The sequence below is a fragment of the Schistocerca nitens genome, chromosome 11, assembly GCF_023898315.1.
Source record: "Schistocerca nitens isolate TAMUIC-IGC-003100 chromosome 11, iqSchNite1.1, whole genome shotgun sequence".
Taxonomy (NCBI): Eukaryota; Metazoa; Arthropoda; class Insecta; order Orthoptera; family Acrididae; genus Schistocerca; species Schistocerca nitens.
The window spans coordinates 132,256,842-132,360,324 of NC_064624.1; the positions used below are offsets into that span (position 1 = coordinate 132,256,842).

The 103,483-nt window shown below is 42.2% G+C and overlaps 1 protein-coding gene and 1 non-coding gene across 3 annotated transcripts; one reads left to right on the top strand and one right to left on the bottom strand.

Moving 5' to 3' along the window:
• Positions 1–717: 717 nt before the first annotated feature.
• Positions 718–92,278, top strand: LOC126212817 (zinc finger protein 239-like). Of its 2 annotated transcripts, XM_049940227.1 has the most exons (4): positions 718–830; positions 2,925–2,984; positions 48,293–48,451; positions 90,173–92,278. In XM_049940227.1, exon 4 carries the CDS (start codon positions 90,432–90,434, stop codon positions 91,491–91,493), a length of 1,062 nt encoding a protein of 353 aa, XP_049796184.1. In that variant the 5' UTR covers positions 718–830; positions 2,925–2,984; positions 48,293–48,451; positions 90,173–90,431; the 3' UTR covers positions 91,494–92,278. The 2 variants fall into 2 exon arrangements, with proteins under 2 accessions (XP_049796184.1, XP_049796185.1); XM_049940228.1 differs by lacking the exon at positions 2,925–2,984 and having other exon boundaries at positions 731–830.
• On the bottom strand, positions 27,323–27,397 carry Trnat-cgu (transfer RNA threonine (anticodon CGU)). Its single transcript has one exon. It is a non-coding gene; the product is annotated as a tRNA-Thr (tRNA).
• Positions 92,279–103,483: the final 11,205 nt, after the last annotated feature.

The following is a 103,483-nucleotide window of genomic DNA, read 5'->3' on the forward strand; positions in this document are numbered from 1 at the left end:
TTGGAGACGTTGAGAATGGTCGTTTCCGCCATATTGGTGACGTCATGTTCAAAGCAGACGGGTGTAATCGGACGCTTCTGCAATCCCAAAATTTTATTTTATTTTTTTATTTTTTTTCCCGCACTCATTCCCGAAATTCGTTCTCAACGAAGCGATTTCCAAAGAAGCGATTTTTTTTCTTCATGTCGTGCAGCTTCGCATCGGCGTAGCATGTTTCCTACGTTTTTAGCGGCTCTTCATAAGCGGCGTGCTTTTTGTTTCTGTTCATACCTTTGTTTGCTAACTGATTTCATAGTGATTCATTTCTCTGGTAGCATTCTGTGGATTCCATTATCACGGCTTTGATCACTTTGAAGAGGTAAAATTTCAACAGCAATGAAATACCAAAGAAACTATAACGAAAAAACTGCAACTTTAAAATGAATGAAAATACAAACAGTGCACTCCAGTGCCGTGTGGCTGGTTCATGAAGTCGAAAGACGACCACATACGCTAGACTGTGGTATATATATTGCCATCAGTGAGAATATTTTGGGGACTATAAATGCTTTTCATCAATATTGCTACTATTGACACTACACCAATAGACGCCCCCAGATGGCCAATATATGGACGGTTTGACAATATTATTGAATTATTTCACTATGCCATACGCGTTTCGTCTTTTCTTCTCACAGATCCGCGGCATTGGTTTGTTACTTCTTCCATGTTGACTCTCTTAGATCAAAGTGCTCTGCTCACTGCTGTCTGCTCCGCGCTGTTATTGTGTACATTAAACGCAGTCGCTGGCTTGTTTGTTTTTACGGAGAATCATAGATTACGTTATCCAGGTAACAGACGACACCTTGAGATGTAAACCTGAACGAAGGAAAGATGAAAATTTATTTTGGAACATAACATCCCATTTTCACCATTATTGCAGTGATTCGAAAGACGAAAGCAGCTTGCGAATATCTTATGATGATGGTGTGGTTGCTGTTTGTAAATATTGTATTGTGGCTGTGAGGACGGGTCGTGAGTCGTGCTTGGGTAGTGTAGTTGGTAAAACACTTGCTCTCAAAAGGCATAGGTCCCAACTTCGAGCCGTGGTGGCTGCCAGGAAGTTTCATATCAGCCCACTGCAGAGTGAAAGTTTTATTCTGGAAACTGTTGTATTAGTTTACTACTGGGTGCACTTGTACGTAATTGCATCATATTTGGTTATGGTTTGTAATAGCATGTGAATTTCGTATGTAACTATTTGAGGTTATGCAAGTCATAACAAAATACCTGCGCTATTTCCAGTAATCTTGTGAGTTTTCGAATCCTCAGCAACTATTTCCGTGCATATTACGTACCTATATCGCTCATAAGTTTTCGAAAATGCTGGTGTATGTGTGTGTGTGTGTGTGTGTGTGTGTGTGTGTGTGTGTGTAAGAGGGGGGGGCGGGGTGTACATCAACTATCTAGCTGCTGGAGTATGCATATGGCCAAGTGAGGCTTAACATCCAGTGTAACCCAACCACGAAAAACAAGATAGCAATGAGTATCCCTCAACTTTCAATCACAGAGCTCATCTGCCACTATTTTTATGAACTCAGTTCGAGAACTGTCCTATTGCATATTCAAGGCATTAATTTTTTTAATGGTATTGTATACCTGCCGTAGGTCTCAAAAACTGAGCAGCTGGAAAAGGCGAGTAGTTTTTGAATCATCATACGTACCTTTCATGTATCTATCTTCTCTTATAATTCTAGTTTGCCTTGAAACAGAAGTGAGGATTATGTTACATCTTTCTCTTGTGTGCTGCACCTGTTGTGTGAATGTAGGCTTATCTCTTTTTCATTACCTTAGGGCAGTGTAATGTTACAATGGTTGTTCCAGTATTTTGTGAGAAGCTGTTTCTAAAATGGTTCTGTAGTGACAGACAAAACTCAAGTTTCTGCCTGGTTTCTGTAAGAATATGGGTAATAAATGTGTCAAACTTCAGGATTTCATTGATGTTAAACTGAATTGAGAAACACTTATCAAGAAGTTTGCAAAAAATTCCTCAAGAGGTCAGTGCTGTGGAAACTAAAATGCATGTTTTATAGTAATCATCTCTGTATGACATATTTATGTACCTTTCAGTCACATCTCTTTAGTGCTGTGCTCACATTGTGACATTCTTGTCATATCACTGACATCTAAAAAAATAAAAAAAACAAGTCCATGTGATATACAGAGCTGTCTCCATCTGTTTACCAGGATTAGAATACTGACAGCTGTGGATCTCTATATCTACATATTTGCTGTCTTTGTCAGGTCCACGTTAAAATTTAAGAATTCTATGATATGGGCAGTGTCGATTTTAATATTTAAGACTGTAGCTGCACCCTTTGACTTGACTACACTGCTGTTATTTACACATGACAAAACCTACTTTGTGTAAAATAATTAATGGTGAATAAAAAATTATCAAACTAGAAAAGTTAATTGAAAATATAAGCATAGGCAGAAGGGTGAAATGCAAGAAATTTTCATGTATGTTGCTGCTAATCATTCATGTACCATTTTGTTCACTATTGTTAAAATACACCTGTATGACCTGTCACCCAGAATTTCTCTCTCAGGAAAAAAAGCTTGCCTACAACTAGTAATTTATTCTCAAGAAGTAGGTCTACCACTATTTGTCTTAAATCAAAATCAGGATGGAATGTAACAATGTGTGTGTGTGTGTGTGTGTGTGTGTGTGTGTGTGTGTTGTTGTTGTTGTTGTTGTTGTTGTTGATGATGATGAAGACCTTAATGGCCGCAAGCTTTAATTGTGAGAGTCTTTTTGTTGTGCCTGTCTGCAACTCAGTATCTCCACTCTATAATATTATTATTTGACTTCAATATGTGAAACTTGTATGTAATATGCGGAGAGCATGCCCTCAGTACAGATGGTTTTTCTGTTGCCACAGGTCCAGAATTACTCACCGAGTGTGAAAGAAAAGGAATATTATGATGGTGTGAAACAAAAGGTAATTCTAAAAGTTATGTAATTCCAGAAATTAAGAAGTGTTACGTTATGGCACAGTCATGGTGAATGTAAAGGGATGCATAATTAATATGACACCAAATGGGAAATGAGGAAAAGCAGGCAAAATACAGTATTTTAAGGCATTGTACTCTTGTTTTGGTCTTCAGTCCAAAGACTGGTTTGATGCAGTTCACCACACTGACCTATCCTGTGCAAGCCTCTTCATCTCTGCATAACTACTGCAGCCTACATCCACCTGAATCTCCATACAGTAGTCAAGCCTTGGTCTCCCTTTACACTTTGTAGCCCAGTTGTGTCATAAATTTATTCTTACCCTCACTTTGATTCAGTACCTCCCCACTAGTTATGTGACACACCTATCTGATCTCCAGCATTAAAAACGTTCTCTATTTTCTTCTTATCTGAATTGCCTACTGTCCACATTTCACTTCCACGCAAGGCTACACTCAAGATAAATACCTTCAGCAAAAACTTCCTAACACTTTGCTTGACATTATATGTCAACGAATTCACCTTTCTCAGAGATATTTTTCGTGCTCAAGACACTATACATACATATATGTTTTTCATGCTTTGCCAGTCTACATTTTCTGTGTTCTGTCCATTATAATTATCCGGGCTGTTATGCCGTGGTCGATTGATGAATTCTCTGACAATTCCCAACGTTTCGTCCCCATCTGCAGGAGACATCTTCGAGGGGGTCTGTAGCTCGATGGACACCCACTGGCTCGCTACTGACTGCCGCAAACTTCCGTGTCCGCGTGCTCCCGGGCCGCACCGTGACGTCACGTGGTTTGAAAACATCAGTGCAATTGGCCGCTGTCCGCTGCCGTCGATTGCCGTTGCCATCACCCAGGCAGGTGGTACACATCTTCTTCAACACCAGCATCCATATACCGTTTAATTTCACGCCCCCCTCCTTTCTATTGAAATTATTAGGGTGTTTAGGGATTTCGATTGCCTCCCTGTAGAGCCTTTCGTAATATCCGCTTGTGGCTGCTAGTACTTGCGTCTCCTCGAAACGAATATGGTGGTTCCCTGGCTGGAAATCATGCTCCACAACAGCTAATTGTTCCGTTTCTCCTCTTCTACAATTGCCATTGTGCTCTTCCAAATGTTTTGAAACAGTTCTTTTAGTGGTACCCACATAAACATCTCCACAGCTGCATGGGATCCTATACACTCCAGCTTTTTCCAATAGTTTGCGAGCATCCTTGGCAGGCTTTAGATATTCCTGTATCTTCCTGGTGGGCTTGTAAATTACAGTAATATTCCGCTTCGTCAAGATCCTCCCTATGCTTTCCGTTACATTTTTAACAAACGGCAGGAAAACCTTAGATTTTGCAGTAGCCTGTACGTCATTATGATTTCTGTGTGGCTGTCTCAACGCACGTTTTATTTCGGTGGACGAATATCCTTTCTTCATTAGTGCATTGTGGAGATGTTCCATCTCAGCGTCGAGCAACTCAGGTTCACAAGTATTTCTAGCTCTGTCCGCTAACGTCTTGATAACACCCCGCTTCTGTTGTGGGTGGTGGTTCGAATCCCGGTGCAAATAACGGTCCGTGTGCCTGGGTTTGCGGTATACTGAGTGGCCCAAACTACCATTTTCATTTCTAAAAACAAGCACATCGAGGAAATGTAATTTGCCATCTACCTCTTCCTCCATTCTAAACTGAATTCTTGAATTTATACTATTCAGATGTTCATGGAACCGGCTTAGTTCCTCCCTGCCTTGTCTCCACAGCACAAACGTGTCATCCACGTATCGGAACCATACATTTGATTTTTTGCTGGCAGTACCTAAGGCCTGTTCTTCGAATTTCTCCATAAAGAAGTTTGCAATTAAGGGAGTTAGGGGGCTTCCTATAGCCACGCCATCTGTTTGCTCATAAAACTGTTCATTCCACTTGAAGTATGTGGTCGTCAAACAACACTTAAACAGTTCTGAAATATTGGCAGGAAAAATTCGATCCAGCTGTTCCAATACATCATTAATTGGAACCATGGTAAACAGCGATACCACATCGAAGCTGACCAATATGTCCTCGGCTGGACCACTATGCCATTCAATCTGCTGATGAAATGTGTCGAATTCTTTATATAAGTGCCTGAACGGCCCACATGTGGTTTTAACAGCGTAGTTCAAAACTTGGCTAACGAGTAGGTAGGCGAACCAATGGCACTTAGTATCGGTCTTAACGATACATTTTCTTTATGAATTTTGGGCAGTCCATAAAGCCTCAGTGGTAGCACAACCGAATTGCAGAGACCTTTCTGTACACTCTCTTCAATGGAGGACTTTTTTATTAACCGCGACACAGTTCTAAGAACATTGTTAGTGGGGTCCTTATTCAGCTTCCTATATGCTTGCGGATCCAGTAGCTCAATAATTTTACTCTGATAGTCGACCACATCCATAACCACCGTTGCGCTTCCCTTGTCAGATGGGAGAATCAAAACACTATCGTCGTCATTCAGGAATTTCAAAGCTCTTCTCTCACCCACAGTTATATTACTCTTCGGCAGTTTTGCATTGGCTAATATTCTCACTGTTTCTATACGAATTTCTTCGGCTGTTACAGAATGCACTCTGCGAATTCCTGCTTCTACACTGGCCATAATTTCTTCCGTGGGCACAAAACACGGACTAACAGCAAAATTTCCTCCCTTGGCAAGCACAGATGTCTCATCATCAGATAATGAACGTTTGGATAAATTGATAACGGTCCGGGAAACGTCTAAATGCCGAACAGTCTGATTAGGTAGCAAATTATCAAACTTCTTCTTCTGTCTACTAGACATTGTCAACATACGCTTCCCCATGGTATCTGCAATAGTCTATCAATTATCTCAGTCACCGCTGCACAGTTTATTACTGATCGTAATATGGAGAGACATTAACTTACAGTTTCTGCTTGCCAAGTCCCATCAGGTCTGCTTAATGCGCTCTCGTAGTAAGGCCTCCTCAGTCCGTTTGAAAATCTGTTGCGCCTTTCCCGAATAGAAGAGTCGCTTTATTTTCAGAAACTTCGGTATAACGCCGAAGGCTCTGCAACGAGACAGGAACGTGAGGGAACATTAAAGCTGCACTCTCTTCTTCTGGAGTCCTTCCAGGCGTCACACTTCTCTTGACATCTCCTCCTCGTAGAGTCGTCTTATACTAAAATGTAGACTTTCACGGCCGGAAATGTCATGTCCATTATAATTATCCGGGCTGTTATGCCATGGTCGGTTGATGAATTCTGTGGCAATTCTCAACGTTTCGTCCCCGTCTGCGGGAGACAGACCCTCTTGAAGATGTCTCCCGCAGACGGGGATGAAACGTTGGGAATTGTCACAGAATTCATCAACCGACCATGGCATAACAGCCCGGATAATTATAATGGACATGACATTTCCAGCCGTGAAAGTCTACATTTTAGTATTTTCTGTGTTCCTCACTTCAAACAAAACTCATCTAATACAATTAGTGTTTCATTTCCTAGTCTAATTCTCTGAGCATCATCTTTTTTTATTACTATTGTTTTACTTTTCTTGATCTTCATGTTATATCTTGTTTATGAAGACACTGTCCAATCCATTCATCTGTTCCTCCAAGTCCTTTGTACCATAGGAAGCAAGGGAGAGGATGTTGTTACAGGTGGCCAGAGTCCTCTTTCTACAACACAAGTGCAGACATGGGGTAATACCGTTCTTTATTGACATGAGCATTTACTTATCTTGAACAGAGTCCATGTGTTGTGGTACAAGCTCAACAGTAATAGTCCTCTTGCAGACAGTATTGGTAATCTTGTTATTACAAGCTTTAGCCTCATTGCTAGTCCCACTATGTCACCAATCTGATCGCTGTGCACTGTCATAGCCTGACGTGAACTGAAAATAAACTGACAGACGCCTATCTAGAATGAGTGAGGTAGTGAGCCACTGAGGCCCTCCAGTCAGCAGTTGCAACCTAAATAGATGCTGTCAAGAGGGTGTTGGTGGTGTGTTGTTTTTCGGTGTGTCTCTGGCCTCTCTCATGATAGGCATGCTTGATCTTTGCTTCATCTTTGCCGGCTGCTGTGTTGACGACAGCTTACACCAGCACTTTCCTCCGCTTCGAAATGCCACACCAAGAGGATGCGAATGACAATGGGGGGGGAGTGGGAGGCAGGACTTTCGACTTAGAAATGAGCTGGGAGCTGTGATTGTGGAGGATGGCACACTCCCTTCCGTTCCCCACCATGTGGCTTGCAAGGCAACAGGAACGTCCTCTGGAAAACTGCTGCCAGGGCACACGTCAAAGTTTACAACCTGAGATGACAATATTGTCTAGGTAGTTGAACAAAATGGCTGGCTGGAGTGGCCGAGCGGTTCTAGGCGCTACAGTCTGGAGCTGCGCGACCGCTACGGTTGCAGGTTCGAATCCTGCCTCGGGCATGGATGTGTGTGATGTCCTTAGGTTAGTGAGGTTTAAGTAGTTCTAAGTTCTAGGGGACTGATGACCTCACAAGTTAAGTCCCATAGTGCCCAGAGCCATTTGAACCATTTTTTGAACAAAATGGCACTTTAGCAGTCAGCTGTTTCAAATAACGTTGAAAAATGGTGGGTGCGGAAGCACTGCCGAAGGGCAAATGCAAATACTTGAACAGTCCTAATTGTGTATTTACAACGAACACTTTATGTAATCTATCATCCAATTGAATAGTAGGCATCACAAAAATCTCTCTTACAAGGGAACCTCCCCATCGCACCCCCCTCAGATTTAGTTATAAGTTGCCACAGTGGATAGACCTTGAAAAACTGAACACAGATCAATCGAGAAAACAGGAAGAAGTTGTGTGGAACTATGAAAAAATAAGCAAAATATACAAACTGAGTAGTCCATGCGCAAGATAGGCAACATCAAGTACCGACAGAACACAGGAGCGCCGTGGTCCCGTGGTTAGCGTGAGCAGCTGCGGAACTAGAGGTCCTTGGTTCAAGTCTACCTTCGAGCAAAAAGTTTAATTCTTTATTTTCAGACAATTATCAAAGTTCAGGCACTCACACATAATCAACTTCACTCTCCAAAATTCCAGGACATGTTCAGATTTGCTTGGACATATGCAGGATTTGACGGTCTACACACGGAAAAATTTGAAAACGTAAAAAACATATGTTTTGACAGAGCACAGGGAAAAGTGTGCGAGTGTGAGACTTTTGGACTCATTTGTTGCAGTTTATGTGACAAACTCTTATGTTTTCATCACTTTTTTGGGAGTAATTATCACATCCACAAGAAAACCTAATCGGGCAACATAGAAGAATCTTTTTACCCATTCGTCAAGTGTACAAGTTAGGTGGGTCGACAACATATTCCTGTCATGTGACGCACATGCCGTCACCAGTGTCGTATAGAATATATCAGACGTGTTTTCCTGTGGAGGAATCGGTTGACCTATGACCTTACGATCAAAAGTTTTCGGTTCCCATTTGAGAGGCACGTCCTTTCGTCTACTAATCGCACGGTTTTGCGGTGCGGCTGCAAAACACAGACACTAAACTTATTACAGTGAACAGAGACGTCAATGAACGTATGGATGGATCATAACTTTGCTAAAATAAAGAAAAATTTTTTGTTAGAGGGGAGACTTGAACTAAGGACCTCTCGTTCCGCAGCTGCTCACGCTAACCACGGGACCACCGCGCTCCTAGTCTCAGAATGTCCATGATGTTGCATATCTTCGCGTGGACTACTCAGTTTGTATATTTTGCTTATTTTTTTATAGTTCCCCACACAACTTCTTCCTGTTTTTTCGATTGATCTGTGTTCAGTTTTTCAAGGCCTATCCACTGTGCCAACTTATAACTAAATCTGAGGGGGGTGCGATGGGGAGGTTCGCTTGTTAGAATAGTAATATCCTGCACCAAGCTTGTCCATTAGTTCCTCAGGGCGAGGTAACAGATAAATGTCAACTACTGTAGTCCGACACAAATGCAAATGCGACCAGAAGGCTTAGGCAACGAAACGAGAGGACTTGCCCACTGACTTGCTTGAATGGGAGCAATTACACCATTATCTTGCAATTCTTTCAATTCACTGGCTACTTTGCCTCTTAAAGCAATTGAAACGGGATTGGACTGGAAAAGCTGAGGCTGTGCATTGTCATTCAGTGTAACAGGCAGTACAAAGTTACTAGCTCTTTCGATTCCTTCTGAAAATAGTCCAGGAAATTCTTGAAGCAAGCTAGCTACACCTTCTTTTGGAGTAAAAGCAGTCACTGAAAGTACATTGTCTTTGATGCTAAGTCCAAATAAATCTATCTAAACCGAACATATTCTCACTGGCTCTTGATTTCAACACCGTAAAGTCCACTGTCTTAGTGCGGGATTTGTAAGTGGCATGCAAACTAGACTGTCCAAGCACTGGAATTGCCTGTCCGTTGTAAGCAGCTAGATTTAGAAAGGCTACGTGAGCCTAACTGTTCATACATGGCACGAGTAAGCAAAGTTACTGTGGCACAGTAAGCAAAGTTACTGTGGCACCTGTGTCTGGCTGAAAGTTCACACGATGGCCAGCAATTCTTAATGAGACAAACAGCTTCATAGAATGCTGTTGCACAGCACTAGGGTGAGGAGGAGGAGGCATAACCTCAATCTTACTTTTGTCGGAACCTGTCGTAGAGATCACAGGGTGTATACGACCCGGGACAACCAGGAGATCTGGGAAAAACCCGGGAAATTTTTCATTCGGGAGAAAACCGGGAAAAACCTGGGAATTGTTTAGAATTCCAGGAATTTTTCATTGTTATAGTTTTCAGTTAAATTTTTGTGATTTTGACTGCTAAGAACCAATACTCTAACAAAGGATATTGCTGTATCCCACTAGTGCAGAATAATACAGCATCAACAAAACATGAATGAGAGAAAAGAAAATGAAAATAAAACCTGTGTTGCAAAGGAAATGCGCCATATACAACAACAAAACAGTGCTCATACAAGCGACTGCCAACAGTAAAGTGTGTCAAAGGCTTTAGGAAGACTATGTAATGCTTTATAACAACAAATTGCCTCCGATGAGCGTGACGTGACAACTGTTTAAATTAGATTCGTTTGAGCAGTTGTGGGCGGGCTCTAGCGCATGCGCAGTTGAGTCGCGTATGAGTAGTACCTTCTCCCGCTTCTGGTTACAGGAGTGTGGCTGGGCGCCACTACTTAATATTGCCCCGGTTCGGAAATATAGTAAATGTGAAGCTGATTCACAGAACAGTCTGAGTTGTGGTGGGGAAGTGGGTCGTCTCCACGTGACCTGTGTTTACTTTCAGCGATTTTGTTGTTTCCTCTTCGTCTATTACTCTTATGTTAAATGATAACAAAACGGATATTTGTTGCTGGGAGCTATCAAATGAATTAAAATACGTTAGCATAATTACAGAAGGCTAAAATATGTTATTAGTTTCAGATTTTATTTCCACCTTTCTAACAGTCGAGCATTAATCGCCTTACAGAACAATGAAGTTATTTTTGCTGGTTTGTTAAAGAGATTAGGCTTTTATTAATCTTTTCTGATGAGGCAGTCAATTTATTTGAAACAAAGTGTTTAATTTCACACTATTGGCTAGTTTCAAATGTTCGCTGCATTTCATGTGCACGTATGGCATTATGCCATAATAAAGAACCAAACATGCGATAATACAGCACTGGTACTCCAAGAAAATTTACATACGAATGTGCAATTTAAGGCAAATTATGTGTTTTAGTATGGTTCACGGAATTCCGACGCTCTTGAAGTATCCTCTTTCGTCTTGTTTCCTGTATGACATAATGTAAGGTCTGTTAAAGTTTTACGCATACGAACATATGGGCTTCCTGCGTCATCGCAGCTGCGTAAGCGCCGAGATGCCTGTTATCTGGCGCTCTCTTGCAACTGCTGAAACGAACCTATTTCTAACAGGTCGCAGGAAAATATTGTGAACGGTGGTTTGAAAAGCATTATATTCAAAGCAGATTTCCTTTTATGCAAGATGAACTATGTGCGAGACGTATGATGAATTTCTTAAATCTCAAACCGTTTGACTCTCATTTAAAAATCAACTCTTTGAGGATGACCATTTAGAAGAATTTCGAGCACAGTAGATCAGAAATTTACGTCTTTATTAAAAATTTTACAGGCACATTTGTGTGACGTATCTTAAAGTGTAACACCCGCAAAAAAGATCAACATTATATGTCGAAGCTTAGCCTCTCTTCCAGCTTATTAATCTTAGAGACCAATATTATATGTGAATGATATGTATATTAATTTAAACCATTAACTTTTTTTATTTGTGTGTTCATGCTACTTAACAGTGATGTTGCTGTTAGCTGACTACATCACATGTCCTATGCTCTGAACATCCGGTGTCATCAGCTGGCAAGATCACGTGACATGAGCTATGACTGGCTTACAAAAGTGCATCGCAATCTCAGTTTCAATGCTACGGAAAGTGACATGCAGTGTTTGGTGGAATTCAAATTTATACCTTCGTAATATGAAAATATGCAGCGTACATGCACATCAAAGGTATTTCGAAACATTTTCCCCCCCTGAATTTTGTTTTCTAAAGTGCCAGGAAATTCTACGTCGGTACATAAAACCATAAACATTCAAAGGATTGATGAGCTTTTCAGTGCCGAGGAAGCGTATACTGTCACTTAACATGGAAAAAGTGTATTTTCACCCGGGAGAAGGTCTATTTTTATCCGGGAAAAATCCGGGAATTTTTTTTCCTTGTCCACATATACACCCTTTGTTAAAAACACAGCATTCACTGCATGTGCATGAGCCTGTTTTCTCTGACAGTGGGCAAAATTGGCATTTTTGTGCCACTGCAAACAAACTTTTTGGACATGGCCTTCTTTTTCATGCATGTAACACATCGTGTTATGCAATGGGCAGTTCTGTCTTTTATGGTGATCAAAACATCTAGGGCAAGGCTTTACTAAATTCATATGCTTATTTACATGTCTACGTGGCTTTGTACATGCTCGTTGTTGTGGCTGCTGGGGCAGTCACGAACAAGTAGCAACTCAATCTGACAACTCGGGGCCGCTGTAGCACCCAAATCATATTGCTGTAAGATATGCAGTATTTGGGGAAGTGATGGATCAGAGTACTTTAAGATCTGTTCCCGTATTCTACTATCTGAGACATTGAATATTATTGCATCATGGATCATTAAATCACTGTAAAAGTTGCCATAACTACACATAAATTTACACTTCCTAGTCGTGCCCATTAATTCTGTTTACCATTGGTGGTACGTCTGTTCTGGCTTTTTCTGCAAGCGAAAGAACTGATATTATGTTGACACCGACCTACATAGGGCAGAATGATCACCACGATAAAATAAGGGAAATCAGAGCTCGTACGGAAAGATATATGTGTTCATTCTTTCCGCGCCCTATACGAGATTAGAATAATAGAGAATTGTGAAGGTGGTTCGATGAACCCTCTGCCATGCACTTAAATGTGATTTGCAGAGTGTCCATGTAGATGTAGATGATATCTAGCTGCAGCTACTTGGACTTGCCAGTCATAGAGTTGACTTAATGAAGCGATACTTTGTCGTAGGTGAGTTTGTTGGGAGACATGGTTGGGAATAGCTGTTATACTAACCTGAACACTGGGGAACCCACAATCGAAAGGGAATATTGTAACTTTACAGTACCTTGAACACGATGAACTTGACAATGTGCTTGGAAATGAGTCAGGTATTTGAGCCATCCATTCCATTTCTGTGTCCTTAAATTTGCTGGAACGTTTGTATACCGGTCTGTGGCAGTTGTTGTTGTGGATGGTTGGGCTATTGTGCTGTTGACACAGCTTGTGCAGCCAGTAGTAGTTGTACCATTGTCAGTAAGGTAGCAGTTTTTTAGTTCTGAATCCGAAAGGTGCATTACAATGGCCGTCTGCAGCTGAGGCGCAGGGGCAGTGGGTGGAGGTGACAGGGAATTCATGGTTTACACAAATACGTTAAAGCAAAAAGCAAGCAAACCGCCTCTGAAAAGAGAAATTTGATTAATTATACAGCTCCCCTCCTGGAATACATGCAAGAACACAACAACAAATTAGCAATTAGAAACACTTAAACACAATCACCCCTATAAGAAAAGTCTTTGACCAAGTTGATTAACCTCGATTGCCACTGAATTATTCTCGTCGCCGCTGTAGTCTTGTAACGTAGGAAGTAAGGGAGAGGATGTTGTTATGGGTGGCCACAATCCTCTTTCTAGAACACAAATACTCACTTGGATTAATACAGTTCTTTATTGACATGAACATTTACGTATGTTGAATAGAGTCCATGTGGTGTGATAAAAGTTCATCAGTAATAGTTCTCTTGCAGACAATATGGGTAATCTTGTTGTTAGAAACTTTAACCTCACTGCTAGTCCCGCTGTGTCACTAATCTGGTCACTATGCACTGTTGTAGCTTGTGACATGAACTGAGAGTAACTGACAGACACCTATCTAGAATCAGCCAGTCAGTGAGCCACTGAGGCCCTCCGGTCAGCGGCAGCTCTCGAGAAGGTGTTGGCTGCATGTTGCTTGTGGGTGTGTCTCTGGCCTCTCTCGTGATAGGCATACTTGATCCTGCGCCCACTATCAATCTTTGCTGACCGGTGTGCTGGCGACAGTTTGTGCCAGCACACTTTGCTGTTTCTTACAGAATTATAATGTCATTGGCAAATCACAAAGATTTTATTTCTTCTCCCTAAACTTTAATTACCTCCCCAGTATTCTCTTTGATTTACTATGTAGCTTGCTCAATGTACAGATACACTTCTGGCCGTTAAAATTGCTACACCCCGAAGATGACGTGCTACAGACGCGAAATTTAACCGACGGGAAGAAGATGCTGTGATATGCAAAGCTTTTCAGAGCATTCACACAAGGTTGGCGCCGGTAGCGACACCTACAACGTGCTGACATCAGGAAAGTTTCCAACCGATTTCTCATACACAAACAGCAGTTGACCAGCATTGCCTGGTGAAATGTTCTGATCCCTTGTGTAAGGAGGAGAAATGCGAACCCTCACATTTCCGACTCTGATAAAGGTCGGATTGTAGCCTATCGCGATTGCGATTTATCGTATCGCGATATTGTTGCTTGCGTTGGTCGAGATCGAATGACTGTTGGCAGAATATGGAACCGGCGGGTTCAGGAGGGTAATACGGAACGCCGTGCTGGATCCCAACGGCCTCATATCATTAGCAGTCGAGATGACAATCATCGTATCCCGATGGCTGTAACGGGTCGTGCGCTCACGTTTTGATCCCTAAGTTAACAGATGGGGACGTTTGCAAGAGAACAACCATCTACACGAACAGTTCGACGACGTTTGCAGCAGCACGGACTATCAGCTCGGAGACAATGGCTGTGGCTACCCTTGATGCTGCATCACAGACAGGCGCGCCTTTGATGGTGTACTCGATGATGAACCTCGGTGTACAAATGGCAAAACCTCATTTTTTGGATGAATCCAGGTTCTGTTTACAGCATCATGATGGTCGCATCCGTGTTTGACAACATCGCGGTGAACACACATTGGAAGCGTGTATTCGTCATCCCCATACAGGTGTATCACCCGGCGTGATGGTATGGGGTGCCATTGGTTATATGTCTCGGTCACCTCTTGTTCGCATTGACGGCACTTTGAACAGTGGACGTTACATTTCAGATGTGTTACGACCTGTGGCTCTACCCTTCATTCGATCCCTGTGAAACCCTACATTTCAGTAAGATAGTGCACGACCGCATGTTGCAGGTCCTGTACAGGCCTTTCTGGATACAGAAAATGTTTGACTGCTGACCTGGCCAGCACATTCTCCAGATCTCTCACCAATTGGAAACGTCTGGTCAATGGTGGCCGAGCAACTGGCTCTTCACAATATGCCAGTCACTACCCTTGACGAACTGTGGTATCGTGTTGAAGCTGCATGGGCAGCTGTACCTGTACATGCTATCCAAGCTCTGTTTGACTCAATGCCCAGGCGTATCAAGGCCATTGTTACGGCCAGAGGTGGTTGTTCTGGCTACCGATTTCTCAGGAGCTATGCACCTAAATTGCGTGAAAATCTAATCACATGTCAGTTTTAGTATGGATACCCGTTTATCATCTGTATTTCTTCTTGATGTAGCAATTTTAATGGCCAGTAGTGTAATATAAATGAAAAGACAAATAAATCTACTCACCAAGCAGCGGCAAGGAAACACATACACACAAAAGAGTTTAACTTTCACAAGCTTTCGGACCAGTAGCTCCTTCTGGTGGAAGAGTTGAAGGGGAAGGAAGAGGGCTAAAGGAAAAGGACTGGAGAGGTTTAGGGAAAGGGGAACAGTTAAGAAAAGTCAGCCAGAACACAGGGTGAGGGGAGACTTACCGGATGGGATGAGAAGGAAAGAGTAATTGTTGCAGACTGCGCCGGATGAGATTTGGAAAACCCGATAGCTTCAGGGTGAAAGACAGGGTTTGAAAATGTTGCTCAATGTACAGAAAATTTTGTTCAGTGTACAGATTGATTAGTATGGGAGATAGGCTGCAATTATTGCCTTTTGTGCTCTTCAACGGTTATACCTGCAGTATGGTGTCTGTCTACAAGTTGTAAACAACTTTTCACTCTCTGCAATTTATCCCTGGTACCTTCAAAATTTCACTGTCAAAAGTGTTATGTAAATCTAATAGTCCTACAAATGTAGGTTTGCCTTTCTTCAATCTATCTTCAAAGATAAATCATTGTGCAATTTGATTCCTCCATTCATTTTGCCTCTACATCTACATTTCTACTCTGCAATTCACATTTAAGTGCTTCGCAGAGGGTTCGTCGAACCACAATCATACTATCTCTCTACCATTCCACTTCCGAACAGCGCGGGGGAAAAACGAACACCTAAACCTTTCTGTTCGAGCTTTGATTTCTATTATTTTATTTTGATGATCATTCCTACCTATGTAGGTTGGGCTCAACAAAATATTTTCGCATTCGGAAGAGAAAGTTGGTGACTGAAATTTCGTAAATAGATCTCGCCACGACGAAAAACGTCTCTGCTGTAATGACTTCCATCCCAATTCGCGTATCATATCTACCACACTCTCTCCCCTACTACGTGATAATACAAAACGAGCTGCCCTTTTTTGCACCCTTTCGATGTCCTCCGTCAATCCCACCTGGTAAGGATCCCACACCACGCAGCAATATTCTAACAGAGGACGAACGAGTGTAGTGTAAGCTGTCTTTTTAGTGGACTTGTTGCATCTTCTAAGTGAGCTGCCAATAAAGCGCAACCTTTGGCTCACCTTCCCCACAATATTATCTATGTGGTCTTTCCAACTGAAGTTGTTCGTAATTTTAACACCCAGGTACGTAGTTGAATTGACAGCCTTGAGAATTGTACTATTTATCGAGTAATTGAATTCCAACGGATTTCTTTTGGAACTCGTGTGGATCACCTCACACTTTTCGTTATTTAGTGTCAACTGCCACCTGCCACACCGTATACAATCTGGACCTGAAGACTTGCCCGTATCAAGCGATTTGAGTTGCTTCGCAACCCCTAAGGTATCTACTTCTAAGAAACTCATACTAGCAGCTGTTCGTGTTTCAAATTCTGGAATATTCCATTCGTCTTCCCTGGTGAAGGGATTTCGGAAAACTGCGTTCAATAACTCCGCTTTAGCGGCACAGTCGTCAGTAACAGTACCATCGGCACTGCGCAGCGAAGGTATTGACTGCATCTTGCCGCTTGTGTACTTTACATACAACCAGAATTTCTTCAGATTTTCTACCAAATTTCGAGACAATGTTTCGTTGCCTCTGCAACAGAGTTCGGACCTGTTTTGTGTACCACGGGGGATCAGTTCCACCTCTTACCAATTTATGAGGTATGAATCTCTCAATTGCTGTTGCTACTGTATCTTTGAATTTGAGCCACATCTCGTCTACATTTGCATAGTCAGTTCGGAAGGAATGGAGATTGTCTCTTAGGAAGGCTTCTAGTGACACTGTATCCGCTTTTTTAAATAAAATTATTTTGCGTTTCTTTCTGGTTGATTTGGGAGAAACGGTATTGAGCCTAGCTACAACGACCTTGTGATCACTAATCCCTGTATCAGTCCTGATGCTCTCTATTAGCTCTGGATTGTTTGTGGCTAAGAGGTCAAGTGTGTTTTCGCAACCATTTACAACTCGCGTGGGTTCGTGGACTAACTGCTCGAAATAATTTTCGGAGAAATCATTTAGCACAATCTCGGAAGATGTTTTCTGCCTACCACTGGTTTTGAACAAGTATTTTTGCCAACATATCGAGGGAAGGTTGAAGTCCCCACCAACTATAACCGTACGAGTGGGGTATTTATTTGTTACGAGACTCAAATTTTCTCTGAACTGTTCAGCAACTATATCATCGGAGTCTGGGCTCGGTAGAAGGAGCTAATTATTAACTTAGTTCGGCTGTTAAGTATAACCTCCACCCATACCAATTCGCACGGAGTATCTACTTCGACTTCACTACAAGATAAACCACTACTGACAGACATAAACACTCCACCACCAATTCTGCCTAATCTATCTTTCCTGAACACCATCTGAGACTTCGTAAAAATTTCTGCAGAACTTATTTCAGGCTTTAGCCAGCTTTCTGTACCTATGATGATTTCAGCTTCTGTGCTTTCTATTAGCGCTTGAAGCTCAGGGACTTTCCCAGCACAACTACAACAATTTACAACTACAATTCCGACTGTTCCTTGATCCAAGCACGTCCTATATTTGCCATGCACCCTTTGAGATTGCAGCCCACCCCGTACTTTCCCGAGGCCTTCTAACCTAAAAAACCGCCCAGTCCACGCCACACAGCCTCCGCTACCCGTGTAGCCGCCAGCTGAGTGTAGTGAACTCCTGACCTATTCAGCGGAACCCGAAACCCCACCACCCTATGGCGCAAGTCAAGGAATCTGCAGCCAACACGGTCAGAAAACCGTCTGAGCCTCTGATTCAGACCCTTTACCCAGCTCTGAACCAAAGGTCCGCAGTCGGTTCTGTCAACGATGCTGCAGATGGTGAGCTCTGCCTTCATCTCGTAAGCAAGACCGGCAGCCTTCACCAAATCAGATAGCCACTGGAATCCGGAGAGAATGTCCTCAGATCCAAAGCGACACACGTCATTAGTGCCGACATGTGCCACCACCTGCAGCTGGCTGCACCCTGTGCTCTTCATGGCATCCGGAAGGACCCTTTCCACATCAGGAATGACTCCACCCGGAATGCACACGGAGTGCACACTGGATTTCTTCCCCTCCTTAGCTGCCATATCCCTAAGGGGCCCCATTACGCGCCGAACATTGGAGCTCCCAACTACCAATAAGCCCACCCTCTGTGATTGCCCGGACCTTGAAGGCTGAGAATCACCCTCTGAAACAGGGCAGTGCCTGAAACCTGTTTGTCAGACGCACCGGGGAGGCTTTCGGATCAGCCTCCGGGGACGTCTTTCGCTGCCTGCCACGCCTCGGAACGACCTCCCAATCAACCACAGGCCAGGGCTCAGCCCCACTGCGGGCACCAACCGGGGCAACCACAGCGGCAGACCGATCTGGGGACAGACGGGACGAGGTTGACATCCCCGTGATACCCAAGTCTGGCTCCCCACAGTGGTGCCCATTGGCAACAACCTCAAGCTGTGCGACCGAAGTCAGCGCCGCTTGCAGCTGTGAGTGAAGGGATGCCAACTCAGCCCTCATCCGAACACAGCAATCACAGTCCCTGTCCATTCTAATCGATGTTGAACAACAGTTACTGAAACACGAGTCAGTGCCTAGATAACGCAAGGGAAACACACAAAGAATGTATTAACTAACCTGTACAAATGCCTAATGACTGCGCTACAATCTGGCTGAATTTACGATTACAGTAACTAAAACTTGAAGTTACACCTCCTATACGAAACTCACACGCAATTTAAGTAAGAATCTACGAAGTAAACACTAAAGCGCGATGCTACATCTCTCAAATACTATAATACACCTGAAATTTATGAATTAAAGAATGCAAGTACCCAAAAACACGCAAAGAAATTAAGAATTAAACTATGTAACAAATAAGTAAGCTAGGGGTATACGACTTGCTGCTGCAGCTGCTTATCCAACAGCGGCAGGGAGCACACCTTGCCATTAACAACAGAATCGTTTGAACAATTCTCAAGAACAATTGGTTATGGTGTTTGAACATAACAAATAAACCATTTCCCTCAAGTGGCACTGTATGGCAATGCCCTGGCTAAGAGAGGAGACTGCAGCTTTTTCACTGAATAATACACTCCTGGAAATTGAAATAAGAACACCGTGAATTCATTGTCCCAGGAAGGGGAACCTTTATTGACAAATTCCTGGGGTCAGATACGTCACATGATCACACTGACAGAACCACAGGCACATAGACACAGGCAACAGAGCATGCACAATGTCGGCACTAGTACAGTGTATATCCACCTTTCGCAGCAATGCAGGCTGCTATTCTCCCATGGAGACGATCGTAGAGATGCTGGATGTAGTCCTGTGGAACGGCTTGCCATGCCATTTCCACCTGGCACCTCAGTTGGACCAGCGTTCGTGCTGGACGTGCAGACCGCGTGAGACGACGCTTCATCCAGTCCCAAACATGCTCAATGGGGGACACATCCGGAGATCTTGCTGGCCAGGGTAGTTGACGTACACCTTCTAGAGCACGTTGGGTGGCACGGGACACATGCGGGCGTGCATTGTCCTGTTGGAACAGCAAGTTCCCTTGCCGGTCTAGGAATGGTAGAACGATGGGTTCGATGACGGTTTGGATGTACCGTGCACTATTCAGTGTCCCCTCGACGATCACCAGTGGTGTACGGCCAGTGTAGGAGATCGCTCCCCACACCGTGATGCCGGGTGTTGGCCCTGTGTGCCTCGGTCGTATGCAGTCCTGATTGTGGCGCTCACCTGCACGGCGCCAAACACGCATACGACCATCATTGGCACCAAGGCAGAAGCGACTCTCATCGCTGAAGACGACACGTCTCCATTCGTCCCTCCATTCACGCCTGTTGCGACACCACTGGAGGCGGGCTGCACGATGTTGGGGCGTGAGCGGAAGACGGCCTAACGGTGTGCGGGACCGTAGCCCAGCTTCATGGAGACGGTTGCGAATGGTCCTCGCCGATACCCCAGGAGCAACAGTGTCCCTAATTTGCTGGGAAGTGGCGGTGCGGTCCCCTACGGCACTGCGTAGGATCCTACGGTCTTGGCGTGCATCCGTGCGTCGCTGCGGTCCGGTCCCAGGTCGACGGGCACGTGCACCTTCCGCCGACCACTGGCGACAACATCGATGTACTGTGGAGACGTCACGCCCCACGTGTTGAGCAATTCGGCGGTACGTCCACCCGGCCTCCCGCATGCCCACTATACGCCCTCGCTCAAAGTCCGTCAACTGCACATACGGTTCACGTCCACGCTGTCGCGGCTTGCTACCAGTGTTAAAGACTGCGATGGAGCTCCGTACGCCACGGCAAACTGGCTGACACTGACGGCGACGGTGCACAAATGCTGCGCAGCTAGCGCCATTCGACGGCCAACACCGCGGTTCCTGGTGTGTCCGCTGTGCCGTGCGTGTGATCATTGCTTGTACAGTCCTCTCGCAGTGTCCGGAGCAAGTATGGTGGGTCTGACACACCGGTGTCAATGTGTTCTTTTTTCCATTTCCAGGAGTGTATTTGATGTACTTGTTCTTTGACATGGTTCTGTGTCACAAAGAAAGAATAGTAATGATGGGTAAAATATGAGATGTGCTCAATAAGTAATGCAACACTTATTTTTGTGTGAAAAGGGGTTGGTTTTATTTCGGATTACAATCCTGTTTTTCAACGTAATTACCCTTCAGTGTGAAGATCTTATTTCAACTTAGTGGAAGGGCGCGTATGCCCGCACGGTACCACTCTACAGGTTGATGCTGAGCAGGGTAGTGCAGTAGTAACACACTAGACTCACATTTGGGTGGATGACAGTTCAAACCCGCATCAGGACATCCAGATTTAGGTTGTCTGTGATTTCCATAAATCGCATAAGGCAAATGCCCGGATGGTTCCTTCAAAAGGGGACTGCTGCTATCCTTCTCCATCCTTCCCTAATCCGGGGTTGTGCTTTGTCTCTAATGACCTCATTGTCGATGGGACATTAAACACCAATCTAGTCCTCCTCCTTTAGTGGTCGACGTTGGAGCCAACGCTTTGCTGCATCGTCCCGAGTACTGCTTCCTGCAGAGTGCATCCTTCATTCGGCCAAACAGATCGGAAGTCGGAACGTAGGACTGTAGGATGGGTGAAAAAGAACAGTCCAACGAAGTTTTGTGAGCTCCTCTCGGTTGTGCAGATTTGTGTGAGGCCTTACGTTATTATGGGAGGGAGAACTTCATTTGCATGTTTAAAAGTGCCGACGAACATGCTAAGGCTTTTGTGGCCACTTGTTGACAAACTGCCTATTGTCTTCTGTCTCGGGTTCTTCGGCTGACGTTCATCTAATGATTTTACTGACGTTTCACTAGCACGAGTGGCTGGCATTGTCAGACCTTCACCCTTCACTGCTGGTGGTGAACTGGAGCCGAGCTCACGGCCGCAGACTATATGTACCTGGCGCGCCAACGTCAGAGGGCTTCTTCGCGGTCATTTCCGGTGCGGTTCTCCTCTTTCTACCAGCGATGGTCGTTCGCTGCAGTACGGGAAGCCAAGATCCGTTTATCTTGAGGCTTTCCTCTTTCTTGTTGAAGCTGTTTGCGTGTTTTTGTATGTCTGCAGCTTCTCTAAACAAGCGTGTGTGATAGTGTTTCTCTACAGCCAGAACTTCCGTGCCAGCGAATTTTATTATGTGGTCGGTCTCACTCAGTGTGTGCTCTGCCACAGCCGATTTCTCCACCTGCCTCAGCCTGCAATGTCGCTAATGTTCTTTGATCCTGGTGTTGATTGATCATCCAGGCATTCTGACACAAACTTTTCCGCATCTTGCAAGATCCCCTCGCTTCGAAACTGGTACTTTTATTACTCAACTTAGCCACGAGTCCATAGAGGGTGGTACATGTGATGAACAGTATAACTGGTCAGCATTTCCACCCGGAATTTGTGAGTGTAAGTCGGACCTTCCTTGATCCGCCTCGGTGGGTCGTGTCGGCGGATTTCCTCCTACCTGTGCACGGTGCAGCTCTCGCAAATGTCGTCCCGTGCAGATTCTTCATTGGCACATTGGATGTCTCTGTTGCTGGAAGCTAATTACCTGAAATTGCTGTCGATCAACTTTCGGGTATCAATTTACTCGAAATTAACATTCAGAATGCTCTAATATCACTTGTATTCCTATTAGATCAATAATGAAACCATCATGTCACAAACTACTCGTAACCGAGAGCGTAGCTACCATCGAACAAAACAGGAAGAGCTCTTAACGCCGACTGCTGACTTTGGCGCGCAGTCCGTATCTCTTACTAGTTTCGTCACAGTTTGTGGATTTCCGATCCAGTTCGTACTTACTAAGATATGCATTTGTTAATGAACGGGTGTGAATTTTAACGAGGCAAAATTATGATAAATCGTTTTAAACATCCAGATACTCCTCCTAGTATTCATGTTGTCATAAATGACTTTAATTATTAAATATAAATAAACAAAATTGGTGACTTTGGCACCAAGATGGCGGTACTTCCCGTCATGTATTTTTCCCCGGGCTGATGCTTGTTGCTACGGTCCAGTGCTGAACCCCACCCCACTACGCGCGACATATGGTCGCTTCATCACCCAGCCAGCCAGCGTGGGAAATGCTCTCCGACTCATGGCCAGCTACTGATTACAGCACTTGCTAACTATCGTGAATACATCAATAAGAAACAATAATTTATTAAAACTGGTAAAAATGTCTTCCTCACGTAAGAAGCACCTTACAATGTGCACGGTATACGGTATATTCACGACATTTGAAGTGGGCCCATTTTCTCCTTTGCCGATCTGAGACATTCTTTGATCTTCCTTGTTGGTTTGAAAATTGTCTTTATGCCACGTTTGCGTAATATATGGCCGATTCTGTCTGTCACTCTGGGAATGTATGGCAGAAAGGCCACACCTGACATTTCTTTTTATGAATCTTTACTTTGCCGAGTGTTGACAATGCCAGCTACTCGTGCTGGCGAAACATCAGTAAAATCATTAGATGAAGGTCGGCCGAAGAACCCGAGACAGAAGCCAATATGCTGAAGTTTTTTCTTCAGTTTCCTTAGGGTAGCACAATATACTGCCAAGTTGATCATTGCACCTTGAGGGAGGAAATTGGACAGAATAAGGCCTTTGGAGTCTCAGAAGACCGGCTTTCCTGGCTGAGGGTCTGGCTTATGAACTCTTTTTTTCAGAAGAGAGGTGGTGTGGCATCACGTCATGGATTGCCATTTTGTTTCCAGTTCAAAGTGAAGAACACACATTTCATCGCCTGTGATAATGCTTGAAAAAAATTGTCACAGTCAGTCTTTTAATACACAAGCAATGCCACACAGATGGTCTTTCATTATTCTTCAGAGTCTTTTGTTAAGTGGCGAGGAACCCAGCGGTTTTCCATGCTCATGTTGCTGCAGTTCTCCCCTACTACCTGCAGTCGTTCTCTGCAGCACAGGAATCCAGGCGCCATTCGCCTAGAGGCTTTCTTCTTTCTTGTTGAGTGGATTTCTATTGTTTCCCTGAACAAGCAGATGTAATAGCTCATCTCTACAGCATGAAATAAGCAAATTTCGCTATGTGGTCAGTCTAGCACAGCACATCCTCTCCCATGGTCAATTTCTCTGCTTGCTTCAACCTGCATTGATCCTGCTGGTGATTGATCATCCAGTCATCCAACGTAGACTTTTGCACATATACATGGTATACAGTATGTTCCTGACATTACAAGTAAGCCCCTTTTCACCTTTGCCAATCTGAAACACTCTTTCATCCTCTTTGTCGGTTTACAAATAGTCTTTATGCCATGTGCGCACAGTATACGGCTGATTCTGCCTGTCATTCTGGAAATCTATGGCAGAAGGGCCATACCCAACATTTCTTTTTTCGATATGTCACTTCACTGAGTGTTTAATCCTGTGATGCTGCTTACATAACTGGTGGAGTACCTACTGCTCCTCAGAATGCTTGCCAGGCATTGCATCTCACATCTGAGGTGTTGTGGTTCACATATTCCTCGTGCTTGCATTACGAGTGTGTTAATTGCCCCTCTTTTCCGGCTCAGGTGGTGATAGTTTGTGCAGGTATCGGTCTGTGTGTGTGTCGGCTTTTGACACACACTGTGTCCCAGGTTGTCACCATCCCTTGTGACCAGCACATCTTGAAAGGGTAGTTGTTAGTCCTGTCCTTTCTCCACGGTAAGTTTTATGTTTGCATGGAAACTGTTCAGGTGCCTTAGGAAGTCACTGAGCTGTTCCTACCCATGGTTCCATTGCCAAATACAACAGCTGTGCTTCAAAATATTCCATGAAAAATTTGCCCATCACTGAAATAGGTGGACTGCGTATGGCAATGCCTTCCACCTGTTTGTAGCAGTTCCATTCCATGTGAAACAGTTTGTGGTGAGACATACATGAAGGAGCTTGGTGATGTCATGTGGGAAAGTGGAACTGATATACTACAGAGAATCACTGAGTGGCCCTTTGGTAAACAAAGAAACAGTGTCAAAGCTAACCAGAGTATAGTTTGCTCCAAGTTTTAATTTGTTTGGCTTCTCAGTGAAATGTCCCGAGTCCTTTATTTATGTGTCAGTCTTTCTTACTTGCAGCTGGAGCAGAGAGGTGAAGTGTTTCACCAGCTTATATGTTGGTGAGTCAGGAGTGCTAACAATCAGTCTTACTAGAAAAATATTCCTATGGAACTTTGATAATCCATATAAATGAGATGATAGCGCTTCTGTGATGCACAGATTCCTCTGTACGTCTGTCGAGAGAGCAGATGCCTTAATTAGCCGTTTTGTATTCTGTGTGATCTGCTGTGTCAGATGTGTGCTTAGGTTAGCTTTTGGTGTCATCAGCTCTAGTAGTTCCCAGATCTTCTGTTGATGATCTTTGATCTTCATTACTACAGTTGCATTACTCTTATCAGCAGGCTGTACCAAAATACTCATGTTGGTGTTAAGACCGTGATAGCTTGGAACTCTCCTTTCTTCTGGTTGCAAGCTGGTGGCTTTGCTTGGAAGCTATGCTGAGGAACCTTTGCAACACGGAAGGCCTACCACCTCGGCTGTATGGATTACCAAAGATCCGTAAGAATATTGTTCCATTAAGACCGATCAATAGCGTGACTGGCTCCCCGACATATAAACAGGTGAAACACTTGGTCTCTCCGCTACGACAGCATTAAGGAGACTGACACGTGCATAAGGACTCAGGACATTCAATTGTAAAGCTGAAGAAACTAAAACTTGGACCAAATTACACCCTGGTCAGCTTTGGTGATGTTTCTTTGTTAACCAAAGTGCCACTCAATGATTCTCTGGAGTATATCAGTTCCATTTTCCCCACAAGACATCACCAAGCTCTTTCACGCATGTCTCATGCGAGCTGTCTCGTGTGAAGTGGCAACTGGAAGGCAGCATCATCAGTGGTCTACGTAGTCCATTGGTGACCGACTTTTTCTTGGAATATTTTGAAGCTCAGGCACTGGACTTGGCAGCTTGTAAACCTAAGGTACGGTACAGGTACATCAACGATATCTTTGTTGTGTGGAGCCATGGCGAGGAATCAGTGACTTCCTAAGACACCTGAACTGTTGCCATACCAACATAAAATTTACCATGTTGGTAGAATAGGACTAACAACTACCCTCTCGAGATGTGCTGGTTACAAAGGATGGTGGAAACCTGGGTCAGAGCGTGTATCGTGTCACACATGTACTGATAGCTGCACACACTATCAGATCACCACCCAACTTAGAAAAGAGATGTGTGATTAGCACAAATGTGATGCAAGGAAGATGAATATGTGAGCCGCAGCATCTCAGACGTGAGATGCAACACCTCGCAAGCATCCTGAGGAGCAGTGGGTACTCCACCGGTTTTGTAAGAAGTGTCATAAAGTCAAACACTTGATGAAGTGACACATCGAAAAAAGAAATGCCGGGTACGGCCTTTCTGCCGTACAGTCCCAGAGTGACAGACAGACTCGGCTGTGTATTGTGCAAACACAGTCTAAAGACTATTTATAAATCAACAAAGAAGATAAGAGAGTGTCTCAGATTGGCAAAGGGGAAAAGAGAAAATACTGTATACCACGTACATGTGGAAAATTCAATGATTAGTCAGCACCAGGATTACCAAACATAAGCGGCAGCTAAAGAAATCGGCTGTGGCAGAGCGTGTGCTGTGCGTGACCGACCACGTACTTAAATTTGCCGACAGGGAAGTTCTTGCTGTAAAGAAGAGCTACTACTCTCACTTGTTCAGTGATGCTACAGAAATACACACACATGGCAATAGCTTCAACAAGATAGAAGAAATCCTCAAAGTGAACCAATCCTGGCTTCCAGTGTTGCAGAGAACAACAGCTGCAGGTAGCCCTCGGGCATTGGTGGGCCAGTTACATAGAATCTCTGGCTGCGAGCTCGATTCCAGTCCACCGTCGGCTATGGAGGATGAAGCTTTGACAGTGGCAGACACTCGTGCTGGTGATATGTCAGAAAAATTGTCAGACAAACGGATCACAAAGAGATCACAAAGAAGTTACGACCCAGGGCCCCCGTTCCTCCGAGGCTGTGCGGCTTACTGAAAGTCCACAAGAAACGTGTCCCATTATGTCCTATTGTCAGCAATATTGGTGCCCCGATGTATCCTCTCACCGAGTACCTCGAGGAGCTGCTCAGTCCTCACATGGTGACATGCCCACACCATATCTGTAACTCTTCGGATTTCTTGGGATGCGTCAACCACCTCACAATTAAGGAATCTGACATACTTGTGAGATTTGACGTGGTTTCCCTGTTTACTAGGGTTCCATTACCTGAATCCCTGGAACTCATCGGCTGGAAATTTGATGAGAAAACCACCAATCTGTTCAGACGTTTTCTAACGTCAACATATTTTCCATTTGACAGTGACTGCTACGAGCAGACCGAAGGCGTTGCTATGGGGAGTCTTCTCTCTCCCGTCATCGCTAACATGTACGTGGAACATTTCGAGGGAGAAGCCTCGGAGTCAGCGCAGCTAAAACCTGCTTGAAATGATGATTAAATTGAGAGCCTAAGCTGCTGACAGGCATTGATATACATCAATGGGGACAGTTGAAAATGTGTGCCCCGGCCAGGACTTGAACCCGGGCTCTCCTACTTACGTGGCAGACGCTCTATCCATCTGAGCCACCGAGGGCACAGAGCATAGTGTGACTGCAGGAACTTATCCCTTGCACACTCCCCGTGAGATCCGCATTCCGAACTTAATGTCCACACACTACATCCGTAGTGCCCCTGCCCATTACGCTTATTACTCGTGGCAGAAAATCTGACCGAGTCCCGTAAGAATTCGGGCAGTGCGTGTGCATCTGCACAGTCAGTGGCCAGTTAGCCTTAACTATATGAATACGGTATCTGTTCTTTTGGACATGTTCGAAAGAACAGATACCATCTTCATATAAAACATACTTGTTTCTTCAGATATGTGGACGACACATTTGTCATTTGGCCACATGAAGAGACAAGCTGATGGAATTTCTGACACATCTCAACTCAAGACATGAGAATATCAAGTTCACCATGGAGGCAGAATCGGGTGGGATGCTCTTGTCAAAAGTCGAGATGACAGCAGGTTGGGGCACAGCGTGTATAGAAAGAAAACTCACACCAACTTATACCTACAAGCAGATAGCTACCACCACCCTGCTCAGAAGAACGGCGCGCTAAAAACTCTTGTACACAGAGCTCGCACCCTCCCTGACGAGGACAGTCTCCGACAAGAATTGGCCCATCGGATGTCCGTGTTTCTGAGGAACGGTTGTAAGGAAAGACAAATCCAGGAGAAGAATTTGGACGATGCGACGCTGTCTGTATTAAGCAAGGGACTCAATTTTGCACCTACACCTACAACACCGCCATTAATAAGTATTTTGAGTGGTGTTGTAGAAGCTGTATGACGTCTTCCTTTGGATACTGCAGACGAAATAAGAAGGGAAGCTTGCCGTGCTCTGTTCAAGGCTCCTACTCAACACAGTAATTTAACCTCTGCAGAAAGGGCTGCATTACGAAATCTGAGAGAGGACCCTGACGTAGTGGTATTGAAAGCTGACAAAGGTAATGCAACTATTTTGTTACCTCGTGGTGTGTATAAAGATAAGATGTACGGTCTGCTAAGTGACTCTACCTATTGGAGGATTGATTATGATCCTACAGGACGTGTGCAACAGTAAACTTCAGCACTATTAAATTCCTCCTCCTTACCGCAAGAGACCATCAAGAGGTTAAGACCACATGGTTGTGTACCTCCAAGACTGTATGGCCTTCCAAAGATTCATAAAGAGGTTCTTCGTCTGTGTCCAATAGTGAGCAACATTGGAGCTCCTACATATGATTTAGCTAAACATCTCGCTTCCTTACTGAGACCTTTCGTAGGCAAGTGCTCACATCACATACGAAAATCAGCCGATTTTATCAATAGACTGGGGGCTCTTCGTCTTAGCAGTGTAGACCTTCTAGTAAGTTTTGATATGGTCTCACTTTTTACAAAAGTTCCTCTTGCAGATTCTTTGACACTGATTGGTAACATGTTCCCTGTTGATATCACTGCTTTGGTCAGGCACGCTCTTTCCTCAACTTATTTTATGTTTAATCAAGAATATTTTGAACAGGCTGACGGTGTCGCCATGGGTAGCCCCTGTCTCCTTTGGTGGCCAACCTTTTTATGGAGGATTTCGAGGAGAGAGCACTTGTATCAGCTGCCCTGAAACCAACAGTTTTTTGGCGGTATGTGGATGACACTTTCATAGTGTGGCCTCATGGAGAAGATAAATTAATGGAGTTTCTACATCACCTCAACTCCATTCATAGCAACATCCGGTTCACCATGGAAATAGAGAATGATGGTTGTTTGCCTTTCTTGGATGTCCTGGTTCGAAGGAAGAATGATTGTTCTCTAGGGCATTCAGTTTACCGGAAACCCACTCATGCTGATTTGTACCTGCAAGCATCGAGTTGCCATCACCCATCGCAAACCATGAGTTTGCTTAAAACACTTGTTCATAGAGCTCGTACTGTCCCAGATCTAGATAGCTTACCTCAAGAACTCGCCCATCTAAAGACAGTATTCAGCGAAAATGGGTATTCCATCCGGCAGATTAACAGGACACTAACAGTTAAAACTAAGAAGCAGGCAGTGAATAAAGAGGAGAACATGCCGGAACAATCCTTAGCTTTTCTTCCTTTCGTTGGCAACACTTCATTTAAAATAGCAAGAATCCTCCGAAAATTTCAGGTAAAAGTGGTATTCCGACCACCATCGAAGATTGTGGACCTTGTGGGATCAGTTAAGGACAATCTGTTACTACGAAAGGCCGGAATTTACAAGATACTGTGCCAATGTGGTATGGCTTACATAGGTCAAACCACACGCAACGTGAAAGAACGCTGCACTGAACATCAACGTTACACCCGCCTTTTGCAGCCAAGCAAGTCCACTATTGCTGAACATTGTATTTCTACTGGACATTCAATGGAGTATGAGAAAACAATGATTTTGTCCACAGCAATGTCCTTCTGGGACTCCATTATTAAAGAATCCATAGAAATACGACTGGCGGAAAATCTGTTAAACCGTGACAGCGGCTACCAGCTGGACAGTGCATGGAATCCCATCATCTCCACGATTTGCTCAAATTGAAGATGACAGAGTGTGTTGACGGCCGTGGCAAATAGCAACGCAGAGGGCAACTGAGTTCCGCTATTCCACCAGCGAGGGCACTGCCGGCTGGCAGTGTGGTTCATTTATCAAGTTTTCGACGCATGCGCAGAATAGTTACAGTACTCTATATATTGTGGAACGGAGGACATTTTCGCCAGTCTGCGACGGCTCACCTGAAGATGACTGACAGGTGCCCAGTTGAAACATCATGCACAGTATTGAACGACGACCGGCTGCAAGCCCGAAATTTGTTTGAAAAATCCAGGATGCTCTACATCTGACACTCACAACACAACTGGCAGAAATTAATGAAGAACCTGAGGTAAACACAGCCATGGCTTTCATTCCGTTTTGTGGGGCCTTATCGGGAAAAGTTGGACGCATTTTACACAAATATCAAGTAAAAACCATCTTCCACCCTCCAACTAAAATCAGAGCACTTCTTGGCAGTGTTAAGGGCGACCTTGGTTAACGTAAATCAGGGGTTTACAAAATATCGTGCCAATTCGCTAAGGAGTACATAGGTCAGACAATTCGCACCATTGAAGACTGATGCCATGAACACCAACAGCACACGAGATTGCAACAGCCTAATAAATCTGCATTTGTTGAGCATTGCCTGTCAGAACTTCACGGCATGGACTATGACAAGACCAAGGTCCTAACACAGACTTCGAAATATTGGGCCTGTACATCAAAGAAGCTATAGAGATCAGAGTAAGAAAATCTGAACTGAATTGTGACAGCGGCTATTCCCTTAACTGAGCTTGGGAACCAGCCATTACCGGGATTAAGGAGAAGATAGAAATATCCCAAAATGTACTGACTTTGAAGGCAGGGGGAGGAACCTCTGAAACGCCGCCGGCAAACATCCCTGGGCGCGGACCTACGAGGGAACACCCAGACGTGGGCCACAAGCCGGGTGTCGAACTCCAGCGTGGATGGCAGAGGGGGGGGGGGGAGGGGGAATCTGATATATACCTAATACCTGCCATCCCTTGGCAGTACATCAGCACACTTGGTGATGGCAACAAGATCGATTGCCGAAATATTGTGTCCTTTGTACACTCACACCAGCCTGTTCACCCAAGATTTATTTCATCATTGACGTCATTGATATATTGAGTATGGAATTAAAAAAAAGTCATTAGCTGATGGTTGAATGTTAAGAATTTGCATTGAAATAAACATAGATTGTAAGTTTTCTACAGCTGAGAGTAATTTATGAATATTCTTATACTATTACACTTGGCTTGGATTATCATCTATTATTTTCTGACTGGTGTCAGTAGAGTTTGAACACGGCTTGTACAATATGTATAATTGTGTTTGCAGTGATCCTTCTTAACATCAAATTTTGTGTAATGCATACAGAATCTGTCCCACGGGAAAGGCGACTGTTGTAAAATAAGATGCAGGATCATGTTTATTTTTAGCAAACAAGACTTTTGATTCAAAATAGACTTGTCAGTCAATACACAGCTGGAGGTGTTGGAAAAATTGTTCAAAATAATTCTGATGTTCAGTGCTTGAAATTTCCAGCAGTACTGTGGTAGTGTCGTAGATATCTGAAATTATGACAAAATGCTTTCCTTTTGTTGCCATATCCAGTTTGGAAATAAGCAGAATTCACACAGAGACAAATCACGCAAGTAAGGAGGGTGTTCAAGTACTACAGTACATGTTTGAGACAGGAAATCACATACAATATTGCTTATGTGTGCTGGGGCGTTGTTGTGCAACAAACACCTACATCTACATCTACATCTACATGATTACTCTATAATTCACAATTTAATGCCTGGCAGAGTGTTCATCAACCTACCTTTAAGCTATTTCTCTATCTTTCCACTCTTGAACAATGCAAGGAAAAAATGAAGACTTAAATCTTTCTGTGTTAGCTCTGCCATCTCTTATTTTATTATGGTGATCATTGCTGCTTATATTGGTGGGTGCCAGTCGATATTTTCACACTCTGAGGAGAAAGTTGGTTATTGAAATTTCATGAGAAGGTCATACCACAACAAAAAATGCCTTTGTTTTAATGATTGCCACCCCAATTCATGTATTGTATCCATGGCACTGTCTCCCCTATTTCGTGACAGACAAGCATGGATTAGGAGTCTCTTTAGTAGACCTGTTGTACTTTCTAAGTGTTCTGCCAGTATATTGCAGTCTTTGGTATGCTTCTCCCACAGCATTATCTATGTGAGCATTCTAATACAAGTTATTCATAATTATAATCCCTAAGTATCTGGTTGAGTTTACAGCCTCTAGATTTGTGTGATTTATTGTGTAACTGAAATTTAGCAGATTCTTTTTAGTGATCATGTGGATGACTTCACAGTTTCCATGATTTAGAGTCAGTTGCCACATTTTACACCATGCAGATCAGATATCATATTTAAATCATTTTGCAATTCATTTTGATCGTCTGATGACATTGCATGCTGGTAAATAATAGCATCATCTGCAAACAATCTAAGAGGACTGCTCAGATTGTCTCTAAAATTGTTTTGTAGGTCAAGAACAACAGAGAGCCTTTAGCACTTCCTTGGACATGGCCAGATGTTACTTCTGTTTTACTCGATGACTTTCTGTCACTTATTACGAACTGCGACTTTTCTGCCAGGAAATCATGAACCCAGTCACACAACTGAGATGACCCTTCACAGGCATGTAATTTAATTAGAAACCGCTTGCAAGGAATGGTGTCAAAGGCTTTCTGGAATCTAAAAATATGGAATTAATTTGACTTTTCCTGTCAATAGCACTCATTACTTCGTGAAAATAAAGAGCTAGTTCTGTTTCACAAAATGATATTCTCTGAACCTGTGTATGGCATATGTCAATAAATTGATTTTTTTGTGATAACATAATGATTGAACACAGTGTATACTCCAAAATCCTACTGCAAATCAACGTTAGTGATATGGGTCTGTAATACAGCGGACTACTCCTATTTCCTTTCTTGGGTATTGGTGTGGCCTGTGCAACTTTCCAGTCTCTAGGTACAGATCTGTCTATGAGCGGGTGGTTGTATGTGATTGTAAATATGGAGCATACTCTGAAAGGAACCTGACTGGTATTCAGTCCAGACCAGAAGGCTTGCCCTTCTTAAGTGTTGTAAGCTGCTTCACTACATCAGGGATATCTACTTTTAAGTTACTTGTGTTGGCAGTTGTTCTAGATTTGATTCGAATTCTGGAATATTTATTTCATATTCCTTGATTCCAGTATTCAGCTTGAATCTGAATAGATCTTGCCCATAAACAATTTAAACCACTGGAGTAAAATAACTGATGGTAGCCAAAGTACAGAGGATATACCAGGTGTACCGTGGTGAAATGAGCATTAAGATACAAATGTTTCGATAGGGAACATTTGTTGTGAACGAGCCTTAATTTTTTTTTTTGTTTGGTTGGTATGACATCTGTCAAAGACATTTAGTATACATCAAGTCACAGAACAAACAACATCACATGTTTTCACCGTGTTAACAATGTCGAATTTTGTACCAGACAATGATGATTTGCGGAAAGCATTAATTTTTTGCTTTCATTTGAAAAAAAAGTGCTGCAGAGTCGCTTTGAATGCTTGTCGAGGCATATGGTGATCATGCTCTATCAAAAGCAACATGCAAAAGATGGTTTCAACAGTTCAGAAATAATGATTTTGATGTAAGAAATGAAGAACGTGGAAGACCACCAAAAAAGTTCGAAGACTCCGCTGTAGAGTGAAAATTTCATTCTAGAAACATGACTATCAACTTGCTGTGCACCAGGATGGATGGCCACTGTCTAACTCAGGGCTTCACAACATACGTGCTCGCGGAGCAAGCTGTGAGCAGCGAGGTGCGAGCACGGAGCAGCGCGAGCACACTATCCCCACTACCGGACCAGAGCGGAGAGTGGGGAGAGTCACGTGGGGCACACAACAGCTGCCGCCAGTCAATGTAAATCCACGGCCACCTGCAGGGATATCGCTCACGAATTATTACTGCGACAAATGAAACAAATAAAGGAGAATGTACACGTGCCACATAATTTTATTAGCTTAGTGTATGCCTCTACATTCGCATTAATTTGTGAACTGTTACACAATAAAAGGTGTCACTGAAGTGTGGGATTCTCGGTTATCTTGTACTTTTTGTCCTTTACAATTGCGTCTATGTTCGGAGTAATTGTTCTTGTGCATTTTAGGTGCAGCGTGCAGTTTAAATTTCGATCAGACAGTGCGTTTCTCAGGCGCGTCTTGTTACACTTCATTGCAGAGAACAGTTGTTCACAAACATACGTGGAACCGAACATTGATATTATTGTAGCCGCCAGTTTGTGCAAACGAGGAAATCTATCCTGAGGGAAGTGTCTGTAGAATTCCAAAATGTTTTTATTGTTCTGAAATTTGTCTCTGTATTCTCTGTCACACTGCAGGTCAATAATTTCTTGCTGCAGCTCAGGACGAATATATTAAATATTCGCTGAATATGGAGAGAACAGATCAAAATCATTGTCTAGTGCTGTCAGATCTTGAAAGCGCTGATCAACTAAACTATGTGAATAACGTTCACAGTCTTTGTGAACATCTTGCATGAATGATAATTTAGGAAAATGAGCTAGGTTTCCTGTTTCCAGCTGACTCACCCGAAGTGTCAATTTCATTTTAAAAGCTCGTATTCAATCTATGAAATGAGTAATTAGCAGATCTTTATCTTGTAGTAAAATGTTCAAAGCATTCAGATGGCTAGTTAAATCTGCTAAGAACGCGAGATCACATTCAAACGTGCGCGCGCATTTCCCCTCCCTCCCCACTCCGCGACCTTGCACTTGCTCGCGAGCACGTGCCTGAGCAGACGCGAGTACTCGTGCTCAAAACCGGCCAGTTGTTAAGCCCTGGTCTAACTGTTGTGGAGAATAGAGTTGACCTCTTGGTGGTACAACATGCAGCTGACCACAACATGATGAGATTCAGTGGCTGCTTCACAACATGGGCCATCTGTATCCTTCTGTCCAACACTAGCTTCTCTGAACTCTACAGGTGGGAGTTAACCTTACAACACATTCTCCTCTCCCGCATGGCCTCAAGCTGAGGTAACCCACTTTGCCTGCACTCTCCAGCCAACAGTTTCCATTTCCTCTGTCCTGTCATCCCCTCCCAACTGACATCCCCACATTGCTTCAGCATGCAGCGCTCACCACTGGCAACTACAATCGTGCATTATGTGCGTAGCTCATATATCTGACACCCCTCCCTTTTGCACACTAGCCGGCAGACTGACTGCCTCCCTCAGAGTTGCTAGTCACACACCCCCAGGCTCTCTCCCTGCCTCCCGCGTAACACTTCCTCTGCCCACCCCGTCTGACACTACGCCCTCCACAAGTTTTCCTGCCAAAATATGGCATTGGCACTGTTAGTTGGGCTACACCGTGTAGGAACATAGACTTGTGTATGTGTGCACGTGCATGTGCGTGTATTCTACTCTAGCTCATCAAAGAATAACTCTGAAACCTAGCAAGTTGTCTTTTTTTCTGTGTACCTATTGACAATGCAACACTTGTGCTCTTTGGAGAGTGGTCTCCTTTTATCCAGAGATACTTATGTTCTCCAGGAACTTTCCTACAGCATTTGTGTGTATGATCAGCATGTTACCATATTTTCTGATTTAGGAAGTTTATTACAAACTGAACTCTGCACAGACCTACCTCTCTTAGACACAGCTTGATATTCTCCTAATCCTGCGTCCACCCATTCTTCAATTCTTCTGAGAAGTGCTGCAGAAAAAATGTAGTTAACTACAAGCAGTAAGGATATACCCTTGTAATAGTTGACAGATATCTTTTTTGTATTGTGTTTGTAACTAGAGCAGTTGTGTTTCTCTTCTACTGTGTTTTTGAATTTATTCTGTTATATTACCTTCTTGTGGTGCTTCGATATCCATCAGGGAATTCAGAATATTGCTTATTTCTTCTTCATTAGTATGTTTGGTTTATTGGGTGGCTTTATATTTTCTGAATTCCAACCTTTCTTTTGGTTCCTTATTTCCCCTTCTTGTGCTGGTTCCATAGCTCTCCAAGAAATGCCCTTCACTGATGACCATTCTCCAATGCTCTGTGGTTATCATACATTCTATCGGAACAGTGCTGGTCCTGAGAGGGCATCTAGAGTGGTCTGTACTTTGATTCATACAGATGTCATCAGTTAATGGCTTCCCCTTTGTACCTTGATGGAGGTAGTAGCATTGCAGCTGCAAATGACCTCAGCAGTTACGATTATCATTTCCATTGTTTACCTACCTCCAGGTGGGCCACTTACGTATGTTGAATTGACCACATTACCCCAATAACTTTCACTTCTTCTTCTCCTGCTGTTCAGCAGCCACTATCCCCTGTGTAGGAGTACCACTTCATCTGGTGGGGATCATCTAATTGACCAGCTTCTCTCACAAGGGGAGGCCGCCAATTGTGAAATTCAGATTCGATTCATACTGCGCATAATAAAAGCTCATGGCCAGAGGTGTAATGTGGCAAAGCACCAAGATGCACTTCTCAGCCGTTGTCGAGGAAATCGACAGTTAAAAGAAACCGTTGCCGTGAAATACTCTCTATGATTAACAATTTTCTGCAGCGTCGTGGTGTAGTGGTAAGCGCTCGGGTTTGTAATCCGAAGGTGGCCAGATCAAATCTCGAGCCATGAAAACTTTTTTTTTTAGTATTTGTTTTTTGTAATATATATATATATATATATATATATATATATATATATATATATATATACAGTTGCAACAATCATGCATATAATAAGTTGTTGAAAGTCGTTTGTCGTAGAAAAACTGGCGACTTCGAACATCATTATGTTTTCCGCAAACAAAGTTGTATTTCACAAATGTTATTAATTGTCTTCATAATGTTAACCACGTATAGTTAACGGAAGACGTAGAAACGATATTCCGAAACAAATACGTATAGCGTAAGTAAAACGTTCGAATTAGAATAGAGACCCCATGAACACAAATTTGCTGTGGCAGGTATGAAATATAAACTCCGTTACTCGCTCGTTACACTTGAAGGACAGATGTTGAATGGTCCGAAACGAGCTGCCGCATAACAGCGTAGTTGCCTGTTAACTTCGAAAGAAGGTAGATGCGGTCCCTAGCGCAACTTATAACATCGTAGAAAATCAGTGCGGACGGGAGAGCTTTGGTACACCCTGTTAAACAAATGGAAAAATGGAGGCGGTACAATTGGAGAGCGATCCGCCTTCACCAACATGCATAAGCAATTCATATATATATATATATATATATATATATATATATATATATATATATATATATATATATATATAGAGGGAAACATTCCACGTAGGAAAAATATATCTAAAAACAAAGATGATGTGACTTACCAAATGAAAGTGCTGGCAGGTCGACAGACACACAAACAAACACAAACATACACACAAAATTCAGCTTTCGCAGCAAACTGTTGCCTCATCAGGAAAGAGGGGAAGGAGAGGGAAAGACGAAAGGATCAAACTCTTTGTCTTTAAATATGTCTGCTTGTGTCTGTATATGTGTGGATGGATATGTGTGTGTGTGTGCGCGAGTGTATACCCGTCCTTTTTCCCCCTAAGGTAAGTCTTTCCGCTCCCGGGATTGGAATGACTCCTTACCCTCTCCCTTAAAACCCACATCCTTTCGTCTTTCCCTCTCCTTCCCTCTTTCCTGATGAGGCAACAGTTTGTTGCGAAAGCTTGCATTTTGTGCGTATGTTTGTGTTTGTTTGTGTGTCTATCGACGTGCCAGTGCTTTCGTTCGGTAAGTCACACCTCTTTGTTTTTAGATATATTTTTCCCACGTGGAATGTTTTCCTCTATTATATATATATATATATATATATATATATATATATATATATATGAATTTCAAAAAAATAATAATAAAAAAAAATGTTGCATGGGGCGGGATTCGATCCGGCGACCTTCGGATTACGAACCCGAGCGCTTACCGCTGCGCCACGACGCTGTAGAAAATTATTAATCGTAGAGAGTATTTCATGGCAACGGTTTCTTTTAACTGTTGATTTTCTCGACAACGGCTGAGAAGTGCATCTTGGTGCTTTGCCACATTACACCTCTGGCCTTGAGCTTTTATTATGCGCAGTATGAATCGAATCTGAATTTCACAATTGGCGGCCTCCCCTTGTCCAGACCATCATCTGTGCCTCCTCAGTGGTTTTTCTCACACTCATTTCAGTGCGACCCCTTACAGCTTTTCAGCTATCGATGTAATGATCTCTTCTCTACATTGCTCACTACACAGTGATATTTGTGACAGTGACTACTTTTCAGTGATCCTGTCATCACCTTACCACCACCAGACAGACTGACTACCATGTTGGACACCTCACAGAACTAGCTAGCCTTTGTACACCTCTGCTGTCACATTCTCCACCTCACTATCAGATTGTATTGATGAAGTTGTGCAAGGCATCTCAGATTCAACCAACCCTACTGCTGGAAATGCTATTCCCCGCCGGCCGGTGTGGCTGAGTGGTTCTAGGTGCTTCAGTCTGGAACTGCTCGATCGCTACGGTCGCAGGTTCGAATCCTGCCTCGGGCGTGGATGTGTGTGATGTCCTTAGGTTAGTTAGGTTTAAATGGTTCTAAGTTCTAGGGGACTGAGGCCGGCCGCGGTGGTCTCGCGGTTCTAGGCGCTCAGTTCGGAACTGCGCGACTGCTCCGGTCGCAGGTTCGAATCCTGCCTCGGGCATGGATGTGTGTGATGTCCTTAGGTTAGTTAGGTTTAAATGGTTCTAAGTTCTAGGGGACTGAGGCCGGCCACGGTGGTCTCGCGGTTCTAGGCGCTCAGTTCGGAACTGCGCGACTGCTCCGGTCGCAGGTTCGAATCCTGCCTCGGGCATGGATGTGTGTGATGTCCTTAGGTTAGTTAGGTTTAAATGGTTCTAAGTTCTAGGGGACTGAGGCCGGCCGCGGTGGTCTCGCGGTTCTAGGCGCTCAGTTCGGAACTGCGCGACTGCTCCGGTCGCAGGTTCGAATCCTGCCTCGGGCATGGATGTGTGTGATGTCCTTAGGTTAGTTAGGTTTAAGTAGTTCTAAGTTCTAGGGGACTGATGACCTCAGCTGTTAAGTCCCATAGTGCTCAGAGTCGTTTGAACTATTTGCTATTCCCCTCTCTATGGGTCCCCTGCCCCCTGTCCGCTGGTGCTGTGTTGGACCAAAGACATTGCAGTAGGTATTCAGAATCACCAGTGAGTGCTGCAATGATTGAATCTTCATCCTTCACAGACTGACATTATAACTCTTAAGCAACTTTGTGCTAAGATTCACTATCTAATCAAATGCAGTAAGAAGGAATGCGGGGAGCACTAGGTCTCCTCTTTGGGGATATATGCCTCTTCATTTTGGTTGTGGGCCAACTCAATAGTCTTATAGGCCACCAACAATCAACAACTATTGTGGATTTTGTCTTACAGAATCCTCTTTGTACTGGTTCACTGATTCTTGCAGAGCACCTTGTGACCTACTTAACAACATTAATGGCTTCCTCTCTCTATCCCTACAGCAGAAGTGACAAGTTCAAGACCGCCCCTTATGTTTCACTCTCCACCAATTTGAAGTCCCTGCCAATCGGAATCCTATAATGGACCCTCCACTGACTGAGAACTACTTCACATTCTTGCCTCATCCTACAACACAGATCCAGGCCCCAATTTTATTTACAGTTAGGTGTTCCAGCACCTGAAAGTTCCACAGAGGCCTGATTTGGCTCCGAGGTGCCTTCCCCTCACGATGACGAGATAGTGTAATTGCCCGATCCTCAACTCGAGCAAGAACCTAATGTCTCTTGACAGTTGCAGGCTGGTTAGCATGACTGATGTGCTCTGTAAGCTGCTTGAAAGGACGATTGCCTGCAGTTTATGATGGTTTCTCGAATTCAGGACCTTTTGTCCCCCTATCAGTGTGATTTTCTGGAGGGATGAGCTACAACTGACCATCTGCTTATGTTGAAAAAAGCAATCTGACAGGCATTTATAAATGCCAACACCTTGTTGCAGTCTTTTTTGACCTACATAAGGCATATGACACCACTTAGGGTTACCACGTTTTACTCACCCTCCACGACTGGGTCTTTCGAGACCCCCTACTGATTTTTATATGTTAGTTTTCATCCCGCCGGTTGTTCCAAGTTAGAGCTGCCACTTCACTCAGCTTCTCACAGAGCCAAGAGAATGGCATCCCATGGCTCTGTGTTGATTGTCACTCCCATCCTCACTGCCAACAATGGGACTAGCAACCTTTGTTGGGCCGCTAGTCACCCTGCGTTGTATGTTGTTGATTTTTGCATTTAGTACATCTCCCACACAATAGCCTGTGCTGAGTGCCAGCTCTAAGGTACCGTCTGGCAGGCCTCTACATGGGCTGTTTCCCATGGTTTCCAACTCTCCTACAAAATCATGGGTCATACATTTCTGATGTACCGTGATCCATTCTGACTGGGAACTCTACTTAGTTACCCAGCACCTGAGTGTTGTAGCACAGTCCAATTTCTTGGGTCTTCTTTTTGATAAAAATCTGACTTGCCTGCCCTGAGGACTAGCTGCAGGTGGAAGCTTAACACTCTCCGCTTTCTTGCTCACACATCTTGGGGTGCAGATCGTGATTTTCTTACCCATCTTTTCCATATTTACCAGGTGCTGGTTTCATCCCAAATGGACATTGTTGCCAGGTTTATGGCTCAGTGGCTCGTTCAGCTTTGAAAACGTTGCACCCAGTCCACCGTCATGGCATGCATCTGGCACTGGTCCCTTTCGGACTAGTCCCTTATGCAGTCTCCTTACCGAAGTGGGACCTTCCCTCTTCAGATTTGATTGTACCAGCTCTTGGTCTCCTGTGCAATCACCATTTGACAATTCCTTGACCATCCCACATATCCCACCTCTTTATGTACAAGGGGTGTTTTCATTCTAATTCCTGCCCTTGGGTGGGATTGCCAATTGGAATGTGTGTTCCTTTCCTCTCCCAAGATCTCCATCTCCCCTCCCAGGACTACGCTCCTTGTGTTTTCTCATGCACTCACCCTTGGATGGTGCCTAGACCATGGTGTATGATTGATCTCTTCTACTGCTCTCGGTTACTCCCATGACCTCATGGCATCTATTATGTCAATTTCTTCAAAAGTTCAAAATGCTACCATTTTTTACACATATGGCTCTAAAACTATGAATCAGATCAGACAGGTACACTTCTACATCTTCTGCTGCTGTTTATTTATTTATTTTTTTGGGGTGGGGGTGGGGGGGAGCATCAGTATTCCGACTGGTTTGATACGGTCCACCATGAATTCCTGTCTTGTGTCAACCTCTTCATCTCAGAGTAGCACTTGCAACCTACATCCTCAATTATTTGCTGTATGTATTCCAATCTCTGTCTTCCTCTACAATTTTTGCCCTCTACACCTCCCTCTGCTACCACGGAAGTCATGATGTCGTAACGGATGTCCTACCATACTGCCCCATCTCCTTGTCAGTGTTATCCACATATTGCTTTCCTCTCCGATTCTGTGCAAAACCTCCTTATTCCTTACTGTGTCAGTCCACCTAATTTTCAACATTCACGTGCAGCACCACATCTCAAATGCTTCGATTCTTTTCTGTTCTGGTTTCCCAACAGTCCATGTCTCACTACCATACAATGCTGTTATCCAGATGTACATTATCAGAAATTTCTTCCTCAAATTAAGGCCCATGTTTGATACTAGTATACTTCCCGTGACCAAAAATGCCCTTTTTTCGAGGGCTAGTATGCTTTTGATGTCATCCTTGCTCTGTCCATCATTGGTTATTTTGCTGCCCAGGCGGCAGAATTCCTTAACTTCATGTACTTCATGACCATCAATCCTGATGCTAAGTTTCTCACTGCTCTCATTTCTGCTACTTCTCATTACTTTCGTCTTTCTTCAATTTACTCTCAATCCATATTCTGTTCTCATTAGATTGTTCATTCCATTGAACATATCATGTAATTCTTCTTCACTTTCACTAGGATAGCAATGTCATCAGTGAATCATATCATTGATATCCTTTCACCTTGAATTTTAATTCCCCTCCTGAAGCTTTCTTTTATTGCCTTTATTGCTTCTTCGATGTACAGATTGAACAGTAGGGGGAAAAGACTACAATCCTATGTTACACCCTGTTTAAATCCAAGGTCATCCACTCTTATTTATTATTCCTTCTTGGCTCTTGTACATATTGTATATTATCCATCTCTCCCTATAGCTTACCCCTATTTTTCTCGCATTTGGGAGAACAACGGTTCAATCCCGAGTCCAGCCATCCTGATTTAGGTTTTCTGTGATTTCTCTAAATCGCTCCAGGCAAATGCCGGGATGGTTCCTTTGAAAGGGCACGGCCGACTTCCTTCCCCATCCTTCCCTAATCTGACAAGACCGATGACCTCGCTGTTTGGTCTCTTCCCCCAAACAACCCAACCCAACCTTATTTTTCTCTCGCATTCGGAAGGACGATGGTTCAGTTCCCCGTCCAGCCATCCTGATTTAGGTTTTCCGTGATTTCCCTAAATCACTCCAGGCAAATGCCAGGATGGTTCCTTTGAAAGGGCACGGCTGACTTCCTTCCCCATCCTTCCCTAATCCGACGAGACCGATGACCTCGCTGTTTGGTCTCTTCCCCCAAACAACCCAACGCAACCCAACCCTATTTTTCTCTTGCATTCGGAAGGACGATGGTTCAGTCCCCCGTCCAGCCATCCTGATTTAGGTTTTCCGTGATTTCCCTAAATCACTCCAGGCAAATGCCAGGATGGTTCCTTTGAAAGGGCATGGCCAACTTCCTTCCCCATCCTTCCCTAATCCGACGAGACCGATGACCTCGCTGTTTGGTCTCTTCCCCCAAACAACCCAACGCAACCCAACCCTATTTTTCTCTCGTATTCAGAAGGACGATGGTTCAATCCCGAGTCCAGCCATCCTGATTTAGGTTTTCCGTGATTTCCCTAAATCACTCCAGGCAAATGCCAGGATGGTTCCTTTGAAAGGGCATGGCCAACTTCCTTCCCCATCCTTCCCTAATCCGACGAGACCGATGACCTCGCTGTTTGGTCTCTTCCCCCAAACAACCCAACGCAACCCAACCCTATTTTTCTCTCGTATTCAGAAGGACGATGGTTCAATCCCGAGTCCAGCCATCCTGATTTAGGTTTTCCGTGATTTCCCTAAATCACTCCAGGCAAATGCCAGGATGGTTCCTTTGAAAGGGCATGGCTGACTTCCTTCCCTCATACAATGAGACCGATGAGCTCACTGTCTGGTCTCCTTCCCCAAACAACCCCAACCTATTTTTCTCAGAATTTTGAACAACTTGCACCGTTTTAAAGTGTCTGATGCTTTTTCCAGGTTGACAAATCCTATGAACGTGTCTTAATTTTCCTTTAGTCTTCCTTCCAATTTCAACCCCAATGTCAGAATTGCCTCCCTGGTACCTTTACCTTATCTAAAGCCAAACTGACTGTCATCTAGCACGTCCTCAATTTTCTTTTCCATTCTTCTGTATATTATTCTTGTTATCAACTTGGATGCGGGAGCTGTTAAGCTGATTGTGTGATAATTCTTGTACTTGTCAGCTCTTGCAGTCTTGGAAATTGTGGGGATTATATTTTTCCGAAAGTAAGGTGATATGTCACCAACATGAATAGTCATTTTGTTGCAAATTCTTCCAATGATTTTAGAAGTTCTGATGGAATGTTATTTGATCTTAAGTCTACCAAAGCTCCCATAAATTCCGATTCTAATACTGGATCCCCTCTCTCTTCTAAATCGACTCCTGTTTCTTCTTCTATCACATCTGATAAATCTTCACCTCATAGAGGCCTTCAATATACTCTTTCCACCCATCTACTCTCTCCTCTGTATTTAACAGTGAAATTCCCATCGCACTCTTAATGTTTTCACCTGTGTTTTTTGCGTCACCGAAGATTGTTTTGACTTTCCTGTATGCCGAGTCAGTCGTTCCGACAATTATTTCTTTTTTGATTTCTTCATATGTTTGATGCAGCCATTTCATCTTAGCTTCCCTGCACTTCGTATTTCTTTCCTTCCTCAGTGACTTGAATTTCTGTATTCCTGAATTTCCCTGAACGTTTTTGCACTTCCTTCTTTCATTGACCATCTGAAGTATTTTTCTGTTACCCATGGATTCTTTGCAGTTACCTTTTTGGTACCTATGTTTTTCTTTCCAGCTTCTGTGATTGCCCTTTTCTGAATCCCACTTCTTTGTGTATTGGTTCTTCCTGACTAACCTCTTGAACTCCAGCCTACTTTTCATCACTATTACATCGTTATCTGAGACCGTATCTGCTCCTGGATATACCTTACTGTCCAGTATCCAATTTTGGAATCTCTGTCTGACCATGATGTAATATAACTGAAATCTTCCAGTATCACCTGGTCTTTTCCAAGTATACCGCCTCCTCTTGTGATTCTTGAACAGATCACAATTAATTTTTCTCCTCCCTCATTCCTTGTCCCAAGCCCATATGCTCCTGTTACCTTTTCTTCTACTCCTTCCCCTACCATGCCATTCCAGTCCCCATGACTGGTAGATTTTCATCTCCCTTTACGTACTGTATTAGCATCTCAATATCCTTTTATACTTCTCTGTCTCTTCATCTTCAGCTTGTGATGTCAGCATGTGTGCCTAAACTATTGTTGTCGGTGTTGGTTTGCTGTTGATTCCGCTAAGAAAAACCCTATCACTGAAGTGTTCACTGTAACACACTCTCGGCCCTACCTTCCTGTTCATAGTTAATACTATGCTTGTTACACCATTTTCTGCTGCTGTTGGTATTACCCTATACTCATCTGACCACAAATTCTTGTCTTCTTTCCATTTAATTTCACTGACCCCTAGTATATCTAGATTGAGCCTTTGCATTTCCCTTTTCAGATTTTCTGGCTTCCCTACGACATTCAAGCTTCTGACATTCCACGGCCCGATTCACAGAACATTATCCTTTCATTGGTTATCCAGTCTTTTTCTCATGGTCACCTCCCCCTTGGCACTTCCCTCCCTGAGATCCGAATGGGGGACTATTCCGGAATCTTTTTCCACTGGAGAGATCATGACACTTCTTCAGTTACAGGCCACATATCCTGTGGATACACATTATGCGTCTTTAACGCATTGGTTTCCGTTACCTTCTGCATCCTCATGCTGTTGATCAGTGCTGATTCTTCCGCCTTTAGGGGCAGTTTCCCACCTCAAGGACAAGAGAGTGCTCTGAACCTCTGTCTGCTCCTCCGCTCTCTTCGATAAGACCGTTGGCAGAAAGAGGGTGACTTATTATGCCGGAAGTCTTCGGCTGCCAAATACTGATTATTAATCAGAATTTAAGCAGTGGCGGGTATCAAAGCCAGGACAGAGGAATTTTTGGACACTAGCCAAAGACGCTACCCATACACCACAGGCTGCTGGTATGGAATGCCATTTGCTGGTGGCACCAAGTAGTGTGCTTGCAGCATAGCTGACAGCCGTGAGCAGAGCCCTCCATTTTATTCAGTGGGCATCCGTTGACTATGTTTAATTGTACTGACTCAATGATCAGTCTCTAGACTATTGACCAAAGTTATTCTTGCCACCCTTTTGTTTCTGCTATTTGTGACCTTGCCGACCTCTGTCGTGCAGCCTGCTCAGTTGCCTTTCTCTGTGTGTCAAGTCATGTAGCTATCCTGGGGAATGAACAAGCTGACTGTTTGGCTAGAGGAATACTTACTTGCTCCCCATTCGCTTTGCTGACACCAGGTACGGATTTGCAGGTGCATGTGAGATCTTTGCTCACTCAGAAATGGCATGACATCTGGTGGGCTACGCTCCCATCTGATAAACACTGCACAGTCAAGGAGGCTACTGAAGAATGGTGCTCTTCTTTCTGCTTCTGCCAGAAGGAATCCGCACTCCTGTGTCATCTCTGCATCAGTTATACCAGGTTAACCTGCAATTTTCTTTTGTGTAACAAGCCATCCTAACATAGTTGTTCTGTAGCATTACAGTCAGTCACTCGTATCTTGGTGGAATGCCCCCTTCTTTTGGCCCTCCGTGCAAACTATGGACGTCCAAACTCATTGCCTCTAATACTGTGATCTTGCCGAACAATTCACAGATTGTTGAACCAGTTCTCTGTTTTCTCTGCGAAAGTGGTTTTTATTCTCAGTTATAAGGTTTTAATCTACTGTTAGACCTGGGGAATGGTGTTTTTTGAGATGTGGTGTCTCGCTCTGTATGCTAGGTATGGGTGGTTCCCAGTCCTATGTTCTTGACCAGGCTATGCCTTCATGCCCCTTTTACTCTGTTTTGATGACTTTTATATTTGGTTTGCCTCCATTCTGCCGCAATTAGTTTTCTATTCTGGGTGTCGTACTTTCTTCAGTAGTGGATGTTCTTGATAAAAGAGATTCACCAATGAGTAACACATTTTTGCCTCACACAGGTCGATGGTAGGCAAAATCGATTGTCAAGTGCCACTAGCAGTAAGGGAATGAAGTGTCAATTGAGGCTGGGAATCTCTTGAGTCTGGGCAGAGCTGTCAGCTACATGTTGTGTTGTAGCAGCTGAGTGAGTCCACAGTGCCACGGATTGACCCTCAACAGAAACATTACTGATTTGTGACAAAATTATATTTTTGACAAGTGTTTTAAATGCTTACAGTGTGCTGAATATTCATGCTTGTGTCAATCGCACTGGTCACTGATTGGATTTCAGTGAGGATTGTGTGTGTTAACCATTGTTATAGCATGTGGTTTAATATAAAAAAACATGGACCTGTGATGAGATTAACCATAATTAGAAATGTGTCTAAAGAGAATATATAAGTCCAACAGTGCAAAACATTTGGCATTAGTAAAACCTATTATCGTTGTGTGAACATTGTTGAGCAGCTGCACTATGATTAGAAATGACTTCCAAAGCAGTGAAATCTGATTAGCACTTATCTGTTAGGTTGCAGTCACATCAAAATTAAAGTTAGGCTGTTGTTTTGGTTAACAACAATCAGTGTCATATTGGTTTGGAGAGTTTCAACTTCCCTATCTCCTTCATCTTACTTTTATTATTGACAATTCAAAATATGTCCATTATGGTTTTTGTCTTCTGGCTTTTACTGTTATGAATCTCCTGACAAGATCAGAAAATGTTCTTTGTGGACGTCTCTACTTCTGGATGCACCACTCTTGGATCAACGGACTTATTTGGTTCCTTACCCCCCTCTCACCCCCCCCCCCCCCCAAAAAAAAAAAAAAATCAACATATCGAACAACCAACTTGTTGGTTCCTCACAATTTAGCTGTCTTCAAAATATGTGCTACACTTTTGCAGTTGTCTCTGATGTGTATGAAGGTGACATTCTTTATTCTTAAATCATAAACTCTTTGACTGGAATGTTGTGAATTTCTTGTTAAATAATTGATAAGAATTTCTACCATATATTTTTTTTGAAGTTCTGATGTATCAAATGCGAAAGTTCTTTCACAAACTTTCTCTTGATAATGTAAGGAAAAGGTAGGCTGCTACTCACTGTAAAGACAATACTGTCAGGTCCAGTCAGGAACAACTAAAGGGAACTTGCACAGTTGTTTTCAGCCAAAGCCTTCTTCAGAAAAGGAAAAATGCGCGCACGCGCGCGCACACACACACACACACACACACACACACACACACCACACACACACACATACGTATAGTAACACAAGCAAGCACACCTAATGCAAACATGACCATCATCTCTTACAGCTCGAACGGGAATGCCATTCAGCTTTGTGCTTGAAAAGGTGAAAAGCTTGACTTATTGGGAGAGCTGGAAATACTTAAGCAGACATGTATGGTTGGCAGACAATTGCTGAATGATCAGCTCACTAGTAGGAACCACAACTATTATAATTCAATGATGTCAGTGTTTAAAATTTTTACATAAATTTTGGTTATTATCTTCTAATGGGTTTTGTTTTGGTTATGTTAATCCCCGCCCCACTCCTCCTCCCCCCCCCCCCCACCCACCCACCACCACCACCACCACCACCACCACCACCACCACCACCACCACCCAAATGTTTCATTCCTAGACATTGTACTTTTAAAGTCGAGTTGGGACTTGCTGTTTCAAGAATTTCTTTTATCCCCAGTTACTGGGATGATGCCCATCTTTGATTATTACCTTACAGTTTTATTTAGTAGTTACAGCAGATGTTACTATTTTATCTACTTAGTGAAATTTCTTGGTTGTTTTATTTTTGACTGTGTTCTGATTAATTGTAACTGCTTAATTGCATGCCTATGTACTTCCTTTGCAGACATTGTATTCATGCCTCATTCCATTGCTCGCCTATGTGCCCACTTGATGCTTGACGTTCCTGCCATGAAGTTACAGCAGCAGCACTGTCTATTATGTTTCTGTGTGAGTGTAGTTCTACAATTGCACCATTCTGGCCTGCTGGTACAATTTCCTTAAGGTATGTCTTCATTCTTTTTATCATTTATTTAGTGTTCTGTCCCACAGTTACATGACATTATGTTGTTTCTGACTAGGTCTCTGCAGGTTCATGTGATTCAGCATGTGCTACAGTTTAGCAGAGAGCTGTTTCATTGTTTTTAAGATGTTGGAAAAAGTCTCTGCAGGTCCTTCTGATTTGACGCATACTTAAGTCTAGCAAAGAGCCATTTTATTGTTTTTAATATGTTATAAAAAGAAAATTTTAAGGTCGGAGCAAATCCTGATGCACATTCAGAATTTTGCAAGCTAGAACCATACCATAATATTTTCTTATTTGTCATCCCTATAGTTAATCTGAAGATGTCCTTTGAAGATGAAACACGTTGTTAATAAAAGAATAAGTCACAACCAAGATTGTTTTTAATTCAAGTTAAATGAATTTGGACACTACTATTTCTTCTGTTGAAGCTGCTGTTTGTTTTTTGTTATCCCCACTAACTACTACTAGTGTGTCTACAGTTATTCAACACCTATGAGAGAATATGGGAACTCGTGAATATTGGATAGACAATGCTCTGGTTACACTGATGGCTTCGGAAAATTCATTCATTCATTCCAATGCTGTGAAAAGCCTGAAAAAGTCTTATACATTCAACAAAATTCCTCATTCAGGATTCATTGTATTACTAAAAACTGACAATCTTCACATTAATGTGAGGAGCATCCTTAGAGATGTGCCCTGTGTCACCTACATTTGAGTAATTGATGCAGTGGTCCAAACTGTCCCCACTCCTCTCCCTCAATTATCATTATGTAATCATTTTTACCAAAATCTGTCCCCAGGGAGTATAAATAACAGATGACATTCTTGAGTCCTACACTTGGTATATAAACAATATATAACTGGAATTTTGTACCCATCCCACTTCTTTATTTCTTGTGTAACATTTGTTAAAGAACTTCACAGAACTAAGGAAAAATAAATTCTCTTGTATATGTAAAGAATAATGTGAAAAATTGAATGGAGCAATATGTTATCAGTCTTTCTCAGACTAAGAAACTGTCTGAATACCACATTCATTACTGAATGTCACAGTGATCCTTACTTGAAACTTTCGTATCAGCACTGGTGTGACAACACCACTACACTACACTGTAGGCTGAGGTACTTCACGGGCTGACAGTTGCTTGATAATAACTGGCGAACAGAAACCTGTGAGAGGAAATTAAAACTTGTGCAATTCAATCTATGGGAAACGGAAACTCCAAAACCTCATAGAGACATGCATGGAGATAACTCTGCAAGAAACTAGTGTGGGTGGCTGTCAACTGAGCACTTGGTAATAGCATCAGCACGATGCACAATGCAAGGTTCACGGTAGCACAGTAGTTGAACTCAGTGTAAGCACTGGCCCACCTTGCTTACTGCTTCCCTCAGGTGAACACCTCTGTCACCACATCTGCCCATACAAGGCATTGCTTGTACGGCAGGTTTCCACACTATTCCGCAGTGCTACCTGTGGTGTGCGTACTGTAAGACCTTCGGTACACACACCATCAGATTATTTGTCTTGTCACTCTAACGAAGTAGGTGAGTGTCAGCAATATGTCTCGTGGTCTTATCGTGGCGTGTTTATCTTCTGCTGTTAGGTCAGACGATAGAAATGCCACTTGCACGCTTAGAGTAGCAGATTGACGGTGACCAACTTTAAACAGAACTTGGTTAATTTTCACACACATTTATTAAAATAGTAACAAGCATAAACCTTACGTAACTTGATTCTGGATGCTATTTACAATTGACAATCTGAAGTTCCTTTGGTCTTGGTATGTTAATCTTATTCTCACATATCTCTGATACTTGACAAAGTGTCTATACATTTATCTTCATGGCTATGTACAGGAATATGATAATCTTCTTAGGTGCAGACTGAAACTTGACTATAGACTGGTACAGACTAATGCAGACTGGTACAGACTAATGCAGACTGACTAATCGGAGGTCTGTACACTCGTTATAATACCTTGCACGTTCAGGTATCACTGCGCGAGTGTGATCCGCGAGGAGAAAAGGTTCTACGTTAGCAGCAATCTCATTGGCTGCGTTACATATTAATACGCGGATTGGCGGAAGCAGAATTTGGTCCGTCTCTGAGGCAGCGCCATCTCGTAGTGCGGAGACGGACGAGCGCTGCGCCTGCGCTGTTGTGCTTAGCGGGGCATGCTGTAGTGGGAAAGTTGTGTACGTGCTGACTACACGGAACTATGTACACAACACTACCCATGCCAGCTCATCTGCCTCCATTGTGATGTCCGCTGGTGGGGATACTAACTACCTCACTCGGTGAATAGGCCGTGTATTGTTGAAAATGGCCAGGATTGGGCTGCAAACAACCAATGTAGAACGGCAGATGCCATTTCAGAACCCAGCAGCAGATGGGTGGATCACCAAAGTAGGCAATGCCAATGCCACTGACTCTGCTGGAAGGACACAAAGGCTGAGGCATCAGGGATATCCACTGACAGCAGTGGAGGTGAGGCCATGTCTTTTGGTCAATGGGTAAGGAGATGGAGGAGGAGCAGGATCAAAATCCTTGGGCTTCAGATCAGTGTGAGTCTCACTAGGCCCCTAGACTGGCGGGGAGGTGACAACAAGAGGGTACCCCACTGCAGGTGATGAATCCGTTTAAGAGGATGGCAGAAGGGCATGGCCTGGGGAATGAACTGAGCGAAATACGAAATCATATTCAGATAATGACTGGGGCTCCTTCAGGTTCTTGGGTGCTGGTAGGTTGACAGTGGCTTTAACGTGGTCATCTGGCAGCAGGAGACCACCTCTGCTAAGCACAACTCCCAAAAAATGCAGCTTTGGGGAGAAAAAACTGCTCTTTTCCAGTTTGCAATTAAGTCCGTTCGCCAGGAGACTTTGGAAAACTGATTGAAGATTTCGGAAGTGTTCCACTCTGATAGCGCCCATTACCCAGATGTACCAAGATAACTGACACTAAATCAACTGCTCCAAATACCATTGATAAATTCCTGACACAGATGAGATTCTGAAATGCAAGCAATTAAACTGATAAAGCCCAAAACAGATGTTGTGGACTGAGGAAGTCTGAAAGACCGCATTAAATGGCAACGGCAGGAGGCTTCACACGAGTTGATATGTGAAAAATATTGGCCTCTCAGCAACTTTGCCAACAACTCCATGTCCGTGAAATTTGATACGAATCTGTGACGCATTGAGTGTTGACTGTCTGTTCAAAATTTTTGCAAAGACACACAGAGCTGTCAGGATTTTGAATCGCCACCAAAGGGGTGGCCCATTGACTTGATGGAATAGAAGAAATGAGGCCTTGATCCTGCCAATGGTGCAACTTGAACCCAATCTTGCCACACATGGTGAAGGGCATGGTGCGGTGGTGACAAAATTTACTGCCGACATCTTAAGATGAACATGTGCCTCAAAATTTTCTGCCCGGCCCAAAGTATTCTCAAATGACCACAGCAAGGTGTCCAAATCATTAAAAGGAACAGTTTGAGACAGTAAATGGACTTCCTCACCAATCTGGAAGGCAAAAACAGAAAAGGTGTTAGTCCAAAAATATTTTATGCCAATGGTGAATTGACCACCAACAATTTAGATTGCTATTCTATGTGCTTATGATGCACGGAAATGGAGAATTGCCCCTGGAAAGGTATCCACTGTTTGCTATGACACAACCTGATGTACTAGCTGTTGTGACTCCGGGCAACTCAAGAGTTTGCCCATATCTAAATTATGAGGCTGACATTCACTCCAGTGTTGACTTGAAATTTGACTGGACACCCCTCCACAGTTTTTTAAGGCATCTGTTTTCTGACTGATTAGATGTAGCCCACCATGAATTCCTTTCCTGTCTTAACATTTTCATCTCAGAGTAGCAGTTGCAGCCTATACCCTCAACTATTTGCTGGATGTATTTCCAATCTGCCTTTCTCTACAGTTTTTACCCTCTACAGTTCTCTCTAGTAGCATGGAGGTTATTGTCTGATGACTTAACAGATGTCGTATCATCTTGTTCCTTCTTTTTATCAGTGTTTTCCACATATTCCTTTCCTCACTGATTCTGCAGAGAACCTGCTCATTACTGACCTTATCAGTCCATCTAATTTTCAACATTCTTCTGCAGTGCCACATCTCAAATACTTCATTTCTTTTCTGTTCTGGTTTTCCCACAGTCCATGTTTCATTACTCTACAATGATGTATTCCAAATGTACATTTTCAGAAATTTCTTCCTCAAATTAAGACCTGTGATTGATACTAGTAGACTTGTCTACACCAGGAATGTTCTTTTTGCCTGTGCTATTCTGCTTTTTATGTCATCCTTGCTCCATCCATCATGGGTTATTTTGCTGCCTGATATCAGAATTCCTTAATTTTATCTAGGTCATGATCCTCAATTCTGATGTTAAGTATCTCGCTGTTCTCATTTCTGTACTTCTGTCTGCAATTTACTCTTATTGCATATTCTGTACTCATTAGAGAGTTCATTTCTGTCAACACATTCTGTAATTATTTTTCACTGAGCATAGCAATGTAGTCAAAAAATCTTGTAATTGATATCCTTCCACCTTGGATTTTGATCCCACTTGGGAAGAAGCTTTCTTTTGTTTCTGTCACTGCTTCTCCTATGGATATATCCCTGTCTTAAAGCCTTTTCAATGTTCTTTGTCTTCCAGTTGTGTTATTCTCTCTTGGTTCGCGGGCATGTCGTATATTACCCATCTTTCCCTATAAATTACCCCAATTTTTCCTGGGATTCCTAACATCTTGCACCATTTTACTTTGTCGAATGTTGTTCCCAGGTAGATAACCCCTATTAATGTGTCTTGATCTTGCTTCAGTTATCAACTGCAACATCAGAACTGCCTCTCTGGTGTCTTTACATTTCCATTTTTTTGTACACTATTCTTGTCAGCATGAGCATGAGCTCTTAAGCCGATTGTGCTATAATTCTCACATTGTTTGGCTCTTGCTATCTTTGGAATTGTGTGGCTGATGATTTTCCAAAAGTCTAATGGGATATTGCTAGTTACATACCATCAGGACACATTCTTGGCAGATTTCACAAACTTCAGATGAACTACCTTGAGGGACTGATGACCTCGCTGTTCAGTCCCTTAACCCTCAGCTAATGGACCAATCTTTAGAAATTAATTGCCCAAATATTCTGTGTCTTTTGGGCTCCAGTGCTTCATATTGCAAGATCAAGTGTACGGTTTCGTCCCCCTTGCCGACGGGCTTTATGGTCTACCGATAAAGCTGTCTGGAAACAGATGTTGCAGGATCGAATCCTGGTCATACTGTTATAACCTTTAATCACTAATAAATTGCGTGGATATTCAAACACACTCACTTAGAAACAATAGCTGGTTACATGATAACAACTCAGTAACTCTTATTCGACTGCCGTGCCGTGACATGCGGCCGGTGCCGTTCGTAGCTAGGTGGCGCTCCCGCGCTCATCCGAATTGCGGAGCGCTTCTATCGCTGCTTGCGCGTAATGTCGTGGCGGCACTGTTAAATGTCGTGGCACTGTCACAACACTTTTCCCCCCTTGAAAGAAAAAAAAAAAACACTCACTTCCTTGGAGACACGGACAGTGCGGAGACATCCATGGCCTCTCGTGAGGCCCCGAGAAGATCCCGCGGAGAGACACGAGAGTATGGTCGAAAATGTCCAGGACGGAAGCTCGTGCATGTAACGTGCCTCCTGGACGAGATGATGAGTGAAAACTCCGGAGCAGCATCCATAGGTGTTGTGGACCTGGGGGTGTGCTCCTGCGAGATGGGTCCCGGAGAAGGCGGCTTCGCGACTGGAGCCGGTTCCGGCGTACTCGGAAGCGGTAGCGACGTCGGCTGCATCAACACATATGGTAGATCGGCAGCAGCGACAGGACTGGCTTCTCGGGCTGGTGGAGGTGAAGGAAGAGGCGGTGGCACCGGCGTGGCCACCACTCGTGGGCGCATCTGGTGGTAATGGCGAACAACCGTGCCGTCGTCCGTACGTATTTCACAAAGCCGGCGGCTGCGAAGAGCCTCGACCACCCCTGGAATCCATTTAGGGCAAGATCCGTACCCTCGTGCCCACACGTCGGCGCCCACCGAGTATTTTCCCGCACTAGGGGACACAGCACAAGGCCTGACAGGCTGAAGCAGGTGCAGTAGAATGCGCGGTTGGCGGCCGTGCAAGAGTTCAGCAGGGCTGCGATCACCCAGAGGCGTCATGCGATAAGAACTCAGAAATTGCAGCAGAGCGTCATCTGTGGAAAAATCACTAAGGAATTTTTTCATCTGGCTTTTGAAAGTGCGGAAAAGGCACTCGACCTCCCCATTTGATTGCGGATGGAAGGGCGGTGCTGTAACATGATGAATCCCTTGTCCAGTACAAAAATCATGGGAGGCCTGCGAAGAGAACTGAGGGCCATTGTCCGTGACGATCTTGGATGGAAGACCTTCTAGCGCAAAGATTGTGGACAAAGCCAGCGTCGTCGCCGCAGTGGTGGGCGACAGAATCGAACAACAAACGTCAACAAGGTGTCAATCAACAGTAGCCAATAAGTACCGAGGAAGGGGCTGGCAAAGTCAGTGTGCACCCGTTCCCATGGCTGCGCCGGATCAGGCCACGGAGAGGGCATTGTATGGGGTGCAGCCAGTTGTTGAGCACACTGACCACACGCAGCAACCATGTGGGCGATGTCCGAATCAATACCGGGCCAATAAACGTGCCTGCGGGCCAGGGACTTAGTCCGAGAAATCCCCCAATGGCCTTCATGCAATAGTTTGAGAGCATCTTTGCAAAGAGAGGCTGGCACCACGACCCGTGGAGATGCGCCATCCGTGGCCAGAAGAACAACACCCTCACGAACAGACAGACGAAGGCGCAAGGCATGGTAGTTGCGAAGGGGATCCGATGCCCGGCCCTGGGTCCTGTCCGACCAACCCCGTTGAACAAAACCGATCACCTGACGCAGGACCGGGTTCCGCGCAGTAGCCGACGTGACCTGCGAGCCTGTAAGTGGAAAACCCTCGACTGCACGACGTTCTTCCTCATCAATGTGGAAACAGAGTAGCTCATCACGATCGAAAACCGGGTCGGGGCTCATCGGCAATCGCGACAATGCGTCAGCGTTGGCGTGCTGGGCCGTGGGGCGATAGTGAATCTCATAGTGAAAACGAGACAAGTATAAGGCCCAACGTTGCAGGCAGTGAGCTGCCTTATCCGGAAGTGACGCCGATGGGCTGAACAGAGAGACCAGTGGCTTGTGGTCGGTGATGAGGTGAAACTTAGAACCATACAAAAAAACGCTGAACTTTTTTAGAACATAAATGATAGCGAGCGCCTCCTTTTCGATTTGAGAGTAATGCCGTTGCGCATCGTTGAGGGTCTTGGAAGCATATGCGATGGGTCGTTCCGACCCATCCTCATACCGATGGACGAGAACAGCCCCTAGGCCATACTGTGACGCGTCAGTCGCCAGAACCAAGTGCTGACTCGGACGGAATGTGGCAAGACAAGGCGCCGACTGCAAATGAGCCTTCAGGCGGACAAAAGCCTGCTCACATTCGTCGGACCAACAGAAAGGGACGTTTTTGCGTAACAGCTGATGCAGAGGATGAGCTACCGCCGCTGCGGATGGAATGAATTTGTGATAATAAGCAATCTTGCCTAGAAACGCCTGAAGTTCTTTGATCGTAGACGGCCGCGGTAGAGCGTTAATGACCGCAACGTGTTGACGTAGAGGACGTATACCCTCACGGGACAAGTGGAAACCAAGATACTCAATGGAGGATTGGAAGAACTGTGACTTGTCCAGATTGCACCTCAACCCAGCCAAATGCAAAACCGGAAACAGTGAACGCAAATTGCGAAGGTGCTCCTCAGTGGAGGCCCCTGTGACAACAATGTCATCCAGATAGTTGATGCAACCGGGAACGGAAGCCGTGAGCTGTTCCAAAAACCGTTGAAAAATGGCCGGCTCGATAGCGATGCCAAATGGTAACCGCTGGTACTGATACAACCCACAAGGAGTGTTGATGACGAGAAATTCCTTGGAAGAAGCATCCAACGGCAACTGATGGTACGCCTCCGATAAGTCCAGTTTAGAAAAGAAGTGGCCCCCAGCGAGCTTGGTAAATAACTCCTCAGGACGGGGAAGAGGATAAGTGTCAATGAGGCTCTGAGCTTTGACAGTGGCTTTAAAATCACCACACAATTGCAGACTCCCGTTTGGTTCAGAAACCACCACGATTGGCGATGCCCATTCGCTGGAGGTAACAAGAAGGAGAATCCCGGAAGCTCTTAACCTGTCTATCTCAGCCTTGACAGGTGCATGCAACGCCACCGGAATAGGGCGTGCCCGGAAAAACTTAGGGCGAGCTGTAGGTGTAAGAGTAATGTGGGCTTCAAAATCCTTGGCACGACCCAGACCAGGAGAGAACACGGACGAAAATTCAGAACACAATCCATCCAGCTGTTGATACGGAATATCCTCAGATATGAGGTGCACATCATCATCAATGGAGAACCCGAACAACTGGAAAGCATCATAACCGAACAGGTTTTCAGTGCCCGCATGATCCACCACATAAAACGTGAGGGCCCTAACAACAGACTTGTAGGCAGTGGAAGCATCAAACTGGCCAATGATAGGAATTTTCTGTTTATTATAAGTTGTCAGATTTCGCGTAACTGGAGACAAGGGAGGGGAGCCCAGCTCCAAATACGTGCGAGAATTAATGAGAGTTACTGCAGAGCCAGTGTCCACTTGCATGCGAATGTCTTTATCCAGAACACGAACAGTAACAAACAACTTATTCGTTTGAGAAAGCACACAGTTAACATCCATGTCCGATGCCTCGTCCTCGCCGACAGGAACTTTAGGGGACTGACACACAGAAGCAATGTGGCCTTTTTTCGTGCATGAATTACACGTGGCCCAACGTTTTGGACACGTGGCCCTGTCATGCTGTACGAAACAACGTGGACAAGAAGGAAGGGCGGAACGAACCTGCTTCTGTGGTTGCTGTTTTCGCTGCGAGCGTTGCGGCCCAACGCGACGTTGTTGACGCTAGTGAACCGCCGCCACGTCTTTGTTCTCCTGTGAAACAGGCAAATTGTCCGTGTCGAAAGTTGACTGTACAGCGCCTACATCACACCACGCGTCTATTTGCGCGCCAGCAATGTGAGACACTTCAAAGGATTGAGCGATGCTTAGAACTTCCGACAATGATGGGTTTGGCAGTTGTAGGGCACGTTACCGAGCTTCTTTATCAGGAGCAAGCCGTAGAATAGCATCCCTAACCATTGAATCAGCATAAGACTCATGATGAGTGTCCGTGACAAACTGACATTTCCTACTCAGACCGTGTAGTTCCGCCGCCCAAGCCCGGTAAGATTGATGGGGCTGTTTACGACACCGGTAGAACCCCACGCGGGCGGCAACGACGTAGGTGTTTTTTCGGTAATAGTTAGACAATAAGTCACACATTTCTTGGAAGGACAGAGAGGCAGGTTCCCGCAGATGGGCTAACTGTGATAACAGCTGATAGATCCGTGGGGAAATCCAAGATAGAAATAACGACTTACACATAGGAGCATTGACAACGCCGAAAGCCAAGAAGTGTTGCCACAAACGCTTCTCATAATCCTCCCAGTCTTCAGCGGCCTCGTCATAAGGAGGGAATGGAGGTGGAGAAGAGGAAGACAGACGATGAGTAAGCGACGTCGACAACGCCTGAATAGCAGCCGTCAGCTGTGTTTGTTATTCAATGAGCGCTTGCATAAGCTGTTCCATGTCTGCCCCATCACGAACACACAAATCCACAATGCAGTGAAAATATCCGACCTCATCGCCAAAAAGTGTTATAACCTTTACTCACCAATAATTGCGTGGATATTCAAACACACTCACTTAGAAACAATAACTGGTTACATGATAACTCCGTATCTCTTATTCGACAGCCGTGCCGTGGCATGCGGCCAGCGCCGTTCGTAGCTAGGTGGCGCTCCCGCGCTCAGCCGAGTGCGGAGCGCCTCTATCGCCGTTTGCGCGTACTGTCATGGCGGCACTGTTAAATGTCGTGGCACTGTCATAACACATACCACAGATTTTTCAGTCTGTTTTAACATGGACTTCACCTTTCAGTGATGTGGGAAGTCACAAGAAACATCATGTGTTTCAGATTCTGCATTAGACTGTGTCACTGGGGTGGGTAATGGACATGCAAGTCACCGAAATGATGTCGAATAGAAAGACTTGCACCAGGCCAATGAGCCACATGAAATTATTACTGTTCCCCTAGCCACGTAGTCTACACAATGGAGACTTCTGTCTCTGTACCCATCATGTACATGTGTTTCTTGACGTTCCCACGCGTAGTCATTACTTATAAGTGCTACCATGAGTTTAACCATCAAGCTCAGGACTACAGAAGTTCACTTAAAATGTACCTTTAGTATTATTAATTTGCCATGTTTCTGTTTTTGGATCTTAGTTCAGTATTCTGTGTGCTACTATGTAAGTTTGATTTTGCCATTGCCTTAGTGATGGTTATGACAGGTTCCGATCCAACAAATGAGCATTGCTCTCATCCTCATTAGTGTATCAGCGTGTTCATTGTTTCTGATTCCCGAGTGACCAGAATTCCCAGCATGTTTACCCTGTTTCTTTCCTCTAGACAAACGTGTGGTTCCTGAAGAGGGGCAGCAGCCTTTTCAGTAGTTGCAGGGGCAACAGTCTGGATGATTGACTGATCTGGCCCTGTAACACTAACCAAAACGGCCTTGCTGTTGTGGTACCGTGAACGGCTGAAAGCAAGGGGAAACTACAGCCATAATTTTTCCCGAGGGCATGCAGCTTTACTGTATGTTTAAATGATGATGGCGTCCTCTTGGGTAAAATATTCTGGAGGTAAAATAGTCCACCATTCGGATCTCCGGGCGGGGACTACTCAGGAGGACGTCGTTATCAGGAGAAAGAAAACTGGCATTCTACGGATCGGAGCGTGGAATGTCAGATCCCTTAATCGGCAGATAGATTAGAAAATTTAAAAAGGGAAATGGATAGGTTAAAGTTAGATATAGTGGGAATTAGTGAAGTTCGGTGGCAGGAGGAACAAGACTTTTGACCAGGTGAATACAGGGTTATAAATACAAAATCAAATAGGGGTAATGCAGGAGTAGGTTTAATAATGAATAAAAAAATAGGAGTGTGGGTAAGCTACTACAGACAGCATAGTGAATGCATTATTGTGGCCAAGATAGACACAAAGCCCATGCCTACTACAGTAGTACAAGTTTATATGCCAACTAGCTCTGCAGATGATGAAGAAATTGATGAAATGTATGATGAGATAAAAGAAATTATTCACGTAGTGAAGGGAGACAAAAATTTAATAGTCATGGGTGACTGGAACTCGATAGTAGTAAAAGGAAGAGAAGGAAACGTAGTAGGTGAATGTGGATTGGGAGTAAGGAATGAAAGAGGAAGCCGCCTGGTAGAATTTTGCACAGAGCATAACTTAATCATAGCTAACACTTGGTTTAAGAATCATGATAGAAGGTTGTATACATGGAAGAACCCTGGAGATACTAAAAGGTTTCAGATAGATTATGTAATGGTAAGACAGAGATTTAGGAACCAGATTTTAAATTGTAAGACATTTCCAGGGGCAGATGTGGACTCTGACCACAATCTATTGGTTATGAACTGTAGATTAAAACTGAAGAAACTGCAAAAAAGTGGGAATTTAAGGAGATGGGACCTGGATAAACTGAAAGAACCAGAGGTTGTACAGAGTTTCAGGGAGCGTAGGGGAACAATTGACAGGAATGGGGGAAATAAATACAGTAGAAGAAGAATGAGTAGCTTTGAGGAATGAAATAGTGAAGGCAGCAGAGGATCAAGTAGGTAAAAAGACCAGGGCTAGTAGAAATCCTTGGGTAACAGAATAGATACTGAATTTAATTTATGAAAGGAGAAAATAACAAAAATGCAGTAAGTGAAGCAGGCTAAAAGGAATACAAACGTCTGAAAAATGAGATTGACAGGAAGTGTAAAATGGCTAAGCAGGGATGGCTAGAGGACAAATGTAAGGATGTAGAGGCTTATCTCACTAGGGGTAAGATAGATACTGCCCACAGGAAAATTAAAGAGACCTTTGGAGAAAAGAGAACCACTTGCATGAATATCAAGGGCTCAGATGGAAACCCAGTTCTAAGCAAAGAAGGGAAAGCAGAAAGGTAGAAGGAGTATATAGAAGGTCTATACAGGGGCGATGTTCTTGAGGACAATATTATGGAAATGGAAGAGGAGGTAGGTGAAGATGAAATGGGAGATATGACACTGCGTGAAGAGTTTGACAGAGCACTGAAAGACCTAAGTCGAAACAAGGCCCCGGGAGTAGACAACATTCCATTAGAACTACTGACAGCCTTTGGAGAGCCAGTCCTGACAAAACTCTACCATGTGGTGAGCAAGATGTATGAGACAGCCGAAATTCCCTCAGACTTCAAGAAGAAAATAGTAATTCCAATCCCAAAGAAAGCAGGTGTTGACAGATGTGAAAATTACCAAACTATCAGTTTAATAAGACACAGCTGCAAAATACTAACACGAATTCTTTACAGACAAATGGAAAAATTGGTAGAAGCTGACCTCAGGGAAGATCAGTTTGGATTCCGTAGAAATGTTGGAACATGTGAGGCAATACTGACCCTACGACTTATCTTAGAAGAAAGATTAAGGAAAGGCAAACCTACGTTTCTAGCATTTGTAGACTTAGAGAAACCTTTTAATAGTGTTGACTGGAATACTCTCTTTCAAATACTGAAGGTGGCAGGGGTAAAATACAGGGAGCAAAAGGCTATTTACAGTTTGTACAGAAAGCAGATGGCAGTTATAAGAGTCGAGGGACATGAAAAGGAAGCAGTGGTTGGCATGGGAGTGAGACAGGGTTGTAGCCTCTCCCCGATGTCATTCAATCTGTATATTGAGCAAGCAGTAAAGGAAACAAAAGAAAAGTTCAGAGTAGGTATTAAAATCCATGGAGAAGAAATAAAAACTTTGAGGTTTGCTGATGACATTGTAATTCTGTCAGAGACAGCAAAGGACTTGGAAGAGCAGTTGAACGGAATGGACAGTGTCTTGAAAGGAGGGTATAAGATGAACATCGACAAAAGCAAAACAAGGATAATGGAATGTAGTCAAATTAAATTGTGTGATGCTGAGGGAATTAAATTAGGAAATGAGACACTTAAAGTAGTAAAGGAGTTTTGCCATTTTGGGAGCAAAATGACTGATGATGGTCAAAGTAGAGAGGATATAAAATGTAGACTGGCAATGGCAAGGAAAGCGTTTCTGAAGAAGAGAAATTTGTTAACATCGAGTATAGATTTGTCTGGAAGTCGTTTCTGAAAGTATTTATATGGAGTGTAGCCATGTATGGGAGTGAAACATGGACGATAAATAGAAGCTTTTGAAATGTGGTGCTACAGAAGAATGCTCAAGATTAGATGGGTAGATCACATAACCAATGAGGAGGTATTGAATAGAATTGGGGACAAGAGGAGTCTGTGGCATAACTTGACTAGAAGAAGGGATCGCTTGGTAGGACATGTTCTGAGGCCTCAAGGGATCACCAATTTGGTACTGGAGGGCAGCGTGGAGGGTAAAAATTGTAGAGGGAGACCAAGAGATGAATACACTAAGCAGATTCAGAAGGATGCAGGTTGCAGTAGGTACTGGGAGATGAAGAAGCTTGCACAGGATAGAGTAGCATGGAGAGCTGCATCAAACCAGTCTCAGGACTGAAGACCACAACAACAACATATTAGTTCATCTCCTCCTCCCTTATCTCTCTGCCCATCTCCTCTCCTCTCTTCTCTCTCTCTCTCTCTCTCTCTCTCTGTCTCTCTCTCTCTCTATCTCCATTTCCCTCCTTTCTCTGTCCATTTCTTTCTCTCCCTTTCCTCTGTCCATGCCTTCTTCTTCCTCCCATTATCTGACCATCTCCTCGTCTCTCCAATTTCTGTCCATTTCCTTCTCTTTCCTTCCTCTGTCCATTTTGTCCTCTTTCCTTCCTCTGTCCGTTTCTTCCTCTCCCCATCTCTGCCCATCTCCTCGTGTCTCCATCTCTGTCTGTCCCCCTCTTTCCTTTCTCTGTCCATCTGTTCCTCCCCCCTCATCCAAAATCTGTGTCCATCCTCCCCCTCTGTCTGTCCATGTCCTCCTCTCCCATCTCTCTCTGTGTTATCACTACCACCCCAAATAGGAGGTTCCTGCTTCTTACTTCCACAGTATTTCCTTCCAGCTTTATGTGCACCAAGTTTGGTTGAAATGAGTCCAGCGTTTACGAGGAGCTTATTACTAACAGCTTTGCCCACATATGCACATCAAACATATTTCATATGTGTTTGTACACTTATTTCACCTGTCTCTCTAGTGAATTTTGCCCTACTGTTTTGTTTCCATGCATCTCAATGTTTATGATGTCGTATCTCCTTACCTATGTGTTGTAGAATGATGTATTTTTGCAAGTACACTACTGGCCATTAAAATTGCTACACCAAGAAGAAATGCAGATGACAAACAGGTACTCATTGGACAAATATATTATACTAGAACTGACATGTGATTACATTTTTCTGCAGTTTGGGTGCATAGATCCTGAGAAATCAGTACCCTGAACAACCGCCTCTGGCCGTAATAACGGCCTTCATACGGCTGGGCATTGAGTCAAACAGAGCTTCGATGGTGTGTACAGGTACAGCTGCCCATGCAGCTTCAACATGGTACCACAGTTCATCAAGAGTAGTGACTGACGTATTGTGATGAGCCAGTTGCTTGGCCACCATTGACCAGACGTTTTCAATTGGTGAGAGATCTGGAGAATGTGCTGGCCAGGGCAGCAGTCGAACATTTTCTGTATCCAGAAAGGCCCGTACAGGACCTGCAACATGCGGTCGTGCATTATCCTGCTGAAATGTAGGGTTTCACAGGAATTGAATGAAGGGTAGAGCCACGGGTCGTAACACATCTGTAATGTAACGTCCACTGTTCAAAGTGCCGTCAAAGCGAGCAAGAGATGACTGAGGCGTGTAACCGATGGCACCCCATACCATCATGCCGGGTGATACGCCAGTATGGCGATGACGAATACACGCTTCCAGTGTGCATTCACTGTGATGTCGCCAAACATGGATGCGGCCATCGTGATTCTGTAAACAGAACCTGGATTCTTCCGAAAAAATGACGTTTTGCCATTCTTGCACCCAGGTTTGTCGTCGAGTACACCATCGCAGGCGTTCCTGTCTGTCGTGCAGACCGCAGCTGCGGTCTCCAAGCTGATGGTCCATGCTGTGGCAAACGTTGTCGAACTGTTCGTGCAGATGGTTGTTGTCCTGCAAACGTCCCCATCTGTTGACGGTTTTACTACACTCAGCTTGTATAGCCACGTCCCCTTCTTTCTGCAGAAAGTTTATTTCTAGAGGCAACAACTATTCTCCTGACAGAGACATCACGTACACTATGCACGCATTCAAAAATCAACTTACGATTCATTCAGAAATCAATTTAAAATGTGTTCAAAAACCAACAGGGATGCGTTTCAAAATCATATGAACAATCGATAGACCAATGTGCGCTGGATGCTAGGAGCTTTGTGAAACAAGTTTTTTTTTTCCTCAAGAATATGAATTTGGCGCCCCCTTTTCCTGGTAACATCTAGCTACTTGCTGCAACTGCTTGCACAGCTAACTGCCACATTCCTGTAGCCAGAAGTGGGAGAATCTACTACACAAACGCGACTCAACTGCGTACGCGCATGAGGCCCCTTGTAACTACTAAAATGAATCTAATGTTAACAGATGTGACTTCACACTCATCGGAGGCAATTTGTTGCTATGAAGCTGAGCCGTGGTAAAAATTTCTGTTTTGAAGAGCGCGCCGCAGCACATTGTGTGAAGCAGTCGCCCTCCATTTCTGGCGGTGGCGCCGCTGTGGCAGTCGCAGCTTTGGTGTCTCCCTCTGGTGGGAAAGGGGAAAGGTTGCCTGTTCACGTGCATTTAAGAGGTGCTATGAGCTTGCCAGTCGGTCAGTCTGGGTGAGTCTGGAATCAGTCTGGGGTCAGTCTCTCATCCCCAGCTTGCTAGTCTGTCTCTCGTCCGAATTTGTGGGTCAGTTAGTGTCTGTCTGTCGTCCGGAGTGTTAGTATACTTTTTGTTTGGATCCATCTTTAAAGCCGGATAAATGATAGTCTTTCCACTCCGCCGGTAAGGGAACTCAGCGAGTGGTCACCCGGTCGGGGCTTAGTTCCTGCATCTGAGTCTGAGCGTTAGGCCGCCAGTCTGCTCGAGTTGCTTAGGCAATGGTCATTGGCGGTTGGATCGATCGGTTGGTCAGTCGTGCCCTGAGACACGAGATGATTTGCCCGCCTCGAGCGTCGGCGCATGTGAGGTCGCCACGTGAGTACAGTGGGCCGCGCCGTATAGCGAGGTGCAATGTCTTCGCGGCTGACACGAGAGCAACAGGAGTCAACCCACGACATCAGTCTGGCTGGTGCGAGCTGCGACGCCATGAGATGGGAGATCGGCGCGCCTTCCTGCGTCCGTTGAAGCGGCTGGCAGTGGACGGTTTGGGAGAGCAATTTGGGGGTGCTGTGCCAGGTCTTCTCCAGAAATCGCATTTTATTAGAAGTTAAGTGATTGGTGATATGAGGTCACCAGCCGCTTTGTTTTGGGAGTCGTCCCACCATTCTTCTCTGTTTGCCCACCCACGGGAAGGTGGTTATTTATGAGTTGGGTGGTCCGTTTTTCCCTTGTGGAGTAGGGGAAGGTTAGAGCAACCTGTGGTTCGGGTTGTTTGGTAATCTCCGTATTAATCTGCCGTACGTTAGTAGCTGCCTCTGTCATGTTTGTCGGGTTCATTGTGTTAACGAATTCATTGCTTGGAGTGTAACGGCCTAATTCCTGAAATATGTTTTTATCTTGCCTGTCATCTTGAGAGGTGATTTTTATCTTGCCTGTCATCTTGAGAGGTGATACATGTGTACTGTAGAGCATGTTAACTCGTTTGGCCAACCTTGTGTAATTTTATATAAGATTGCATTTCATGGGCTTTTATTTAAATGGTTGCCACCCTTCCACCGTAAGACTTTTCTTAGAACTTAAAATCAAGTTGCACCTTTGGTGGCAAGTTAATCTTTTAATTTTAGAGTTTGGTATCATTTCCATCCCTCCTACGGTGTGCATAGTTTGTGTGCTTGTGTGAACTGTTAAAACTTTTCGTTTAAAGTAATCAGGTGTGTTGTAGATTTGCACCAGTGTAGTCTTTCAGAGGTTGTTGTGAGCGGTCGTGACTACAGCCGTGTCAAAAGGAAGCGGCAAGGTTCTCAGCCCGAAAGCTCATACACTCAAAAATTTGTTTCTTTCTGACTCTGAAAAATTGTAACTTGGTATTTAGAGGGTGCTTTCTGCTTACAATTTTAAATGTTTCTTTTTTTTTTAAAAAAAAAAAGTAAAATAAAAATAAAGAAAACCGCTTTTAGGAATAAAATTTCCATTTTTTAAAAGCAATTTGATTATGATTTCATCAGTTACTCCCTGGCAACTACTTCCACGCTCCAATAGTGTGATTAAATGTGTTAGTGTTCTTGATGAATCACTAGTAAATAAAATAAAATTTTAAGAATATTCTTTGAAATTAAATCCACGGTTCAGAAGCATTGAGTCTTCCTAAAACCTTTGACACATTCTGCTGTTGGCAGACGCTTGCATGAGCACTGTGTGTCATTGCTGCATGTGGCACATTTCCTTTGCAATTTAAGTTATTTTCGTTTTTTCTCTCGTGTATGTTTTATTGATGAATATTATTCTGCAGTAACGGGATACAGTAATATTGTATGTTAGAGTATCGGTTCTTACCAGTCAAAATTACAAAAATTTCTTAGAAAACTAAAACAATGAAAAATTCTCAGAATTCTAAAAAATTGCCAGATTTTTCCCGGTTTTATCCCAGATGAAAAAATTCCCAGGTTTTTCCCGGATCTCCCGGTTGTCCCAGGTCGTATACACCCTGACCTATAGTAGTGAGGTCCCTGTTTTTAGATTGGTGGTTATCCAACAGAGATGTCCACTGCTCAATATCACCTCACAGCTAGAGGAGCTAGTTCAGATGGCTGTCTTTGAGAAGACTGGGGGGGGGGGGCAGGGGGGGCAGGAGGGGGCAGGGGGGGGGTGGAGGTACACAATGGTTGGTTGGTCCCATGTACAGGAGGGTCTATCTGGATAAAGTATGAAAGGAGCTGGGAACAAAAAAAATGGCTCTGAGCACTATGGGACTTAACATCTGTGGTTATCAGTCGCCTAGAACTTAGAACTACTTAAACCTAACTAACCTAAGGACATCACACACATCCATGCCCGAGGCAGGATTCGAACCTGCGACCGTAGCGGTCACGCGGCTCCAGACTGAAGCGCCTAGAACCGCACGGCCACACTGGCCGGCAGCTGGGAATAGAGGATTGGCTTAAGGACATGGTGCACAAGGTATATACATAGCGGGAGGAAAAGCTGGGTGTTGAGACTTCTGAAAGATGTTCCTCCAAAGGCTCTATCTGAGAAAGTATGTGTGCAGAACAAGAAGGTCTCAACAGAAGATTGGTGGTAACCAACTGGAAAGTTATATCTGATGGCCAAAGCCTAGTGGTGGAAATAGGTGAGGAATTCCTTGGGGCAATGCGAGAATACAACCTGAAAGTGTATTGATCAATCTCGCAGAACATTCTCTCAAGAACAGAATTTCATTCATGCCGATGCTGGTCTTTTTTCCACAGACTTGGTGATCATCAGGATGAAACAGTGTGACACTGTGAAGAAGGAAGCTCGAGGGAATTCATATTAGCCTCAGCTTAGCTTCCTTACGAACACAGTGCTCTTCCTTCCCAGACAGTGAGGAAACTGGTTGACAGCTGCTTGCAGCTAAATGAGCAACTGCTCGTTGGTTGTGATGCCGAAGCCTACAACCAGGTGTGGGGAAGCAGCAACGCCAACAGTAGAGGCTAGAGGCACCACGGGCGTCTGCGCTTCTCTCTCTCGCACGCTGCTACATGAAGTCACAGTTACATGACTGTAGCTCTGAGCTGTGCGTGTGCAATCGAGCTGCACAGAGCTACTGAGAGCCCAATATCACAGTGACTGCCAATGCGAACAGCACTGAGCCAAGTTGATTGCTTTTCTTAAAACTAAATCTTTATTAATAATGATAGTACAACATTACATCTCCAATTAATCTAAATTTTTCAGTGGTACCATTTTCCTTCATCCAGAAAGAAACAGATTCAGGCAGACAGTGCTAGTAGCAAACTCAGAAATCTACGATAATGATCGAAGAAGATGAAATGAATTAAAATTTGTGCTGGGGCCAGGACTCGAATCCGGGTCTTCTTGCTTGTTAGGCAGAAATGCTAACCACTACACCACCACAGTACGATGGTCAACATTGCTGCACGAACTACCTAAGCTGAGCGCCCTCCCCAACACAAACTTCAATTCATTTTTCCCTTACATATTGTCACCCTAATGCTGGGGTGCTTGCTAATATCGGAGAGCCCTGGCAGTAGCGACAATATGTAAGGGAAACGTGAATTGAAGTTTGTGTTGGGGAGGGCGCTCAGCTTAGGTAGTTCGTGTAGCAATGTTGACCATTGTATTGCGGTGGTGTAATGGATAGCATTTCTGCCTAGCAAACAAGAAGACCCGGGTTCACGTACTGGCTGCACCACAAATTTTAATTCGTTTCATCTGCTTCAATCATTATCATAGATATTAAAAAGAGACTTAAATGTCTCAGGGAAACATTTAATTATAAAAGTTTATGCCAGATACAACAGTTTTACTGCATGAACAGTGAAAATCTAGTAAGTGATAAACTTTTTTCGTGTGTGTGTGTGTGTGTGTGTGTGTGTGTGTGTGTGTGTGTGTGTGTGTAGGGCGGGGGGAGGCCAGTGAGAGAATTTCTTGTTAAGGCTTAAAACTGTTTGTAATGTTGGTTGCAAATCACTAAGTGCTCTCATTCTCAAATACTTTATGAATATAATCTGGCTATTTGTGCATCATGAACTGTGCTTTGTTTTCACTCCATCCGTTTAAGAGATAGGTGGTTGTTACCCCCACAGTGGTTCTTTCCAGACAGTAAGTGATTTTGTATCGTATTTGGTTGAAACTGATCCAATGGTTTAGGAGATTTGGAACATGCATACCTACACACATACATACACTTTCGTAATATGTATGGATACTGAAGCCCCATAACTTACCATAGGTCATATTACAGAGGTGTATATCTAGTGCTTCTGGGGTTTCAGAAATGTAGAGACGCAATCAATACCTTCACCGCATGACAACAATGGTGGTGTAACTGATGTTAGTGCCAGTAAAGCAAAGTTACTATGCACAATTTTCCAAAATTCCATCACAAAAGATGACAAAGTAAATACTCCAGAATTCAAATGAAGAACAACTGCCGACATGAATAACTTAGAAGCAGATATCCTCAGCTTAGCGAAGTAGCTTAAGTCACTTAAGGCAAGGCAAGGCAAGGATTCCAGTCCAGCTATGGAGCTATTGTACACCTTAGCAATCGCAGACAACTGCTCACTAGTAGAAAGATTTGTACCCATAGACTGGAAAGTTGCACAAGTCACACCAATACCCATGAAAGGAAACAGGAGTAGAAAATATTGTCCTTGTGAGAAACAACTATCTCTTTATTCTCACAAAGTAATGAGTGCTATCAAAAGGCAATATCACACTGATTCCATACTTTCAGATTTCCAGAAGACTTTTGACACCATTCCACAAAAACGTCTTCTAATCAAACTGTGCATCTATGGACTGCTGTCTCAGTTGTGTGACTGGATTCACAATTTCACGTCAGAATGATACAGTTCATAGTAATTGACAGAAAGTAATCAAGTAAAACAGAATTAATATATGGCATTCCCCGAGGAAGTGTTATAGGCCCTCTGATGTTCCTGGTCTGCATAAATGATTTAGGAGACAGTCTGACCAGCCCTCGTAGACTGTTCCCAGATGATACTATAATTTACTGCCATTTAAAGTTATCAGATGATCAAAATGAATTGCAAAATGATTTAGACAAGATATCTTTATAATGCAAAAAGTGGCAATGAACTCTATATCAAGAGAAGTATGAAGGCACCCATGACTGTTAAAAAGAATCTGCTAAATTTCAGTTACATGATAAATCACAGAAATCTAAAGGCAGTAAATTCAACTACATACTTACAGATTACTATTATGAATACCTTAAATCGGAATGAACACATAAATAATATTGTGGGGAAATCAAACCAAAGACTATGATTTATTGGTAGAACACTTAGAAAATGGAGCAGGTCTACTAAAAAGACTGCTTACACTGTGCCTGTTTGCCCTCCTCTGGAGTATTGCTGTACAGTGTGGGATCCGCATCAGATGGAGGACATCAAAGAAGTTCAAAGAAGGGCAGCGAATAATCATCATTCTTATAATTACTAGCGAAATCCATAGATTCAGACTACCAGAATGTAAATAAATGACTAACAGGAATAACAGGTGAGAAAGATTACATATTATCTTCTCGCTGTACCCAAGAAAATGAAATTATGAAAAAATTTTTGGCCAGATCGCTACACTAGTAAGGACCAGTTGAACAGTCCCCAGCTAGCAGCTGCTTAAGTTCTATTCTGGAAGTAACATGGAAAACATGTTGTACGAACACATAATAACGCCTAACCAGAGAATAATCGCGGGAGAGCTAAACCTGTGATTCCGGCAGGGTTAGTGTAGTTAATCGGCAAACAAATTTTGACAATGGCAGGAACAGCTACGGAATTGGTGGTGACTGCTTGTTAGAATGAGGAAGGAGAAGAAACAGGGCATCGCATAAATTATGGAAGAATAAGACGATTCCAAATTTAAATAAAAATTTCGTAATACTACTTTTCGATCTCATACCTGAGAAAGTAGTGCATATGAATGAGATGTGAAACTGTTTCCTAACATAGTAATAGGCCTAACAGGCATTTGATATTGGTACTTCGTGAATTATATTCTGTCATGTTATAAAAATGACCATTTGTAACTAAACAGTCTCATTTATTTGGTATGTGTTACAAAATTGCTGCAATATTAGAAAGGCTTATTTTGTTTTATCTAGCAGATAGTGACAAAATACACGTAATGAAATCGAGAAACCACACCAGTCTTGGGTGTTATTTGTATTAAGAACTTTTTCAGTATTAGATAACGACATTTCGATTTTTCATTTAGCAAAATGTTTGACGAACTTTGATCAGGTAAAAGATTCTTTCACAGAAAGGAAAGCACACCATGTAAAGCTGTAGCAAGATTAGAGAGGGGAAAAAAATGCTAGGATCTAAGGATTGAAGAATTGTGTACTTTCTTGCTTGTCTCTTGTCTTTATTGGTTTTATGTATTCTATATTTAATTGTATCACACAAAACAGCAAGTTATTAGCTAATAGACAATAAAGAGTGCAAATTTTATGAAGAGTTCTTGTTCTCCCGATTAGAAATAATCCCATCTGCTATTAATTGTGAGATTTTTTTAAAGAGGGGCGGGTTGTCAAACCGGCCAACTGGGAGCAGGAGAGGCACCACAGGACATTTCAGTTTCCACTGTCCTGAATATAGGTAGATGGAATTCATTACAAAATATACACATTTCAATTCCACAGAGCGAAATACAGTGATGTGCGATAGAAGAACGCTCTATGAAGAGGCGTGGCACTGCACTTTGGCACACTTAAGACCAAATAACATGCCTTACATTTCCTTGAACACATATGTTTAATGTTTCAGACTTTTCAGAAAGATATGCACTACAAGATGAACATATTTTTGAAAATTCGATTTTTTTTTTAATAAGTATTGACCTGTTTAGCAAATATCGTAGATCCGGGGCTAATGTGCAGAGCAGTCTGAGTTATAGTGGATAGTCTCCACATGACTCGTGTTTACATTTAGAGATTTTGCTGTTTCCCCTTCGTTTACTCTCATGTCAAATGAAAACAAAATGGATATCTGTGGCCAGAGCTATCAAGTGAATTAAAATACATTCACATAATTACAGAAGGCTAAAATATGTAATTAGTTTCAGATTTTATTTTATTTTCACCTTTGTGACAGTCGTGCATTAATTGCCTTGCAGAACAATAAAGTTATTTTTGTCTGTTTGCTAAAGAAATTTGACTTTTATTAACCTTTTCTGCAGAGGCAGTCAATGTATTTGAAACGAAATGTTTAATTCCACAGTACTGGTTAGTTTCAACTGTTTGCTGCGTTTCAAGTGCACGTTTTCATCTTCTAGCACATATGGCATTATGCCATAATAAAGAACCAAACATGATATAAACAGTACTAGTGCTCCAAGAAAATTTACATCCCAAAAACCACACTGAAAAGCTTAATATCTGGTCAAGGTCTGCATTGTAAATCTTGACATACAAATATACACTTTAAATGTGCACATTTTAGTATATTTTACGAAGTTCTGATGCCCTTGGGGTATCCTCTGATGATGTCTTGTATCTTTTATGACATAATGTATGATCTTTCATTGTTTTACACGTACATACATAAGGGCTTCCTACGTCATGGTAGCTGTGCAAGCGCGGTGTGGCCTGTTATCCCCGCACTCTGGCAGCTGCCGAAACGAATCTATTTCTAATAGGTCACAGAAAAATATTGCGAATGTTGGTTTGAAAAGCATTACTTTCAAAGTAAATATCCTTTTATGTAAGTTGAACTATGTGTGAGACTGTACCATGAATTTCTTAAATCACAGAGTGTTTGACTCTCATTTAAAAATCAACTCTTTAATGACAAGCCATTTAGAAGAATTTTTAACCCTGAAGATCAGACATTTATGTCATTATTAAAAATTTTACAAGCACATTTGTGTGATATATCTTAAAGTGTATCACGCGCGAGAGAGTTCGACATTATATGTGAAGGCTTAACTTCTCTTGCAGCTTATTAACCTTAGAGACCAACATTATATGAGAAAACTTTGCTTTTCTTGTAGCAACACCTTGTATATTAATGTAAACTATTAACTTTCCTTGTTTGTGTGTTCATGCTACTTAACAGTGATGTTGCTGTTGGCCGACTACATCACGTGTCCTATGCTCTGAATATCCGCTGTCATCGGCTGGCGAGATCATGTGACATGAGCTGTGACTGGCTTACAAAAACACATCGCAATCTCGACTTCAATGGTTCAGAAAGTAACAGGCGGTTTTTGGTGGAATTCCAATGTATACTTTCGTAATACCAAAATACGCTATGCACATGTTGCTGCAGATCAAAGATATTTCCAAAACGTGTCTTTTTCCCTGAGAGTTTTGCTTTCTAAAGTGGTGGGAAATTCTATGCCCATGTATAAAACCATAACCATTCAAAGGATTGATAAGTTTTGCAGTTCTGAGGGAAAATATACTGTCACTTAACACGGAAAAAGTGTGTTTTCACCCGGGAGAAAGTGTATTTTTAACCGGGAAATGCGGGAAAAATCGGGGATTTTTTTTCCTTGTCTGCGTATACACCCTGTAGGTTCATTTCTCTATTTCTTGAGTAAGCATTTCCTGGATCCAATTATCCTGAGAAATCGGAGTAGTAGACTTCCCCCTCATTCTCTTGTTTCCTGTCTTGGTTGTGGAAGGGGTCTATTTACTCCCTTCACTCTGAGACAGTCTTTTTTTTTGGGGGGGGGGCTGAGTTAGAGCTTTTTAGTTCCGCATATTTATATTTAGGGAGCCATTCTTTCCCTTCCTTTTCTTATTGTTTTCCAAAAAGTTGCCTCCTCTGTGTCCCAGCAAGGATTTGATATTGGTTTTGCCCAACTTCCCAGTAACAGTTTTCACTTCTTGAACTGGTCTGTCACCTGATCCAGTAGCAGAAATGGCTTCCATCTGCTCCAACCCCAGTATTTGGGTATTTGAGCTATCATAAAGTACATCAACTTGTTCTCCGTTTTGGTCACACAAGAATTGACGATGTATTATGGAGAAACCAGTGGCACCCCATGCTGCTGCAAGACTAGCTACTTAGTGAGGTCACCAAATATCCCTGAGGTTCCATTCAATACTCATTACCATGTGCCATACAATCCTCAGCCTGCTTTGTTTCAAACAGCCCAATTTATTGTTATATCTTAAAAGTCAGTTTGTTATGTAAATACTCTTTTTCTTTTTCTTTGCCTTTGTCTTGTACTTACATTAGGCAAACATGTTAATGACCAGACGTGGCAGTGTTAATGTTAAGAGGATGGCTGCATACTCCTCCAGTCGCCACCCAATGCCATACGATCATTTCATTTCCCTCCAGAATGGAATTTGTGTAGCCTAACTGTCTCCGTCTAGTGTTATCCACGTGAAAGTGTTCGAACATGTTCAGAATGTGTGTGAATTGTGTATCTGAGGCAGGACATGGATACCAACCTTCTATTCACCTAGCTGGAATTGGGAAACCACCTAAAAATACATCCAGGCTGGTTGGTACAATGGTCCTCGTTATTAACCCATCATACAGGTTTGATCCAGGGCTGGCACACCTCGCTGTATCCTGGAAGCAGCATGCCAACACACATGGTTCTCTGGCAGGTCATACATACACAGTCAATGACAGAATATATAACTATGAAATTACAATGAAATCCAGACCTCTAGCTGCTTACAGGCGTTCATAAATATCAGCAGGGACAGACGAAAATGTGTGTCCCGACCAGGACTCGAACCCGGAGTCTCCTGATTACACGGTAGATGCTCTATCAGACTGAGCCATCAAGGACAAAGGACACAGTGCAATGACAGGGACTTACCTCTGGCACATTCCCTGTGAGACACACATTTCCAACTTACTGTCCATGCACTACATTTGATGTGCCCCTGCCCACTATACTCATTACTCACGGCAGTCAGTCTACCAATGCCCGTAAGAGTTTGAGTTATCCGCATTGAAGAAGATCATTGGCCAGTACACTTTATCTATATGAAGATGGTATCTGTTCTTTTGGACATGTTCGAAAGAACAGATACCATCTTTGTACAGAATATTTAACTGTTCTAAGTAATGAATGCTATTGTCCAATGTGGTGATGAAGTGTCAACATTTTCATTAAATGTACAAAAATATATTTGACCAAACAATTAGATTAAATAGGTCCAAATTGATGCATGAGTATATTTATACGTATCTTGTTCACTGTCCTAAATAAAACACCGGGAAAAAGGGAAAATTCCATCAAGAGGACACAAAAGAGGATATGGGGAGGGATGGCCAGGAGGAAGAAGAAGGAAAGAGGGGGAACTACACATTTATACCATGTTCAATGTGCTATGTATCACCATTCAGAAAGTAAATAATAACTCAACTTTCAACTTGGGCAGCAATCCCACATTAAAATATGTAATGCCAGATGACATAGTAGTCTTCCACACCAAAATAACATAAAAATCCTTAATACAAGAGTCATAATCACCTATGATGATAGAGACAACAAAAGATAGGTATTACATTCTTATGCACATGAGTCAGCATAGGCTGAGTAACATGTTGTGATCTTCATTCTGAAGACTGGTTACATCCAGCTCTATGTACTAGTCTATCCTGTGCAAGCCTTTCAATCTGTGCATCACTGTTGCAATCTACATCCACTGGGACATGCTTACTGTAGTGTAGCCCTGATCTTCGGCTACAATTTTCACCTCCCTCCTGAACTACCTGTGTCATTGATGCCTCATGATGTGATCTATCAACCAATCCCTTCTTTTAATTAAGTTGTGCTGTAAATTTCTTCTCTTGCCAGTTTGATTCTGTCTCTCTCTTCATTAGTTATCCGAGCTATCTATCTAACCTTCAGAATTTTTCCGTAACACCACATTTGAAAAGCTTCTAGTATCTTCTTGTCTGAACTGTTTATTGCCCACGTTTCACTTTTATACAAGGCTACACTCAAAATTAATACCTTCAGGAAGCACTTCCTAACATTTGTATTGATATTCAGTATTAATAAATCTCTCTTTTTAAGAAATGGCTTTCTAGCTGTTGCTAGTATGCATTTTATGAGGGCAATCCCAAATGTAGTGTCTCCTGTATCTTTCACCGTGTTGCCAGGGCAGAACCACATGATGGATGGGTGATGTCATTTCAACCAAAGTCTTGTAGTAGATTGATGGCTTGGTGAACAATGTGTTGATAGCGATGCCTTGGGTAATGTTTATGCCGTAGCTCAATGTGCCTCTTCTTCAATTCTGAATTGCCCTTCTCAATTTTTTCAGTGTTTCAATGTTCCTGTCAGCGTTTATTGTTGTGCTGACAATATCCTCTTCTGGTTGCAAAGCACAGTCACCATGACTACCAGTAATGTGTATTTGGTTGAATTTTTGCCTTTTGGGCAAAGAGGGAGGCTACTTGTTGTGTAACAGTTGCTTTGCCTGAGGTTTAAAATGTAATGCTCAGGTTTCATCACCTGTGACAGCCAGGTCCAAGAACTTGTTCTTTCATCTAGCTTGTTGGCAAAGAAATCCACCAGAAAAATCAACTCACTGCTCTTTGTTGTCTTTTGTCAGCATACATGGTACCCACCTTGGTAAATGTCGTGATATTGCAACTTTGGCATTAAAATCCTACAAATGGTACTTCAGGATGCCTCAAGAACCAAAATGCAGAGAACGTTCAAAGTGATCCTCCAAATTTTATGCATGATTTCCTCAACCGTTGTGGCTGTCTCGTCAGAAACTGAGTGCCTACCATTACTTTCTTCATTGTGAATCTCAGTACAACTTCTGTAAACTTTGTTCACCACTTGCAAATGTTTTAAGACACCCATGCATGGCTGTCCATACACTTCCATCAGTTGGTGATGAATTTCAACCGATTTAACACTTTCTGTGTTCAAAAATTGAATAACTGCGCGAACTTCACATGTGGTGGTAGCATTCAACAGGAGCTCCATTTTCAATGGAAACAAGCCGAGACAGCATTTAAGTGAAGCACAACTGAACTTATTTGGGAGTGAGGGTACCGCCAATCACAAGAGTGTACCCAACAGCTGCACAGACAGTTTCGCTGTGTCCCCATTGCTTTGGGAGCCTTTTGTTTATGAATATCCCCTCATATTAGCTATTTAAGCTAGAGTCAGTTGTTTTGCTGCCCAGATTGCAAACATTAGTGTCATATTTCCTAATCAAATTCTGTTGACATCACCTCATTTAATTAAACTACATTCCATTATCATTGTTTTATTTTTGTTGATATTCATCTTCTAACTTCTTTCAAGACACTATCCATTTCTTTCAACAGGTCTTCCAAGTCCTTTGCCATCTCCAGCAGAAATACAGTGACATCAGCAGACCTCACAGTTTTTATTTCTTTTCCCTTACCTTTGACTACATTTCCAAATTCCTCCTTGATTTCCTTTACTTCTAGCTCAGTGTACAGATTGAATTGCATTAGGGATAGGGTACAACCCTGTAACATTTGCACCCTCCTAATTACAGTTTCCTTTATGTCATTCAGCTCCCACAGCTACTGTCTGCTTTCTGTACTAGTTGTAGATGACAATTCATTCCTTGTTTCTTGTATTTTACCTCTGCTGCCTTCAGACTTTTAGAGAGAGTATTGTAGCCAACACCGTCAAAAGTTCCTGTAAAACTACAAATGCTATAATTGTCAATTTTCCTTTCTTCAATCTCACTTCTAGGATAAGTTGTAAGAACTGTATTGCCTCGTATGTTCCTACATTTCTCGAATACCTGAACAGATCTTCCTTGAGATCAGTTTGTACCACTTTCTCCATTCTTCTTTAGACAATTCAAGTAAATCTGTTGCAGTCATGACATACTGATATTTCAGTAATATTCATGCCTACCATCACCTGCCTAGTGTGGAATTTTAATTACTACATTTCTTCTTGAAGTCTGAGTGTGTTTAGCCAGTGTTATGCATCTTGTACACCAGATGGAATAATTTTGTCATTGCTGGGCTCCCAAGGATCTCAGTAGCTTATGATGGAATGCCAATATAATTCAGAGGCTTTGTTTTGACATAGGTCTTTCAGTGCTCTGTAGACTTCTTCACGCAGTATTATATCTCTGATCTCATCTGCAGTTACCTTATCTTTCATGTTCTTTTTTGTATAGTCCTCCTTGTATAGTCTTTCCATATTTCAGATTTCTCTACTTTCCTTCATACAAACTTGTCACCTGAGCTCTTGATATTCATAAAGCTGCTTCTCTTTCCACCAAAGGTCTCTTTAATTGTGCTGTGGGATGCATCTATTTTTTTCCCTTGCTTTTAAAGCCTTCCAAAATATGTCCTCTAATAATTTCTGCTTAGTCATTTTGCACTTTTATCAGTTTCAGTTTTTAGACATCTGTAGAACCTTCTGTCTGCTTCATTTGCTGCATTTTAAAAATTTCTCATTTTGTCAAATTCAGTATCTCTTGCATTATTCAAGGATTTCTACTGAGCCTTATTTTCTTACCAATTTGATCTTCTGCTTGTGGTGCTTCACATACTGGGGGCTGATAAAAATAAAGTTGGAGTCTACATGCAGTGTAACACACGACAAATTCAATTTGATGACTTCACCAGTGTTATGTGATGAATTTAATGGCTACGATAGATTCCAGGTCTCTGGTCCTGAAGTTTACTTGAACTGTCAAGTTTTTTTTTTTTTAACTATATGTAATATAAGTATTGATGAGTCAAAGCACAGTATTTATTCTATAAATATCTCACAAATAATGCTCACAGATACATCAGGTTTTTATGCACTATTTTCTATGTACATAGTTGGTTGACAGTCGTAGAAATTAAAAAAAGTACTGCAGGTCTATGTGACCCATGACAAATCTCAAGTGCTACTTCCCCTCAGGGTGATCATGACTCTTTCATGAGTACTGTGTGGCAAACATGGGGCACCTAGATATTGCAGCACTCACATCCTTTCTTGTGCTGCTATCTCTTATTGCTGATTATCCTTATTTCTTTTAATCTCTATCCCATGGTGAAAATCTGTGATGTTGACCTGGCTATTTATCTAGGTTTAACTTCATTTTGTTTACATTTAGATCTATATATTGTATACAGCAATTTTTCAGCTGAATTTTTTTCCTGTAGTGTGAATGACTTGTGAAGAACACTTTAAAAAGCACCAACGGACTTCAGCCTCTGTCCACAATAACCACGTAGATTCAAATAAACACTTAGAAGCCAATGCAGTAGCCAGCCCAACATGATGGGGTCATTATGTATCCTATCAGTAGATCCCTTTGAAAACAGATGGATCATACTGCAGATGCCTGAGCTGCTAGCTCTCCGTTCATGCTGAGGAGTGGATGCCCATTTTCATGAGGCACAAGGACTGCAGCAGTGGCCATCATCCTACATGACCTTTCCTTTAACTGGGTGGCAACTATAGGGAGAGCTCTTGATTGGAGTAGGTGCCACCAGGTCAGACATTTTGTATGTGAAACACTTCAGACTGAACCAGTGTAATGGCCATAAGCTTTAATCCAAATACTTTCCCTGCTGTGGCTGCTTTATGAGAATAGAGACGAACCAGAAGACTGGAAATAAAACAATTTACTTGGTACCCAGTGTGTACTAGAACAGGTGGAAATACTTTTACTGTTATGTGAACCATTATATTTTTTGGAACACATAGGTAGACTCATTGGGAAAAATGTTATATGCATCACTGTTATTTAAAGTTGCCTCTGCTGCATAATCTCAAACAGTTCAGACATGTGAAAGATTGAATGATATACCAGCGACTATTATTCCACATAAAACTCTGAATATGGGACAAAAAGTTATTTTCCACAGAGACCTGACACTCCAGACAGATGAAGAGCTCCAAGCTAATATAGAATTGTGTACATTTTGTTTGACAGGTACTGAAAGATTCTAAAGATAACGAAATAGATGCAGCATTTTCATCCCCGCTTTTGATGGAAATGTTCTTCCAGAAAAAAGTTGTGATGTGTAGACATGATGTGAAACCTTATGTCTCACCACCCACTAGTTGTTTCCAGTGCTTATGCTTTTGACACTTGACACCCCACTGCATGCCAGATCCAAAATGTTGAAACAGTGGAAGATCACTTCATGAAGGTTGTCCTTGCAGACAACCACCTTTGTGTACAAATTGTACAGAATACCATCCTCTAAATTCACCAGTTGTCCAGTATTGAAAATAGAAAATAAAATAAAAGAATATAAATCAATTGACTATCTGTCATACACTGAGGCAAGCCAAAGATATAAACCTATACGTACAACTGACATGATGACAAATTATTCAGAAGTCATGGATATCACCGCACCTACACTCCGATTAAAGTTACTTCATGATTGTCACATTGTAGTGGTTGGAGAGGGGGGGAGCAGTGTTGCTGGCATGTACGGGGGGAGCAGTGTTGCTGGCGTGTACACATACCTACAAAACAGGCATTAAAGAGAGCACGTAGTGCTCGAGAGAGAACTAATATTGTTGGCAGTGGGCACCTACTACTTGACTTGCTGAAACGTCAATCACAAAGTAATTTTAATCAGAGTACACTTCAACTTTTTCAAAACCAACTCTACGATCACTCTCCCCACCTGTGGTTCCTGCACCACTATCTTTGTGAATCACTCCTTGCCCCCAGCTGAAGAAGCAACTTCCTCCTTCCTCCTCCTATATCTACTGATGATAGGGCTTGCTCTCAGCACCCCCTCTCCTTGGAAATCCACAGATCACACACAGCATCAGCCAGTGATGGAAGGAACCACAGCCTCTGGGTCACAGGACTGCTAGCTCTTCTTCCATCCCTGTACTGCCAAAAGTTGTGAAAGAGAAGAAGAATAATTCTCAGAAGAAGGCTCCTCTGGTGACTGTGCAGGTGCCGGATCCCTCCATGCCATCAGATTGTGAACCAATGTTCATTGCTGTTGTTCCATCCTAATGGTACCGAGCCAGGTGGCGCAGTTGTTAGCACACTGGACTCGCATTTGGGAGGACGACGGTTCAATCCCGCGTCCAGCTGTCCTGATTTAGGTTTTCCGTGATTTCCCTAAATTGCTCCAGCCCAATACTGGGATGGTTGAAAGGGCATGGCCGGCTTCCTTCCCCATCCTTCCCTAATCCGATGAGACCGATGACCTCGCAGTTTGGTCTCTTCCCCCAAACAACCCAAACAACCCATCCTACTGGTGACAGACAGTGATCCTGGGGCGTGGCTTATTCTCCTGACACCTTCACAGCTAACCAGGACACCCTCAATGTGATGATCCAATGGAACTGCATGGATATTATGGCCACCTGCTGGAACTACAACTAGCAGTTTCATCTTGTTCTGTGATTTGTGTTGTTCTTCAAGTAACACGCTTCACTGATGACCATTCCACAATTTTCAAAATTACTTTGCATTCTGTCAGATCATACATGTAAGATGCCATCTGGATGCATCTGTGCAGTGGTTCATAGAGACCTCGTCAGTGAGAGGATCTCCCTCCATACCATATTAGAAGCAGTAGCAGTGCTAGTGCAAATGAACCCAACAGCCACCATTTGTAACATTTATTCACCTCCAGGCGGGCTGCTTACTTTTATATGACTACTGTAATCCATCTGCCCCCCTTTCATTCTATTTGGCAGTTTTAATGTGCACCACTTCCTGTAGGGAAGTACCATTTCGTATGGTAGAGATTTTGATTGAACAATTCTCTCCTATCTTGATTTGTGTTCGGTCAGTAACGTACCCATACCCCCTTTAGTACCACCAGTGGCACCTTTCCAGCTGTCAACTTTATGATCTCTTCTCCCAATCTCTTCACTACAGAGGTCACTACTTGACAATCTTTGTGACAGTAATCATTTTCCAGTAATCCTGTTACTTCCTTGTCACCATCCAACAGATCAGTTTCTAAATTAGGCACTTCAGATAGCCATCTGGCAGTTATATACTTCTGCTGTCACCTTCATCTCCTATTTATCTGATTTCATCAATTAAGTTGTGGGGAACATCTCCAGTGTGGTCACTTGTGCTGCTGGAGCTGCTATTTGTACATGTCCCCTCCAGTGCCAGCCAGTACCATGGTAGACCAAACACATTGCAACAGCTATCCAGGGCCATCAAAGGACAATGCCGTGTCTGAAATGACATCCTTCATAGAGCACCCTCATTACTTTTAAGTGGCTTTATGCTAACGTTTGCTATCAAATTAAGTGCAGGAAGAAGAATGCTCGTAAGTGGTACTCCTAATTGAGAACATGTTCATTTTCATCCCATGTGTAGGCCAAGCTTCATAATGTACTGCGCTGCCAAACTCACCTCCTTCATGGCTGGATTTCTTCCAATGCATTGGTTCTTGCTGTGAATACCTTGTGACTCACATTGTGATGTGTCAGCGGCCTCCTCAAATCCAGCTACCTTTTGAATGCTTAAAAGATGAGTTGAAGATATGTCCCTATCCTCTAACCTCATCATGTTGAGTTGTATAATGTTCCTTTCTCTTACTGGGAATTGCTTCAGACTACTCATCAAATGCTATGGCCCCAGTCCCTGATTCGATTCATAATCAGATGATCCAGCATGTGAATGTTATTCAAAGACTCCAGCTATTCAGTGTCTTCAACCAAATTTGACCAAAATATGTTTCCCCTTCACAATGGTGAGATAGTATCATCAGCCCAATTCTTAAAACAGGCAAAACCTGTGTCCAGAAACAACTACCAACCGATTAGCCACATGAATGTGCTATGAAAACTGCTTGAAAGCATAGTAGCCCAATCATTAAGCTGGGTTTTTGAATCACAAGGCATTTTGTCCCCATATCAGTGTGGTTTTTGGGAGAATTGATGCACAGGCAACCATCTGATTAGCTCGGAAACAGCAGTCTGACAGACTTTCTAAGCTCCAATACTTTATTACAATCTTTTTTCAGACATAAGACATACAACATTGTGTGGTGCCTACTCATTATTAATCAGTTTTTATCCCACTAGTTGTTTTGTGTTAGAGCTGGTACATTGCTCAGCTTTATAAGGGTCGAGGAGACCGGTGCCCTGCAGGGCTTTGTGCTAAGTGTTTCACTCTTTCTTATCGGCATCAATGGGATAGTGACCTCTGTTGATCAACCCTGCACCATACCTCAATGCACCAATCACAGTGCCATCCAAAGGGCCTTCACTTAGACCATTTCCCATGGCTCCAGTTATCCCCAGTGAAGACAAAAGTCAGGATATCTGTGATTGTACTACAGTCCATCCTGGCATAGAACTCTTCTTGGGTAACTAGTGTCTGAATATTGTTGCATAGTCCCAATTTTTGGAACTCCTCTGTAATAAAAAGCTGACACAGTTGCCCCATGTTTGTCAGCTGAAGACTAGCTGCATATGAGACCCTAACACACTCTATTTCCTTGACCACACCTCTTGGGGTGTAGTTTGTGCTTCTTTCTGTATTTACCAAGCCATCGCCCCCTCTTAATTGGACTGTGTTTGCCAGTTTTTTTTGCTCAGGGGCACCTTCACTTTAACATTGTTGGTCCCTGTCATCATTGTGGAGGAAGACAGGTGCCTTCTGGACTACTTCCATAGACAGTCTCCTTTCTGAAACAGGAATGTTCCCTCTGAAGTTCTGATGGTACCATCACTTGCAAACTCCGCTGGGAGCAGTTACTGCTTGTAGTGTTTCGCTAGGCCTTCTACTGGTGCCTACACCTAGAAAAATGCTCTCTGATTGTTCCCCTCCTCCCCACCTACCCCTTGGTTAGTGCCCAGGCCATGAATTAGAGCTGATCTATTTGAAGGAGCTAACATATGTCACAACCATGACCTTTCAGCAACTATTCCATTCCGTTCTTCAGAAGATTCAGGATGCTGCAGTCATGTACACTGATGGGTCTAAAACCATGGATAGGATGGGATGTACTTTTACATCTCCCACCAGTCAGGTTCAACATTTGTTTCCGGGAATGTTTAGTGTTTTTATGATGGAGCCGATAGCCATTAACAGAGCACTGCATTTTACTGAACAAACCTCTTTCAACCACATTTGAATTTTTAGTGACACAATGAGCGGTTTCCAGGACATTCGTTGGTGTTACTCTGATCACCCTCCAATATATGCTCTTTGTGATGTTTTCTCTGAGCTTAGTTGTACTGCCTACTCAGCTATCTTTCTCAGATTCCCAAGTCATGTGCATGATCCAGGGAGTGAAGTGGCTGACTGTTTGGCTAGAGAAGAAATTATTCATTCAGCAATCAGTTTGAAAATTTCAGGTTTGGATTTTCGGGAACAAATGAGACTTTTTCTCGTATTGAAATGGAACATCTGTTAGGCTACTGGCCCTCAGAAAAATTGTACACTATCAAGGAAGCTAATGCTGCATGGCAGTCCTTCCATTTTTCCCGGAAGGAACCTGTCGTCCTATGTTCCTTCCACATTGAGCATACCAGATTGATATTTAATTTTTATTTTGTGTAATGACACACCTCCACATTGACACTACAAAGTATTATGGACAGTATCACATATCATCTCTTGAGTGAAGGACTGATCGCTGTTTAGTCTCTTAATCCCAAACAACCGTGAAGTGGCACATGATGTTTCTCCTTTTCACCACCAGTTGAAGGGTTGTGGTGTCACAAAATGAAGTGTAAACATGTTTATAATAAGTAATAACACATCTAATGCTGTAGCAACTAGACTGGACTGAACTGATGTTTCCACAAACCTATCTACCATCATAGCAAAATAAAATAGTGAAATTTTAATGGAATTTAAAACGACTGAGAATTTGTACGTAAATTGTCTCACCTTACAGGAATTTTCGTTCTGATTCCAAAATTGGTCTTAGATTTTATGTATCTGTTAACATTTCCAAAGTTATGAATAATTTAATATAATTATTTGTATTTGGTTATATTAATTTAGCTCATGGTTTCAGTTATAGTTGTATGTGTAAAACATGATCTTTTTCCTCCAGCATATGCTGAGTAAGTATTACTTTTCAAAAAAGTCTTTTAGTTGAATTTGAATGTTACACATCTTAATTTATTTATACGTGATACAATTTTGAAATTAGCCAAATGTGTTGTTCCCCTGTGCAACCTAATATACTTTTATGGTCTTTAGTTGCTGTTAAGTCCTCAGTTCATTGTGGCAAAATATGGGATCATAAGTTTAAGTAGTTTCAACATTAGAAATTATTATGGGAATCCTAAAATACTATATTGGTAAGATTGTATGGTACCTATGGAACCAGCAAGCGGTCAGTAATGTGCTTATGTCAAGTATATTTTAGGTATAAGAAAAAAAATGTGTTCCACTTGATATAGATTTTAGTAGGAGGCAAAGAGTTGTTATTAGGTGGTATGATCAACTTTTCTTCGATGGTATATTACAAAGTTACGACACATGCGGCCTTCACTATTTTGTACCTCAAAACTACAGTACCCACTCATTAATTGTATCCTTTTTCTCCATTTCAATAAATCACTGCTTAATACTTGTTCTGAAACTATCTCCAATCTGTGCTTCATTGAATTTATACAAAGCATATCTCCTTAATTTACTACCTTTTCCATATTTCCACAGTTTTGATGTGCAGTTCATAAGCAGTAGATTAAGAGTTTCATCTATGGCTACAAACACTTGCAGTTTAAAATCTGATTCCAAAACTCCCTTTGTCATCAGGTCTCTTCCATGTATACAACCATTTCATGTTTCTTAGTTGTTTTTATGCAAGGATAAAGCTATGCTCTATGCAAAATACTACCAGTCAGCTACCCCTTTCATTCCTTTCTGCAGTCCATGTTATCCAACTATTTTCCCTTCTCTTCCATTTCTTGCTATTGAATTCCATATGCCCATCTCAGTGAAATTTTTGTCTCTCTTTACAGTCAGAATCATTTTCTTATCTCATTATATACACTCCTGGAAATTGAAATAAGAACACCGTGAATTCATTGTCCCAGGAAGGGGAAACTTCATTGACACATTCCTGGGGTCAGATACATCACATGATCACACTGACAGAACCACAGGCACATAGACACAGGCAACAGAGCATGCACAATGTCGGCACTAGTACAGTGTATATCCACCTTTCGCAGCAATGCAGGCTGCTATTCCCCCATGGAGACAATCGTAGAGATGCTGGATGTAGTCCTTTGGAACGGCTTGCCATGCCATTTCCACCTGGCGCCTCAGTTGGACCAGCGTTCGTGCTGGACGTGCAGACCGCGTGAGACGACGCTTCATCCAGTCCCAAACATGCTCAATGGGGGACAGATCCGGAGATCTTGCTGGCCAGGGTAGTTGACTTACACCTTCTAGAGCACGTTGGGTGGCACGGGATACATGCGGACGTGCATTGTCTGTTGGAACAGCAAGTTCCCTTGCCGGTCTAGGAATGGTAGAACGATGGGTTCGATGACGGTTTGGATGTACCGTGCACTATTCAGTGTCCCCTCGACGATCACCAGTGGTGTACGGCCAGTGTAGGAGATCGCTCCCCACACCATGATGCCGGGTGTTGGCCCTGTGTGCCTCGGTCGTATGCAGTCCTGATTGTGGCGCTCACCTGCACGGCGCCAAACACGCATACGACCATCATTGGCACCAAGGCAGAAGCGACTCTCATCGCTGAAGACGACACGTCTCCATTCGTCCCTCCATTCACGCCTGTCGCGACACCACTGGAGGCGGGCTGCACGATGTTGGGGCGTGAGCGGAAGACGGCCTAACGGTGTGCGGGACCGTAGCCCAGCTTCATGGAGACGGTTGCGAATGGTCCTCGCCGATACCCCAGGAGCAACAGTGTCCCTAATTTGCTGGGAAATGGCGGTGCGGTCCCCTACGGCACTGCGTAGGATCCTACGGTCTTGGCGTGCATCCGTGCGTCGCTGCGGTCCGGTCCCAGGTCGACGGGCACGTGCACCTTCCGCCGACCACTGGCGACAACATCGATGTACTGTGGAGACCTCACGCCCCACGTGTTGAGCAATTCGGCGGTACGTCCACCCGGCCTCCCGCATGCCCACTATACGCCCTCGCTCAAAGTCCGTCAACTGCACATACGGTTCACGTCCACGCTGTCGCGGCATGCTACCAGTGTTAAAGACTGCGATGGAGCTCCGTATGCCACGGCAAACTGGCTGACACTGACGGCGGCGGTGCACAAATGCTGCGCAGCTAGCGCCATTCGACGGCCAACACCGCGGTTCCTGGTGTGTCCGCTGTGCCGTGCGTGTGATCATTGCTTGTACAGCCCTCTCGCAGTGTCCGGAGCAAGTATGGTGGGTCTGACACACCGGTGTCAATGTGTTCTTTTTTCCATTTCCAGGAGTGTATTATTTCAGTCTCCTCATATGTAGAACTGGAGCCATATAAATGTGTGCTGTTGTGGTGGGTGTTGGCTTTGTGTCAATCTTGATTACCTAATACATTTTCTATGATGTTAATAGTAACTTACTGCATTATTGTTTTCTTATTCATTATTAGATTACTCCTGAATTACCCCTATTTGATTTTGTTGATAACCCTGTATTCCCCTGCTAGAAGTCTGTTCTCTCTGTTGCCACACTTCAGTAATTCCCAATACATTTAAGCTTCAACCTATCCATGTCTCTTTAAATTCTCTAACCTAACAAGGGAACCTTCCCATTGCACCCCCCTCAGATTTAGTTATAAGTTGCCACAGTGGATAGACCTTGAAAAACTGAACACAGATCAATCGAGAAAACAGGAAGAAGTTGTGTGGAACTATGAAAAAATAAGCAAAACATACAAACTGAGTAGTCCATACGCAAGATAGGCAACATCAAGGACTGACAGAACACAGGAGCGCCGTGGTCCCGTGGTTAGCGTGAGCAGCTGCGGAACTAGAGGTCCTTGGTTCAAGTCTTCCTTCAAACAAAAAGTTTAATTTTTTATTTTCAGACAATTATCAAAGTTCAGGCACTCACGCATAATCAACTTCGCTCTACAAAATTCCAGGACATGTCCAAATTTGCTTGGACATACGCAGGATTTGACGGTCTACACACGAAAATTTGAAAACGTAAAAAACATATGTTTTGACATACCACAGGGAAAAGTGTGCGAGTGTGAGACTTTTTGGATTCATTTGTTGCAGTTTATGTGACAAACTCTTATGTTTTCATCACTTTTTTGGGAGTAATTATCACATCCACAAGAAAACCTAAATCGGGCAACGTAGAAGAATCTTTTTACCCATTCGCCAAGTGTACAAGTTAGGTGGGTCGACAACATATTCCTGGCATATGACGCACATGCTGTCACCAGTGTCATATAGAATATATCAGACGTGTTTTTCTGTGGAGGAATCGGTTGACCTATGACCTTGCGATCAAAAGTTTTCGGTTCCCATTGGAGAGGCACATCCTTTCGTCTACTAATCGCACGGTTTTGCGGTGCGGCCGCAAAACACAGACACTAAACTTATTACAGTGAACAGAGACGTCAATGAACGAATGGATAGATCATAACTTTGCTAAAATAAAGAAAAATTTTTCGCTTGAGGGGAGACTTGAACCAAGGACCTCTCGTTCCACAGCTGCTCACGCTAACCACGGCACCACGTCGCTCCTTATCTCGGAATGTCCATGATGTTGCCTATCTTCGCGTGGACTACTCAGTTTGTATATTTTGCTTATTTTTTTATAGTTCCACACAACTTCTTCCTGTTTTCTCGATTGATCTGTGTTCGGTTTTTCAAGGCCTATCCACTGTGCCAACTTATAACTAAATCTGAGGGGGGTGCGATGGGGAGGTTCCCTTGTAAGTAACAAATTAAGGGATCTGTAATTCCACACACTGACCTGTGGAATGTGCCAAATTTGTTTTTCCTTATAATGACTTATGTCTGAGTAATACTCACCATATGATCTGAGTGGAGCACAAATTTACTACCAGAATGTTTTATCCAAGAGGATGCCATTTTCATCTTCATTTACTCATACACTAGAGCTGCACGCCCTAGGGAAAAATAACAGCTTCAATTTTCTCTTGCTTTCAGTTGTTCGTAGTACTCTTGTCATGTCATCTTGAGTGTATGCTACAAGGTCAGATGAGTCAATCTCCAGACTGTTGTCCATCTAATTACTGAAAAGGCTTGTCAGCAACCACAGGTTAGCCTGGTTACTCTGTAGAAACTTCTCCATTATCACTATAACCATAGTATGACTACCTTTATCACTGAGCCAGAGAAACCACCCATCTCCATGGTTCCTGGGGGCATAATGAAAAGAATGCTTTCTACACCAATTGCAGAACAAATGTTACACCTCTGAAAACTTGGCAATACAGAAAAATAAAGGAAAATAGCAGTCTGTCACTTACTTGTACAAGAACAAAGCTGGAAATGCCAGTATAAGGAACACACATAAACCTTTAATGCTCATACCACACATTGCACCCACCAGGAACCTGAAAATTGTCTTAGTTCCATTCTGCGGGAATGTTTTATCTGTAGCTGGAATGATGAGTTCCAGATATTTGAGGGGCAGCCCAATCATCAGCTGCCTTGCTGACTCAGTACAGTATGGTAGCCTCCACCGTGTGTATCTGAATCAATTAAGGGTCTTCTTGAATCCCAGGTAACCAGATATTGGGGACTTGTAAAAATATTTCAGGATATCTGACAAGATGTACTGGTGAGTTTACAATTATTGCCATCCTCTCATATATTATTTCAATTAACATTGGGTTTCATATTTGCTGCAGTGCTAACGACATTCATCTTACACTGAAACAGTCTGAGTGTGTCTTTTGCATTCATTAATCCCTCTCCAAATTTGTGTAATTTTTTCATTTATTGAAATGATGTTGTTTCTTCTTATATGCAGCCAGTATCCCCTTGGTTCACTAGGTAGCCAATAAAAAAGTTTCTGCTTGCTCTAGTTGTTGATTCCAGTTGAATCAAATACACTTAAGTGGCTGTTGTAGCAGCGTACCCAAACCTAAAAGTATCCTTAAAAACAAAGGAAAAGGCATGTGCAAAGTGTAATTGTACTATTTTAAAATCATTACTTATTCCACTCTTCGGTTTCCCTTTATGGATTACTACTAGTCATATATAAGAACTCGGGTATAATCAGCTGGAGGATATTCACATATGAGATTAACATCAAAGAAGTAAGGATCTAATATTGTACATATCCATTGTCTTAGCTAAAACTGAAACATATTAAGTCTACTATTTTGGGAAAACTTAACAGAGATCTTCTACATTGATTTTTCAATAAACTGATATGAACCACTATCTTGAAACAGCATATTTTTAAAAAACTAAGACATTTCTAAATTAAAATATCTACTAAAAGTTAAGCAAACTGAGTCAGCAGTAATGAGGTTGGTCATTATTGAAATTTCTCTGGTAATTTTCCTTGTAAAATGGCCTAACCTTAGCAAAATTCTGTCTTCCTGACAGAATATTGTGATAATTTGAAATATCTAACATTTGCTGATGATGTACCCATATATATATATATACTTGCCTGACTTCTGATTTATAACTCTAGTTTTGGTGAACACTGAACTTTTATTTCTGTGTTTTATAAATCAGTATTTAATGCCTTTCTCCTCATTCTTCAGGTTGATTCAAAGTACTGGTATAGCTGTTGCATTTCATTTGAAGAAACTTTTCAAGGAGTGGTCCATGGTGAGCTGAAGGAGATAAACACAGAAAATTGACACGTTCCCATGTGGCACTTACACACATGGACTGACATCAGAAGAAGATAACTCATAATGCGTCTTTACCTACATCAATGGTGTGCAGCCCCCTATCTATGTTAGAAAATTGTATGGTGAGATATTTCCCAGTTATGTAATCTTGAACAAACCTTTGAGAATGAATAGGAATCATCAAGTCTCAGCTGCTGGCAATCATGGGAAACATGACTGTGAAAATGAGCAACAAATCAAGCAAGAAGTTTCTGTTGTGGAACAAACTGAGAAACAGTATTCGTCCTCCCAGAAAATACAGAATACTTTGAAGGACTCCTTTAATGCCATATGTAATGCAAGTACCATGACACATGCTGGAGAGAAAGCAGACAGAAGTGATGATGACAGCAATTTATCGACAGGTGGTAATGTCAAGGGCTATGCCATTGTCTGCACTGCAAAGAATGGATACAGTTGTGGTGTTTGTGGCAAAACATTTGCACGGGCTAGTGCTTGTAAGAGGCACACAGCAGTGCACAGTGATGAAAGACCACACAGATGTAATGTTTGTGGACTAGCCTTTGCTCAGGTTAGTGATATCGAAATACATCAAGCTGTACACTCTGATGATAAAGTACACAAATGCGAAATTTGTGGCAAATCTTTTACTCAGTTGGGTTATCTCAAAATGCACGCATTAATACACACTGGAATGACACCCCACAGATGTGATGTATGTGGCAAATTTTTTACTCAGTTGAGTACACTGAAGAGTCATTCATTGGTACACACTCAAAAAGAACCCCACAAATGTGATATCTGTGGCAAATCTTTTGCTGAGTTTGATACTTTCAAGGCCCACTCATTGATACACACAGGGAAGAAACCACATAAATGCGAAATCTGTGGCAAATCTTTTGATGAGCTATCTGCTCTCAACAGGCACGAATTGAAACACGCCGGAAAGAACCCATACATTTGTGACATTTGTGGAAAAGATTTTGCTCTGTCGGGCAGTCTGAAAAGGCATCTTGCAGTACATACTGGATACAAACCACATCAGTGTCAAATTTGTGGAAAATCATTTACTGATTTGGGGCATCTCAAGGTCCATATAGTAATACACACTGGAGAGAGGCCTCACATATGTGATATTTGTGGCAAAACTTTTTCCCATTTGAGCAGTCTGAGGAGGCATCTAGGAATACACACAAATGTGCCACTTGACGCACATAAACTTCGTTAAGTGGTGTCTACAAGGTTCTTACAACAATGCACATTGGAGGAAGATCACGCATTTGTAATATGTAGGAAATCATTTATTGGTGCTAATATTTTGAAGACACGTGCGTTGAATTGTGATAGAGGGAGATCAAAGAAACTGTGACAGCATTGCAAATCCCGTAATACAGTTTGATATTTCCAGAAGTTGCAGTGCTAACAGCTACAGAGGGGTCACACAAACATGACTATAATTAATACTATGTACCTACTGAAGTTGAGACCAGAGCATGGTTGTTTTGTATGAAATCCTTTATCTACTTTGGGAATCATAGGTACCACCTAGTATTCAGTACGGTTGATAGGCAAGGAAATTACAATCTGTTTTGTCACTTAGAATTCAACAAAAGTTTGTATCTTAAGGATCTTGATTCTGTACATACTATGCAAAAATATATTTGTTGTGTATCCTTCACTTTGGCTAGTCATCTTAACACTGGTGAAGACCACAGAAGTATTGCTGTGTATATAAGTAAAATATATGTATGTGTGTACTGTTTGTGGTTATCATATATTATAAAATGGGTGATAATGATATGCATCTTCAGAGAAGGATGGAAGTCAGCTGCTGTTTATACCCATACACTACTGTCTTTTATGGAGCTGTATTTCATGTGAAATGCTTTTGTTTTTTTAAAAGCTCTGCTCATGATTCAAGGCTCATAGAGATTAGTGAGAATTTTAATTGCTTTCTTATATTTGGAATCTGATTTCATACTGTATTTTGAATAAACATGAGGTGTCCCAAAATACCTACTTGTCTTTTGTATTTTATTTTAAGATTTTTTTTGGTCAAGCAGTTTTCAAAGTTTCTTCCAACTTTCCTTATGATGAACATATTTTCAATTTTCTACTGAATGTGCCGGTTTGATGTGTTTTGTCATACCTGCAAGATCGCAAGGCAATTGTCATGTGATGGGCATTTTTCAGTTTTGCAGCACTTTTCAGTTATGTGGCTCTTCTGGTATGTGACCATCATTTTAACCTGTTGTCTCTTGTAACATGCCATCTGAAGTATTACATTGGCTTCAAAATTTTTAAGTAGTGTTCACATATATGCTATTTATGCTCTCTCATTTTTCTTAATGTGCTAGTGTAATTGTACTATTTGGTAGTAGTTGGTTTCGCCTGGGAGTGAAAATGCATTAATTTAAATTGTGGAATTTTTATTTGTTTATTTGGTTACATTATTCCATGCAAATTATTTGTTCAACCAATTTATGTTCATGCTATTCTGTCTGTGGATGACATACTTATGTAATAATGGGTACATATGTTGGTTTCTCAGTAACAACTTATTGAAACAATAAATGCAATAATTCTCACTCAACTAAGAATGGGTCTCCCGCGGCAGTGATTTATTGTCTTAATAACTATTTCACAACATGCTTTATTCATGGAGTTACAATAGTACTCTTTATGGTGCAGCTTAAATTCTGACTCAAGAGCATTACATGTTCCCACTTATCACTACATAATGCACCTAGGAATTTAATTGAACTTCATTGTTTTGCTGGTTCATTTGTTATAATCAGGGGGGACATAATGTTGCACTCTCTATTAAGAACAGTGTCCCATTTGTAATACCCAGAGTACCATCATAAATTATGGTGACTTCAGTGTAACTATTGTCTTTGAATAAGTATCATTTCTTAGGAGTGACATTCTGTGCAAAATGTACTATTGTCCATAAGTTTTGCACACCATTGTACAAAATGTATAACACCAAAAAGTAAATAAGTTACTTGAAACACTTCAGTACATGAGACCAAACAGTCAATACCTAAAACTAAACACTAAGTACCTTCACCAACCACTCTGTATGATAATCAAAACATCAAGTGATAGCAGTTTACAAGTGTGGTGTGAGTGAAGAAGTAATTAATGACATTCCATCACACTGTCTTCCTGTGTATTTAAAGTGTCACAAGACCCAAGTTTTGCAAACTAATGTAATTCACAATCAAAACTCAAATATTAACTAATTTGTAACTTAACTATCTAGGGAGACCTCTACTGATGCATGAATCCATACAGTCATCATGATCATATAACGCATGAGAATGCTACAGGAAGTGGAATATGCCAAGTTATTCGTTAGCAATGAGTAGTGAGTAACATAACTACTAATAATTAGATACTGTAGATCTGCCATCAACTGGTTGGGAGACAGAGAAAGTAACAGAATACTGCTAGTTTGGAAAATGCATCTGCTTGCTCAGTTATGTTACATGACTCATCCTGCATGACTACAGTGGACTACAGTGACATTTATTACAGAACAAAGTTATCTACATTTGTAACAGAGGCCTGGAGAAATAACCATGAATACTTGTCTTCAGTCATGTGTAGGCAAGCAGATAATTTGTAGAAGGCAAGAATAATTAACTATGGTTTTCATGGGCATGTACAGAAAATTTTCCAAGAGAGGATAAGATTACCATCTATTATATGACTGATTTTGAAGACAATATCTAAACTTTGCAGAAGTTACACAACACTTATTGCATCTTGGAAGAATGATGTTTATCCTTTCAATATTTTCTGTAGCAGGGGTCCTTTGTTTCTTAAAACATTAGTATATTGTATTAGAATTCACAATATATAACGTTTTTTACAATATTAATTTGAGTATTGATGCTACCGTTTTGAATTATAATTTTAAATTACCTCATTATTTGATTAAAACCAAATCCTAGAACGAGTTCAAAGATAAAACTAGACAATAAAAGTAAAAGGCTATCATTCATTTACAGATTTTTTATTTGTACATCCATAGTGTTAGCTTGATGCTGAAAATTAAAAATCTGAACAAAAATAGCAGAATGAGTAAGAAAAATAAAGATGAATTCAACAAAAAAATCGGGAAAAATCATTAGTTAAAACATCTCAAACTGGTTTAACAGGAAGTAAACTTCAAAAAATATTTGTTCAACTTTGTGTGATCTGCAACACTTTCATCACAAAACTATACATCTGCTTACGTTAAAGTTATTGCATTATTGTCATGCCTTCTATTTTTTTTTAATATTAACTGACATAGTTGAAGTTTAACCAAACATATTCTGGTCGCTACATTTGTTTTTGTGAAATGCATCCCGTGCAATTTACAGCTATGTGGTCATTCAGAACCCAAATCCACTCTGTAAGTCACTGATATAACTGTATTTGAACAGTCAAGGAATTAACCAATGTCTTTCTAATCTCCCCAGTTTGACACTTTATTGTGAGTAGATCCCAAATGCATTTTTGACTGCATTACATTCTGTAGAGTTTGAGAAGATGGCACTGTACGAGGGGAAGAGTTTGTTGACCTAGATATTAGACGCTTTTTCCTGTTTTATAAGGCAAAACTGCGTTTTCTATTGCTGATTGTTGCTACTGGGTCCACAAGTGAAGCATAAATGAGCCCACCATTAGCATAATATGCTGTTTTATTCAGGATCTCCTGTAATCATTTTGCTGCAGTAAACTGAATGTAGTCTCAGCAAGCAATCTTAGGTTGTCTTTGTCCATGAACGAATAGTGAACAACTAATGTGAATAAACTGTGCAGTACAAGGAGGCGATGTCCCTGAGTGTTTGTGGAATGGATGTGAGCCAGGTGCATCACAGCCATGCTTATGCTGTGCTGGTGGTGTGGTACACAGGGAATTAGTGACAGGCTCCTCATTTGTGACAGTGGTTCTTTACTGCAGTTTGATAAGGTTCTTTTATGAAAACTTCTCAATATCTTTAAAATTTTACATAATTAATTCAACATCTTACGTACACACAAAATAATGTTTTTGTTTTCGTAATCACTAGAAGTACAAAAACGATTTTATTTTATTTTTGATATACAGTATTCCATATTTTAATTCATTGTGAATACTTGCTTTTTCATGTAGTTAGTTATTAAAAATGAAAATGATACCTTGATTAAAATTATGACTCATTTAAGTATTTGTTACTTAATATTTCAATTTGATGATAATGAAAGTTGGGAAATACTCTGCCTACACTGAGGATGAAAACAATGTCACTGCAGTAACAAAATAAGAAGACTATCAGTACATGCCTAGGTACAAGGAAACGTTTTCTTGTTGAATAAAAACCATTGCAGCTGTTCTAAATCCTTTATTAAAGACATGACCAGTTCTGTAATTTAAATTACGTCACCATGTGCAAATACTTATTATCAAACCTAGTATTTGCTATCTCTTTATGAGAGATTTCTTGAAATCTGGTATTTATAAAATACCCTTTTGCTGAGCCTGACAGTCTTGAATATAACAGTTTATTGGACATGTATCCACAGCCAAACTTTTGCATGTTGAATAAAAACTGCTTCAACTGTTATAATTCCTTTCTTAAAGGCATAACAAGTTTTGTAATGAGGAAACTGAAATCATGCTTTACATTCTCCTCACTATAATATTACATTTACTCATCTGAAAGTTTCGTCCTTCTTTGAAGAAATGAAGTTATGGAATTTCAATGTCTTCCTTATTCTTGTAATATAGCTTTAGTACACTTTTAAAACATGTAAGTAGTGAACATATTTTTGATCACCCTCAACTCTTGGGTTACAAATGCCACACATATAATTTTAAATTTCTTTATTTGTGCCTCGACTAGTAGATTGCTTTACCTCTGTTGGCAACATATTCACGTTTTTGCATTTTCCTTCAGAAAATCGAGCTATGGTCTCTTATAGAAGGTGATCATTAATGAAATTGACAAACTGCAGTGACAGATACCTAATGAAGGAAAAAAGGTCCTATGAACACATGTCCAGAAATGGACTAGATGCATGCAGTGACAACGAATCATCAAGATGCAATGCCATGCAGGATACAGATAATTATACTTTGACTTCCATCATGTTGGCAGGTGCCGTGCCTGGAGGTTGTGTTAGGGTTCGTCTCAGTATCCTATAGAATCTGGACCTCCAGATCTGGTGAACACACAGTTTGCTATCTGCCAGCACATTCGTCTGTCTGGGATGACCAAAGATCACACAAACACCCAAAAAGGGCCTGAAATGTTGGTTGATGTGGCTTGTGTTTGTGAAGATACCTGTTTTGGTATAGCCGTGCTGTCTCTCGACCATTTCACCTGCTTGACCATACACAAACACCATCTTGGCTTGTTCCCAACATGATGAACATCAGACCATTTTGCTGCTCACAGTATGCTGCGTCAGTCACAGTCTGCAACACACAAGGAACACACGGCATGTGGTCAGAGGAACTGTCATTTGTCAGTGCCTTCTAATGTGACAATGGTGCATTTCCAGTCACATGTTCATAGGACCCCCCCCCCTCCCACAATTTCCAGTCAGGAATCCATCCCTGCATTTTGTCGGTTTTATTAATGTTCACAATGTATATGGTCTCTTACATATTCCAGCTAAGTGTTAAAACAGCCCCATAATCATCTCGTTGACATAAAAAAACAGAAAAGTTATCATTTTTGTATCCTATTTAATTGAAAAGCAAGAGATTTCATGTTTATTAAATAGAAAGGGGTACATAAATGACTGTGTCCCTGGGCCATTAGAAAAATAGCTGGCTAATTTGTAAATTCCTATAACCACACCCACCTTATCATTTAGTGGCCAAGGCTCCCACACATGACCAGGGGGTTGGGAAAAAGAGTCGCTAACTCTGTATACAGGAACATAAATATGTCTTTACTCAGTCAGAAGTCTTCCAGCAATACCTAGATTCCAAACCCTTGCGACAGAATGATTTTCTACAGAGATCACTTCATACCGTTTTTGACAATGCACAAAATTAGGCTGGATTAATAAAACACCTTTAAGAATTGATTTGTGTGGATATGACTTTTCTACACCAAATATAGCGCAGCCTCCTCTTCCTCATGATTACACTGATATCAATAAGGAAATCATATCCATTTTTTCAGAGACCATGCGTGTCAAAATTACTCTCGGAACACTGATATTTGATAGGGACAGATAATAGGATTCAGCCCTAACTTGCAAAAAAGAGATTGAAAATTGATTTCCGAATTTGTTGTCTTCCAAATTTTGTGTCTCGTATAAGCACTGTGTCTTGTATAATTAAAGATGACTCAGTATAAATGTTGAAAATTGCAGCAAGAATTAAATTCTTGTAGCTCATCAACATGTAGGACCTAAGGCAAAATTTATTATCTTTCAGCGTGCTCAGAATTATTAATATACAAACCTAATTTTCCTTTTCTTTGTTGATCCATTATAGACTGTGGGACAATGGCTGGCATATACAGGGTGTTACAAAAAGGTATGGCCAAACTTTCAGGAAACATTCCTCACACACAAAGAAAGAAAATATGTTATGTGGACATGTGTCTGGAAACGCTTACTTTCCATGTTAGCGCTCATTTTATTACTTCTCTTCAAATCACATTAATCATGGAATGGAAACACACAGCAACAGAACGTACCAGTGTGACTTCAAACACTTTGTTACATGAAATGTTCAAAATGTCCTCTGTTGCGAGGATACATGCATCCACCCTCCGTCGCATGGAATCCCTGATGCGCTGATGCAGCCCTGGAGAATGGTGTATTGTATCACAGCCGTCCACAATACGAGCACGAAGAGTCTCTACATTTGGTACCAGGGTTGCGTAGACAAGTGCTTTCAAATGCCCCCATAAATGAAAGTCAAGAGGGATGAGATCAGGAGAGCGTGGAGGCCATGGAATTGGTCCGCCTCTACCAATCCATCGGTCACCGACATGTTCTAGCAGCACAGGTAGAGTATCCCGTATGAAATCATGATAATGCGCTCCATTGAGGGTAGGTGGAAGAACATACTGACGAAACTAAAATGAACTCTAACGTGGAAATTAAGCGTTTCAGGACACAAGTCCACATAACATCTTTTCTTTCTTTGTGTGTGAGGAATGTTTCCTGAAAGTTTGGCCGTACCTTTTTGTAACACCCTGTATTTCTTGATGAAAAAATTTACCAACAGCCGTATGTATTGTAGAACTTTATTTTGTGAACTTCTTATGTGTTATCAGTTTTGGCATTATATTGATGCCATCTTCAGGCCCCTGTACAATGAGTAGAACAAATGTACTATTATAAAAATATAGAACATACGTTGACAATTGACAGGTATCATGTTAACTATGTAAGTGGCTCAAAAGGACATATTGTATATCATTAAAACTATATGTAACATTAGGGAAAATATGCTTCTGCCTATTTCATGCTGTTGTTAATAGTTTTCACTGTTTTACTTGAATATAGCATAATAGATGAACATATGTAAATGCTATTATTCATAAATCCGTACCACACAGTTGTAATAGGCCATGAAACGCTACAGTCAAATGTACTGCATACAATCATACGTCCAGAGGAAGAATATTTTTTATATTTTTTAAATTAAATAATACAAATAAATAATAAAATAAATTAAAATGAGACATAACCATGTCAGAATACATAAGTTACGTATGTGTAGTCTAGGTTGTGTTATGTGTGGTACGATAAATAGCTGCTGCAATATTAATGATAAGACGCATAAAAAAGATTGTTGTAAAACCCAGTTGCATTCACGAATTAAACTAGTGCAATCGTACTATAAAAATCATCAAACACCTGGTCCCATAGGCACTCCATTAGAACCCCTATGTAAGACCACCTCGCACTGTGCTGAGTGGGTTAATGCAACAACAGTAGTTGCCTCATATAGCCATAGTCACAAAGAAGATTCTCGATCTCTGTATATCAAGAAATGTCTACCTCCCTAAATAGAAGTCCTATACAATTACATAGGATAATACCAAGTTGAATCGAATTAATAAAAAGGAAAAGAAGAAAAATAAAAATATAGGAGACCACCTATAAGTCCAAACATAAAACTCAAAATGAAAGGTATACCTTTCCAATGACCAGGGGTACCACCTATACCGATGTCAAACCATTCTCAAGGTTGCATTAAGGCCGGGTGTAGTAATGTATAAGATGACTATCAGGATCTTAAGTACATCATCCAGTGTCATCATATTCTGTCTAATGTCCTTAGTGAGTTGGGAACTGTCTGCATGTGTCTAAATGCCATGATACCTAAAACCTGGTCAGAATATTTGACTACCTAAAGTCAAACAATAACGAATTTATACCCATCAGCTAAGTGTCAAGATGGTCGAGCGGTTCTAGGCGCTGCAGTCTGGAACCGCGAGACCGTTACGGTCGCAGGTTCCAATCCTGCCTTGGGCATGGATGTGTGTGATGTCCTTAGGTTAGTTAGGTTTAACTAGTTCTAAGTTCTAGGGGACTAATGACCTCAGAAGTTGAGTCCCATAGTGCTCAGAGCCATTTGAACCATTTGATTTAAGTGTCAAGAAAATGCAATGTTACATCAAGTATAGAAATTGGTTAAGTGGCAATTCAAGAGTGCAACGACAGGTGAACAGTGCAGTAATCCAGTCATTTTCTAACCCCTTTGGATTATTGCTGTCGATAGAGCATCTCACATTTCCAACATACCTCATGGTGGTCATGTCCAACATTGCTCTGCTTTACATATTAACAGCACTTGTCAAGTGACCTGCCATGGGTGACCTATTACCGAGTGGTAACCAGCATCCAATATGGCAACACTGTAGCAGCAACTGACAGATGTCATCTGTCAAGTAATTTTAATTGGACTGTAGATTATGTTGTTTTATTAAGAAGGTATATTTTATTTATTTGTGCATATTGCCGTAATTACACATATCTTATTCCCTTCTACATAGTTGCAACCTAGCTGGATTTTAAAACTTAAATTGCTACAAGCACATAATATCATGTCAACAGTCATTAATAAACCTTACTTCCTGTTTGCACTTTTGTTTCATTTTTAGAAGGTACAATCATTTCCTAAAAGAAGTATTTAACTTATGGTAGTGCTATTATCAGTTGGCAAGGTTACAACTTCTGTGAAATATAACTGTACAGAATTTCTTCCTCAATCAGGGCAGACACAGCTAAAGCAGTTATTAAAAAAAAAAGAAAAAAAAAAGAAAAACATTATACATGTATCAGTAAGTGACTGCCAATCATATCGTCAGCATATGTTCTGCCACACCACTCAAACTCCAGCACATATTTAATGTTCGCATAATGTCGTACAAGTTGCAGTGTTCATTCACACTATATTTTCCATGTAGAGGTAACTACAAAATGATTCTTGCACCATAACACGTTACAAGAGAGATATTGGCTTGAGGAAGTGTTCCTCAGGAAATAGGTTTTTAAATGCAGAACTACCATATAGTCTTCTGTTCATACTTCCCCTAAGAATAAAACGAGAGTAACTTTCTGTACTGACAATCAACTTGGATGTAAGAAAAAAGTAGCTCGAAGTCAGATTTGTATAAAATAATTTATCAAAGGCCAAAGAGTGTTGTATAATGCAGTCAAGTAGCATAAAATAATTATTTGTTTGCCTTTATTCTCATGATTAATGTTGACCAACAACACAATGAAATGTTATGTGTCAAGTAAGTTTACTTTTTAGTGAATTAATGTTTTAAGTATGTTTCAGTAATATTGTGCAATGTTATTGATCTTCTGTGGATAAGATGAAGATTGTGCAATATATTCTCAATGATCTATTAAAATTAAAATCTATTAAAACTAGACTTTTGTTGCACAGTCTGGTTGGACTTTATAGTCTGTGACTAATATTGTTTATAGTTGTCAGCTTTGTCCCGAATACCAAAACATTTATTTTGCATGAGCTTTTGTGTTGTATCAAACAAATTGTGCAAATAGCTTTGAAATCAGTGGAACATACATTCAATTTTAGAACTGCAAGTTGTACTGTGTGTAAAATCATGTGAATCTAATAACCATAAGAAGAAAAGGGGGAAGTACGATCAGTTGTTGAAATAGAGGGAGATATATTGGTAAAACAGATAAGCTTCAATTAGTTATGAAATTAAGCTCACTGCAGATGAATTATAGGAAGGAACTGAAAATAAGTACCAATTCAATGAATAGTGGAGGTGGTGTTGACGAGCTACTGGAGCCTATAGTTTTGTCTTGTGGTACCAAGGACTTTTTTGCAAAGGCAATGAATCCTTTCTAATTCAAATATAACCATAATTTCAAGATTAAAATGTATATACCTACTTCTTTACTACTACATACTACTTCATTCTTTCTACACACATCAAAAAATGTTTTGCATCACCCCGGTTCCCAGAATTCCTGAAGATAGACATTGACTGTGGACATTGTATCACACACACAGTCCCTTTGACTGTTCAAAGATGTTACTAAACTCAACCAAAGATGTAAACAATCATGCATGAGCAGCGCCCATTAGACGGGGGGGACCTGACAGCTGAACAATTCCAGTCATTCCACCAGGATGGAAGTAGACAGCTTGTGTTGTCCATAGTTCAACCATGCCTAGACGATCAATACCGCATTTTGATCATGTCCACATTGTTACTTTGTGCCAGGAAGGGCTCTCAAAAAGGGAAGCGTCCAGGTGTCTCAGAGTGAACCAAAGTGATGTTGTTCAGACATGGAGGAGATACAGAGAGAGACAGAAACTGTCGATGACATGACTAGCTCAGGCTGCCCAAGGGCTACTACTGCAGTGGATGACCGCTACCTATGGATTATGGCTCAGAGGAACCTTGACACCATGTTGAATAATGCTTTTTGTGCAGCCACAGGACATCGTGTTATGACTCAAACTTTGCGCAATAGGCTGCGTGATGCGCAACTTCACTCCTGTCATCCATGGTGAGGTCCATCTACGCGTCCACAGACAATCATCGGGGACATGTTTGGAGGCAAATTGGTCAGGCCAAATGCCTTAGACACATTGTCCAGTGAGTGCATCAAGGTGGAGGTTCCCTGCTGTTTTGATGTGGCATTATGTGGAGCCAACGTATGCCACTGGTGGTCATGGAAGGCATCGTAATGGCTGTATGATACGTGAATGCCATCCTCTGACCGATAGTGCAACCATGTTGGCAGCATATTGGTGAGGCATTCGTCTTCATGGATGACAGTTTGCACGTCATCGTGCACATCTTGTGAATGGCTCCCTTCACGACAACGACATCGCTCGACTAGAGTGGTCAGCATGTTCTCGAGACATGAACCATATTGAACATGCCTGGGATAGATTGAAAAGAGCTGTTTATGGTCGGCTTGACGCACCAACCACTCTGATAGATCTACGCTGAATCGCCGTTGAGGAGTGGGACAATCTGAACCAACAGTGCCTTGATGAGCTTGTGGATAGTATGCCACAACGGATATAGGAATGCATCAATGCAAGAGGACATGCTACTGGGTATCACAGGTAACGGTGTGAACAGCAATGTGGACCACCACTTCTGAAGGTCTCGCTATATGGTGGTACAACATGCAATGTGTGGTTTTCTTGAGCAATATAAAGGGCAGAAATGATGTTTACCTTTATCTCTATTCCAATTTCCTGTACAGGTTCCAGAACTCTCAGAGCTGAGGTGATGCAAAACTTTTTTTTATGCATGGATAACAGTTGTGCACCTTTTCATCACAATTAGGCTTATTAATTCCAGTGATATTTCACTTTTGATTTTTAGGCTGCAATGGTGTGGTTATTTGAGCTGTGTCATACAGATTATTTACAGCATTTTAGTGAAACACATGATTTATGTTTTCTTGTAATTTCAAAATCTTTGTCTATTTATACTCTCTGCAATCTATTTTCCAATTCACCTCTGAGTAGTTCTACACATTTCTCTTAGTAATCCATCTGTGTATAATTATAGTTCCATTAGTTCTGGCTCTAGTTACATGGTGATTTATCTGAAAGCATAGTTTCATCTAAGACTACTTTTTTACAAAGTATCTTGCTGAAAGATAAATATTAATGTATATTTTCCTTAAAATTATTTTATTTTTTTATTTTTTTGAGTTATAATTGTAAATTGTTTAACTGAGTCTTCTCAT

Coding starts and splice junctions, on each gene's coding strand:
- LOC126212817 (XM_049940227.1), top strand. CDS start 90,432: ATGAATAGGAATCATCAAGTCTCAGCTGCTGGCAATCATGGGAAACAT.